General features: G+C 43.2%; 5 protein-coding genes across 6 annotated transcripts; 3 read left to right on the top strand and 2 right to left on the bottom strand.

The window, feature by feature from the left end:
• Positions 1 to 4,719: 4,719 nt before the first annotated feature.
• cnksr3 (cnksr family member 3) lies at positions 4,720 to 32,923 on the bottom strand. Its single transcript, XM_026151633.1, has 13 exons — positions 32,477 to 32,923; positions 18,229 to 18,392; positions 14,634 to 14,836; positions 13,655 to 13,742; positions 10,257 to 10,298; positions 9,318 to 9,437; positions 9,103 to 9,162; positions 8,473 to 8,541; positions 8,232 to 8,378; positions 6,849 to 6,973; positions 6,314 to 6,495; positions 6,125 to 6,211; positions 4,720 to 5,906 (listed from the first exon to the last, which is right to left on the bottom strand). Exons 1-13 carry the CDS (start codon positions 32,526 to 32,528, stop codon positions 5,617 to 5,619), a joined length of 1,629 nt encoding a protein of 542 aa, XP_026007418.1. The 5' UTR covers positions 32,529 to 32,923; the 3' UTR covers positions 4,720 to 5,616.
• A 1,781-nt stretch (positions 32,924 to 34,704) lies between these two features.
• On the bottom strand, positions 34,705 to 43,688 carry qpct (glutaminyl-peptide cyclotransferase). Its single transcript, XM_026152695.1, has 7 exons — positions 43,511 to 43,688; positions 41,339 to 41,485; positions 40,735 to 41,016; positions 38,588 to 38,755; positions 37,895 to 37,994; positions 35,999 to 36,115; positions 34,705 to 35,906 (listed from the first exon to the last, which is right to left on the bottom strand). The coding sequence occupies exons 1-7, from the start codon at positions 43,640 to 43,642 to the stop codon at positions 35,725 to 35,727; spliced, it is 1,128 nt and encodes a 375-aa protein (XP_026008480.1). The 5' UTR covers positions 43,643 to 43,688; the 3' UTR covers positions 34,705 to 35,724.
• A 2,415-nt stretch (positions 43,689 to 46,103) lies between these two features.
• mocs3 (molybdenum cofactor synthesis 3) lies at positions 46,104 to 52,260 on the top strand. The gene is made up of 13 exons (XM_026151625.1): positions 46,104 to 46,327; positions 47,418 to 47,550; positions 47,623 to 47,715; positions 48,038 to 48,158; positions 49,283 to 49,357; positions 49,534 to 49,651; positions 49,729 to 49,837; positions 49,921 to 49,983; positions 50,428 to 50,591; positions 50,770 to 50,817; positions 51,369 to 51,465; positions 51,569 to 51,676; positions 52,059 to 52,260. The coding sequence occupies exons 1-13, from the start codon at positions 46,235 to 46,237 to the stop codon at positions 52,214 to 52,216; spliced, it is 1,380 nt and encodes a 459-aa protein (XP_026007410.1). The 5' UTR covers positions 46,104 to 46,234; the 3' UTR covers positions 52,217 to 52,260.
• Positions 52,261 to 52,325: 65 nt separating this feature from the next.
• Positions 52,326 to 87,694, top strand: prkd3 (protein kinase D3). 2 transcript variants are annotated; one of them, XM_026151623.1, is made up of 19 exons: positions 52,326 to 53,095; positions 53,783 to 54,414; positions 70,245 to 70,383; positions 74,222 to 74,353; positions 74,883 to 75,040; positions 75,926 to 76,121; positions 76,206 to 76,283; positions 76,361 to 76,547; positions 77,390 to 77,513; positions 77,717 to 77,794; positions 80,341 to 80,617; positions 81,713 to 81,765; positions 82,154 to 82,226; positions 82,313 to 82,419; positions 82,530 to 82,691; positions 83,509 to 83,607; positions 83,697 to 83,964; positions 84,357 to 84,442; positions 84,887 to 87,694. In XM_026151623.1, the coding sequence occupies exons 2-19, from the start codon at positions 54,139 to 54,141 to the stop codon at positions 85,058 to 85,060; spliced, it is 2,667 nt and encodes an 888-aa protein (XP_026007408.1). In that variant the 5' UTR covers positions 52,326 to 53,095; positions 53,783 to 54,138; the 3' UTR covers positions 85,061 to 87,694. The 2 variants fall into 2 exon arrangements, with proteins under 2 accessions (XP_026007408.1, XP_026007409.1); XM_026151624.1 differs by having other exon boundaries at positions 75,929 to 76,121.
• A 9,468-nt stretch (positions 87,695 to 97,162) lies between these two features.
• Positions 97,163 to 99,804, top strand: foxa2 (forkhead box A2). The gene is made up of 2 exons (XM_026153016.1): positions 97,163 to 97,534; positions 98,208 to 99,804. The coding sequence occupies exons 1-2, from the start codon at positions 97,463 to 97,465 to the stop codon at positions 99,375 to 99,377; spliced, it is 1,242 nt and encodes a 413-aa protein (XP_026008801.1). The 5' UTR covers positions 97,163 to 97,462; the 3' UTR covers positions 99,378 to 99,804.
• Positions 99,805 to 144,179: the final 44,375 nt, after the last annotated feature.

Genomic DNA, 144,179 nt, shown 5'->3' on the forward strand with positions numbered 1-144,179 from the left:
AGGTCAATCATTGAAGCTCCAGGCCATTCCTCACAAACACACATCATTCAGGTGCATGCACTTCATTTTTTCAGTGAGAGGAGCTGATTGTTATTTACTTACTGCTTGAGAAAAGGACCACGATCGTAAATGTGGATGATTATACCTGTAAGAACAAGCGAGAGACACGAAAGCCAACACATTAATAACTGAAAACACACCACATGCACTGATGTCGAGCAGTGCTTTCCAGCAGACTTATATCATACACCAAAGAGATTCATCTCACATTACCGCAGTGTATTTTGAACATTTCCAACACATACTTATTGCTTCCCAGCTAACTGCTCATTATCTTTATCTGTGTTCCAATCTGACTCTGATTTGGCAAAGCAAAAGCAGACACTTACGGGTTGGGATTTATTTGTGAGTGCTTCTGATAATACATTTGGAGACCAGTCACAGGAGCATGCTGGAGAAGAAGGTCGCTCCCAATGTTCTGACTGTTCTCAATACTGAATTGCCCTCTGCTGGGCCTAAGCCAGTGTGTTTTGTAGGCTGTGAAATGGATTAAGGCTTGCTGTCCTTCCCCTTTAATTGCATTTTTGTTTTCCTCCCTCTCAGATTATTAAAAAAGATGATGATAAAGATTGTTTGAAAAAATGGTTTTAATAGATGACAAAGAGAAATCTGATGCACCGTTACATTCCTCGCCTCACCGTGAGAAACCCCCCCCCCTCTTGTTTTTACAGATTGACCAGCCTAAAATTAATATGACACACGATTAAATCCGCTGTCAATCAAATTCCTTTCCCTGCATCAGTGGCACATGTTCATAACCGCCACCAGCGATGAGTCAACTACGTATCTATGAGATTTACAATAGCATCTGTCTATATATCCTAATTGTGAGTAATGTTTTTGATCAAGCGTGCAATAGACCGGATGCAGTGCGCTTGTGTGCGGCTCTTAGAATAGAAGCACCGGGCTGGGGGTGGGGTGCAAGGCGTTTAGTCATCTATTGGGGTGTTAATGTGGGGAGTCACACTTCCCCAGGCCCTGCGTCCAAGACAAGAAGAGATCTATGGGCAACGCATGAGGAGAGGGAACAGCAGTCCTCATATGTCATCATATTTGGTAGTGGGATGGAGTTATTTATAGTTGGAAGCGGATTTAGCATTCGTCATAACAGTGACATTTCTAAAGATCTCTGGGGGATCTTGGGGGTGGATGGACACATTGCTGTGTGGGACATGTTGGATGCTGAGGTGCTGAGACAGAACTATGTTAAAAAAAAATAGGCCACAAATACTCTTTCAGTTTCATTATAAGCTCTAAATTAATTAAGGAACTTCAATAATGGAAAAAGTCACGTTGTATCGATAGAAATGACTAATGCTCTGCAGAGGACGTTTATCAATCTCTGTAATTAACATTCTGTTTTACCAACTACCCATCAGCCACAGCAGTAACCTTCACTTTGGAGGTAGTTCTCTACCGGGGAGCCAGTTTGCATAATCGTTCTCCAGGTTGTACTTAGACACTTTCAGTCTGGCTTTACGTTGCCTCCTGTGCAGAAGTGGCATTTCTCTGATACCTCACCCTCCCTGCAGGGTTCTCGTGACTACAGTTCCCGACTTGGTTAAGTCTGTGAGGCTTGTTCTGCACTCTGTGGCTCTTGATAATACTTTACACTCCAGTTGTCCACACTTGCAAAATCTGTGATAACTTTGTATATCCATCTCCTGCTTTGTGAGCATCTAAACTAAACGGATTTCGCTGGTTTTGCCACGATGCTTTCTCATGACACAGATCAAATCCTTACTGAAGTTTTTATACTGTGTGTAAATTAGAAAATAATTATAATCATTGCTCAGCAGTGGATGGTTTGTTTGTGATGCTCAATAAAAAAGTCAGTTTTACAGGATGCTAAGATGCTACCTATGTTTTCTAAAGTAAACTAGTATGTGTAGAAATCAGAAGTTGGTCTGCAACATATAAACCTATATAGACACAAATAGTCTAAAAGGAAGCGGTTGATGGCATCCCATGTACCACGCCTGCAAATAGTATGTGTAGAAATGCTGTGCTGAAAACCCCTTACTCTGTTAGACGAAAACTTTAGATTTCATTGGAAGACTAATAATTTGGCCTTTATTTGTAAATGACAATAATTTCCGGGGTATATTCATATATAGACATAGTATGAAGAGGTCCCTTTTTCAGTAACCATCTTTCCTCCAAATAATTCATTTAGCTAGTTGAAAATCTGGAGCATTAGCTGTTGTGTGCTTGCTTTTTGTCTTAAAATAGCCAGATGATTCATGGTTTGAGAAACTAAGGCTATTCTATGGGGTGCAACAGTTTGTGCAACACACAAAAGTGCACGCAAAACAGAAGTGAGAGTGCCCAGTGAACAACTGAGCGACAGAAATAGTGTGTCAAAGTTTCAGATTTGGGAAACTGTCTGCTCACAGGCAAACAGTGAAGAAACAACTTCCAGGAAGATTTGCAAAGAAAAGAATTTTCAGAGATGGACAAAAAAAGGAAAATATTAAGATGGGCAAAAGACCCCAAAAGTGAGGGTTTGGGGGTATTTGGAGAGTAGTTTAGTAGTGACAATGTAGGAAATTTGTTCACTGCCCTACGACATGTTATAAATATTTAGAGAGCAGTCAGCTGGTATACTGCCTGCACACAACACAGCCTCTGGATCTGAGTCTTGCTGTTGTGGTGGGAAAAATGTTGGACGTAAGAAGTGCCCATCAAACCATTCCACATTGTGGGCTGCACTTCATAAAGCACGGGCTAACATTTATCCAAGACTGCTTTAAGAAAGTGACAGTAACAATGTAAGAAGTAAGGTCTGTAAAACTGTGATGGCTGTGATTGGAAGAGTCTCTGCAGACGTTTATTTCTAAATCGCTTTTTCAATTCAGAGCTGAAGAGTAGCTGAAGCCTGCCACGGCTGACACTGGGGGAGAGAAGGGGACACGCTGGACAGGTGTGACTGCTACATGATTGTTAGGTGGCTCAGGGGAGCAGGTCATCTACTAATCAGAAGGTTGGTAAAAAAGTATCCTCAGCAGGTCACGCAGCTCCAAGTTGCTCTCAGATGTATCATCAATGTGAAAGGTGAAGATAAAAGCACTTCTGTGATAATGTGTGAATGACATATGGTGTATGAAATGCAAAGCCAGTCCTATTACAGCTGTAGCAGCACATACACTGCATCATCGTACAGGACAACATGTCCACCACAAGGGAGCCACACAAAATGATCATTTCCACTAAAACGGAAGTATTTTACTCTCACTTTGCAACTAATTTATTTAAGATGTCACAGACCTTTGACCAGCAGACTGTGTGTGTGTGTGTGTGTGTGTATGTGTGTGTATATGTGTGTGTGTGTGTGTGTGTGTGTGTGTGTGTGTATGTGTGTGTATATGTGTGTGTGTGTAGGAGAAAGAGGGAAGGGAACTCACCGGTTGAGGAAGTCACTGCTAGAGTGCCAGCTGGATCCCTGTGATAAATAAAGATTTTTAAGTTAACGCATGTGTTCTCAAAGCCTCAGTCTGAATGTTGAGACGCTCTATGTTGATTAATATTCCTTTAATGATTTTCTTTAAAGTGACTGAAGATCTGTGTGCTGCGTTCTTGCAGGGCACTAAATTATGCATGGATTAAGGAAATCTACAATATTTGCTTGGTAAGCTTTGCAGTAAAATAAATGATTCTGGCAAGAATAGGAAAAACAAACGGAGAACAAAAACAAGTAATTGTGATTTTAGAGTTAATAAAAAGAATGCAATTATATAACAAAGGCAGAATTTTTATTTTTGTTTTGTGACATGCACAAACTAGAAATTCTTCAGCACATCGTTCCCTTGTAACCATTTGTGATGTGTAGGCATAAAATGTTAGTGGTTAGCAAACGTATGCAGTGGGATAAACAGAGCGCAGGTAGTACTTAGGCAGACCACAGCGTCTCAGAAAGTGCAAATTAGTGAGGACCGCAGGCGACTACAGCTCAGCAAGCTTGGGCAGAGCAAGATTTTAGGAGGAAGAAGTGAAAGAGAGATAAGAAGACAGGCTCCTCTCAATCAGTAAATGCATGCATGGTGAAAACATGGGCAAAGAGAGAGGTCAGAGAGGCGGGAGTTCTTCGTGGCTGTCAGAGCTTCACCTTCACGACGAAAGCTGATGATCAGTCCCAGGAAAACGCTTTAAAATCAATGAAAGTGGCAAAAGCCATCAAGTAAGGTAATCCTAACCTGCCGTTTTAATGTTTAAAAGGCAACATATGTGCCAGAAAAGAGATGCCCCAGTGGAAAAACCTGCTTTGACCATATGGCTCCCCAGCTGGAATCAAAAGTTCAAAGAGGGAAGTGGTTACATAACCATCGCCATCTGACACCAACAAAAGGTAACTTCACGTTAGCTATCCTGTTGCACTGAGGCCAGGTTCACCTCAAAGGTCAAAGCAGGTTAGAAAGACAGCTGGCTCTACAGTTTGGTCCTGGCGTGGAAATTTATATATATATATATATATATATATATATATATATATATATATATATATATATTTTTTTTTTTTTTTTTTACAACCAAACATGCCATTTAAAGTGTATAAACTGAGGCTGAACGGAGCTCAGCAGGGTTGCAGGAGAAGATGCATATTACAGTGAGACGTTTAGCAGCCACTCCACACGCACCAGTAAAATAAAGACAATACAAAAATTGACTGAAATAAACTGCAGTTTTTAATAAATCGCTATTCAAATCTTACAAAAGGCAGATAAAGCAACAACAGACACTCATTCCCTGTGGCTTCTTAAATAATGCCGTCATTCTGCCACTGTTCAAAAACACTGGCATAAAAGACCAGTTTACTGTCAACCAGCTGTATATAGAGGCCCTTTAGATGGGTGCTTGAGCTGAAACACAGGTTATAAAGGTTTACTGAGTTGAGTGCATAGCCTTAAATCATGCACAAATGTTTGCTAGTGACAAGATAAACACCTTTAACAACCAATGCAGCATTTTTCCACTAAAGTGACAGTAAAAATCGTATGCATAGCTTTACAAGAGGCAACCATTGGCAGAAGTTAATGTAAGGAATCACAAAAATGAATTTGTTTAAAAAAAAGAAAAAAAGCAACATGACAAGAAAAACAGCCTCGCTAACAGACATGTGCTGCTTGTCTAACTTGTTCTTTTTTAATAACTTATTTATGCAAATGAAAAGCAAATAAACAGAGAACCGAACTGGTCGAGAGCTTCAGTGTATTAAATAAGCGACGTGAAGAACATCTTAGCCGAAACATTACATGATATGTACAGAGATGTCCATGTACAGCAAACGAGGCCCAAAAAAGCCTAAATCTGAACACAACTGTGTCCTCTTGATGCTGAGGCTTGTGTCAGAGATGAGGGTTGTGTTAAAGGAGCGATGACTTAATGTAGTGAGTACTACAAAAGCAGGTTTGGTTGAGGAGTAGCAGTTGTAGTTGGTAGTAGTAGTAACACCAGGGAGGTATGGGAGAGAGGAGTGTGAGAAAGCCCGAGGACGTTAAATGTCAAAGGCACTGAGGAAGACAAGACAGGAACAGGAAGCCCCGGACAGGAAGCGCATCATCAGTGAGTCAATAGCTTAAGCCGCGTGATCCAACTGACCAGTAGTGAGCGCTCTGCCGTCGTGCGCTTGGAGACGGGAGCTACCGGAGCCTTTTTCGTGTCTTCCTGGTAGGGGATGGTGGCACTGTTGTGGAGGTCTGAGTTGGAGTAGTAGCGGCTGCCCCGGATGTGGTCCACTCGGATGAGATGCCGTTCCCCTGCAGGCCTGTAGGGTGGAGACACCGAGGGGACCTCCTCAGCAATGGTGGGGATCCTCTCGTTACTCAGGTATCTGTACAGGAGATCCTCACCTAAAGCAAAGACACAATGACAGGTTATTCTAAAGTCTCTAAAAATGCTTTGCAAATCTTTTTTAAATATTTGACTTGTTTTCTTATTGAAATTAACTAAGCAGCAACTTAATGGGCTGAAAAAATAATGATGTGCGATAAAGTGTAGTTCCACTAGTGGCCACTTGAGGCTGCATCCAATTGTGAGTCAATAAATTTAAATGATAAGTTGCACACACCTTTCCTTCCCTGCGCCCAGGGCTTTGCGTAAGGATCAACCACTGACAGACAGGTGTCTGCAGGCATGGACAGCGGCCGGGGCTTACCTGTAGACAAAAGTTTCAGGCTTGTTAATTGTTCTGAAAACACATTTTCTGAGTTTCTGTCAGAGGAATATTTCTAAACCACTGCGATGAGAAAGTACTGACCACGCGAGGGTTTATGCTCCCTCATTCTGGGCTGGACCACCTTTGCTTCGATGGGACAGCCGGCGCTTTGCTTGTCAAAATCGGTGCAGTGTCCTCTGCTCTCCTTGTCCAGGAAGGAGTTAGGTGACTCAGAGCCCTTTGGTCTTTTACTGATGCTGGAGAAGGCGTCTGTTCTCGCCTCTCTGGACGGAGGAACAAATGTTCATTAACTTATCTCCACAGCATGAGGTGGTGGAGGATAAAACAGTCGTAGTGTACGGACGGGTGGGAGCTGAGTGGGCTGAAGACCAGCAGAAGAGAAAGTGCAGCAGGAGGGGGTGCGAGGTAAAGTGATCACGAGCCGGGACCACACTCATTATTCATCAGCTTTAAAGCTCTGAGTTAGGCTGTAGCAAAGGTTGACTGGGGGTGTCTGAATCCCTCACAGCGGGGGGAGCAGGTGGCCTCCAGCCTTCTTGTTTTAGTACTTTACTACTTTTAGAGCTGAAGTTTCCAGTAAATTAATAATCGGTGCACATGAAACAGGATGGCTTACCGCGGCGTGTACGGCATTAGAGGAGGAGGCGGGATGTACAAGTCCAGGATAGCCGGCTTCTCCTTTTTGGTTGATCCATTAGCTGAACTGGAAGGAGACTGGGTTCTAACGAGGGACGAATTATTCTGAAAGAATACAACACAAGCGTGAGTGCCTGATCTAATCTGGAGAATAAAGTCTTCTCATTCCACCTTATCTGACTGCATGTACAGATCAGTTTGTGTTTCTGCTTATTACTGTTTCGGCTAATAGTTTTTTTTCCTCAGCCTTAAATTAAGACTTAATCTGACTTGCTGGCTAACGGGAGGAGTTTCCCAGATGTGGTGAGACATTTAAGTTCCTGTATGTCGGGCCTTCTTGTTTGAGGCATGGAAAGCTTCTGAGTGTAGTCCAAAATAGCCTGAGACACTTACCACAGTTATGTTTCCCCAACATCGTCCTTGAGTGTTACTCTGCTATTCTCATCAGGGAAAAATTACACATCTGCTGATACAGCATTGTAAATGTGATATATGGCAAACTAAACATCCGACTGGGGATCTCGTGAAACACTGCTCTCTGCGCTTCTCCAAATAGCTCAAATAGTACAAATTATATACTATTACAAAACCAGTGTCATTCATTCTCGAGTCACACCGTATGATTTGTCTCTGTTTGGGTCTTCGGAGCCTTGCTATCGCAAATAAACTGAGACGCCTGGCTCTGATGGGCCTGGCTCTGATGGGCCTGGCTCCGATGGGCCTGGCTCCGTGTTAAAAGAAGATGCTGGTGGATGTGTAGACATTGGTCACCTTTGTGCACAGAGCCTCTTTCGTTGATTTGAGGAACTCACTCCTAACTGATATAATCTCATCCTGTCTTCTCCGGCTATAAAAGAGGCTGCGCACACGATGACGTGGTGCCAGAGCTTCAGTCTTGGTATCTACGTTTATGACAGGCTTGCAGCCTCCCCCTCTGTCAGTGGGGACTCACCTAATTTAGCGTAATGTGTTCATTTGATTATGAATCAGCTCACACATTCCCTCACAGGCTCGATATTTATCCCATTTCCCTTTAAGCTTTCTTTAACACAAACAAATGATTGTGTGTCTGTTGTTTGCTTTAAACCATGACGTTGGGCCGTCTAATAAACTAACCATTCTGAAACACTAAAGCTCGGAAGCTTTATCTCATAGACTGAATAACATCTTGGGACTTTGTTTGCCTCTTTTGTTGTGCAAGAAAAGCTGAATGCTATATTCACTTGAGCCAGCAGCACTCTTTCAGGGTGGCCCTGTCTGGACTTGCTGCTTTGGAACCAACTCCCTAAAAAGCTGGTAATTGTTTGACAATGATTAGACGAGACAATGATGAAAGGAAGCGTGCATGCATGTGTGCATGTACCTGAGGTACTGGGGGCTTCCAGCGCATGTTCTTCAGTGGGGCAGGGGTGAAACCTGTTGTGCCCGTGGGCCTCTTCTTCAGGAGTAGAACCACACCTTTAGGGTCCTCCCTCAGTTTAAAAACCAGGTTTTTTAGCTGCCAGCCCACCTGGTTAACAGGAAGCGAATGCACATGATGCTCATGCTTTTGATTAAAGATTTCCAGTATGTATTTAACTTCCCACACAATCTGGGATTCTTACCACAGTCTGATGGTTGACCTGGATCACCTCGTCCCCAGCGTGGATCTTCCTCGTCAGGTCTGCGGGCGACTAAACATAATACATAAACAGCCAAGGTCAAAACCAGATAGACCGCTTTTATTGAACTATTCTCAAAATGCTGTGGAAACTGGGCGGCGCTCTGGTACCACTCGTGGCTGATTTCTGCACCAGATGGACACTCAAAGATCAGAATCGTGAGGAAAAAGCCTCTCAGTGTGTGTGACTATCAGCAGAATTGTTTTTCATGTCACGAAGATGCCAAACGAGATAAACTGGTCATTATAAACGATGATTCAGGTTGTGATTCAGGAGTGGGGACTGGAGGCGTGAGGATCCAACGGTGGCTGTGATGCACGTGTGTTAGTCACTGACTGAGTGTGTAAGTGTGGTGAAAAGGTAAAACTTGTTTGTGTGGAGTGCAGAAAGAAACTATCCCCTTTGCACATGAGCAGCTCTGAACTCCCTCACATGATGTTACTCAGGGTGCCCTCAGAGAGGAGGATGAAGAGGAGGAGGATGAAACTTACAAAAGCTTGTTTAAGAGTACTGGCAGCGAATGAATGAATTTCAGCACTGAAACTGGATAAAATTGGCTCCTGTCCTACTTACATGTTCTGTGGTTCCAGTGATGACATGCAACCCATCATAAGTAGACTTGATGTACATTCCCTGGGTTTAAAAAGAAAAGAAAAATGGTGGATAACAGCGTATTACCAGTTCACACATCGAATACATTCCCAGACAGACAACCCAAGAAGCCGACCACAAGTTCGAGGTTCAAAAAAAAGAGGAAAACAAAAAAATGTTCAAGAATCATTCCTCACCAGACCCTCGCCTGGATTGATGTTGGTCAACTGGACTTCTTCCAAACAAGCCGACTGGCTCATCAGGGGGTCAGAGGTGGTTCTCACGGTCTGATCACAGATGGTGTTCAAAATCTTTGACTGCAGAAGAGAACGCCAAACAAAATGCCTCAGTGGTCAAAATAATAAGCACAAGACTTTAATAAACCTCTCACTGTGATCACAAGTGCTGCACTTAATCATCCAAAGATCAAGTTATTGTGTGTTTTACAGGTTAGAACTGGCAGTTAGGTTACATTCCTCCTATTCATACTATATGCAAAGACCTGTGTGCCTGACATTAACCTCACTACTGTGAGGTTTAATGCTCTGCGAGGGGTCATTAGTGTGCTTTTAAGTGGAGCGACCTCAACGCATAGGACTGAAATCAGTCCTTTAAACACACCTCTTCTATGTTCCTTTCTTGGTTAATGGCAAATACTATAATTTCTCATCATTAGAGGGTTTTATCGTATATACTTTATGTAGAGTTGATCTTGAGGAGTATAAAGGCAAGAAATAAAAATAAATCGGACTCGTGCCAAATAAAGAATAGAAAAAAAAGCTGGTGACAAAGAGGAGCAATGAAAGAAAAGTGAAGAAAAAAGCTTTTAAACAAAGACGTCTGTAATATGAATTTCAAAGAAAGATAGAAAATGGTAGAGGAAGCCCAGTGTTAGCCCACAGAGTCTGGAGAGTGTCAACAACAGGAAACACTGATTGATGGCAGGGCCATAATAGACCCACCTCCTCCTCTGGTCTTCTTGTACACCCGCCTGCTCTATTCACTCAAAAATCTGACCTTGCTGCTGAAAGCAAGTCTGACACAATGCCCAATTAAAAAGACTTAAAGGCCCATTCCCCACAATACTGGAACTTCCAGGTCAGTTCTTTGTTTGCAAAGAGATGCAGAGTACTCACAACTTCCAGGATCCTTTCTTCCATCTCATAAACACTGCAGTCCTGTTGCAGAGAATAGAAACAGGGAAGAGGAAGAAGTTAGTCGATGGCTCGAGAGCGAAAAAGCAAAAGCATGAAGCAGGGTTTGGGTAAATGGGATATAATCAGAATCCTACATATAGAACTGAGAAAAATGAAAAAAGCCACAAATAAACAGCTTTTAGCTTTAAATGACCGCTTTGCTTAAATTATGTGGATGCTTTAATTACATAACACCCTTTGTGGTTCAGTTTACTTATACTGGAATGAAAATACCATAAGAACAGTCATACAGTAACTATGCGCAGATGACATGGTGAGAAACAGTCGGGAAAACATGTCATCGTGCTCAGAAAACCCTCTTCCAAATAGTCTGCTGGCAGAGAGCAAATATTTGGACGCACGGCCGCTTTCTTCGTTGCGACTGGGTGGGCTAGTGGAGGAGGGGAGGTCCTCTGAAGACAAAGCTGTGATCTTTGCAGATTTTATCAGCAGCTCCTTCACCCAGTCAGCCCAGTCAGCTGGGAAACTGTCCACTGGCCCTCTCCAAGTGTCAGCTAGACAGGACACAGCTGTGGCAACAGCCCCACTGACAACTGTGTCGCTGGCGGGGAAAGAAGGGGGGGGGGGGGGGTCAGTCTAGAGTAACCCCCCGAGGGATAGCATCCAACAAATCACAGGTGACATGCTTCTGTCAAAACCACAGAGCACAAAGGTATCAGTGTGAGGCTCGTTCCCCCAGAACGCTCACAAGCTACAAACCTGTGGATGGAAAATAAAGGAAAACTGTTGTGATGTGCACAAAGCCAGCTCTGTTGCTCTTTGTAAATGCATTGTACAGACAGCAAATAGGGGGGTCAGCCATGTTTTTCCATATTTCCATAGCTTGCACATTCCACTGGGATAAAGCGGGGCGTTTGTTTTCAAAACCATTGGCTTGTTTGCACTAACGAGATTTGCGCGACCGTCTGTGGCCGTGAGCGATGGCTTCGCATCAAAGCAGAATGCATGCAGTGCTCCCTAAATATTCCCTTCGATCTGCGTTTTACCGTCTGTTTGAAGGATGAAACTCATTCGGTGAAGGTTCATACATGCGGCTGCCATGTTTCCCTTACTTTGGGGAGGAAAATGAAAAAACAGTATAAACACGAGGTAGGAATAAATGCAATTATAATACATTTCCTGTGACATATATTGGTCCCCAAAAAAATCATGTTTCCAAACAATCTAATTCCAGCCAGGAATATATGGCGGTTTCAGCAAGAATTTAGCTGCTCTTCCATAAACAAACAGCTGCATATTTCTTTTACAGACATGTTTGGATCGCTGCTCTCTTAACTGAGCCAAGAAGGATGAACTAAAAATACATATTTCAACGTTTAGAGGTCGTGAAACAAAACAGCATGTCATTATCAGCTGGCACGACTCCCATCAAGCTTTAACATTTACAGAACTTCTCCATAGTATCAGATTATGAGAAAACGATATCATAGACTTAGACTCCTGGCTTTATTTCTCATTTCTGAGAACTGTTTGTGCTTCCAAAGTAATCCCACATCTTTGTCAGGACCAAAGTAGTCACAATAGACGAGGGCGAGATGAGAAAGAAAGCACTGCGGCTGAGGACAATTCCCTGGGTGTACTGATCCCTGACATTATGGACTTGATCTCACAACCAGTGTGGATCAGATGACTCTCTGGGTGCAGCTCTCTGGGCCTTTGATCAGCCACCAGAGAAGATTTGCATGGTCGGGCAGTGAGGTGGCTGAGAGTGGAGCGCTGGCACGGTGCCGAGCCTGGACTGACTTCACACCTGCAGGAAACCAAGGCCACGGACTGCAGCATGTCACACCTGGGCTTCTCACGTGATGACAACGATGGACTTTATCGTTTGCAGAGAGTTGAACTTCCTTCGTCATCCAGCGGGAAGCGTAAACTAAAGACACGCGGGATTGATGAAAAATGCATACTTTGACAGAGAGTGACCTCCACGCTGACGGGTTAGCCAAGAAGGACGATGCATCCAGTGTTTTATGGCCTTGTCCCATTGTGTGTGCAAACACAGGCTTCATTCAGGCAGAACACATAAAGTGCGATCTCAAAAGCCCCGATTTCTGGGCAAACCTCACGCCGTCCTCCCCCATCATAAAACTAATCACCCTGGCAGACTCCTGTGCAACTCATTTTATTAACCAGTGCTTTCCATGCTAGCCCACTTGCTCTAAAGAAACAAGGAATCCAAACGATTCAGACAAATCGGAAATGAAACGAGGATTTCTCTGAGCCTGTGTGCTTTTTTATAAACTCGATCATGGGATTAGTTGGAAATCGCCCATCCTCATCAGCTGCTGCGAGCTGGCTTAAAACTAGCAAGTCGAACGGCATGTCTCTCCAGCTGCGAGAGGAAGCTAATCTCTCAAGCCTTGCAAGAACCTTTCAGCACCTATCAGAAGTTTATTCTCCACCATAACCTCTCCACTTCACATGGCAGTGTGAGAAATGGATACCCCCACTCCTCCTGGATGACCATGACCGATACACCCACAGTAAATCACCAGAGGCGCTGAAATCCCAGACTCTGGCGAGGAAATAGGCACTCTGGGAAAGGAATTTATTTTGATGCAATAACCCTCTGAAAAAAATGACACCTGCACTCTCAGGAGCCACTTTTGCTGGCAGCGTAAAATGAGTTTCTTATCGGGATAACCCTTGAGGGATAAAAGACAAGCGGATGAATTGATAGGAAAGAAAACCCAGTCAAATAAAGTCTTCCCCATATGCATGAGCAACCACTACTGGTTTCATGAAACTGGCAGAAGCAGGAATAACTATACTGATGCAATTCAAGAGCAACCCTCTGCAGAAATATAAAAGGGTGGTTGCCGGTGCTCTGCGCTATCTGTTAGCCATCTTTCCAGCAGTCTGAAGGACCACCTCCTCAATCCTTCCACTAAACCTACACACAGGAAATGCTTCCAGACGGTTTGGTCTCCCACTGGGAGCATCTTGGAGAAGCAAAAACAGGAACCACATGGCCCGAAGGAGTACAGCAGCCCGGGGAATGTTGGCAGCCACCTCTAAAAGAGCGCTAGTGGGTTTTATGAAACTGGAAGCACAAAAGCAACATTTACCATTAAACGTCCCCACACCGAGGGGGTCTCCTCATTAGCCAGCACGTGGAGGAAAAGATCCCAAGAAAAACAGCAGCATTTGCAATAATGTGCTCAGACTGCTGGCTTCAGGCTCATGTCATGGCTGCCAGACCACATTTCCCATAACACTCTTCTCCTACACATCTGTGCCCCTGAGCTGGTATGTGCTCAGTGGAAAAAAGCTATTGTGTGTGTGTGTGTTTCTGCTGAACTAACTAGCATGCAGACCTGCTGAACTGTGGTGGTGAGCTCCAGGCACAGCTGAATGATCTTGTTCTTGGTGGCTGTGAAGTCACTGATCCCTGTAAGAGGCGTCCTGCGAGCAGACAAAGGAGGAAAGAGAGAACATTGGAAACAAGCGATGGACTGCAGAGATGAGCTCAAGTTTATTGTACTCGCTCAGATTGCTGTGTTTGGCCACCGACAGGCTTGTTACTCGTTTCTCAAGTATGCAACCATTCTGGTGCCAGCTTGTACTTTTCTGTCTTTTTCTCACCTCACTCTATCTGAAACATGTGCTTCAAAAACCAGTTTGTAGTCCTTGGAATATGTCTGACTATATTACAAATCTTGAAACAAATAGCACTTACTGGCCAGTAGCACAAAAAAATAAGGATTACTTTATTTGTGTGCCAGAAATACGTCTCTATATATTTTATTGTTAATAAACAAGAAACTTGATGCAAAATCATTAAACTGCCGTCTGACCAGAAACAGATCTAATACCAAATGTGCAAAGACTTGTTTGCTGAGCTAATGTGCTGTACAAATACATTATTATTAGAGTCAGAGAAGCCTAATGACCTACAAACCTGAACCATAAATTTTCTTTGGCTCTGCTTGCACTTCAGCATCACAACAACCATTTAAACAATGACATCAATGCACCACTTTAGCCAAGCCTGTCATAAAAAGGAGAAGCTTAATTTGAGCCAGCTAACACTTAATCCTGGCAACCTGCTTAATATGCTCGGCTTTTATGGCGTAATGTGTTTTGGAGCAGGTCAACAGGAGCGCACAGGACACTCTGCCAGCTGGATATAACGATAAGCTGACATGCAAAAGGTCTTTATAATGCTGAAAACGAACTCTTATGTCTGATCATAAACAGACTCGTTTTTTGAATATCAAATTGCATCTTTATTTCAAACTAGTGTGATCGAACGTGACACTTCCGCCTCTCATTAAGGCCGTGACAAAGTGTTACCTGTCGAGCCACGCCAGGAGGCTCTTTGCAGCACCGATCAGCTCCACCACGGAGGTAAGAAAATCGTTAGGTGGCTTTCGCGAGGCGCTTCCATCGTAGGCGGGGCTTTTCCTGCGGTCGGCCGTGGCCATGTGCAGACTGTTGGTGGCAGCTCTCATCCTCACTACCAGATTCTTCAAGTTATCTGACTCCACTCCGTAGTTCTGAAACAGCAAATTAAACATAACAGAACGGTTTAAGAGCACACTCATCATCAATCCTTCTACATAGTCTACCTGCGAGGCTTATGGTCCCACCCTGTCAAAACAAGTTGTGTCCCGTCCACTGAAAGGCTGTAATCATTGATTTGACAGATATGCTTTGAGTTCACTTGTCTGTGAACATCGTGAACAAGACATCACTCCCACCCAGCTCTAGATTTGTTCTGGGGTGTGAGTACTTGTGCCATCACCTGATTCTTATCAAGCGGTGTGAAGTTTTCATTCCTAAGTCTAAGCTGTTTCCTGCATACATTCCTCTTATTTAGAAGAGGAATGTATGCCGGTCTCAAAGATCAGGGAGTACACTATAAACCAGCTGTGAAGTGAGCTGCTGCAGGAAACCTGGGCAGCAACAGAATTCACCTTTTATCAGAGTCGGCAGTGTTTAAACTTTTGCATTCTTGCAGCTGAGAAATTGGAATAATGTGTTTTTTCCATATGTACGCAGTGGAAGGGCAGCCTGGCTCTTGTCCTGGTAAATATCAGCTTACAGGATGTTGCATCGCTGCCAGCAAACGCTGCACTCTGAGTGACATGCCAGGAGCTAAATATGCTTTGCAAGGAGTAACACGGCACGTGTTTGGCAACCAACAAACGAGATCTGCAAGTGGTTAGCGTCTCCTTTTATTCCACCGCCCCTCGCCAACATGGGCTCAAAAACATATATTTGACCAGTTTTAGTCTCCGGGGACACACTGGAATAATCAGACTAGTCAAACAGTAGCTGAAGGCAGCATTATTCACGCCACACTTGGCATGAAATGGTTTGTTGAAACACCATTAAGGAAATGCAAACATGATCAAGGAATATGTGAAAAAAAGAGAGAAAAGTCACTTGGTGGTTTTATTCTCATTCGGTGTAACTTTAGCACCAAGGCAGCGTGGCTTTTTCATTAGCAGGCTAATCACACCGTCGCAGCGGCTCTGACTGGCCCACAGATGTCCGCTGAGCTAAAAACCACGTCTGAGCAAAATCTGCGTTTTCACTCAACCCATTTTTCATCCTCACAACATTTCAAGTCAAATTTACATTCTTGCAGTGTCCTTTTTCACCACACCAAGCTAAACAAAAACCAAGATGGCAGATTTTATTTTTGAAGTAAGGCCTTTCTGGGGCTCTTTGAAGACGTTATTCGCTGACTTTAGGCTCCTCAGGAGAAATCAAGAACGGTTATCACAACACGGTGCTTCCTCCCCTCAGACTTGACTATAAAGGACATATCTTTAAGCAATAGTACAAACATTTGCAGCAGGCCCATGATGAAGCCGTGTTCAATGGCTGCAGCTAATGCTTATGTGATGATAGAAGTGTTGACTTTCAGCACCGACTCTGCAGAAAGCATCAAGGCTCGTGAGAAGACCAGTAAAATGAATTGATGTGTTCTTTCTTTGTCTCTAGACAGCAGTTTGGTCTTGATCTCCTTTGCACGGATGGAGGACGAGTACGAATGCTTCCTAAAGGTTTGCAGCGCTGTATGTTAGCTCATCTTTCATCATGATTTAAGTTTGTAACTATTAACGAGACAAAGATGTGCACACATGCATAAACATTTAAAAAGCGAGAGCAAAGCCTTGCAGCAAAGGGCCTCTACGTCAACAGGAAGTGTCTGACCTCCCAGTAAATTTAAAAAAAAAAAAAAAAAAGGGGAGAAAGTGTGAGAGTGTGTGGGGGTTTCGGGTGCTGCTGGGCTGCGTTCCTGTGAGTAGCAGTGACCTTGAGTAAAAGCTAATTGAATCGGGGGCCTCACTTCCTCCCATGAGCCCAGTGGAAGGTTGAGGCCCGCTTCTTAATAGGGAAACCCCAAACGGACAAAAAACATTATACTTCAAGGCTTCAATCAGGGGTGAAAGGTTAAGGACAGTGCACCAACTACCAAAGCACAAACTGGCAGCATGTTTTACCGTAAATCTTAGAGCAAAAGCACTTGAGATTCCACTTTGTCAATGCAAAAGATTCCAGGGATGAATCCAAATCTGGGCCTGGTTACTGGGATAGTGCAACACATGGTGCAAATTTTATGATAAATAAATCCAATAAAAAAAACCCCAATGAATACGTGCTGAATGCTTCCATCTGTTCAGTGCGGTGACTACAGGTAGAGCACTGATAGGAGGCAGGAGCTTATCGTGCATTGATGGAAAAACTGTCAAAAACTGTGTCAAAGGGAAGAGATTAACATATTTTGCATATCACTCACAATTAAACTGATAAATAGACAGGTAGGACATGAGATTAGATACTTCAGCGTCCTTCCTGTAGATTGTGTATATTAATAGCTCAGTTCATGTGACTCTATTCCAATGCAAAGAAGCTAAGGAACGATAATAAGATCCAAGCTAAGCGCACGTACACTTGCTTTATTAAGAATGCACGAGAACTCAAATGTGGCTTTTGTGCGCTAAGAAAAAAAAAAAAAAAAAAGTAAAAGTAGCTCCAAATCTATTCTACCCACAATTTTCCATTCCGCCTCATGCAGTAGAAGATTTAACATTTAAATAGCTTTGAGCAAAAATAACCATGCCACAAATGATTAATGTAAAGTGTTTTAAGAGCGCACAGAAATGCTGACACTGATCAAAACGCGGGGACCACAAGCTTGGACTTTTATGGCACAGGAAGTGATAAAACTCCAAATCGATCCCATCTGCTGGAGAACCTGTTTCTCTTTCAGCTGGAGCGCGGAAGGTTTCATCACTCTTTACTCGCCTGCAGGTCTCAGGCAGACACATTTTAGCTGGAAGCTGTTCTGGGATCTGTGGTGATGGACAGCAGATCAGCGTGACTCAAAGTGAGCAAGAGGAGCCAAACATGGGATTTTGATACTGAACCGGGAGAGATTCAGCATGGAATTAGGAGTGAAGATGATTGCAGGAGTAAGCACGAAACCAACTTTTCATTTCCTTTGAGACTGATGAACAAACAGCTTAAGTACATATGTATTTGGTGCACATATAGCGAGAAAGGAGGAGGAGCTTCTTATTTTATCTGTCAAACACATCTAACTGCCACTGCTAGCTACATGTTGCCCATTAGGATCAGCTTCTGTTATCTCCCACATCTACAAACTGCCACACAGCTGTGACACCTGTGACCTGCTCTTCTCCAGTGTCCTCAGGCTGCTTCATGTGTCGCGATGCGTCCACACCCTGCTGAGATGTGTGGGAAACGATGAGCTCTTCTGCATCGCTAGTTCCTTTAGCTGCCAGACCAGAAACTACCAGTTGAGTTTTTAGTGAATGAGAGCGAGGGGGGAGGGTCAGGGACCAACAGAGCCTTCCTGAGGTACAGCCTATAAAATCCTCACATAGATTCAACCAGAAACAGATCTACTGACCAGAGCGCATAGCAGGTCGACAGCCTCCAGCACCAGCTCCTGGTGGCCAATCCTGGCAACGCCGAGCTCTTCCAGGTCCTGATGTGTGATCTTCAGCAGCTGCTCGCCACTGATCTTCTCCCGCTCAAAGTTGCTAACGTACTGCTGCAAGCTGTCATCCAAACCTACAACACACACAAGAAGGAAAAGGGAAAAAAAAAAAAACAGCAAATGAGGATAATCTTACCAAAGTATGTTGATGTCATTCACAAACCTTTTTGTCACCATGCAAAACAAAACCACAAAAATCAGGTGATGTCAGGTTTTTTAGCACGTTCCAAGTGTGCGTGTGCACTGTCCAGATAAGGAGCAGGTGGGATGGCTATCTTTGCTAGATAAACAAACCATAAACAGAGTAACGGTTGAGAGCGCTCAGTCTGTTAGACTGGTTAAACAATGGGTGGCTGTATTTGTGTGTATGCATGTTAGGTCTATGTGGGTGTGGGTGTTTGCAATAAGTGCGTCCGCATCATGGGTGTCCCCTTGCTTCTATTCCAAACTCCACTAACAAATGACTTGGACTGTGACACCAACTGCTACAGTCACTGAACTTACAAGGATGCAGCTCACACAGCCTCCTCTCACACTGCATATGATTTCAAAGCTGTGCATTATAATAAACAAATGCACAAAACATGCCCTCCCTATGCATGCAATGCACCCCTCAGGGGACCAGAAAGTAAAGTTCAAACAACAGAGGAGAAAATGAGCCTTTGTGTATTTTGTGAGTGTGTGTAGCTGTGGGTGTGGAAGTAAACGCCATCGCCTCTCGCCATCAAAGAGCGTACACAGAGGCGGCAGCTGCAGCTACATGGCCCTGCGCCCCGATTCCCTCTGAAAGACCCGTCAGCTGCAAGACTCTCCCACTCTTTCAGACCTCAGCACATGCACGAAGCACAACTGACATTACTTAGCGTGGTGCATGATTAGGTGATATATTTTAAGTGGGGCATCCAAGTTCAAAAGCGACTTGACAATTTTAGCCTGGCCACGTGCGACATCTGCAGATGGGTCCTTATCAAACGTAGAGGTATGAGTGAAGTCCTGTGGGTTTATTCTGTGGTTGCTTTTGTCTTTAAATGGCACCTCATATGTTTATGTCCCTGTGGGGCTCAGTTCGTGCACCTGTTGCCGAGAGTTTGCATAAAGCAAAGACAAAGGTGTGCATGTGACAGTCACTCCTGACCAAACAATACTGAATTGCATGCAAATACTTGTAGCATGCATTCTGCATTAAAACGCATTAAAGCATGAATACAAGCACAACAGTTTAAAAAAGACATAAAACATATTTTCAGAGTTATGGACTCAGACTGAAATTAAACCATTTTGGTGTTGTGGGCAGGGCTCAGTTTAAAAAGTTCCAGCCACCAATCAGACGACTGTCGTCAGGTGACTCAGCGAGCTCTGCAGCCACAGAGTTCCCATGAGCTAAATACTGTCAGGAGACCTCAGGACATTTTTATAATCACTTCTCATGATGTTTTTTTTTAAAGTTATGTCAAACTCTTTAACACCTGTTGCATGTTTCATGGTAGCATTCGACTTTAGAGCGAATCTTTCTGTTCACATGCCTATAAAAGAGCACCTTTCAGACACATTAAAACCTCATTATGGTATCAAAGTTCCCTCTGACAGCAATTTTAATCCTTCAGAAAATATAATCCATGTGTGAGAGCTCAAGTCGTCTCCACTGAATCACAGAGAAAATCCATCACGACTCGTTAACCATTAGCCTCCATACAAGTCAGGTCCAGTTAGGCTCATTACATTTTTCTCATTCCTCGGCATGCTAATCTTAGGCAAGACTTTCAGAGAATTTTTAGGCTTAACCCTCGACTGGCCGGTGTTCTGCGAGGGAATCCACTTCGCATTGTAGGAAAGGGGGTGAGCACTGGCCTGAGCCCACACTGACATGAACACAAGCCAAGCACAAACACAGGGCCAGTCACTTAATGCGATTAGATGAAAACAAAGTCGTGGGTCTGGACGGGGCAAAGTCTCCCTTTCCTGCTGTGTTAAAAAGGCATTTCCTGTGGAATGGTGCCACCGTCCTTCCACCAACAAGGGAAAGTTGTGGTTTAGGCTACAAAAAGAGTTGAAGGGGCTCCAATTGCAGGATCTTAACTGTTTGAAAAACACAGAGTAGATATCAGAAAACACTCTGGAATTAATTGATTGACTAACTGATGAGGGGCTATCCTCTCCTTTAGCTTGTTTTCACTTTCATTCTTTGGCAAGAATTTTCCTAGAAGTTAGAGCTGTAGGCATTAGGAAAATCACTCCGTGATGTTCTGGCTTAGGTTTAAAATGTTTTTATTTGTGCTAAATACAGAAAGGGGACATTTCCCCCCTCTGACACTTAAAAAATAAAAACAGTGAGGCTTATAAAACATTTATTGTGCCTCAATCAATGGCTGTTAGGGCGTGTGTATGTGTGTGCGAGACTATCAATTTTCATTAAAGGGCAGAGAAACCAGTAAAAGAGCTAGAGTGTCACGTTATTGTGAATTGAGTAAAGGGGGAAGCAGAGGGGAGGAGTGTGTGAATGCTTTTGAAAAGCCTGCACAGGATGAAATGCTGTGGAGGTTTATGGACTCTGAGAACCGCTTGGCAAATGTCCTCAAACCAGAGCGAGTGCATGTAAACCGGGAAGCAAAGCACCAAAACACCAGACAATCACTTACCTCCTTCTATTTACATCATCAAAAAGTCTAAATTACTGTGTGCATTTTGACAGCTGGTTCGTGCTTCATCATTCTTTAGCTCAAAGTTGTCCAGTGTGAGATGTGACAATCTGCTGTTTTCCACTTCATATCAGTGTAAATGCATTTTGCAGGCTAACTTAGCATTCTGAATACTTTAGCTTAAGCTGTGAAATAATAAATCTCACTTTTCTAAAAGTAAACTGAGTTTGCTTGTCAAAGTTCTCACATTTCAAAATCTGAACCAAAATCTCGCAGCACTAAGAACTCCTTCATCCTGAGTCTGCAAATAAGTGCTTCATTCCCAGCCCACAGAGGCTCGATCATCCAGGTAAGGAAATCCCAAAAAGTTGATTCTGTTCATCCGGGAACAATCAGAGAGAAGGTGTGAGAGTACCAGTGTCACAAAGAGTTTAAAAAGGAAGAATGGAGAAGACAGACTGTAATCACTGACAGTGCAGAAGATGACTGACAAATGCCAGGGTTAGAGGTTAGAGGTTAGGGGATCTGGCTGTGCCTAATGTGGCACCTGCTGTTCAATGTGGGGTCTCACCACCACACACTGTTTCGGTAAACAGTGATTATGTGCCAAACAGGTTAGCAGCAAAGGTTTAGCAGTACAATGGATAAACCTTCAGGACAGCAGGACAAGAGCTGGACAATCTGGACAACATAAATGGAACTAGACCCGCCTAGTGGCCTTTAAGCTCTGCAGCCTACTTAAAGCCTGTGTAAGCACACAGTTCTGGCAATATAAACAGAGCACATCCTTTTGCAAAAGGTTAGTTTATTCTTATCCTAATCTCAACAATTGGCTGTTTTTTTGTCTAAAGCACAAAAGAGCCCAGGACTCTGTATTTGTGATGAACAACATTAAACAACAGCAAACAGGATTGAACAGGATTTCTGAAACAAGTTCACATCTTTGTCCCAAGGAAAAAAAAAAACAGATCAGTTCAGATCCATAATGCTCTTCAGTGCAGCTTTTGGTTGCCAACTTTTCGTTCTCAGGGGTTTGATTACATTAGTAAAAGAGCACGCAGTCTTTCTCCCCCAACAGAAAGAAACAAACAATCTCCCTCCCCCATCTTTCAACCCCTCCCTGTGCTCCCAGTGGGAGCACTTGCCACCATGTAACACACACACACACACACACACACACACACACACACACACACACACACACACACACACACACACACACACACACACACACACACACACACACACACACACCAGTATCCCCACAGGGGTGGCCACTGGGAAAGCTACTGGGTGTAGAATAGCTAAGCCACTGTAACTCCGCTGTCTTTATTTGTCAGCCGGGCCTCTGAACCTGTGGGGAACGGTCAGGAATTTGATTCATTGTTCTCTGCAGAGCAGCTCCATTGTGGGAACTTGCAGCGCTTTGGCACAATGGTCTCTGGCAGGACCAGGCCGTGCAGTAATTAAAAAGAAAGAAAAAGCTCCTCTCGACTACACAGCTAAGCTATCCTGTAATGCATGACTTCACAGGACAACAACAAAGCCTGTACACACACTGGGAGCTGGGGATAGAAGTTACACAATGATCTCCGTCTCTATTGCGCCTGTTGTCTCTTCTTCTGCAGACAGTACAAAATGTTAATATTAATATAAATAATAATATTAATCTGAATATATATTAGATGCACGTTTTCCTTCAGTGCTACAACCTCACAGGCTAATTCATTCCTGGGATTTCCTATCTTCTGATAGCATGGATTATACAAGCCGGTATAATCCATGCTTTAATCTTATCATCACTTCCTCCAGCTAACAGAGTGTTTCACTTTATGTACCCTAATCTTAAAGACAGACAACTACAAACTGGCAGCTACATGTCCCAAGTGTGCTTCGTAAGGGAGAAAAGCAGCTGAGGCTGGCCCCTCCACAGAAGACAAAAGCAGCCCTGTCTCTTACCGGGTGATGGACGATGACTGATGAGAGCTGAAGGGTCAGAGTTCAGGGGGCTGTCGTGGCTGAAGCGCATTCAGCGAGCACGAGTGCCAGCCCCCTTAGGTTCAGTTAATCCTCACCTCTAGCACAGCAGACCGAGTCACGTGACTGCTACCTTTTTAGATTTCTAAGGTTGAATGAGCTGGAAGGGAAGGAGGATGTTGGACAGCTCAGTTAATATCGACTAAGGTCTGGAGGTGATGGAGGTCTGGGCGGAGGAGAAGAGGAGGTTTGGAGAGGTATTTTTGGTCGGGCTGTTATGTGATGACTTCTGGTCACAATGACATCAGAAGACAGAAGAGAACAAGAAACAGGGCAAAGAGATAAGCACACTGCTGCGGGCGCATGAGTACGAGAGTCTTTGTAAACCTGCAGCAACAAAAACACTTGTTGCCCAATTTAGAGGCGTGGGATAAGACTCTGAAACTGACTGGGTCACCGAGTTTAAACCTAAAAATTCCTTCCTTGTATACGGTTACTCAACGCCACACGTGGAACCTCTAACAGCTGCATACAGTAGGCCTATATGCAGGTAATATTAGGGATTCTTGGGCAGTTTGAGTGAGCTACACCTGCACCTGCGCTGAACATCATTTTTGGGTTTAGATTAGATTAGACATCTTAGATCTGAAGCTTTGAGAAGTGACGGGGACTATCCAGTTAATCCTGATTATTCCGATTAAGCTCAGGCAATTGGATGAATAGACTGGCTATCTGTGAATGGCCAGGTTCATTATCTGTTGGTGATTTACTCTGCAATATTTAAGTGATTAAGAAAGGACAGTAAGCAGTCACTGATTGGTGGATTTTTCCCATCAGTCATTATTATGAACATGTAGGACAGGCAGCAACATGGAAGTCTCCATTCTTGTGTTCAACAACTTTCTGAGTCAATAAGCTATCCTGTATTATTGCAGTGTGTTTCAGCTGTATTACACTGTTTTAATTTTCAGTGCATGCAAGACATCTTTAATCGTGCTCGTGTCAGAAAAGTTAGCTAATCAAATGTTTGCTAGATGCACTTTTGCAGTTGTTTGTAAGTCACGAGACTTTCTAGGAAGATCAAATTTGTGTTCAGGAATCATTTTATGTGACCTTTTTATTGATTAATGAACAAAACGCTGGTTCTAGAGCTCATTTCTTATCCTGCAGAAGTAACGGGCTGCACACCAAACTGCTCACGTCACAGGTTTAGAATGAGGACACCGGACTGCGTCAGCCCAGATACCTTAAATTCATCATGCAACACATGAGACAGAATGTAGTAGATGATAAATCAGGAAAGAGTTTTCTATCATTCTAATAAGGCTCAGGTCTGTGTGCGTGGAAAAGACGTCGTGTGGCTGTGCCACAGACTCATGCGTTTCATTTTTTTGTCGTTGCAATAATCTCATAAATATTTTCTTGCTTTGTAAGAAACGATCTGACTGTAACTCCACCGTACATGGAAAACGTGTTCATATCCGTCTGCCTGTCCTCATGCTGGGATCCGTTTTGGCCCAGTCTGCTGTTTGTTTGCTGGGTTTGCAACAAAAACCATTTGGAGCAACAAAATCTGCGTCTTGTTCCTGTGAGTAATCAGCTACATGCGTTTCTGTCCTGGGTGATTTCTTTTGGAGCTATGCTAATGAACAAGGGTGCAAAATCAATCAATAAATAAATATGGGTGCATGGCAGAAGGTTCATCAGGCTTATAAAAGCAGATAAACTGCTTGTCTCTTGAGAAAAAGATACGAGGTAATAGTTTACGCAGGTAAGCGAAGGAGTTGGAGCAATAACCTCTCAGGCCAACATAAATACCCATCGCTCTCCAGTCGGCCGCCTGGCCACGCTGCAGCTCGTTACCGCAGGATAAACACGTTCTAAAGAAAGCAACAAAGACCTCAGAAATATCTCAAGCCGCCCCCACCTCTCTCCTGTTCCTGCCTCTCCGCCCACCACAATATTTCGTCTTCCTGGCCCCACCAAGGCTCATATTGTTGTGCTTAACCTGTTGACAAACATCAAAACATAGTCACAAAGCTTTAAAGTCACAACACAATTGCCGATTTTATCATTTAAGAGCGGAGTGTTGTAGTTTTGATCGCAGCAGGTGATCAATCAGACAGAAACGAGGACGCTCACTCCGTGAAGCGCTGTTTTCGTGTCAACGCGACTTCAAAAACACTCACTTTGTTACAACCTAAGCATCACTGTCCCAAGAAAAAATCTATAATTAAAGACTGTTGTGTTCTGCAAAGAGACAGTGATGGAGAGAAAGAGGCAAACGTGAGGGAACAAATGTCAGAGACAGAAGCTGTAAATGAACACTTTTAAAACACTGCATCCAGAGCAGGCCTGAAACACGGCTTCAAAGCCAAATGCACTAAGACACAGGCAAAAAACAGGGAACTCGGTTTAGTGTTTTCCCATTACATGTACGGTGTATGACCAGGGTGGCCCTCCATGCTGATTACAGACCAATTTACCAGCGCCATAATAGCTGCCTATGGAAACCACAATAAAGATGAGCCATGTTTGGGGGAGGAAATGAGTCCCACTGATTTAGTTTGCCATGGGAATACTGTGCTAGACGTCCTCCTGACGCTGCATGTGGGCATATTTTCTAGCAGAGACAAATTTAACTTTGCATCCATTGTGCTGTTCTGTTGCATGACAATGCTTTCTGAAACAGACAGACAGACAGAAAGAGGCCTTTAATTAAACTAAAGATATCTTCATATTGCTCCAGTGGCTCATGTGGTTGAATGGAGTCCAATCCTAATTTTGGATCGACGAAAGCATCTTTGGATAAGAACCTGCTAATTGACATAACTCTATCACAGGGCAAAGCAGTAAAAAGATCGACTTTGCTGCAAAGCCAAGCTGAGCGTTTACTCGATCTAAGCCGACAGGAGGTTCATCTCTGGCCCCGACAAGCTGGAGGTCCACAACCCTCCACAGCACAGCGTTTTACTGCGGCAGTGCAAAGTGCTGCTGGTGGTCAGCCCCCTCAGCCACAACCAGACTGGCCGAGGCTGTAAATAAAGTTAAGGTTACTATAGTGACAGGGGAAGTGGGAAGAGGTCGGCGACAGTGGAGGGTGGGAGATTTGGGAGGGTTTTGAGGGAGGGAGAAACCTGGCTCATGGCCAGGTCAGTGGAAGAGGACACGAAAAGACCGAGAGCATCATTTGTCTGTCTGACGTTACAGGCAGGCACACGTTTTAAATAGAAACAGAAACATAAGCATGACTAGAAGCGATCGGCTTTCCCATAAATCAATTAAGAATAAAGGATTAATCGTGACTAATATTCTCTTTATGACAGAAAGGAGAACTTCAACAAATTATGCAACGCAAGACATCACTAGGCAGCCTACAGGCAGTGGGCAGCTGATCCTGTTCTTCCTGCTGCAAGGGGTGAGGGAGAGGGAGGGTGAGTCATCTTCAATGAAAAGATAGCACTGAATGACAGTGTGTCACCCACAGGCCAGGACAGGGCACCCGTGACGCACGAACACACAGCATGTGATCTGTGCTGTCCTGGCTTTGCTGTCCCTACATTCTGTTTTCTTGCTGTATGAAATAAATGATAGCTTACACACACTCACACACACACTCACACGCTACTTAACCGGTGAGCTTTGTTTCGAGTCTTGCCAGCACCTGCCGTGCATCTTCCTCACAGAAAGAGTTGTTCCTACAAATAATAAATGTGCTGTTGACTGGAAACAGCTGGAATAGGTTGTCATATACAAACAGAGAGGAAGGTCACGTGACAGAGTTTTCCCAGGTAGGCTGCACCACTGGAAACAAAAGGGAGGATCAACAGAATCTCCCCTGATTGTTTCTTCGGGTCCACAAATCTCTCAAAGAGGAGCCGCCACTCCCTGTCCAAACAGTCGAACCAACATTTGCTCTAAAATCTTTTGTACAACGCTCCGAGTTTGTGTCTCAGACAAAAAACAATGGTTAGTTCAGTATGTGGACTGGACACAAGAGGATGAGTTAGAAGTATGATGACTGTTGGGTGACAAAAATAGTTGTTTTTCCCCCCATTCTGGGATAGGGAAGCCTGGGGAAAATGTGCAGCGTCAAGTGACTTCACTAGCATGTGTTTGTGGAATGTTTTGAAGACTCCTGAGGAGACTTTCAGCCACAATAAAACAAAAACAGAGGTTTGTCACCTGATTATGAGCTTTTCTTAATAGAACAATAGAAATCTGACCTGAAAATTACGAATAAACAAACACAAAGACTTTGTGTTTTTCGAGGAACCTTTTGTTCATCAACCCATTCAGAGCCCATGAAGCCACGCAGATAGTGGGGCTCATTAATGCTTTAAAAACACAGACTGGCCCATTAATGCTGCCTCATCTATCGCCGCTCTCTTGCGTAACCAGTGAATGAGAGCTGACAAATTAAAAAAAAACCATCACAGGCGAGTGAAAACACAAACACGAGCACGGAGACCTAAAAAAATGTGCGTGGTGATACTAGCACCTCTGTTGTGCATATATAAACAACAGTGGATCAGAAAAAAGATAGTAAGCAAATTAAAGCTTAGTCACAAGAATGTATTTCCCACAGGAATGACAATTTTATCCTGTGGGAACAGCTAGACAGGAATTCAGCCTCCACGGAGGACTAGTCTGAACATGCACAGATCTGGCGCTCGCCCAAGTGCCCGGCTAAACCCCAAAGTAGGCGACAGTTCATAAAACTACAGATCACTTTATAATCATAATGACATTACACTCCATTAGAGTGTAAGCAGGTGGCAGGATGAAAGAGCTTTGTGTGTATTTGGTCAGCGAGGGGGACCGACCTGACAGGCTGTGGCATTTTTAAATCCGTTAAAAGCAACTGGTGGCCCCAAATGCAACAAAGGACATGTGTGACCTGTTTGGACTGCTCATTCACAGAGCCACTGGTTTGGTTTAGCAGGAGGGAGAGGGAAAAAAAAAAAAAAAAAAAAAATCACAGCACTTACATTCCTCTCATGTTCGGAGTTTATTTGAGCATAAATGCATTAGCGGTGCTTTGATAACAATATCAACCCAGGCACACACTTCCTTTTCCCTCCTGCACCAGCGCACACAGGTCCGGTAGCATTTACAGACATCACCGGGAACAATCGTGACACATACCAGCGAGTGCACGGGAGCATTTCACATCCCTGCACGAGAGGTCGGTCAACATGTGACGCCTAAATACACACTGGCCTGCTGTGTCACCTCAGGTTGTTGCTTTCAGTCCCGTGACTTAAGCATGGCACTTCACAGGCCAATGCTCTTAGGGCAGACTGAGGCCAAACGGCTTGCAGGTCCGACTAAGCTGAGCTCATCAGGGAGATTTGCAATGCACATTTTAGATTTGAATGAAAAGCAAACTGGTGTAGCTTTGGGTTAGCTTGGACGTGGGATCAAACTCGGGCTCCTCTCTGCTGACATTGTGAGAATTAGTTATAATGTGCTCTACATGCAAATGCAAACTGATATCAGTGTGCTGATAACAATCATTTGACCTATAAAGCGCCATACGCAAGAAAGTATACCGTGTAAACACAATGTGCCGGCTGTTGGTGAAGCTGCGGAGGAAAGTCATTTTTAAGGTTTTATTTATGCAGCTGCCTTTTATTCAGACCAAATCAGAGTGTGAAAAACCCCGACGCTGACTGTGTCCCCCCATGTTGGAGCTCCTGATGCTGTCAGGCTGGGATTCATGTGACAAAAAGGCCACAGAGGCCATGACAGCAACAAAACCACAGCAGTGCCTTTGAGTAACCTCTCCCCAGGGGGAATCCTCTTACAGCACTTCCCCTAAACTCTTTTCTAAAGAAACATTGTTATGCGCGCATCACTAGAACTCAACAGGTTAAACTTAAAGATGCAGAAAGTGTTAAAAAACAAAGGCTGGACTTTACGGGAATTAAACAGTTTCACTTGAATACATCATCCCATCCTGTTACTTCCTTTTCTGAGTGAGGTCGTTAGACGGAGCAGACAGATTTCTGCAGCTTACAGAATATGTTTGGATTAATCTGACACTTGTTCTCCTGATGCATATACACACAGTTGCTCCAGTGTAAGGCTTGCTAAAAATGGATTAATGATGCTTGTGGTGGCTATCCAAACATAGACTCTACTTTCCTGATAGAGCCGGCACTAAAACAGGGGTAAAGGATGCCTTAATAAGGGTGAGGTGTCTGGACAATGTCTGTTCTTGCTCCCATATAGGAACTCTGTTTCAGTCAGATAAGGATCATGAGCCATCATTGCCCTCACCTTCCTATCCTCTCCAGAGATAAGGTTGCTGAAGGCACCCGTCAGTGAAGCTACTCAACAATCCTTTTATTTTTCCCAGGTTCGAATTTGGTGAAAGACAAAAGCACATTGAGCACGTTTGTCACCTTTCTGACAAGATAACCGACATCTCAGCCCTTTGGTGGGAGACAGAACAGTGCTTGCACATGCTTGTCATTAAGGACGTGTTGATCTGATATTTGGATAAGATATCCAAGTATTAAGTTGGTGGTGTTTCACTGCAGCTACACCCACTGTGGTCGAAGTGAACGGACGCACCTGAAAAGCTCCCACAGCGACGATGCTTTCACTGTCTTGGTCTCGCTTGGTTTGTGTTCGCTTCGCCACTTCTTTGGAAGCTCTTGCTGGACTTGATTTCACTTCAGCGGTCTCCTGTCTGCTCCAATCCACACTCGATAAGTGTGTGTGAGGAGCAGGTAAAGGATGCGCACTCAGACTGAGAGGATGTAAAGGACAAACCAGCGTGAACGCAATTAACAGCAACCTAATGACGCTCACGCTGAGCTGAAATGAGACTACCGGTAATGAAATTTAGGTGAATGAAGCTAAGGAAGCTGAGCTGAGGCATAAAAGAATTGGTCTCGGTCTGTTCCACACAGTGAGGATTTACATCTTACTAATGTAACCTGGTTATCAGATTTTTGGGTTCTGGATCGGATTGGAAGTGGAAAAAAATTGGATCAACACACACTTGCTGCTACTCTTCTACCTACTATTGAGTAGATGAGCAAAGCTTGGTAAAATAAGTCCATCACTGAAGTTTACATGTCCAACCTGCTTTACAGACACAGAGCTTTGAAATTTGATAAGCCAGGATACATCTATGGAAAACACTGCAGGACATTTCGGCTGTATTGCAAAAGCAAAAAAGCAAAAAGCCACACAGTAAGACTGTATTTACAGATACACTGATTCCTCCCAGCAGCTGCAAGGTGGAAAAGAAAAATCTGAATTACATCCTATTCAGGTGTTTGTATATATTGAATGCCACCCTCACCATTAAAACACTGCTGTTGTGTATTCAAGACTATATTTGGAAAATGACTAGCAGCATGTCTAAGCCTTAATTTCAAAATCATCACAATGAGCTAAAAATGCATTTACTGAAAACATGGTGTGTTCTCAGGAAAGTGCGGTCAGTTCCCCGGAGGACGTAATCCCACACATGACATATGGCATACCAGTCACAGAGCACTGCAGGTCCAGCTGGGAGATCTTGTGGTGAAGCAAATGTGCTTCAGGACATTTCCAGTCCCCACACATAGAAAACAACAACAACAATGTTTGAATTGAAAGGGATCAAGAGTGACAATAAACATCCACCAGCGACCACTTGATCCGCTGCAACAATGGAGGTGTTTAACAACAGCTTCAATACACAAGAGCAGCCCCTGTCCAGCTCGGGGAAACAGCCCGAGGCAAACGGGAGTAAAGGTCTGCACAGAGTGCTTCCTGAGACTTTCATTTGGCTTCTGTCACACGCACAGCAACTCTGCAAACAGCCGTGTTCGGTGTTGGTGCGAATGGTCAACAAGCGGCCGTGACCCCGCTCCGGCTGTGCGCTTTCCTTCAGTTTGACGCCGTTTGGCTTTGGTATGAAAAGATTACACAAGGTTTCCTTCAGTCAAACAACACGAGTGGTTACGTGCTGTGTTATGGCTGTGGACGGTGCAGCGGTCACTGAGGACCGAAAGAGGCCTTTTCTTCTCTGTGAAAACTGGTGGTGGCTTTTGGCCCTCCTTTAAAAAGGCTCTTTGCTTTTCTTTAACAAAGAAAATGTTGGCGCATGAGCACAGCCAACCCAGGGAGAGGTTTAAATGACCAAAGGAAGAAGTGCAATATCACAACGCTTCATTTTTTTTGCAGCTCTGACTGCTTAAATGCAGATCCACCTGCTTGCAAAGTTATTGTTGTCTACACCGACGACAGCACCTCTGTGCAAATGTGATTCAGCAAAGCCAGAGCAGTGACCCTGGAAGCCTCTCAAGTATAAAAACAAAACTTCATCAACCGTTTTTCATGCACCAGCTTCAGCAGGGAGCACTTCCCTGAGCGCGTCAGTGCATTTCACTCAGTTCTTCCCTTCTGATGTGTTTGCAGGAGTCTGCAAATCCAGTAGCTGGGACCTACAGAGACAACTGCTGAGTCAGATTTTCAGGTCACTGACAGTAGTGGGGCCCATATACACAACTAATCCTCCATCCACAAATGCCCGGTCAGGCTCTTTTCACAGCACACATGGAAACTAACCCCTGACAATCCCCTTTAACCCCCAACTATCGATGCGCACTAGCAGGCACGCCTCATTCAGCAGTTAATACACCACCGCCTACTAACTGTTACACTTCCATAAAAATACAGAAGTTAGCTTAAACTTACAAATCAGTATATGAAAAAAGTTTCCAAATGTCCTTCAGAACAAAGACAGACGCTTTGATCCCATCACGAAGAGCCTGCGCTTCTTTTTCCTGACTGATGACCACAAACTTCAGTTTCTGAGTTTGGCATCTCTGCAACTACTCCATCCACTACGTAGCTTCTTGCGCCGCACGCCATGCATACCTATGCTGTGACTAAAGTCTGGTTCAGAGAATATTTATGCCACTAGCATACCTCTCATTCCTCTCAGAAAATTAGAAATAGAATTTATTTTTTAATGGAGAAAAAAAGATCAGTGCAAACTTACAGACAAATTATTCGGACTTTCTTTAGAGATTTTAAAGCTCCAAAAGTCCAGAGTACAGTGACTGTTACACATCAATATCACTTTCTTTAAACAAATAAAAAAGCAGCAGCAAATATAATGAGAGACACTTGGATACTGTTTGTTTCTGACTTCGGGATTTGTGACACCAAACTTAGGACAGTCAGTGTATTTAAGAGCCAATCAAATACATTTCCTTTGTTAGCACAGTGACAAAATAAATCTCATTATCAAGTGTTATCAGTAGTACGACTGGCATGTCAGGGGACTGCTTACACAGCCAAGTGTCATTTCTTTGTCCTTCTTGTGTAAGTGAGAGTCAAAGAAATGTAGTCCCATTGTTATGCGCCTCAGTGAAGGTATGCTGTCACGCAGTTTCTACGAAACTAAGAGCAGATAACCGAGGAGCGACTCTGCGCTGGGGCACAGAAGCCTTTGAACAGCTTCTCTTTTAATGAAGTCAATGAGATTTTTTTTTCCAGACTAAAATCTAATCTTTTCAAAGTGCCTCACTTACCTCTCATCCAGTCGACAACTTGCTTTGGCGTCCACTTGGTTATTGGCTCCATGGTGTGCTCAGAATAAAATCAGAGAAAGAGAAATGAGCCGAAATGTGGCGGCGCTGATGAAGAACTCGGAGAACTGTTTTCTGTCACATTCTTCGCTCCAGCTTCGCTCTCAGCGTCTGTTTGTGTTCACCAAATGAACAACTGTGCGCACACTCGACCGGGAGGCTGGACTGAAATCCCCCTCAGGTCCTCACCGCTCGGGTTGGGATTGATGCTGCATTCACGTACTGCCGGGAATACTCGGAAAAATCACAATTATTCCTTAAATGCCCAGTGAGCCCCGGTGATTAATAAAACACTGATACACTTAACAAATATCACAGTTTATATTTTCACATAGTGCAGATGCCTTCATAATAGTGCTTACGTATCAAAAACTAATACCGAGATATGAATTTCGTTACCATTGCATCATGTTTTTCTTTCTTTCTTTCTTTCTTTCTTTCTTTCTTTCTTTCTTTCTTTCTTTCTTTCTTTCTTGTAATAAACCAATTTTACAATTTTCTAACCAAAAACCACCAGAACGCCCGAGTGGTGATATGAATTTACGGAGAGTACCTGAACGCACCGTATGATGTAGGTAGTTTCCGTGTGTTCGCCGCCCTCATTTGAAAGTGGAGGCGTGAAACAGTGCTGACCGGGAGAAAAAGGAAAATACAGAACAATGTGAACAATCATAATTAAAATAGAACATTTTCCTCCGTTTGTGTTGAGCACTTGAAAGGCCTCATAGATATGATTAAGCTATTGACCTAATGTGACACTAGCTGAATTTGTTCTCTTATATTTGAATGAGCAGTCGTCAAAATACAACATCGTGAGACAAACAGGAGCAGCAGAGCTTTGCTTGTGCTTTCCTGGAACCTGAACATGACTCGGCACTGCTCTCTGCTGGTGTCTTGCTTCTTTGCAGCGTACACTCTGCACGCATCTCTTTATGCACACGCAATAATATAAATTAATATCCCCCATTAGCTCATTTAGAATGGACACACTTGTGCAGTGCAGAGAAAATGAAGTGCAGGCTACGTTGGGTCTGATGAGGGAATCAGTTACTTGCGATATTGTTCTTTTTCTCTCAAAAATTATTTTAAGAGCAGAAAATGACTTTTTAAAAGGGGAATTTAAATGCAGAAAAATATTATCAGGACTATGCTGAAGGTCTTCCTTTAAAAATCTTTATTTGTGATTTTTTTTCTTGCATGACAGAACTGGGACATATAATAGGTAACATGATGCAGACTGGGATTGGACAAAGCAGCTGGTTCAGTGGGTTTACAGTGCTGCAACAGGTGGACACTGCACAACAGCACAGAAAGCGTAAAGGTCACGTTATGGGGAATGTGTATGTTTAAAAGTATGAGCCAGGGGATATATAAAATTTGACCTTTCGTGGGAAAAAAGGTGCAGCATCGTGGTGGCTGCAGTACAGTGTTGCTTCTTTGTTGTGAAGTTGTGTAACCCTTTTGTGATTTTTTTTTTTAGAAATTTATAAAACCTCTCAGTCAAACTCCAGCGAGCGACCTTACAAAGAAAACAGCACTGCTCGCTTCTTTGTTTTCTAACCGTTTCAAACACACCTAGAAAGAGTTCGGGCCCTACCCATCAATCCACTATTGTGCAGCTGCACACTCTGCTCTCTAATCAGCTCAGATTAAAGCTCTGCTGTTATTAAACTGGGGCATTCATCAATTTGCTGTCACACATAAACTGGATGCCACAATACACTGTTATACAACTCTCGATTTGCCTGGTCTTCTGTTCTTTGTTCAGACGTGCTGCTTTCCAAAATATAGTTTGAATCCAACCCCTCTCTTTGGTTCACATATAACTAAACCTCTTCATCACCTCTGCATCATAAATATTTCTGCCTCCAGCAAACAAAAACCTCCTCGAGTGGTTACATGCGAGTGGTCCGGACTGAAGAGGATTTAGATGGTGTGGAATTTGGGGAATGGCCTCTTGATAGGATTAGGGGAAAGACTGGTGAAGCCGAGGAATCAAAAAAGTGATTTGAAAAGATGTTGGACTGGAAGGAGAGTCAAATTTTCTTTGTTGCAGGTCAGAAATACAGAAATGCTTTAGAGGAGGAGCTGCAGTACGTACAGTAGTCTGGATCTGCTTAAACACAAAGTTGTCAAATGATTAAAAATCCTGCAAAAAACCAACTCTCTCCTTTGTTTTCTGAATCAACATTTATTTCAGTCTCCAAATACAGGAAGTCCAGTTTTGGCAGAGTATATTATTCTGGCATTTACATTAAAACCAAGCTAATAACGTCATATAAACAAAGACAGGCACATGAAACACCAGCACAGGAAGTCATCCACTTCACCTAAGATGAGAGGATATAAAAGGCTAAAGATGTTGTTTTAGTACAAATTAACCACACTTCCTGCTACTGACAGGTTTGTTCTCTAAACACCGAACAGGTTTAATATAGGAGGGGAAATTTCGCACAGTGTGGCATGTGTGTCGCCATATACTCAATATGTTTGGTAGCAGCTGTGTGGGTGGTCTGACTATATTTCTCACACAGCATGCCCGACTGGGGATTCTGAATGTCATCAAATGACTATAAGCAAGTGTTTGAGGGCATTCCAAAAGCAATCCATAATGAAATTATCTCCAATTTAGATCTTAGCGGCTTCATTTACTTCATTGTTACTGAGAAAGTGTGTAAAATGAAAACTGTTTTTAACACAGCGCTGCTCTTATTTCGACTTTTTGAGGCGTGGTAAAGATCCTCGATGTTAGTGTTGGCGCTGAGATGAATCCTCGCGGTATAAGGAAGGCCTTTGACTGATACAAAGAGAGCAGTGTTGCAGAAACACACTGATGGTCCTTTGTGCTCGGATTGTTGCTGGGGGCTTGAAATGAAGAAGCTATGAAGCCTTAGTCTCTCTGATGAGCCTCATCTTTCATTTTACACGCATACAACTTTCAGACTTTCAAAATAAAAATGCAGGTTAGATCAATATTTCTAAAGATCATCTATGGAAAATGTTCTCTACAACAAGCACTCGTCTGATGCACACAATTTAACCCTTTTATCTCAGTCATTAAGTTAAGCAGTACATATGCGTCTCAGTATATAAATAGAGGTTAATGCAGTGAATGCTCTGTGTCTTTAAAGTGGCAGCTGAGGATCTTTACTACAGTGAGACATCAAAGGATGAAGGGTTTACAGGGAGCTTTAGGGGGCATTCTGTGGATTTGAAGGAACGGTGGGTCTGGCGCTGAGGTACTCCAAAACAAAAACCTGCAGGATCTTATTGAGGTTCTCAATAGTGGAACGGTCCAGGTTTTGCTCGTTGTCATCAAACGTGTGCCACACAGACGGAAAGGGGGAGGGGATAAGGTGAAGGACCCGAACACCTGGCAGAGAGGCACATTATGAGGATCACCAAAGAGAACAACACAGTAAGGGCAACTGCTGATTTAGTTGTTGTGTTGCTTGAGGGTCATACCTCTGTTTAGGAAAGGTATATGGTCATCCAGCACATGGCCCACGTGGTGATTTGGCCAGAAATACTGCACGCTGTTAGGATGGTCCACCAGCTGGCTCATGGAGTGAAGACGCTTTTCTAAGTTTAGAAAAGGCAGAGCAGAAAATAAAAAGTTCAAAGGTTAGTGAAAACACCTCACATGTTAATTATTAATAGTAAAAATAAATAAATAAATAAATAAACAAACAATTTGCTGTATTTTCTTCTTTCAGCTACTCATCTGCCTCTGTTTCCTCCTCAATTCAATTCAATTCAATTCAATTTTATTTATATAGCGCCAAATCACAACATAAGTCGCCTCAAGGCGCTTCATAGATACAGAGAAAAACCCAACAATCATATGACCCCCTATGAGCAAGCACTTTGGCAACAGTGGGAAGGAAAAACTCCCTTTTAACAGGAAGAAACCTCCGGCAGAACCAGGCTCAGGGAGGGGCGGCCATCTGCTGCGACCGGTTGGGGTGAGAGAAGGAAGACAGGATAAAAGACATGCTGTGGAAGAGAGACAGAGGTTAATAACAGATATGATTCAATGCAGAGAGGTCTGTTAATACATAGTGAGTGAGAAAGGTGACTGGAAAGGAAAAACTCAATGCATCATAGGAATCCCCCGGCAGCCTATGTCTATTGCAGCATAACTAAGGGAGGATTCAGGGTCACCTGGTCCAGCCCTAACTATATGCTTATCACACCAACCTATCACACCAACCCTCTGCATCTCCTCCTTCGATACCTCCTCTCAGGTCTTCCTCTTTTCCTCCTGCTCCATATTTAGCAACCTTTGTCTTTTATCTCTCCTCTGCACATGCCCAAACCATCTCAGCCTTGTCTCTCTAACTTTGTCTCTAACTCCTCTCTCCCTGCACCAATCAACATGGCTGTATCTGTCAAGGTACGGCTGCGTGGTGGCAGGATGTAGGACCCAAACACAGGATTTACAACACGGGAAGTTAACTGAAAACGGCAGCTTTATTGCTGGAAATAATTCTACACATTTACAGAAACCATCCCAAAAACAAGGAACTGGAAACCAGAGAACTAGGAATTTACTAGGAGCACAGCGGCAACACGCAGAAAAAAGGATTTATGACATGACAAAGACAGAAGAAAACACAGGGCTTAAATACACACGGGAGTAATGAGGGAAACAGGAGGGAAACACGGCTGGGACTAGTCAGACACAACGAACGGGGAGGAAGCAAAACTGAATACACTGAACACAGAACAAGAAACTATCAAAATAAAACAGGAAACATGAGATCTTCACTGTGACAAGGAGACATGACTGACAAGGGGAATCAGACATGAAACATGGAGACAAGAGTAACTAAACGTGGAACACAGGGCAGGCATAGCGACGGAAAACTAGAGACTAGAAACTGAGCATATAACACACACAGACACGACTTAAGGAGACACAGCTGACAGGGAAGACAGATGAGTAAACATGGAGACAGAACAAAACCTAAACTATAGACGTGGAAGGCAAAGAAACAAAACCTACGAACTTGTAATCACAAAGAACTTTGGAAGCTAGAAACACAAAAGACTAAACCCCGGAAAGCTCTAAATCTAAACACTGGGTCACCAGGCCCAGGACCGTAACAGGATCCATGCAGGTTAACTAGTTTCCATTAACAACCCTTTAAGCCACAAACCCATGACTGTTATCACATTAATTTATTCATAATCTCATTGAAATGTTGCAATTAAAGGATAATGTGTTACAAAGGTGAATAGCTTCTATATGGTGATGACTAACAAGACTCATGTAGCTGCTAATGTTTGGTGATCACTCAACCTCGCTGCACCAAAGACAGCATATTATACATAAAGCATTAGTGAATGATTATTCACCGATGTGCTGAAGTCTGGAGAGCCAGGCTGTTGTGCTTGGAAACTGGTTGCCAAAGCGAGGACTGGGAGCGCCGATCAAATCCAACAACACAAACAGATCCTGGAGGAGCAGAGACAGGACGGGATGAATGATGCCCATCTCTCATGAGAAACTCTGTCTACACACCCCGGCGGTAATTCCCCGTTAAGCAGCTCATTCCCATAATAATCACACCTCAGCGGTGCTGCTTTGAGGTGATTACATCACGTGCTCCACGGTGCTGCACATAAAACACACCAATCTGTCTTTCTGTCTGTCTACACGCATGCACACACACGCTCACACACCAGCAATGTTGGGAAACTTTATCTCCCCAGTTTTTGGATAACAGTTATCTCTTTATAGCGTGGATACGGACATATATACCGGGTACAGTGACATCATACTTTTATAGAGCGTGTAATAACTTCTGCTCCATATAAAGCCCTCCGAGCCTCCCTGGTGATGAAATAAGTGGCTGTGTAATTCTTTCAAATACAAAACTATTTAAGAAATGCACTTCAGTTGTTCGAGTGTGTAAGAGGAGATCAGGGCTAAGCAGATTGTACTGAAATTGATGTTGGCTAACAAAAGGATGATCTTGAGTGTGCTTAAGTGATTATCCTAATCCTCCGTGATTTGGACAGAGAAGAATTAGGAGAAGTGATGTTTACAATGCCGTGCAGTTGGTTGGTGTCTGCGGCTCCTGGAGGATGCGCGGTGGCCTCCATCTTCTGGGCAAGGTGGCGAGAGCCATACAGGGAGTCTGTGGCGGTCCACTGAAAAAGAGCCTCCTCCCCATCAAAGAAGAGTAACTGCAGGGTCAGGTTGGAATTTAAGCTCTAAACAGAGTAAAAACAAAAACCAGTAGAATTACTTTTTATCCAAGAGTTTTGCTGCCATCTAGTGTTGTTTCATAGTACTTGACAGAAAACTAAGAAAAATGTTTTTCAAGGGAAATATTCATTTTATTCTTTTGCTTCATTGCTCTTTTCTAGAACAGATTTTTTAAACACACGATTTATCAGCTCTCATATTGATTATGTGTCCTCTCGTCCACAGAATGCATTTGAATTCAGTGTGCTTCCTATTTCCACCGTGACCTCTGTGACAGACAGTTGAGTGTGGAAAACACGTCCCCTGGCTGATCTCTCTGTCACAGACGATGTCACTGTCCGCCCAGCAGACAGGAGGCTGAGCTCAGCTGTGGAACAGGAAAAGGGCAGAGGAGCTAGCTGCATGAATGCTAATGTTTTTTTTCTTTTCTAATGCATTAATACTGAGCAGAACAATTAAAACGTGTATGTACTAATTAATTTAAAACATCCAGAATGTAACTTGAAATGTTGCTCTTATCCCGATCTTGAGTTGTAGTGTGGACGCCTGCAGGTTCACAAATGAATATAAAAAATATTTAGTGTTTGAAATGTGTAGGCTACATTTGAGCAACATTTAAATGCCTTTTTGACATCAGGCATAGAAAGCCAGCAGTGCTGGAGCAGTACCAATAGCTCTGGTCTCACCTAAATGGATTACAGCCTTCATCAATGCTGGTTAACTCAACGTGTCATATCTCTGCTGTGAAAAACGTCTGCATCCTCTTATTCCCTGACTCTGTGAAAGCTCTTAGCAGACGGCACTGGGCAAATTCTTATATTTCCATCATGTAAGGATCAATACGAGCAGTGAATTGATCTTAATAAGTGTAAAACATAGTGTAAAACATAGAGCCAAACTCTCGTATTTTCCTTTTTGCAAGAGATCCTAACTGGTGTTTAAAATGCACTGGTGTACTGGTGGGAGCTGTATTACCACACAATGATGGGCAGCTACGTCAAGTCCTGTGAAACAGGTTATAGCACCACCTGTGGCGGCAATAACATGAAGTCTGTGGACATTTATGCACAACTCACCGATGGTCCCACCGGAGCATTTCAGTCAGGCTGAGTTCTGGACTTTGACTCTGCCGTTGCACAACCTTGATTGTTTTCAGCCGTTCTGTTATAGATCTGCTGCTGTTCTTGGGATCATTGTCCTGATGTATGCCCTAGTTTTGGTTGAACCTTAACATTTTACATGATAACTGAGGCCTGTAGAGTCTGAGATAAAGCTCTGGGGTCTCTCTGGCCATTACACGGTCTGACCTCGGTTTGAATTCGGTGGGATGCTCCCTGCTGGGAGGACCGGCAGCTGTTTTGAATGTTTTCCGCTTGTCACTGATGTTTCTCTCTGGAGAATGATGGACTTCCAACTGTTTGGAAATGACCTTGTAACCCTTCCCAGATTGATGAGCAGCAACAGTTGCTTCTCAAAGCTCATCGCTGATGTCATTCATTCCTGGCATTGTGTTAATGCACACCTGAGTCGCTCACGCTGATGATGATCAGCCAATCAAGTGTGACTGATTAGCAGCGCCTGAGCACTTGTCTCTTAATTCCTATATGAGGACGTAGTTTAAATTGTTTTTCACAGTGGTGTGAAATCTTTTCCTAATAACTACAGAGCCTGGGTGTTTAAGATAAAAATATATTATATCAAAGTGCTGCAGGTAGGAAAATTGAATGCTCTTGGTGTTTTGTTACCTCTGGCCAGGTTTCCTTTCAGCTTTCATTTGTGTTGTTGTTGTGTGATGTTGTGTTGTTCATCGTGATTCATGACCACAGTCAAGTCAGTGCTGATCACAACCTCTAAAACACCAAACACATTACAGACTAGCACCAAAAGGCTTGGGTTTCAATGAAACGCCTGTTACTAATAATGTATAATGTACCATTTTAGCTTACTGTGCCCTGCAGCTGTAAATCATGACTTAGAATTATACCTTGTGAGCTTTCAGATCCAGATCCAGGGCTCTTGCCAGCTCCAACATCATGGCACAGGGAACGGCAGAATCCGTGGCTCCTTGGAACTCTCTTCCGTGCCATTGTGGTGGGTAGTACTTGGAGTCGTAGTGACAGGCTAGGACCAGGCGGCGTTTGGCTGATGGGTTCAGGGTGGCAATTAGGCTGGTGAAGGGCAGAGGTCCATATGGTGTTTGTGACACAAACTTGTCCTCTGTAACGTCCCACTGTGCTCCGAGCGAACCGAGGGTTGTTTTGATGTGCTGCGGACACACACGCAAAGGTTTTTATGTAATTTAGCCTCTCCTTCATCTTATCATCTCCTTACTACTTAGCTAAACCACTGAATATACTGACCTGATTCCTGTTTTGCAGAATTAAACAGCATTTTATTATTACCAGTGGAATTGCATTTACTACAAATGTGGAAAGTGTCCTCCCAGGTGTAAAACATTGTGTTTTTTTGGAGGAAATATAACATTATTTTTACATTTTTCCTGCCATCCAGACGTGTGCACACATGATGATAGTAAAGATGACTGTTCCTCTAGTTAAAGACACAGATCTGGTATCAGATCAACTTACGTCCTGCACAGCCTGGCTGCCAGCAGACCCTGGATACCTGGTAACGAGCAGTGGTCTCAGGTCCCTCTGCCACATTTGCTCTACATCAGTGTGCGACAGGGCAGCACGCATCTCATCCTGTGTTAGCGTGACAGCTGTGTGGTACAACTGGACAGGACCAAAGAAGCAAGAGATAAAATGAATGGATTCAACTGATACTTAAAATAAGTGGTTGTCAGAAAAACAACAAAAAAGTATTGCTCAGCAGTCCTACGGCTTGTTTTTGTTCATCACTGCAGAGCATAGAACACAACAAGCAATTCATAAACATCTGTTTTCACACAGCGTGTGCAATGGTCCACTTTTTTCCTCAGCAGCTGTTTAATAGTAGCAGAGAAGCCTGTGATGGATTCAAGTTAAGTAACTGTGCGGGTGACGCATAGACTGCTGTTGTGTCATAATGATACGTTCATCCTGTCATGTTACAGGAAACAGCGCTAAGATTACAAACATGGGGAATTTGGATGTTTCATATATGCAGGAACTTTGGGGGAGGAAAGAATAAATGTAGCTTTTTTAACAGAAAAAATAAATATGAGCTATGAGTAACTTGATCATATGGTAAAGCTGTTAAATAAAAGACAGTGTCCTTAATAAGCTGTGAAAAAAGCCTGTCGGGACACAAGAGCTAATTAGAGCTTTGAGAAGAGACACAAGTTTACAGAGTGGCTCCTTTAAAAAAGCAAGCATCTAATGAATAGACAGGAGGCAAAGACAAGCATAGTTGTTAACATGGAATTACTCTTCTTTAGTAAAATGCCAGTTTGCTGTTTTGTGCAAACTATAAGAGTCAGTTCAATGACTGCTGATTCACAGTCGTGGCCTAAAAAACCGCATTGATCTTCCAATCAGTCCTGTTTCATTTGGTCACAAAGTTCACCTGCTGAGAAACACTGTTGTCCTGGTAACAAACAGGGAATCGGGGGGAAACAGCTGAGAGTAAATATCAGAGACCAATCAAAGCCCGCGTCTGTGTGCGGCTCCATTTTTTCTATTAGGCCCTCAGCTAGTACTTAATTGGGAATGTGGTGGAAACGAGCAGCACTCCAAGGTTATAAAATATTTATATAGATTCAGAGCTTAAAGGAATAATATTAAGGTTATTATCAGTTGATGTGGTCATTATTCACTTAATGAATTAGTCATTTATATTTATGTTATGTTTGTTGGAGTTGGAATAAATGGCCGAAGCAACAAACTGACAGATTAACTGACTCTTTGCTTCGGCACTGCTACATCTGCAGAACCAACAACAACATTTGCTCTTCTTTGCAGACAACAACAGAAGATACGTTCCCCAGGTCTGTTTATTTCAGCGGAGGCACAAATATTCACTTACAAAACCTGCTCCCAGTACGTCTTAAGCCCATAGTGGCTGACTCATACAGCAGGCCTGTGTTTGCAGAGGGAAAACTATAATTATGTGGTCACACAGACTGAATACAGCCCTTCAAAGAGCTGGGGCTCACTGAGCTCATAGAGGGTTAAAAGGGGGTCCACTTAAGGTCTATAAATACCAAGACCCACAATTGGAGGATCAATGATGATGGCTGTGCTGCCATAGCAACCAAGCACAGGGGAGAGGAGAAGAAGAATATAGATGAAGAAGATTTATGTCCAGGGATACCCTGGTGTACCTCAGGAGAATTACACAACAGTGTTAAAAGCGCAGGGGATTGTTCTAACGTCATGAACACATATTTCACTTAATTATAAAGATGTATCCGATTACTTGAGAGCCTCTCTTTTTCTCTTATGGAGTAATGTAACAGCAGTAACGGTGCAGGTAACCACAAACAATATAATCACAATATAAAGACATTAACATGCTAAAATTACTATTATTTTTTTCTACATGGTTAATTATTAGTCCCAAAACGATCAAATCATTCAGCACAGATGCTTTTAAATGATAAAAGCATCACAAAGACAGGAAATAATGACAGTAAGCAGTCATGCTCGTGTTGAAAGCAGGTTACTGATGGTCAGAGTAAACACAGCACGTGTTAAGTTCTTATTTTAATGGATTCATATTTGGAGCAGATTTCTCTCAGCGTTTAAACACATGACTGTGAAGCAGTACCACGGTGCATTCAGGCCCAGAACGCGAGCAGATCCTTTGAATATATTTACCTTTTCTTCTGTCCATGGGATTCCGTTGGTGTAGTGGATGAGGGTCACGCAGACAGCCACAGTGTGAAATAAAGACATTGTGGAGGCAGCGTGGCTTCGATCAGCCACTGATGTAGTCGCTCCTTTGCACATTCCTGTCTGTGTGAAAGCTTTCAGATCATGTGAAGAGCAGGAGGGAGGACTCTAAACCGCAGCGCGTCACCGTGTGTGTGTGTGTGTGTGTGTGTGTGTGTGTGTGTGTGTGTGTTTTTTTCCACTCCCAGGAACCGCATGGGTGCCTGACACAGTGACCCCAGAGTCATTTGATAGGTGCTCATTTTGAGCAGCAAACCGCACATTCTGTATGTTCATAAGCTGCAGGTCACAACGTAAAGCCCAGCCACGTGAACGGGAGCTTTACTCTGGTGCACCCTCCTTATTGTTTTATGCACACAATTTATTGTAAACACATAACAATGAAGTATATTTATGATGCTTAAATGATGTTTTAGTTTTCATCTTTTTTAATGCATTATTTTGTTGCTCTCTGTTTTTTGATGGGATTATGAAAGCATTGCCATTTAGAGATGCAGCTGCATTGTTCCAGTGCAACTCCTGATCTGTGTTTATGGAGTCACGAGCTCTGTGCGCATTAAAATCGTTAAACTCACGTGCTTGTGTTTGGGTTTTCTCTCTTGTAGATAGGATTTCCTGGGTTCCTATGAGCCCCTCTATAACCCCCCCCCCCCCCCCCCCCCAATAGCACCCCAGTGAAAACCCGGTATGTTCAGGGACATATAGGAAATGAGTTATCAGCCACTTGTCACCGCACACTGGTACAGGGGTGTGTAGGATTAGCATAGTGAGCTCTCATAGCAACTTTACATTTTATTTTTCCTTCGCTTTCGAGAGGACACGTGAACCCAAACCATGACGGTAAATTGGCACTCACTGCATTAAAACCCTCAGAGGTCCTTAGGGACATTTATTGTCTTTTGCATTTTTAATTTTAAACCATTTTCACTGTGTTGAGTGGAATATAGCCAAATTTGTCAAAGAATTTTCTTTTTAATTATATTTTATAATTGTGGTGTAAATTCATTGAATTAGCCTAAAATGGCTAAGCTACAGAAATGCATCCACCTTAGTCCCTTTGGACAAAAATGTCCCCATTGACTTCCATTATAAACGCTATTTTTCACTGCAGAATTATTACCGTTAACATCTGGGTGACGGCTTAGGTTTCGTTTTTGTTTTGTAGAAGAGGCCTTAGAGTTGTAATTTTTTTATTTGTCCACCGGGTGGCGCCCTTGCTCCACATTTGATCCCTGCTGGAAAACAGCGGGCTGCTTAGAGAGACCTGCGGGAAATGAAGCCTCATTTCCGGCGTGCAGCAGCGGCTTCGCCCGCTGATCGGACGAAACCATTTTCGGCCCCTAGGACTGTGAGAGGGTGCTTTTTTTTTTTTAGTCAACAGGAAATGACGTATTTGTTGTCACGTGGTATCGGGCGTGTGTGCTGGAAAAAGGGGTCCCCGGTGATCGTGCCCCGGTAATCGTCGCGACTTACCCCGGCAAGATGCACTTATTTCGGCCTAGAGGAGGAGCATTTGCCGCCTGGAGACCATTTTCTGGTCCTGAAAAAAAAAAAAAAAGGCGATCGAAATGAATGTTGGTGCCAATCTTTAGTCCATCTAAAGGCCTAATTATAATAACAATTGAATATTACCTCAAATGGTTTTTTTGGAAAATATTCAAGTTTTATGTTTTTTGGGGCAAAAAAAGCAGTGCGCTCATGTGACGAAACCGGGATATAAAGGGTTAAAATCCGCGAAATGTAATTAAAACTTGACATGAATATTTCAAGGAGAAGTAGTTTTAAAAGACTGACCAATTTAAAGTGAAAAAAAAATTAATATTTAATATTTTTATTGCACATTTTGGGGAATGGACATAGGCTTAAAGGTGGATGCATTTTTTTTTTTTAATGTGCTCCTGCAAAAAAAATAATGGCAGGTCAAAATGAATTTTGGTGCCAATCTTTGGACCATCTAAAGGCCTAATTATAATAACAATCAAATATTACTTCAAATGTTTTTTTTGGAAAATATTTAGTTTTTTTGTTTTTTGGGCTAAAAAAAACAGGGCGTTCGTGTAATACAACTGGGATTTAAAGGGTTAAAACAACGAAAATATAATTAAAACTTTATATGAATATTTCAGGGAGAAGTAGTTTTAAAAGACTGACCAATTTAAAGTGGAAAAAAATATTAATACATAAGATTTTTATTGCACTTTTTGGGGAATGGACATTTATGTCCATTAGGGACCAAGGTGGATGTCTTTTTTAAGGATCTCCAAGGGTTTAACAGATCCTTAGGCTCCCCCCCCCCCTCCCCAATAGGTTTCTATTTATTTTAATTAAATAAATGCATAATTTTTCACCTATAATGTTTTTAAGAATACGCCCTGGCAAAAACAAATAAACACAAAAATATTTGACGAATTTCCTGTTTATATTATATTAGTATTATTATTTCTTAATCTAATTAAAATGTTCTATTATTTAGCTACTTTTTGATATTTTTTCTGACCGGCGCTCCAGACGTCATCTACCACGTGGTGTCTTTACCACGTGACCAACCCGGAAGCCTGCACCGTGTGTTTGGCATGTCAACATGTCTGAGAGGAGTCTCCTGCTTTAGAGCTTCATTTTTCTAACCGTAGGGTTTTTTTTCTTTGCACCATGGCGCAGGAGGTGTGCGGCCTGAAGGCGCAGCTGCGGGAGAAAGAGGAGGAGATCGCAGCTCTGAAGAACAAACTGGCGCAACTGGAAAAGGTGCGAAAGTGAATTCACGTCTGTGTATCGGTGTGTTTCGGTGTGTGTATGTGCCTGATTTCTTGTGTGGCATTAACGGTGCAGTTATAACGTGAGCATAATGGGAGCTTAGTTTAGTGACGATATCGGGGAAGGACGTTATGTTACTCCAACACCTCAGAGTTTATCCGGCTATCACAAGGTGTCGCCACAGCAACCAGCTGCATAATTAATATTAAATGCATCATTGAGACAAGAGTTCATATTCACCTGATCCTTACAATCTCAGAGTTTAAGATGAAAAGTTTGCATTAATTCTTATAAAATAAGATTCCCCATTGTAGGCGTCTAATTATTATATTATTACCTGACGTTTTTAAACCTTATTTTAAATAAAAAAAATCCCTAATATATTCATTTATGTGAGCCTACAATTTGTTTTCTCCATCTAACCATGTTTATTGATCGTTTATCTTATCTTCTAAATATGTCACCTATTTGTGCTTTACTTTAGCCTGCCTGTTATTAATTATTATCTCTTTCTAACATTTAATCTTTGACCTTTGCTGGTCAAACCTTTATATTTCCTCCTGTTTTCACATGTTTTGAGTTAATATCATTCAATCCAAAATCATCCATTTTTTAAGAACATTTTCTGTTCGCCCAGATGATCCAAAGTTTGGACATGATTTCTTTGACATTCCAGCTTCATGGATCAAATACTTTCCTGGATTTTTTTAAAGACTCATCCAACTCACTTTCTGACCTTTTTTCATAGACTGAAATCTTTTGAACATGAATAGCTGGAAAGCTGTCATGAAAAAGAGTGAAATGTTCAAGTGAACCAGGATCTGTAATTTAATATAAATGCATAAAACATGTCTGAGTACTGGCTCTTTAACATAAGGAAAAATCAAAGTAAAAATTCAATGAGAGTGGTCACATGGTGCAGCTGTAATCTGAGTGCAGCGATACATTTGTACATCAGAGTTTATCGAAAAACACAAAATACTTCAAAACCTTAAAAAACACATCTGGATTGATTTTAGAGGGAAACTGTGGAAGACTTTGGTGAATAAAAACTATGCAAATGTATTTGGTGTGACATCAGAGCCGAGCTGCATCGGTGGAGCTACATCAGAGAGTGACGCCCCTTACTCCGCTCACAGGCAAAGCGGCTCTCACCAACGAGGACATCATGCGGTACAGTCGACAGCTCCTCCTGCCCGAGCTCGGTGTGCAAGGTACGGATGGCTGCAGATTACACTCGTCTGATGTTCAGAGCATTGTACCAAGTGAGGACTGATTATCTGCAGGTCAGCTGAATCTGTCCAAGACATCCGTGCTGATTGTGGGCTGTGGAGGACTGGGCTGCCCCCTGGCGCAGTATCTTGCAGCAGCAGGTGTTGGTAGGTACGCTTGTTGATTAGAGGACATCACCACCAAAGTAATCAGCTCATTAAAAGTGGCGTTTACTTAAAATAATGTTGAGCCATAAAAAGTTAATTTTTGGTGAGTAAAACGATTAAAGCTGAAGAGACAAGAAAACGTACGGTATAACATTTAAGATTTAACATTTAGTGAATTGAAATAAGAGAGAGTTATACTACCTGTTTTCTCAGGTGGGGTGTCAGGCAAACTTTGGATGCATAATTTAAAAGTTTGTACCTTATGAGTATACTCATTGGTATCAGTGTTTGATGAGTTTTAAAGCCTTTCTTGCCTCCCCAGGTCGCCTCGGCCTGCTAGACTACGATGAAGTGGAGCTGAGTAACCTGCACAGACAGGTGCTTCATGGGGAGGAGAACCAGGGCCAGGCCAAGGCGCTCTCTGCTGCCAGTGCAGTTCAGAGGTACAGACTTGGTACTGTTTTATTGCTGCAATCAAGTGTCTGCATGTGAACAACTGCTAATATCTATGCAAGAAACCAGAGACTGGGTATTTCTCTTTTTAGTCCTGGTCACTTTAAGGAAGCCTTGGTTGCATGCAGGTAAGCGTGAAGGACTAAAACATAGTGCAGTGGCCACAAAACCACCGTCCTTCATCCCAGCACAGTTTAAACTCTTATTCTTCATTTAGTTCCTACATTCAACAACAGTAACGACATCTTACTTTGACATTTGCTGTCAGCCCTGCAGGCTCAGTCTGACACGATAGGCGACGGCTTCCCAGATTGCTCTCTGTGTACACTGCGTATAATTCGTGGTATGCAGATGTGTAGAGAATACCAAAATCATCTAGGACTTCAAGTATGAAAGATTTTTTGAGTATACTGTTACTAATCTGTCTAAAAATGCCCTCCCGCCCCGAACTGGAAACAGAGACCTTACTGTTTGGATATTATTAGTAGATGTTCAGTAACTGTGATAATTAGTGTATTTTATGCTTTGTGCAAACATTGGGCTGCGTTATAATGCACACCGGCGCTTTCCAGTCTCACCACAGGTTATATTTGGTTTTGTATTTCACCCCAGTCTACAAATATTTTGTAAACATGTTATTTTAGAGACAGCTGTTTTTGTGCCTTTTTGCCACACAGTAGGCCTTCTGTGGTTTCGCGCACACGTCTTTAACCTACGGCCACACGAGGGCGTCAGTTCGCTGACTAGCAAAGAACTGAAACATCAATTTAATGCTGGGCTGCACTTGTTCCCCAGTTTTATTGAGCCTTGTTGTTAATAATTGCTCTTTAATGATCGTTTCTTGCATGCACGATGCAAATGACGTGCGACTGTAATGTTTGTCAGTGTTTTTCCTCTGCGTTGGAAGTCGAGATGGCAAAGATGGAGAAGGAAGGAAGCACGAGCAGGTTTCCGACAGGTCTGCTGCCACAGTCGGGACTCACATGTTGCGTTTTTTTTGCTTTCTTGGCTCTCGTGCTGCTGCAGGACAGTTAAGGTGTTTGTATTAAATGTGCTGTTTATGCAGGACACAGACTTTATAGGGAATTACTTGAATCTGCATTTATCTCTGCAGGTTAAATTCCACTGTGGAGTGCATTCCCTACCACCTGCAGCTCTCGCCGGAAAACGCTTTACAGCTTATTCAACAGTATCCTCTATTGCACAGACCTCTACTTGTAAAATCATGAATATGTCACATAGCGGCTATCTGCCAAGTCTCGTTCTGTGATTACTTATCAGCGCACATGAAGAGAAATTCAGAAGAAGCTGTAAGTAATGCGTGTCTGATAAACCGCGAGGACGCCTTGACTTCACTGACCTCATATATGACATTGTGGCTGATTGCTCAGACAACGTCCCCACTCGTTATCTGGTGAACGACGCCTGCGTGCTCAGCGGCAAACCTCTCGTGTCGGCGAGTGCCTTACGGATGGAAGGGCAGGTAAGGTAGAAGGCAGACCCCCGTTTTCCTCATCGGTGCAGTGGGTACAGTATGCGGTATCTCTTGTGTGTCTGCAGTTGACGGTGTATAACTACCGTGGAGGCCCCTGCTACAGATGTCTGTATCCAGTGCCTCCACCTCCAGAGACGGTGACCAACTGCTCTGATGGAGGAGTGTTAGGAGTGGGTGAGTCTTGTTCCCTCACCTTCCCAGAGGCCACAGTCAGTGTAAATGATCGTTCTTTATAATATTTCCCGCTTGTATTGAAGTTCCAGGGATAATGGGCTGCTTCCAAGCTTTGGAAGTCCTCAAGATTGCCTCTGGACAGGGCTGTATCCTTTTTTTCTTCACCTTCTTGTTATATATAGTTTAGTTATTGTGCTTCTTTGCATCTGAGCTTTTTTGCTTAGTCACCAGAATTGATTAACAATGAGCTGCTGAATGATAAGGAGGGGAAGGGAGATTTTTGTTTGCATTCTCTGAGTTGACTATTTATTTGCCATTGTCATGTTCTCGTGCTGGTACTGAGAGTCACGGGAGAGAATAGACGCACCCCGTCCTGCCTTCTGTATTGCATTGTTGTACTGATGCTAACACCTCCCGTGATGCGTCAGCCGGGAAAGTGTTGCACCATATTCCCAGCAAAATCCCCGAATGTTGCTATGGCTTTTAATGTACCAGTGGGAGACGTGCCAGACTCTGAACCTCTGAATCGAGCGACACGGTGCTTCTCAGAAGTAAGTAGCCTTGTTAGTAACCTTGACCGGGCGTGCCAGCTTCCTGCGGCCAGCAGCTGGTGATGTTTGACGCCCAAGATGCCAGGTTCAGGTCGATCAGGCTGCGGCCAAAGCAGGCCGGCTGTGCTGTATGTGGAGAAAACCCCAGCGTGACCCGGCTGGTGGACTATGAGGCTTTCTGTGGATCTGCTGCCACAGACAAGGTTGGTCATAAGAGAAACTCACGGAGTTCCTCATTTTCTGCAGTCACGCCCATTTACGGAGGAATGCTGGTTTTTGAAGGTTTCAAACGTGTTTCCTAAATCAACTTGATTTATATTAAAGTGACATTTTTAAAAGTGCAAATAATTATCCCTAATTCTCTGAAAATTCTCTTTTCAGTGCCGCAAACTAAACCTGCTGTCCAAAGAGCAGAGGATCACAGTGCAGGTGGGGATTATATAGTGCAGAGCGCTCGGTCATTGCGTGACTCCCTGTATTTAGTGCTGTTTATTATATGATTACTCACAATTTTCTCAGTTTTCATGCGCATTCATAAACTGATTGCATCTCGGTGCTGACCCAGCCCCAAATGGGAAATGACTTAAAATGCGCCTGTAAATTTTCTATGGGAAAGAATAACACGTTCTCTTTGGCACCGAGCGCAGGAGCGTGGATTGCATCTGTTTATGTTTCTGCAGAACTGCTGCTTTGAAACCCACTGAGTCATTTAGCACAGAGATGGGGATCATGATTGATTGGGGTGCAGCTGAGATTGTGCAAGAGGCTGCAGTTAGAAACAGTTTTGCTTCCTGTGAATTAAGGAAAAACTGTTAAAACGTTCATATTACTCTACAATTACGAGTCCAGGCACATGAGTAATTTTGGTTTCCCTGCTTACGTAGAAATCCACGCCTTTCCCCAAAAAGCGAAGCCGCACCTCTGTAATTGTAGCAGCTGGTAGTTTAAGTGTATTAAGGGCTGTTTTAATGTGATTCCAGGACTATAAATCGATAATGGACAGTGAAGAGCCCCATCTCCTGTTGGATGTACGCCCTCTGGTGGAGGTGGATATATGCCACTTAGCCTCCTCTCTCAGTATCCTTTAAGACACAAATCGTTCTGGCTGCACCATAATCGTGTATTTTCTCTTCGTGCGAGCCTCGTGTCTGTGTGGCTGTTCGCCTTACATTGCTGCCAGATATTCCACTCTCAAGTCTGGAGGAGAGGAAGAGGGAACATCTCCAGTTACTCCGGGAGAGAATCAGCCAGCTGAAGCACCAGATGGCAGGTGACTGCCAGCCGCCAGGTAACACAGCAAAAACACCATTTAGGGTGTGTTGTTTGAAATGAACGGGCACGTACAGTCACTTGTGCATATTCAGAGGCCACTGTGTAGTCTCACACTGCTGGGCCAGAGGCTTATTTTGGACAGCTAGAAACAGGCTGTAATGGGGTTGCTATGTGAGGCCTTTTCCAAAACAAGTACAGTCAGCCTGTGCAGCTGGCCCGCTTTACAGAAATTAACATTCAAAACATTATTTTGGTGACGTTCTTTAATCAGTGAGATAAATTTAGCCTGGACTTTACTCTGTCTCGATTTTTAAATATTCACCTGCTTGTACCTGATGTTGTGTTTCAACCAATCAAACGTAATGAGTCCACCAGTCTCTCTTGACTTCTCTCTCCAGTTTACGTGATCTGCAAGCAGGGTAACGATTCTCAGAAGGCCGTGCAGATTCTGGAGAAGATGAGTGGATCAGAAGTGGACCGTGTCACCGTAAAAGACATCTGTGGGGGCCTCACGGCTTGGGCGAGGGGAATAGACTGCACTTTTCCGCAGTATTAATGCATTTATTATGTTTTTACTGTTAATAAAGGCTGCTTTCTGTTTGTTTCTCTGTTGTTCTTGGCTTTCTTTTAACTGAGCATCCTGATTAGAGAGAGGCTGTTTGTAATGTTCTCAAATGAAAAATCTCACAATGCAGTGGAACTGTTGGACAATTTCCTGAAATTTGTTCTGTAATATTCCGAGTATTAGTTAAATAACATATTAGCCCTTCAAAGTTAATCTATTCATAGACAACGTCCCTTTATCTTAAGCCGAGCGCACTTTAGGTAATAAACCTCGACTTGTATGAACTCCTTCAGTGTCCCCTTGCGACTCTTGCTTCCTACTTGGGAGAGCCATTTATTACAATTCGATCCGGGTCATGTGGAGTAAAGTTTTTTTTTCTTTTTTTTTCTTTTGGCATGACCAAGTTGAAATAACGGAAAAGAAAAGGCACATGCGCACTGGTTCGAGCTCGAGCGGAGGCGCCATTGCTTCACATGGTGTGTAGTTCAAGTTTTCCTCCCCACTCATGGAAAGTCAGTTATGCGGACATAATAAAAAGACTCCAAGCCCCAGCGACGGTCGCTGCTCTTTTTCTCGTCGAGCAGGGGGAGTAGTCACAGCTGGAAGGATAATAAGATGCGCATGAATTTACAATCTGGAATAAAAGATAAGAGAAAATTAATGCACGGAGCGGCTCGTCTCAGCGAGACTCGCTGCAAAACTAAAGTTAGTATGTGTGAGCTGTGGGCTGTGCCGGAGTGCTTTCTGTGTGACTTGTAACAAAGTGCAGAAGAATAAAGTTCCGACTGTGCTTCCCTCACTTGATGGAGTCGAAAAGTTTCTTCAGCCCTCTCACAATGGATCGAAAAGCGCCCTGCGCCGAGAGCGAAGGTAAAGTATCCTGTAAGAAACGTTTAACTCGACGTTTGGCTTTAACCCGACTGTACCGGGAGAGAGAGTGTTCAGCGGCCAGGCTCAGAAAGCGCAGATTCGGGGCTTGTATAACTTGTTTTGCTGGCATTCTCGGCTCGGGTTGTGTTCTGCCAGCGAGCCAATCGAAAGTGGGAGGGGAGCAGATGTTCAGAAGCCTCGGTTCCAGATGTTTGTGGGGTTTGAATCCGTACAAACACACAAGTGATGCCCTTTATCGACGTTTGCGCGTCTTGTGGCCTGCTGTTTTGGCGTTTTACGCGCTCGCGTACAGTCGCCTACTTACAACTTTCTCACAGTTAGCACAAGTCGAGAAATGTAGCGAGAAAATTTAAAATAATTGAAATTATAGACAAGCCCCAAACTTTGGGGGCGTGCTTTGCTCCGAACCTTGCAGATAATAATAAATGACTTTATATTTGATTTGAAAAAGCTCTGAATAAAGATTTGTGACAAACGTAAAATGAAACGTCCTCTTAGTGAATCCAGCTCAGCGTCTTTACACTGTAAGAACAGCAGCTGATTCATTCATACACCCTGAATGCTTTTCACAACTGTTTTCAGATATGAGAATGCTTCTCGTTAAAAAGTAGTGTGTGTGTGTGTGTGTGTGTGTGTGTGTGTGTGTGTGCGTGTGTGTGGTGACAGGCTTCCTGTGGTCAGAGTGGATTACTGACTTCACTAAGGAGAAGGAACAAAACTCCAGGATATGAAGTGTGTTGCTGTGATTTCACTGCAGAGGCCTGCGTATTGTTCAGACACTTCTCCTCCATCACCTGTCAGTCTGGTGACAGAGCTCGGGCGGTGTGAGCTCCAGCGGGTGGATAGGCTGTTAGTTTGAAAAGGACAGTATCATTTTGACAATAAACTGACTGTTACTGATGAAGACCAAAGATTCCCCCTACCAGGAGTTCATCCACAGAAACCCAGCTGTGCTTTTTTCTGCCAGCCCTCACTGATTCCTCCACTGTTCAGACGTTTACGTTGCAACTGGAAGAAACCCAATGTCTGCCTCCTCTCCCCCATCCTTACCTCGAGCCTTCCTCCACTCTGTCCATCTGCACCACCCGTCCTTGCCATCCACCCCGTCTGGACCCATCTACACACGGCTGTCCAACGGCAGTCACAACGCCCCCAGCCCCACCAGCTCCCGCAGCTCTTTCCATGGGGTGTCCTTCCTGCTGCAGATCGGACTGACCAGAGAGACGGTGAACCTGGAGGCCAGTGACCTGTCGCTGTCTGCTGTGAAGGACCTGGTGTGCTCCATAGTGGATCAGAAGGTAGGGACGTCTTCATTCATTCTTTATTATACTTAACAGTCTATTTTCTGTCATAAAGGACGTGCTTCACCTTCATTGTTTTCTTTAATCTCTTCTGAAATGAAGTGTAATGCACAAAAACAAGCTCGCTATCTGCAGGGAGCTTGTTTTTCACAGTGCAGCCGTGATATCAGAGGCTCAAGAGGACCAACGTGACGAAGCACCAGCATGTGTTTTGCCATCTCCTACCATATTCATCTGTTTTGGTTTTGTTTTCCAAAGCAGACATCTGCGCCATGTGGCTCCCAATGAGTCAAACGCCGCAGAAGCATGCACACAACAGCATCGACGCTCCTCCAGTTACGGTCTACTAGCGCCTGTTATTTATGCTGCTGTGTAAGGTCACTGGACACGATGCAAGTGCAAGTACAAACTCATATGCACGCGCATATATGAAGTGGTTTTGTGCCCGCTGTGCATCTCGAAGCATTTTTTTTCACATGGTATTGGTGAAGGAGTTCAGCCTCAGCAGAAGAACCGGCTTTAAGCACAAGTATAGGTTGCATCTTTCAACAAACGAGTGCTGTGGCGCGTTTACCTCGCCTTACTTTCTATGTTCTTGTTGTTTTGTGGTGAAACTGGTCAGAAATTTATAGTCATACTGCATGTGCGTGTGTGGGCTCTTTTTATAATGTGTGAAGTAAGAATGAGGGTTAAACATTTTAATTTCCTTCATCTGAAACAACCTCATATAAGCACAGCAAAGCCGCAGTACCCCAGATGTTATGGCCGTCATGTGAAGTGGTTTTCTTGTCCATAATCATATAATAATTACAAAAAGGACAAAAATAGTATTTGGTATAAATTGGAAAGTTAAACACTGTATTTGCACAGTGAAAAAAATCGTAGTTCATATTTATCTGCTAAATGTGTGGCGTTTCTAACCATTTATAGGTGCTCTTATAGGTGCTGTACTTAACAGTTGTGAGGGATTAATAGTATGCAAAGCCTATTGGAATAATGAAATGGCTTCTGTGTGCATGCACATGTTTAACCTCTTGCAAATAATGATGATTACTCCATTTGTGTGTGTAATTATCATTGAGTGCATAAAAAGAGAGGGTGATTAAAAAAGCACTTTCATCAGCCACTAGAATCTGAACATTTATGTAGGTCAGAGCCGCGCTGGTCTTTGAAGTCATGATAATTACAATTAAAAAGGAAAAAAAAAGGAATTAGGAGCAAATTTGTGTGGAACAAATGGGAGACTGTGCGGGAGCTGTGTGCGCCGAGCCCGCGTCCTTTGCTTCGTGTTGTCCAAGTTGACATTCCAGAGGAGCAGGGTAATGTTGTTGTTCTTTACGAGGTCTGCTGATTCTCACTAGCTAGCTGGTTATGAACAGTTCTGGTTCACAGAGCAGAAAATCTCATCGCTGCACAAATTTGCATGGATCTCGTAACATATTGGTGCAGAATGTGCAACAGGAAAAGGTGAGGAAACACGATGCTTTAGAAACACACCTTAAAGAAAATCAGTGCAGCGCCTGCATTTTGAGTTGAGATCCAACCGAGATAAGGTCCGGCTTTATCTCTGTATCACATGCGTTCATTCAAAGATGGCGGGCAGTCTGATAAGATGTGCCAGGTGATTATAAAATTTATGGCCAGCAGTCATGCGAGCCTATAAACATCTGACCACGCTGTATATCTTTTCATCATAATATACTGTACATCATCACCACAGAACACATCCAGTCTGTTCATCCACATTAGTGTGCAGTGCTTCTATTAAACACTGCCAGAAGCAGTGCACTGCTTCAACTATTTCATGAAATCCAGCCATATGGCTTTGATATCAGTGGAAAATATGACTGTAGGCCTTGTGTGCTTTCAGTCCATCCCTGCCTTCTTTTCTAGAATATGCATGACAGCGGTGAGCGATACAGAGTCCGCTCATCCCGGCCAACTTTCCCAGCTGAGGATCTCTGACCTTAGCCGGTCTAGCCGTTGACAGCAGTCCCAGGATGTCTCCAGTCAGCACAACTTCAGGTGTCTGTCAGCGCGGCCGAGGCAGGAAAAAGCGTTCGACTTTATGTTGTAATATCTGCGCGGAGATGGAGTTTGGATGGAAGCGTATTCCCCCTCTGTGGTGCCGTTTCCTCCGCTGAGAGCTGGCCTGCTTCACCAAGTGACTCACCGCTCAGCCATGCAACAAACAGGGATGCTTATCCCAACTCAGATCTGTGCAGTTCAGTGTCAGCCTTTCTGCTGTGTCAGCTGTTGTGAGCTTTCAGTGTAGAATCTGGTTGCTTACAAACCACAGCGGATATAACATTGACGTCTTGTTAGTCGATACATTTGTATTCAAACGGCTGCACAGTCTGTCCACCTTTGTGCTGATCATCCAGGTCATGCCGCTGTGCCAGCAGGGCGGGATGGCAACTTGGATCCACTTTTCTTTCTCAGCGGTGTCCTTGAGCTCTTTTGTTTAGATAGCATAAAGAAGTCGATGCCCTACTGTCTGCTGTCTGAGCCAGGGTTTTTTCCCTTTAGACAGCCAGCTCCTATCTCCCACTGACCGGCTTGATTAGTAAACCAGGACTTAATGAGTCCCACTAACAGAATATCTTTTGAATTATTGCTGTTATTACAGGTTGTTGTGAAGGTTTTATGTGATCTGCCTCTTTAGACACACATATTGTCTCTAATCGGTACGTTATGTGCTTTAATATTTAAGATAGAAAAATGCTTGCAGCGCATCGCTCTGCACAAACACTCTTCTGCTGCAGTTGCTCTAGGAGGGTATCGTGAAATCTGCAGTCACATTCCTTTGGTATCTCCTTAAAGCTTGTGATCATAGCTTAAGGATGAAAAACTTGTTTTCTGATCAGCAGAGTGCTTTACTTTGCTATAGTTTTCCTTTTGAGCTCACTTTTATCTGGAATATACTGTATTTCTAGTCCAGCTGTGGCTCTGAATCATGCCTCAAAGGTTAATATTTAGTAAACTATCCTTATAGTATTGAATGAGTCTCTCTGTTTCACATGGGGTCGTGCAACCTTTTATAATAGCTGCGCATTGTATAGTTTTTCTTCGGCTCATTCTTCTTCCTGCTAAACACCCGACCAACCACATGACTTGGCTGCTTCTACAGAATAGATTTTCTTTCTGTTCTCTGTGTTGATGTGAAGTTGGTTTTGATAGTAGCGGTTTGGCTCGTAATTACCAACTTATAGTGGTTAGGTCAACCTTATTCTTGCGCACCCTGACGCTGATAAGTTCAGTCTTTTAGAGCAGCTTTTGTGGTCACTGCTCTTGCGATCTGCTGAATGCTTAAAAGTGTAACTTTTTTATTGTCACCACTTGGCACAAGAGCATCAACCCTAAGCCAGGCTCCTTGAAGACTGTGAGAAAGGAGGAGGGGAGCCAGCCGTAGGGTGGAGGAGACCAACCCCTGTCAGGGTACGAAGAAGCCCAGATCTAACCCCGCGATGGCTCCCTGATCACAGCCTTGTTTCACCAGCCGGGTCCCGACTCCTCTGGTTTTGGGGGTTTGATGAATGGCGTGAGATAAACATCCAAAGCGTCCAGTTGTTGAATGCTTCCTGTTTGGTGTCGCCCAAGTCCTCTCTAGCAGCCAGCAAAGGGAGCAGCGTCGGGACAAAAGTTCACGACTCCCAGTTAGCCAGCTGGTCAGCCTGGTGAGCCAGTCAGCTACAGAGCATTCTTCTTTGCCCAGGCATTTTTGGAGGATGATGTGATGTTCCTGGGTATGGGTGGGATTCGAGTGTTATGAAACTCAGACGCGTGAGGCTAAATTCTTGCTGTGGTCGGAGTGAATATTTGACAAGTTGTAAGGAGCGCTGTAATGCCGATTTCACGGTTAACACAGATTAGTTTTCATTCCTGTTCAACTGTATTTAGTGCAACAATAGAATTTTCTGATGAATGTCGGCAGCAGCACGTTTGATATGTTTGAATTTACAGGGGAACTTGGCATCAGTTAAAAGTTTCTCTATCAAAGGCGACGATAAAGTTTAGCAGGAGGAAGGAAATTAGATTTTATTTGGCACTGGAGATGGAAAGAGAGCATGTTAGCTTTATGAATACTTTAATTTAGCCCTTAGGATGTTGATGCTTTTTCACTACAGCTGAAAATGCAATGAAAGGCCTCAGCCGCAGGTTCCCCCATTGGTTTTGTCAGCACTGTAACTCCCAGTCTCTGGTTCAGAGCTCTGCAGCTGCCTCTGTAATTAGCCAGACAAAGACCTTTTTGAGTCAGAAATGGGCCGTGTTGGACAACACACAGGAAAAAAGCAAAGTATTATAAAAACAGAAGGGTTTGGATCGCTCTAAACCTTTGAGTAATATCACTTACATGATGCAAGGTAACAGCTGGCGAAGAAAACAAGATCAGCTCAGAATTCTCCTCCAAGATTAATTAGACTGAGTTGCAACAGTGCAGAAGATTTGTGTTGGTCTGCATTCGTACGTGTACGGGACAGCGAGGCCTGGGAATGGAGCCATTTTAATACCCGCGGGCTCCGCGAGATATAGAATCTGTCCTGTGCTGAGCGCACAGGAGGCCCTGTAGGAAGCATGGGCACATTATAAAAATGCTGTGCAGTGAAAGATTTGAATAATGACTAAAACTGCTGTCAGCAAACTGAGCTGGAGCTTTACAAACAATAAACCGAGCTATTGAACGTAACATGACGCACTCATGACAGTGACAAAACACTGAACAGGTTCCTGCCTTGCACTTCCTGTCACCACTGCACAGATCTACAAACAGCTGTCTATGTAGCTCCCCCTGTTAATACTGAACTTTTTCTTTGACTGCCATTAATAATTAAGAATTTTTTAATAAATCATGCTTTGATAATTGTTTTTTTGGTGGTTTTTGTTTTAAAAACACCTTTTCCAAAGGAGCTGTTTTTTTTCTTGACCAAAAAATATATATTTGTGCTACAGAAGCTACAAAACGATCGTATTAATCTGCAGTTTTTACTTCCTTGTTTGTTACATATTTAAAAACTTTCAAATGAAAAGAAAAAAAACACTTTCTTTCTGTATCTTTCTGTCTTTGATACATTTAGGATTACAGCTACAGTAATAAAGTACAAATGTGAGACCTGTTTATTTTATTTGCTTGTATCACTAACTCATAAATACCCCTTCTGGAAGAAAAGCATTGACAGAAAGGCAGAGGAGACATAAACAGGTTATAAGGGGAAGGAAATAAGAGGTGAAAACAGCATCAAAGAAGTGCACAGATGGAAAATGGAGGCTGCAGTTCACATCGACCAGCGCTAACCGAAACACATGGGAAATAAATCACCACCGTCTCCCTCGCTGCTTTTCTTTGACGCTATAAGGCCACATGTAAATGTTCCTATGAAGCTAGCTGACATGTTTCGCCCCAGAGGACGTCTCGACATCACACGTGTGATCTGCATAGGGCCAGACGTTTCCTGGAAAGCACATTGAGCTTCTTCTCAAGGAAAAACGAGTCTCTCCAGTGTAAAGCAAACTTTTGGCTTTTAGCCTTTTCCCCAACATTTTGGTGTTCGTTTGAAGGCACGCTATCGTATTCCAAAGCCATAGAGCCAGCTAAATGGATATCAGGATGGGATTGCCGAAGAACAAAAGTCCTCCATGTACAAATCAAAAGCCAACGTGCACGAGGAATCTATCAATTTCCCCAGTCTTGGAGTAATTTGTGGAAAAGGGAGAGAGAGAAGAAAAAGGAAAAAAAATATCTCTGAAGTTAAGTGAGCTAAGTAATTTCTACCATCTGCAGTGCACATTTCTACCGCCTTGCTCTCCTTTAAATGTAAAGTGGCAAGGCAGAGCACGGGGCCTGGCCGCAAAAGTCAGTGAATGACAGAGTGGAGAAGCGTGGTCCTCTCTGGGGAGAGGGGGCAGGGGAGGCTGGGACAGCCCTTGGCAGTCCCTGCTTGGGGTGCAGAGGGGGTTGTGGGCACTGCGTGGCTGATGTTCTGTGCCAAAACCATCAGTAGAAGCCACTTCTGCCACCAATCACGGCTTCGCCTTGGGCTGTCTGTGCTTCTTGGTTGCTCAAATGTCCTTCATCATATTTTAGCCAATGGTGGGAGATAACGTGGCATCGCTCCAATCCCCGCTAATACGGACTCAAAGAGCTCCATCGCAATTATATTAACGTGGCACGCAGGAGCACCGCAGAGCTATTTAATGCTCGTACATGCTGGTGACTTTGTCTTTGCAAAGCCAACCACATGAAGTGATTTAGGAGCACTTCCCGAGAGATTCCTCGAGTTTCCATTCATAAATTTGTTACCGTGGCATAACGGATGTCTTACTTCACCTATTCATGTATTCATTAACAGGCCTTCCTCTGTTGACCAGCTTCTAACTTGACTGCACTTGCTGACAATGTCAGCATACTTAGAGGACTTCAAGCATGACAAATGCTGAAGAGAAACAGTTAAAGCCGGTGTAGTGACGAGGACTCTGCGCTACACCACATTTGTCCGCTCGACGCAGTTAACCACTAATGTCACTTCTCTGACTCGAGGAGCTCGTAAACTGAAAATGCAGAAAGTTGCTTGTTTGTGACCTTAGCAGTTAACATCAGAACCGTGTGCACGTCACTGACTGACATGCAGTGGCCGTACAGTCGTATCACTTTGGCGTTATTATCGATCCCTGCAGCACGAGCACGTCACAGAGTGTCTTGTTCGCTGCTGTTTTCTCAGCGCTCTTTGCCTTTCCTGTCTCAGTGCAGAGAGTGATCTGTCAGACTGATAGGAAGGTGGCAGAGGAAGTGAAATTACATGTTGATACAACAAGAATACAACAACAAGCTCTCCGACTTACAATTGGGAAACGTCTCAAGAAATGCACATCTATGAAAAAGCAGCACCCCAGGCAAAAGGGAAAGAAAAGTTTGGTTTGTTTGAACATTTCTGAATGCAAGGGGAGCAGTCAGCCACTTAATTTGGGCTCCTTTTGTCACTCTGTCTCGTTCTTCAGCCGTGCTTGCTGGTTAGTTCCCCTCAGAGCCGCTCCCTGTTTCCATATTCTCTCTGCTCCTGCTCTCCAATCTGCTGTGGTCGGCAGAGCAGCACAGCCCGTTCACTTTGTGTGCCTGCGTTCAAATGGCTTTTCTCTACCCTGCACTTGCTATTATTCTTGTCTGCGTGTTTAAACATTTAGAGAAATTGCCTCTCGGTGGCTGTTTTGAAGGAGGTGACAGCTAGAGTGTTGGAATTCGGCCGGACTGCTTATTTAGCTTTAGTTTTCCCTTTTCAGAGGTACATTTACGCGAAACTGTGTGAAACAAAGGCATGTCTGTAAAAGCAATTCTTCACTGTTACTCGAGAATAAAGTAAAGCTTATGCAGCTAGTCCTGAGCTACTTTCTGCTGCAGAGCCCACAGCAATTATTAATGCTTTTGTTGAGCAACAGCAGCCTGTTTCTACATCCTGCCATTATTGCACACCTTCTGACCTTTTGCTCTAGCAGAACAAGAGAAAGTGCAGTTGCCATCAATCTCACAAAAATCCCCCCCAGGTTCACCTGTTTATTTGCCCCCTGTGGAGGTGAATCTGGCGGCCCTCTCTCGCTTCTCCAGGTCACAGAGAGGAGATGGAGTATGTGCTGCAGTATATCTTTGGGGTGGAGGTGCTGGCTGAGGATCGCAACGGAGCAATAACTCATCAGTGGCGTGCGGGGGCCTGGCCAAGCATGTCTTAGATCACACTGCTGTCTTCCTGCGAGGCCTTAGATCCTGTGACTCAGCCTTCCTCTCCTATGCCTGGCCTCTGGGCGCTGTTGCATATAAAACCCGCACACAGAGATGCTTGCTGGCGCACACCCACACGTGTTGGAGATGCGTCACTGAAGAGGGATGAGGCAGGTTCTGTCATGCATGTATAAAAAAAACTTGGTGTTGTTCGGTTGGAAGCCGCCTGGCTCTCGTTGAGGATACAGTGGCTAGTAACCAAGCAGTGACCTCACCACCATTATCTCGACTTCATTGCAGCGCTTTTGTTCTTAAGGCCAAATAACGATAGAAGGGCATTGTTCCTCCACATCCAGAAGAGCCTGCTGAAATTACTATAGGATTTTCTTTGGAGTGCTTCACAGCTACGTTTGATAAAAGCAGGAGGACGTTCTGCTTTTGTGGTTGATGTAAATCGGGTAAGGGGTATAGCTTTCCCAGAGTCTCTTGGTGATTGAAAGAGGTCTAGAATGACAGGTGTAGAGTTTTCCACTGTGCTGTGGTCTGGAACAGGCAGCTGACCTAAACTCAGTGGTTAGACTTGCAATTCCTCCTAGTCCGGACCAGAAATGTAGATGCACACATGTTCACATAGATACACAGATATACGCACACAGCCTTCCACCTACAAAAACAAGAAAAGCAGCAGTGAATTAATTGCATCTGTACGTTTGGCACCAATTCAGACCCGTGCATTCATCATCTTGCAGAGCGTGTCAGCTACGGCTAAACCAGGCGCAGATTTATGTGAAAGTACACAGGGTGAAAAGCTGTTTAGTGTCCAGAGACGCTGGTCAAACTGCGGCCGCACAAAGAAGCAGAGTGAGTCTGTCTTCTGTGCAAAGTGGGGGCTGCGAGGGCTTTGAAGGAGCTGTGTTTCTGTGTCATGCATGCTGAAATTTGTCAGATATATTTAAACAAAATCAGGCATGTTTCTATTAATATGAAAAACTTGCTGCTGTGTTCCATGATGACACAGCCTCATGCAGTAAAAGCTATGAATGAACCATGAGTCGTATGCGACCACATGGAAGAAAACACGTTAGTCAGCCTCTAGAGTGAGAAAGTCACAGCTTCTCTTGCTGCTAATTCACCACGTGAGTTTCCTTTCCGTTGCATGCGGCTGCTTCTGTCGATTACCCCCAGTGAAGTCTTCCTTTTGCAGTAGAAAAGGAGCGGACGTCGCCAACACATCGTGAACATGTTATGGAGAGTGGTGGGATCCATTTGCTTAATCTGAAAAAAATGTGCAAAGATTCCTTCTTGAGTGTAAACCATTTGAGGGGAGTGCTTCTTCAGTCAGCTGCACGTACCTTTCAAATCCCTTCCAACCCACTTTTACTTCTGCCTCCAGCTGCAGCGTGTTGTTCTTGGCCTGTGCATGCAAACGGAGGAGCAAACAGTTTTGCTATAGAAATCAGGCATGCACTCGGACGGTTTCGTGCACTCGGACGGTTTCATGCACTCGGACGGTTTCGTGCACCGGCTGCAGAGCAGAAGCGAAGCACTTTCTGTGCATTCGCCTGATTCATCGTGGACCGTTTATTCGAGCTCAGTCGAGTCATGCTGGTTCTGTATAGATGACAGAGTCTCTGAAACATGTAGAAATAATCCTATATGAAAATGTTTTGCCTTATTAAATCGGTCGACTTTATACTCGGTCGTCTCCAGCTTTATTTTGAAGTTGCCTGAAAATCAGTGACGTTACAGCTTTAAGAGATGAAGCTCAGCCTGGACAGATCCAGGCTAGATTTTTCCACCTGATTCCGGTATTGAAAGTATCAGGATGGGATGTCGATCTGTTCCTTTAATACCGTGATATCAAAAGCGTCACGCCTCCTTTCGTGTAGCCATGTGGTTTTCATTCCACTGCACTTGCTCCTTGTGTGTGACATCACTCAGAGGTGCAATGCAACATGTGTCGTTCAGCATGTGAATTTCATTCATGTGTTTGTTTGTTTATGTATTGGTGGTTATGGGAACGCTCGAATTGACTCGCAAGATCTTTTCTTACTTCCTGCATTTAGTGGGATAGACTTTCTCTGCTGCATAAACCTGGTAAGAAGCACGTTACTTAATTAGCTTGATACTGTGAGGACATCTTCACCATCAAAGTGAATCCATTCAGCTAAAGTGAATGGAAACTGTTACTGGAGGAGCCAAAACACATAATGTTACAGAAGACAGTGGAAAGCCAGAGTGTTTCCAACATGCCCTCTTCTGACGCATCCGTCCAAGTGACAAATTCATTATTTGGCTGCCGTCGTTGCCCACATCTAGTGCTCTTGTAATTTGCAGTGCATGAGTGACTTGCGCCATGCTGTGTGGAAAAAAATTGCCTGGTATTACATTAATAATGTGCAATGAAAACAAATACAATTCCACTGTTGACTTTAATAAATGAACAAAGTTTCCACATCGCGTTTGATGTGACTCGAAGAAAGTAATTACACAGCTTTCCTCCAAGATTCGTGTGAGCACATAATTGGATTTTCCAATGCAGCCGTTGGACTAGTTGAAGTATTGAAGTGTATTTTCCTCTGTTGTGGGAGTTAAAAAGCACGTCAAAGTCAAACAATGGTTTCCCCATTGTTTTGACATGAAAACACTGTTGTCCTATTTGTGAAATCCTCACTACAGTCTGTCGGTTTCACAACAGACTGCGGAGCTCGTCGGCACAGCGCGCGCTGCCTTTTAAATGTGCAACGCATCAGAATGAATCAAGTCAGGATTGTAGCTGTTAACCCAGTTTGAACAGATGCCGTCTTTTCTTATTGGCCTCTCATTATGATGCTCGCTCAGATACAGAGCAACAGAAAACATCGTCTTGTGTCTTCTGGTTCGGTGTCTCTGGGCCACAGCGATCTGTGCCTTAGCACTGTTAAATAATTACAAGGTTATCAGTCAATAGATTTATTTATCTGCTGAATAAAAGCACCTTGTATCATGCCGATCTTGTGACAGTGTTTATCTTGCCACCTCGAGCAAAATAAACAAGAGTCTTTTACCTCCTGACTCTGGTTAAATGTTTCACAAGGATCCCGATGAAACGTTTTAGGTTGTGTTGGAGGTTAGATAATCTTTTACCCTTTGCTTCTGTAATGTTTTTACATATCTGTGGTTCAGTATAAGAAAATCCATTAGTTTTCACATTTACACCGGAGAACGCTGCCCTGGCCTTTAAGTACATATCTGCTCAAGGACATTGCAGAGGAAACATCTACAGTTTCCAAGCTGGATGTAAAGTTTTCCGTGCGCTCTAGCATTTTGTTTCTCTTAAGGTGACCATTTGATTGAAATGCTAAATAATAGTAACCGACTTCAGTCTCATATCTCATGTAGGGAGGTGAAGTTTGACTTTTAGAAAAGCAGTAAGAATCTGGACACCTGGAAGACCTGGGCTCTGTTTGCTTTTTCTAAACTATCCTGCTTCTGGCCATATCTGATTTAGTTATTTGCAGTGTTATAAGGAAAAATGGCACAATCGTTTGAGTCAGAGTATCCAGAAATATTCACATGACCATGGGATGCCAGATGTAACAGGACCTTTTTTTAAATTTTGGCATTTTATAATCCTTTTGCCAGGAAGACTATTTAGAAAGCTTCTCGTGTCGGTGCCCTGAAATGAGAATGAATGAAATTGGCTATAATAATTATAATGTCAGCTATTCTGTATTTTACAGTTCTACAGTTTTCCTGAGTATCCGTACATTTTGCAGCGTCGATGAGACAAATATGCGGTTTCACGTCAGCGTTGTCAAACTTTAGCCATACTTTTCTTACTTTCCATAAACCACAGCATCAAAGGATTAATCAAGAAAATGACAACTAGATGAAAATAACCGTGGTTTGCAGTTCTGCATTCTTGTGCAGTGCTGCGTGTTGCACACGAGCAGCATTGTTTCCATCGTCCAACTTTTATCTCCGGCGCTGCCATGATGAGCTGGACGTTTAACTGTCGCTGTCCTCCACGTCTGTCTGGCCCGCTGCCACACCAATAAAGGTGTTAGGCAGCCCGAGGTCAAGCTGCATGCTTTTCCTTACTGCGAACACGCGGCCATCTGTCAGAGCCTGCGCGATGCTCTTAGCGCCGCTTCACCCTCACATGCAGCGAAACACAAATGTTTAACCACATAATCAGGTGCACGCCATCCTGTTTCACAACAAACTCATTGTCCTCTGTGACTGAGGCCCTCGTGCAGGAATTGTACAGCAGCCGCACAGAATACATGAGCTACGACTTGTGATTCATTTCACTCATTTATCATTTTGTGTCTGATAGGAATAAGCATCAATATTCCTCAAAGCTACACCTTTTTTCTTTTTCCAGTCAGATCATTTTTTCTTGGCCGTCTTGAGATAATTTGTTTTTGGCTTCTAATAAAATGGGACCATATTTCAAATCTGTCCCGCTCTTTCCTTCATCTCCTGCCTCTTACCCTCTTTCCTTACAGCAGGATTTAGCATATCAATGGCGGATTAGTTCGTTTAACAAAAGCTTACTACTGCAAAGCCCCTTTCCACTTGTCTTTCCAGCCTGACTTGTGGACCTCACACAGCTTCTCCTCGCCGGGGTCTTTGGTGTACGTGTGTGGTCGCGGCTGCTCGGCTGAATGGACTCTCGTTCGAAGATGACAAAAGACGTGCTTAGTCACTACGGGCTTCGGAAATGTATGCAGCAGCATGTGTGGGTGATGGTGTGTAAGGACGTATATGTGCACAGGCACACGCTGGAGGTGAATGGTTTATTTTTACATGCGGGAAGGAGAGAATGTATAAATGCAGTGCTTTATACGTCCATCCACCCGCAGGTCGGCCTTCGGCTTTCCCTCTACGCCTGCGATCAGAACAACAAACTGTTAAAACGTTGTCCTAAACCTGCCAGTCTATTGTTCTTGTACCATAGGCTTCCTCTTACTTTAGTAGGGCATGGAAAAAAGTAATGTCCTCTGCCCTTGGAGCTGCTATGTTCTTGCCTGCAGATGCAGATGCTCTGGAATGGGACTCATTCTGTACAGTGGAAAGTGCTGCACGAGGAGCCAAGAGGAGGTGACTCAAGCTGGCTAGATATGGGCATCAACCTCAGCTTTTGTGTGTGCGTGTGTTTGTGTGTCCAAGTGCAGGCGTGTCAGGCGGGTGGAGGAAAACCTTACCGTGACACTGCAGCCGGCTCAGGAAGGATGCCCCCCTCCTCCCGCCTTTGGTGCTGATGGTTTGAGCCATACAGCATTAATCACCTGAAAGCGTGACAGGATTAGGATGTAGATATGTCAGCCGAGGCATCGAGCTGGAAAGGTTTCGTTCTACAGTCGCGTGCCTTGTTTTTACACTCTGAGCAAAATCAGCTTCTCATGCAGTTTGAATATAACTGAAATAGTCTTCATATATGGATTATGTTGCCACGTAGTTGTTGTTGTGAGGTCAGTGCACAGGTTTACGTCATGACTGAGCAGGAGTAAGGATACAAATAGAAATACATTTTTCATTCATGGAGTCATGGGGAAAATTAGCCCAGCGTGCAATAAGGAGGGAGGCGTCTGTCCTGACAGGTAGTCAGCCAACGAGAGTGTTAACGTCTGAGCAGCAAGCATTTTGTGCAAAAGTGGAACATCTGGAGAACAGGAAGAGAACATCCAGGCTGTCGCTGCACATGCTACAACTTCTTTTGTTCTGATGATTCCCAGTTTGATCAGACAGGTTCCAGATGGTGCTGCATGCTGGATCAAAATCTAATGGTGCTTTTCTACGCTGATAAGCCCACCTCCAACACCACGGGATGAAATGCAGCCAGAAACCATGACAGCGCCTCCACCGTGCTTTACAGAAACTGACTGTTGTAGCTCTCTCCTGACCTCCCCTTCTACTGAGTCGTTTCCGATGAAAGTCTCATCTCTCAGGTCCCGTGTCTGGTCTTTACTGGGCTTTATTTTTATTTATTCATAAGCACATGACCTTCAGATACTGCTGAGCTGCTGTAGGTAGGTTTTTAAGCCTGCCTGCTGTTTCATCTTTTGTCCTCCACTTGTTGTTTCCTTTCATGTTTTTAAGGACACATTTCACACCATCCTGAGATACTCCAGGTTTTCAGCAAATAGCTCCAAAAACTATTTGTTTGACTTAAGTTGTGTTATCTTTATCATTTTCCATAGATTCAGATGAAGACATGAGAACAAATGATGCGTACTAAGTCCATTTCTTGATTTAGGCGCTCTTTTTATGCTCGAATGATTGTGTGGTGCTTTAACAAGGAAACCATAACGTTCCTGTGAAAATGGACTGAAAATGGGAGAAAAAGCAGCCAATGTCATAATAAAATGAAAGGGAATCAGGGGGGGCTCAAGACTTTTGCACACTACCATATTTGAAAATTTTTGTTATTAGAAGACATTTAATTTTTTTCTTGGAATGAGCCTGTTGAAAGTGCATGAATGCTTTTGTAAGCACCCCACTGTTGGGCCTTTCAGTGGAAAAAACCATTGCCGTATAATTTCCCCTGGGGGACACTGTTCCCCTCCACAGCGGGAGTTCCGAGTGCATGTTGGGGGCAGGGGTCCAGCTCCTTTATTACAATGCATCTGTATTCCACTGCTGACTGAAGCACCATCGGTTATCGGTTGCTTTGCAGAATTTACATTTTTACCTTTAGGCATTTCATCCTTCTGGCTTAGTTGACACAAGTCATGTGATACACTCGTGATTTCCCCAGGCCATCAATCTGTCTCGCTTTCTCTCTCTCTCTGTGTTTCTTGGCAGTTATAAGCCACCAGGTGTCTTATGTGTCCTGTGCCTAGACACTGTACCAACCCCTGGTACTCCCAGGACACAGTGGCATTGTTCTGTGTGGCCCATTGAATGTGACCCTGGTTCAGGGGGAAACAGCTGGTGGATTCTTCAGTACCAACCTACTTGGCATCAAGGCTGGGCTCTTGCCTTGGCGTTAAACTACAGCGTCACAGTTCCCAATCCGTGTAGGGACAGCTTTGAAAATTCATTGAGGGTCGCTGGACTTTTTCCGCTGTGTCAGGTGTGCAGATGTGTTGTTATGCTGCGCAGGTTCCTGGTATTCAAAGCGCATTTCTCCTTTGAGCTTTGAAAAGTCTGAGCAAAGAGGAGAGATCCTTGCCAAGTAGATGTTCAGTAAGTTTCACTTTGATTTGACCTTTGATGGCGTTTCCTCCTTTTAAACACGACAGACGTGCTGCGGAGCCACAGCACGACAACACTGGGCAAACTCTGCCGTTTCGCCGCATGGACAGTGGATATTTTCATTATAGGCCTATCCCTGTGACAAGAACATGGCTTTCTAAGAGGTTATGGGCTGCCCTCACCACAGGAAGTGACTCAGTATTGACTGGCGCTGCACTTCCTGTATGCTGATTCTTCTGAACTCCTCTCAGGATGTTTACCTTCTCCTTCTCCCCGTCTACCTCTCCCACCCTCTACCCCGCCCCTTTCCCTGGTCATGTGACTTTATGTCGCACACTCAGCTGCAGTTCACGACCAGCTTGTCAAGGTTTGTTTTGGTCAACACGCTGTGAGCGGTGATAGCTGCTGTTGGGCGTTTTAGACACGCTTGAATAATGGTGATTCATCTTATAGTAGAAAGCTGCTCAAATCCAGCGGAAACACTTCAACAGCTAAAGCAGACACATCATCGATTCGTCTTAATAGATGACTCAGAAAACTCAAAGTGCACAATGCAGAACACACGGGTTTAAATGCAAGCCACTCGTTTTGAATTAGTCTGTACTGAATTATTCCAAGTATATAGTGTCGATTACTCTGAGGGAGGAAAGGGGCTCTCTTCCTGAGCCACTGGGTTCACAATACTGCACACAAGCGGTGATGTAAGCTGCTGGAACTGACATAATGTGAGTGTGTGCGTGCTTGAAAAAGAATCAAGACAGCTGGCTGATCCATACCTTTTTAAATGCTCTGTATTAGATTTGAGCCACTGCAGAGCATAACCATAAATGTCCACGTACTGGGCATCGCGTCTCGGGACATTTAACTTTACCGGTATTCGTTATGCCTACAATTAAACTTGCTTATTTCTTTTTGTTGTATCTCCCTTTCTCTCCAGTTCCCGGAGTGCGGCTTCTTTGGCATGTACGACAAGATCCTGCTATTCCGCCACGACTTAAACGATGAGAACATCCTGCAGAGGCTGACTGCAGCTGAAGACATCCATGAAGGAGACCTCATTGAGGTGGTGCTTTCTGGTATGCAAAGCAGTCTGATGTCATTTCGCACCTCACCGTAAATGTGTTTGTACAGTGTATGCACATTTTCCATCCTCTAATTTAAGAGGTCAAAATAGCATTAAGTGAAATGTTAGTTGGCATATTTGTAAAGGAAAAAAAGACATTCTAGAGCTGCGCTGTTGAAGAGTAGAAAATAAAACTTCCCAGTTCAGATTAGTTATCCAGATAGTTTAGCTTACGGCCACATTCAGGTGAGAGCTACATGTGGACTGATTTTAATTAAATGCAGCTGCAGACAAAGAGTGTTACAGTTTGAGCCACTGATGATGACTTTATGCAAACACAGTTTTTTCATGCAAAAGCACAGATATTCGATGATTGGACTTCTGCTCTCAAACATAATTATTTTACTGCACTTCTTCTGTTCGTTGTCTATGCAGAATTAATGTATAATTATTGAGCTTGTGCCTGATTTGCATATTTAGTGATCGTATTTAGCCTTAATACGATGATGCTATCTGTTACTTACATTTTTTTTTTACCTTAAATACTGCTTTTAAGAAAAAATGTGTGTAATTTTACAGCTCATAACTCTAAATACAGAGGCTCATTATCCAAGGCAGATATCTCCCATCCATCCAAGCTCCGCAGCGTTATTTCTGTTTATATTCTCGGGATTTTGAAGGGTTTGTAGAGCTTTTATTCAGAGACGGATTCACTGAACATTCTGTTCCTAAAAACATGGTGGAAACTATTTTTCCTGCCTTTTGATATCATTTTTTATTTATGAGCGATAAAATGAGATTTTTTAAATCTTAAATTCAACAAAGGAAACAAAAAATTTTGAGCTTGGCTTCATCCAGTGTTCATATTTCTGTTTTAGGAAAATATCTAAACGTGTCTTGTTTGCAGCTTAGACATCAGCGTATTGAGTGGTTTTAATAGGACGGATGATTGTCTTAGCATACGTGATAAACTGCTTTACTTGTGGTATATGTTGGAAGTTGTGACCCATTTACCTGCAGTGACTCCCCTAATATAAACCCAGCAGCAGACTTGTTCATGTATTTAGAGGATTATACTATAAACCAAATTCTTCTAAATCTGGCAGCGCACTTCCTCCAATTTGCCCAGTTTTTTCAGTCTTTTCTTATATACAAACTGTGATACAGTGCAGTGTGTTTGCTGGCACAGTGTTGCTGCTGTTTTAGACTTCTAGACTTCCAAAACAGGAGAAAAATGAATATAAAACTCCTCCGAGCAGTATAAACCACGTGTTTGCAAAGTCTAAACAATTGTCTGAAAGTAATACGCTTCAAGTATTCGAGTCAGCTTATTTTTTTTTAATTTTGGGCCACACCTTCATAAACACGGTCTTTTGTGTCTTGTTCGGGGGTCCCGTTGGGGCTGAGATGCTTGTTGTGAGCGTCCGCTGTGCTCTCCCAAAATAAATATTAGTCTTGAGCAATTTTCTGTCATTAGTGAACGAATACAAGCAGACAGTCCTCTCAAACACTTGCTTTCTGTGTGACGTTTGAGTTTTTTCTTTCCATAATTTTCCACCTTTGCAAAACTACACAGGTGCTCGGTTTTTCTTTGTTATTTCCTGCGATGAATGAGCCGGCTTCCTCTGCGGTGTTGAGACCAACAAATGGCTTAGGATATCTGTTCTGCTCCAATCTGTGCTGCTGCTCCATCTGCCTCCACTGGGAAGCACCTGACACCACCTGTGCCGAGTTCCCCCCTCTCTCCTGGGCTGACAGTATTGTTTGCAGGGATTTAGTCAGGGGATGATTGTATAGTTTCAGGATCTGAGGATACTTCAGGCTGAGGAATGTAGACTAAAGACTGGAGAACTTCCTTCTTTTTGTTTCTGTCTGTGTTTGTCTTGTGCTCTCTTTTGTGTCAGTCTCTGTGGCTCGCAATTCCCTCCCCGCTTTCTCTCGTTCTAATCCCCCCCCTACCTGAACAAATCCGTCTGCAGGTGTTAGCGCCAACAGTGGAGCCAGGCGATTTATAACCTGAGACATACCTGCTGAAAACGGCTGTAGAAGATCTCAGATTTGCTACACATGGACACATGCTTCATCTCACAATCTGTGAACGCGACCTTCTTTTTGAGAGGCGCTTTGCATGTCGGACGCTTGATCTTTGCGTGTGAAACACAACCTTTTCCCACCGCGCAGTTTCTCTCTCGTCCTCGTCTCCATTCAGTTTTTCCTCGGCGAGCTTGTTTTTGGATTGCGCGGCTGTGGGAGAAGGACGGTCTGAATATCTCCTTCTCTGCAAGAAGCAGGCAGAAGTGGCTTTTTCTTGGCTGCAAGCTCAAAGAAAAAGGCTTGTTTTTCCTGCAGTAAGTGATTGTAGTAGACCCGCGGAGTGTAAACACGCTCTGATGTGCGGGGCGGCCCTATGCAGCGGACGCTGCGCAGGCCATCTCGGCCCATGAGGTTTGAGGTTTGGCCTGACCGAGTGTCCCTTTGTTCTGTTTCTCACTCCTCCTAAATTCCCACCCACTTTCACAAGCCCCTTATTCACCGCCACGGGCCGCGTGAAATTGATATTTTACAACACCTTCTGCTTGTCATAAATATAACTAACTTGTTTTTGTGAGATGGAAACTTTTGACTCCGAATGGAAACTCGGTGCCTCCGAGCGAACAGATAGCACATTCATGCGAGCCCCGCCGCTCGTGAGAAGCGCTCTGAAAAACAACGTGTCGAGTTTATGTTTGGAGTTGTTTGATACTTATTAGCACGATAACCATTACGTAACACTGTGACTGCTAAGAAGTGGCCAGTTGTTTTGCAGACGCGTGTGCAGAAAGCTCATGAAGGCTGCCTTTCATGTGTCTGTGCGAGAAAGCTGTGCGCGCCTCTCGACATGTGACCTCGCTGAGCTCTTTCTCCTCTTCTTCCCAAACTGCCAACATCACCCCACCAGCCGCTGTAGTTCTCAACAGCCGCCCCGAATTGTCTCAGATCTTTAATATTCCTGCAAATGTCTGTAAATATTTTCCATTCCAGGGATTATGACATCAAAATGTTTGCTTTCCCATTTGACCTGTCCTGCATTCTTTGCTCAAATTAAGAGATCGGATTCGTTTAACCAACTGCCTTTTTGTTTCCTCCCGTCTTTACTCATATCAGATGCTGCTTTTAAGCAAAGGACGTTTCACATTTGTTTTTTTAAGCTGAAAATGCCTTTATCGGCAAACACAACGAAATGGCGTTAGCACATTTGCTGCTTAACCCAAGAGTAAATATTAACCGTCCCCTCGCTGGTCACTGCTGCCACATAAGTGACTGCATAGGAACAGAGGAGGCACAGTCACACACTCAGGGATATTTGGCAGCATGAGCTTTATCTTACTCATCTTCACATCTTTGATGATTCACAGCCGTGATTAGCCAAGTCTTGTTGCGACAAACTCACTGTGTCTCATTTGACACAGAAATGTGGAAAAGATGAAGACAAATAAGAGAGAAACAGAAAGAGAGACATATTCACGGCTCTGCTGATTCGATATTCGGTTCTTAATAACAAACAGGAATAAAATGCATGTCTCTGGTGTCTTATGGGCGTGCTCTATCACTCGATCACGCTCGTGTGGTGCAGATGTGATGCCCTCTACTGCAGCAGTGAGACATAGCATCCGTGTTTATGTGCAGCAAGTGGAGCGTGTAGAGTAGATCTTCCCTGTGCAAGCTCACATGCACCTACTTACTTACATTAAAAAAATGTATTCAAAAATATTTATTCTTCATCTTTAATGATTTTCTTTAGATTAGAAGTTTCTTTGTGAACTTTTCTATTTTCTATCTTTACTCAAACAACCTCTGCTTTTTGTTTCTAGCTCAAGCCACAGTTGAAGATTTCCAGATCCGACCCCATGCCCTTTACGTCCACTCCTACAAGGCCCCCACCTTCTGCGACTACTGTGGCGAGATGCTATGGGGTCTCGTTCGGCAGGGGCTTAAATGTGAAGGTTAGACGCTCGCACACACAGTGGCACTCACACTTGGATCAATTCTACCAAATTCCCAAGAACTTGGCCTTTATCTGCACCTTCCTTTTTATTGCATCCGCACTCAAACACAGATCCAAAAACACACCACATATCTGACCTTGTAACTGTATCAGGGAGATATAGAGGCAAACAAGAACAATGTGGCGCAGGCACAGTAGCCGTTGAAATGCTTGACATTCAGATCCCAGTGGACTCATGTCGCGCTCGCTTTCCTTACATTTTTTCACATTGTTGAATCATACTTGAAATATGTTCTTGTGTTTTCGTGTCAAGTTTTCCGCTGACAGCGAATTAAGTTTAAAGAGAGAAGATTTATTCACCAGTGAAACATTCCTGGCCATAAATTCTCGTACTAAGCCTGTTTATCAGCAGGACCATCTTGTGGCTGATTTGCAAAATGAGACGTTTCTTCACTGCATTTCTTACGATGATGTCATCTTTCCATGAGTTCGGTAACTAATGTGATCTGTTTTTTTGCTTTATTAAGGATGTGGGCTAAACTACCACAAGCGCTGTGCCTTCAAGATCCCAAATAACTGTAGTGGTGTGAGGAAGAGGCGACTGTCCAATGTTTCACTGCCTGGACCATCTCTCTCTGTCCCCCGACCTTTACCTGCTGAAAATGCAGTGGTTGTCCTGGATGAGGTAAGCTCGGATTGCTGTGAGTGTGACTGGATGAAGGTGCTCGGATAGAGAAAGAGCAGCGTAGAGGAATTTTAGTAGCTGCGAATTCTCTGAACAGAAGGGAAAATGTGAGGATTACTGTTTTATCCATATGTAAAATGAACTCACTGAAGCGTTGTCTTAAATGGAAAAAATGAAGACAAATGAGGGAGAAGCAGGAAGAGAGACATATTCGGAGCAAGTATGTGTGGCAGGCAATCCACATGCAGCTCACAGGCTCTGCCTCCACTGTTAAATGTTTCTAAACTTATCAAATGTGGCTCTTTTCCACGAGTGAACCTCCTGGGCCCTGTTGTAGAATACCACTGATGCAGAAAATTGAATTGTGCTGCACAGAGCTCTGTGGAGAGATCCTCAGCGAGGTCTTACGAAACCGTTTTTGCATAAGCCCACACTGAGATATTCCCCTCTTGTCTTTGTCTCTCCAAAAGGTCACCAGGAAATGTAATTATGTTAATGACATTAAAAGTCCATAGAAGTCCAAGTTTATGTATCTGCTCACTTATTGGCAAAAAGTGAAGAAAACTCCATTCCTGACAGATTCCAGACTGCTCCATTTATCCACCAAAAAATCACAACTAAACTCTAATGTGTGGCAAGAGTGACAAATCTGATCGTCTGTTTGGACCAATAGAAGCGCAGACACTACTCACTTTTTTCTTTGATGTCTTTTACTCACATGTCATTACTCACTCTCTTTGTCTGTCACTCACATACTCCCTCTGAGGCTCTTCTACCTCTGTTTTTATCTTATTTATTTATCTTTCCTCTTTCGCTTCCTTCCTGCATATGGTTTTTAATTCTTCCGAATACCCCCCGTCTTCCCCTTTTCCCATCCAACCCCAGCAGCAGAGGTCCCATCAGGAGGCAGGGAAGCGCATCCCGTCCTGGAGCGGCCGGCCTATTTGGATGGATAAGATGGAAAAGACACGGGTTAAGGTGCCACACACGTTCGCCATTCACACCTACACTCGTCCTACTATCTGCCAGTACTGCAAGCGTCTGCTCAAAGGTCTCTTCCGCCAGGGCATGCAGTGTAAAGGTAGGCTGACCAATGAAGATTCCGCTACAGAGGACGTGGAACAGCAGCGCTTTACCATAACTATCATAACATTTTGTTTCCTAGACTGCAGATTCAACTGCCATAAGCGCTGTGCTTCAAAGGTACCAAGAGACTGTTTAGGTGAGGTGGACTTCAATGGAGGTAAGTTCTACATCATCTTTCAAACTGACAGTTGTTTATTTCTCATATTTGTAATTCTAATAAAAGTTCTTGTGCAGAGCCAGCGAGCCCTGGGCCGGACTCAGACACTACCATGGATACAATGGAGGTAGACAGTAATTACATGGATTGTGGCAGAGGGATGGATGATCCAGATGAACCATCCACTCCGGATGATAGGATGTTTGAAATGGACTCGCCGTTGCTGGACAGGGAGAAGGATGAAGAGCCCATCAAGACTATTAGGTATGAACATACTGGTTAATCCAGGCCAGCTGTAGCCCAAAACTGCAGTCGTTTACATTTGATGTTCCATGGAGACTAAGAGGCACCAGTGACACCAGGGACAAGGACGACTGCTTAACTCTTTCCTTCATAAACACGACATCTGGCGACCTCACCTGTACGCTGACCAGTTTTGCCACCTGAGTTCATGTCAGTAAAGTTGTTGTTTGGGGACCATTAGGATAGTTTGTGGGTTTTTTCAAGGGATAGAAATCAGCCTCACTAACTTCTTTGTTCTCTAGGCAGTCCTTACATAGAACAGACACCGCTCAGTTCAGAAAAGAGCTTCAAGGATTATTCCTAGAAGACAAGTCAGACACGGGATTAAAAAGAAGAGCTAGGGTGGATTGGCCAATCAGGTGGCTAATCTATCAGCTGATGTGGGATGAATGTCAGAGTTCATGCAAACTACCCAGTCCTGGTTTCTGATGTCATTTTTGTATTTTTGTTCTACTCTACTGTAATCGAACAATTGAGTAAAAAGGGATCAGAAACAAGAAGAGGAGGGGAAGACATTCAAGGTTGCTACTCTGATCTAAACTGGGGAATTTGGGGTTATTTTTTAACTACTAGGTCTAACGCTCCAACTCCTCTGTTTATTCTCCAGCTGCAGCAGCAGAGTCTGATGTTTCCTAGAGTGTTACGTAAAACATAAAAAAAGCGCTTCACTTCGTATGAGGGATGTCTCAGGAAGTACCTGCTGTGCTCTGAATAGTGTTTCGTTAATGAAATCATAACTCTGAGTTACGGTAATTGTGATAATCATCACTAAATAAAAAAAAAACCTCCTTTTATGTTTGCAGCCCCTCCACTAGCACCAACATCCCTCTGATGCGGGTGGTCCAGTCCATCAAACACACCAAGAGGCGGAGCTCCACGGTGGTGAAGGAGGGCTGGATGGTTCATTACACGAGCAGGGACAACCTGGTAAGACTGATAACCCCAAAGCCCAACAGAGGAGCTTAGCCTGAAACGGCTCTGCCCTAAATGTATGCTGGGGAAACTGTTCACATGTGCTGAAATCAGCACACGAGGTATTTTCCTTGTGAAATAAAATTTTGAACTTCCGTAATATTGGTAGGTGGTCCATATTTTGCCACTAGGACTAACTCGGGGTTTCCATTTAACAGCGGAAGAGGCATTACTGGAGGCTGGACAGCAAAAGCCTGAGTCTCTTCCAGAACGACACCGGAGCCAAGTTCTACAAAGTAAGATTAAAACTATTATTTCTGCCGTGTTCTTGGAAAACCACGGCTTCAGCTCGATCTGGTGCGACGAACTATTATTCATAAGAATATCAGAAAAGCTGCAGCGTCCAGTCTGTGCAGAGTTATATCATGAAAATCCCCACAGTGCTTAGACAGAATTCACCCGCTCTACTGTCTTATGATTCAAACGTGTCATTTAGGAAAGATCTGTTTTCATATTCAGGTATAAAGGCTGTCTGTCATGCTTATGAGTGATATGTAAATAAAATCTACCCGGTGGCAGCCGCGTGACTCAGCTGAAGGCTGCCGCTTCACAACTGTAAACTACCCTGTGGTCACTTCGTCCCACTGAAATTCCCCCTGTGGTTTTTCACAATGCCGCCTGGTCTCTTCGCTGCTTGAAGTGAAAGGGTCGCAGTCTCGGAGTTTCTGCGTTTCATCATCCTCAGTATCACTAACAGCAGAGATGGGACATTTAAATGGGGTTTTGAAGAAAATGTCAGACTGCGTCTGTCACACAAAAGAGTTTTGATTAGCTCTTATTTTAGGGAAGGGAAAACATTTCTAAAAAGTCACGCTGCGAGCTGTTGAATGCTGGCTTTGATTCTTTTTCTAATCCTCAGTGTTCGCTTTGAGTGAAATGTGAATATTTAAACGTGTAAATGGAGTTGAGGCGAATATGTGTGACACTTCCCTCTCGGTGGCAGCGCCGTAGTCAGTCATTACGCCGCCACAGGGGCTTAATAGCACAGTAATTACACAGTGAGGCCTGGGGGAGGGAAGTACAGGCTGCAAGGTAAAGACTTCCACATGTGTGTCGTGTGTGCTGTGTAGGATGGAGTGTGTAATTATCTTATTGTTCTTCTCGCTTTGTGCGTTTTGAGACTTTAACACCTCTTCGAATTGTGGTCAGAGGTATGTTGCAACAGGGCGCTGAGTAGGACGCGGCAGAGTTTCCACTTCGGTTGAGCGAGTCTCAAACAGGTGGTCTCGCTCACAGCTCTGCTTATTGTCCTGCCTGCCTTCTTTTTGTTTTTTCTCCGTCCGCATTTGTTGTGAAGCAAGTTTTGGAAAAACTGTATTCCTTCCCCCTTCTCTCCCAATTATTCTGTCACACCCTGCGTCCCCGGCCACTAAATCCTCGGAGAGGAAACCTCAGCGGGGACCGACTCCTCGGGTGTGTTTACAGGGCAGCTTTATGTGGTTCTTTATTATCAACTTGGCACTCAGCTATGTTTAAAAGCTTCAGGAGGCTAATTGAAGGCTTGCTGTAAATCTCCTTTTTATGCTCCAAAGTTTGGTCTTTGCCTCTTGCTTCAGAGCAGAGGATTTTTATCTGGGACAGATAACATGAAATTATTTCCTGTAGTATTTTGGGGGGAGGGGGTCTTCTACCGAAACCACTGCTTCTCCATGAGCTCCGCTGGTATCCGGAAAGCCGTCTGCCTCGAGCTCTTTCCTTTCATTCCTCCCCAGTTTCTAGCCTGCTGCTCATCAGTGTGTGGCCGCCGTCCTCCCCACTCCCCTTTTCTTTATACCTCCAATCTGATTAGTGGTGGTCGCGTGGTGGCTCGCTCGCCAGGCATGGCAGCCATTTTCACCATTTGGAAGCCATAACAGCTCCTCGTTTGAAGATGAGACCCCTGTACTTGTGGCTTTCTCTGAAGAAGCTTTCATGGGGTGAGGGGGCTTCTCCCTGTCACAGTATCACACACGCCCACTCACAAACGACCCCGTGGAGGAACGGTAGTTGCTTGGTCTTTTGTCTTGGTGGCTAGTGGTAGCGCCAGCGCCTCGTGCTCAGATGGGGCCTCTTGCTGGCCCTGCCTTGTAATCAGGGAACCGCTTGAGCCGCCGCAGAGCGCGCTCACGTGACCAGGCCCTGCTAACCACAAGCACTTCATCTGATACTGTGTGGTGAGCCACGCAGAGCAGACGGCGTGCGCCTCTTTGAGCCCCCATTGGTTGGAAATTGTCTGTATTTGTAATTTCGGCCCTCCCTCCCACCTTTGATTTGACAGTGAGTTAGACGGGCGAGGGGGGGACTTTTAAAGTGTAGTGCGGCTCCACTTTCTGTTTGTGCTCACAAGTCAAGCGAAGAGGAAGGCAGAAAGTTAGAGCGGGGACGACTGAGTGCGGCGTGTGTGTGAGTGTTACTTCCTCTGTCTTTACCTTTTGTGTATCATTGCTTAATTGTGGATTTGCTCATTTAGTAGCATGATATGTTTTTGATTGAAGAAAGTATTTTTTCATATTCTTCTAGTTTACAGCCAGCATCGGCTATAAGAGATTTTTATTTCTCCACCACTCCATCCCAGCACTTTATATGTGCAGCACTGTGTGGAGGGGGAGTGTATCTGTTTGTTTTGGTTCCTTCAGAAGTTCATGTGCTCTTGGACTTGCATAAATTGTTTACTGGCTGAAACATTAAGAAAGACAGAAAAGAAGACTCTGATTCTTGCTTGAGCTTTCATTGAGAAATGCAGATTGTGCTCTTTTATGTTTCGTCTGCTTTTCTTATCAGTTCTCCTTCACTGCTTCCACAGGAAATCCCTCTGTCTGAGATCCTCCAGGTAGAGCAGTGCAGAGACTACAGCAATCTGGCTCAGGGCAGCAACCCTCACTGCTTTGAGATCATCACAGCCACCATGGTCTACTATGTAGGGGAGAACAACGGCAGTCACTACCACAGCCCTGCTCTGGCCGCCTCTGGAGTCGGCATGGAGGTGGCTCAAGGCTGGGAGAAGGCCATCAGACAGGCCCTGATGCCCGTCACGCCTCAGCCCAGTGTAGCCAGCGCTGCCGGCCAAGGCAAAGATCACAGTAAGTAGAATTTATCAGAACTTTCTTGTGCTAAAAATGCTGCTGATATGTCTCCGGATGAAAAACTTGTTTGTTTTTTTTTCTTGTGTTTGTAGGAATGAAATCAGCTTGCATGTGTCTTTGGTTAGCGCATGAAGCAGGCTTGTTACCTGTCGCGGCCGTGACAAACGAGAACTGTTTGCTCATATAGAAAGAAAAAGGCTCTCTGTGCCCCGTCGTAGGCGATTTTTAAACTACTTTGATGACCTTAAAGTTGATGTCCTCGGTTAACTTTTGCTAGCCTGGGAAAGCCCTGACTCAGGGTCTGTAGGCCAAAGGAAGTGGGGCTGTGAAGTCACTGTTTGGGGATGACAGTAGTGTAAGTAGTGAAGTGACATAACTGTATGGAAACTGAGCTTTTGATGGTCAGGGCAGCGATAATATCTCCCAGTCGCCGAAAAAAGAGAGAGAAATGAGAAATGTGCACAGTTTGAGGTTAACTGATAATGAGCGTGACATGAGAAAACCTGAGAAAAGACGCTAGAAGCCAACCTGATAAGATAACTCAAACTCACTACATAGATGTGAATTCATTTACTAATGAACTAAGCCGCACTTTACTATCAGTAGATGAAACGTTTAATCTGCAGATGACAGCGTGATGTACTGTATGTGTTTGTCTCTGTTAATTGAAAAATCAAAGCATTGTCTAAGAGTGAAATTCCATCTTTGTGTCGAGCATTACCTCACAGAAAGTTTTCTGCTGGCTTTTATCTCCGGCTTTCTGTCCAATGCCTAGTATGCAGAATTAGTTTCTGCGGCTGTCTGAATCCCCAGTTTTGAAATGCATTGCATACTTTCAGCATTCAGTCACAGATAGCTTTCCAGATCAATTTTATAGCCAATTCATTGTGTAATAAAATGCTTCATTATGTGGGGCTGTGAGTTATTGCGTGCAGCTGTGATAAGATTGCAGGTTTTAGAAAAGTAGAAATACTGGTATCTGAGCAAGCTCTGATTACAGTTGCTTAAGAATTTAGTGTCTGCTTTGTGCATTGGCAGAGTGATGTTGTGTTACTTGTTGAATGTGGAAATATCATGTGTTTCCCTCTGCAGAAGAGCTGTCTATTAGCATATCTGTGTCCAACTGCCAGGTCCAGGAGAATGTGGTAAGTGGAGCTTCTTTTTTCTCTTAGATGCTGTTGCACAATTTCCCAGCACAGCTCGCAAATTTATGCATTCATATGCTATTAAAATAGTTGCTGTGGTTAGATCAGAAACGGTATCCTAGTGCGCCTGTCGCCGAAACATCCAGTGGAAGCTTTTACGCTGCAGAAATGGGGAAGCTGCAGACTCATTTTTTGGTCATGGAGTTTTCGTCTCAGTTCCACTTCTGCATTTAGTGAAAGTTGCCTATTTGGCAATACCTGAAAAACATTTTGGAAGGGCAGCAGTTCTGCCAAAACCAAAGATGATGTAACTGTTGCAGCATGGAAAGTTCACTTGAATGTTTCCACAAGCAGAGGAAAATTAACGGTGTAAATTACGCCCGTGTAGGATATTGCCTCGGTGTACCAAATATTCTCCGATGAAGTGCTGGGATCGGGCCAGTTTGGCATTGTGTATGGAGGTATGTTTGTGCTTTAGTTAAAAGGAACATTTTATATTCAGTGTCTGTGCTGTGAATTGATGTTTGTTTCTGTTTGGCAAACACAGGCAAACACAGAAAGAGCGGCAGAGATGTGGCCATCAAGGTTATTGACAAGATGAGATTTCCTACCAAGCAGGAGAGTCAGCTGCGGAATGAGGTCGCCATATTACAGGTAATCACTGATAACAGTTAAGAGAAAATCCCGCTCATTACATTTGTCACTGGTTTACATTTACTCTTAGCGTATTCCTCGTTTGAAGCCTTTGATCTGTTTCTCTGTAGAATCTGCATCACCCGGGTATCGTTAACTTGGAGTGCATGTTTGAGACGCCTGAGCGGGTGTTTGTCGTCATGGAGAAGCTGCACGGCGACATGCTGGAGATGATCCTGTCGAGCGAGAAGAGCAAACTGCCTGAACGAATCACCAAGTTCCTCGTGACGCAGGTCTGCACCGCTGAAACACGGCTCTCTGCCCTTTCACGCAGCCTTCTTCACCCCTCAGTTCTCAAATCAAGATTCTGTCCTAACACTGAAATAGTCAGATAATGACAGTCACTGAGAATCGAGCAGCTTTGCTGCATGTTTCATCCTCTTAGTCCTCTTAGTGCTGTGTCTTCCTTCCCTTCTCTCTCTGTGCCCTATTTTGGGGGTGTAATGGGTCTGTGCTCCAGCTCTGGGGCCTGTTTATTCTTGTGGTGAGCTGATTGGAGGGAATTGTTTACGGGATTTGGTCTGTATGGCATCACGGCCTCCTCCCTGGCTGTGGATTACAGCCTTCAGTATACTGGTGGCTCTGTGGCCTGATTAGAGGAGCAGCAGGCTCCGTGGATCTCGGGTACCAAACGGGAGCGGGGCCATTAACAACAACCCCATTAGCTGCGGCAGGCTCGGCTCAGATGTGGCCAGGAGGGCCTCTGCTAAAGCCAGGGTCAGGATCGGCGAGCCAGGCCCTCTGTGGTCTTGGGGCAGGGCCATGGGCAGACATGCATGCAGCGCTCACTTACAATAGGCCTTGTGAATATAGATGAGATGATGAGATGAGATCATGTGTCCCTTATATGGCAGTGCTGGTAAAGATGCAAGTATTTAAGGGCATTAGTATGTTTATATTGCTACTATTTTTCCACATGGCAGCACCATAGAGTCTCCTCCATACATTACACAAACAGCACTCTGTTCATAGCGTACGGTTTACAGACTTTACAGTGTTTTGATCTTTTTAGCTGAATCTGTGCTTATGGGACTTGTGTGTTTGCAACAGATCCTTGTGGCCTTGAGACATCTGCACTTCAAAAACATTGTTCACTGTGACTTGAAGCCTGAGAATGTACTGCTGGCCTCTGCAGAGCCTTTCCCTCAGGTGAGAGCATATATATTTATGTGTTTTGCATGTGTGGAGCTGTGTGTCCGCAAGCGTGTGTACGTTAACACGCCGCTTTTCTTCTCCAGGTGAAGCTGTGTGATTTTGGCTTTGCCCGTATCATTGGGGAGAAGTCCTTCCGGCGGTCGGTGGTAGGAACTCCGGCTTACCTTGCTCCAGAAGTGCTGCGCAGCAAAGGCTACAACCGCTCCTTAGACATGTGGTCAGTGGGAGTGATCGTGTACGTCAGCTTGAGCGGCACGTTCCCGTTTAACGAGGACGAGGACATTAATGATCAGATCCAGAATGCGGCCTTCATGTACCCTCCTACGCCCTGGAAGGACATCTCTGCAGAGGGTATGAAGACAAAGAGCTACTTGTTTGTTTGCTTTCAGAAATGTTTGATCTAATCTGACCTTCTCGTCTGTGAGCCGTTGGCGGCCTGCTGCACCTGTAACTTAAATGATATTCACACATGTAGCTCCTCCCCACCCACACGTCTGGGTCATCTGAACTTTATGTCAGCTTTTTTATGTCTGTGGTTGAAATGAATCACTTTCAAATCTCCCCAACTGCCCAAGTTGCACCTCCTCCCACTCACTGTATATAGTATATTATGCGGTAAAAACACTGAATATATATATATATTGATAGATATATCTTTTTGCAGGTCTTGTTCCCTTTAACTCAAAACCACCTCTGACTTATCTTGTTCACTTACACTTCTTGTACTCTTAATTCCTCCGCAGCCACAGATCTGATCAACAATCTCCTCCAAGTCAAAATGAGAAAGAGGTACAGCGTGGACAAGTGTCTCAGCCATCCCTGGTTACAGGTATGACTCATTTGCTTTTTCCTCTCTTTAAATTGCAATTCGAGCTAATTCTCGGAGTCATAATTCTGTCAAGTCATCAATTCCCTTCATTGAAAATAATCTACAGATGAGTTGTGTGAACATTAATAGTCAGAGCATGGAAAACATGAATAGAGTTAAAGGTTCCGCCCACTTGTGGTTATGTCACCATTAAACTTCCTGGTGGTGAACTAGAAGTCAAACAACCACAACAGCGCTGTCCCTGCACATCAGTACACTGTGTCAATAACAGCGTTTGGCTTACGTGGCCAAGACCTGGACCGGGAAGCCCGAAAAGTAAAGGGAGTGAAAACTGTGTATAAATGCTGTGAGCTGAATGCAGATTTACCTCTGAATCAGTTTATGTGAAGCCGCTTCTCCACAATGAGCCAGATTTACTGACAGTTTCATGTCTGTTTTGGTCAGGACTACCAGACGTGGTTGGACCTGAGGGAGTTTGAGACGCGGCGAGGCGAGCGCTATATCACTCACGAGAGCGACGACGCACGCTGGGAGGAGTACGCGGACGAGCACAGTCTTGTTTACCCTAAACATTTTATCATGGCTCCCAACCTGGACGACATGGAAGAGGACCCCTAGTGGAGTGGGAGACTTGCTACACCACATGTATCTCACAGAGTTTTCATGAAGCTTTGAAAGTGGCAGGTTTTCCCTCCAGAACTCTCGAAACAGAGATAAGCCAGTCGGGTGGAGAGGCTGGAAAAGTGGGAAAACCCAGCAGAGGTTGTAGTGTGAAGCACCGCTACAAGCAGGTGGAGATGCGTGTCACAGAAACGCATTAAGACACTGTCACAGGAGGCGAGTGCTCCCTCTTCCTTGGTGTATAATAATACGAAAACATTCCATGAATTTGTTCAATCTTGGTTCATTTTTTAAGGACTAGCAGAACAATGTTTATGAACACGCACAGTTCTGGATGAAGGCCGTGCTCGTGATGTAAGAGAGGAGTCGCGTGAAGCGCTTACGCCGGGATTAAAGGGCACTTTTCGCAAGGGATTTACAGCCTGAGAATTAAACACACGAGTTTGTTCTCATTTCTAAACTGTTTGTGAGACTGTCCTGTGGCATGAAACTGGAACTATCACGCAGATTTGTCTGGGTTTTTTAATGTATTTTAGTAATTGTGGTAGGTTTTTGCACTATATTACCAATTTCCATAGCAACTGAATAGAAAACACTATTCACTGCTACAGAACGCAAACTGTTTTTACATTTCCCGTCAATATTCAAAGTTAGAAACGGTGTCACGCAGTATTAGCTCCTTTGTCTCAGATCCCAGCAGGTGTTTTTAACCTACGTGTGTTCAGAGTGTGATCTGTTCATGGCAGCTAGTAGTGTGCAAGTTTTATCGGCTTGCTCTCGGAGAGAGAAACCAACAAACCCTGACCAAATATGTTACATTTCATTTCGCTGTTTCCTTTCAACTGTTTTCCTTTTTTGACTTTGTGAATCTTTTGTGAAGGCCGTAACCCTGAAGTGTAGTTGAATGCAATACAACAAGGAACGGACTCTTTGGTTCGGCATCACATTTTTGTACTTTCACTGTTTTCTTGAATGTGACCGTTGAAGCGCTCCAGTGCTGGGACGTGTTCTTTGATGTTCTCTGGGGTTGCGGTCGAATAGTCAAAAAGTCATGTCCTATGTTCTTGTTTCTCTAAGAAAACATCACAAGGTGAAGGAAAGGTGTGCACGAGAATTCACAGAGAACCTGGTGTGTCCACACTAGGCTGTTTAGCACTCGATGATGAATAATGTTGATTAAGATCAAGTTCACCCTTTGCTTTCATGCTGGCTGTATAAACATAGAAAATCTTTCCATCCATCCGCCCACTGGCTGCTCCTGTTCTGAGTTTGGGTTGTGGGGGGCAGTCTAAGGAGAGCCCAGACCTCTCTGTCACCAGCAAGCTCCTGTAAGGGCTGAGACATGCCAAAGCCAGCGGAGAGATACATTTCCCCCAGTGTGCCCAAAACACCTCTTCTAGTAGGCACTAAGAAAACATCTTAGTTAGAAGCACAAACCACCCCAACTAGCTCCTGAATGACCAAACTCCTCACCCATCTCAGGGAGAGTACAGCCTCCCTTTGGAGGAAGCTCATTTCTGCCATCTGCGATCTCATTCTTACCCAGCTCGTGGCCATGGGTGAGCGTAGGAAACGTAATCACAGCTTCACTTTTACACTCAGATTTCTGTTCGTTACAGCAGATTGGTACAGCGTCCTCATCATTGCTGCTACCACGTCAGTCTGCCGTTTCAGCAACCAGAGATCGACCCTGTGGCGCCTCCTTCGGGCGGTAGGCTCACAGGGCGGCGAGTACACGGCCAGACCCCATGGGCTCAGGCCTGAGCTCTTGTCCCATGATGTTTGTTTCATAGGGGTAAATGTAAATCTGTGCTCTTACCAAGAACCTATTTGCCTTGGGAGACCCTACCAGTGCCAAATGCCCCTGACAACACAGCTCCTGAAATCACATTTGATGAATAATATTTTTAAAAAATCGCAGTTAAACATCGCAGTGAAAAACACGTTTGTCACGTTGAGAACGGTTACTCGTCCTGTTCTCCTTTTTATTTGTTCTTCAAACTAAACAGATGTTCCAGTTTACCTGAGCTGTCTTCAGCTGTGAAAGCATTAACGCTCAGTCTGATGATACACAGTTAATAATTTTAGTCTATTCTTTATTTTCAACAAACGCTTCAAACTCACGTTAAAAAGTGCTTTACCTCTCAGCTTTAGCTTTAATATATTCTTAAAGATTCAAAACATATAAACATATTAGGATGTTATGGCATAAGATGATTTTTGATCTAATGATGCAACGCTTTGAATTATGGGAAGCCGCCGTGTCCCCACATTTCTTAAATGAAGGTCAGCGTGTGTCCTAAACGTCACCTTTCCTCAGCAGAGAATTCAACCAACACTTATCACACCCTCCTTGAAAAAACGACTATTCGACCTCAACCCAGCTATCTGAAATGTTTCATCACCAACGTGGGCGAAACTGGCTTTTAAACAGAACAAAATATCAGGAGTTCCACGTTCATTATGTTGTCCGATCATTTCACACGGGAGCGAGTTTATATTTGCTCCGTCGGTGTGTTTGGGAGTATGTTCCAGTTTCCTTTCTCTGTCTTTGTTGCCGCTGGATTGGCAGGTGTCAGTGTTTTGTATATTTCAGTACATACCAATGAAATAAAAAAAACCTAAATGAAACATTTGGTAAATTTCTGAAATCCTCTCTGTTCACACTGCTTTCTTTAGCGGTGTATTATGTTATATACCTGCTGTCTGGAGATCACGGCTCCAGGTGCAATAAAAGATAAAGACGGGCTTTGGATGTGTGCGCAGAGGCAGCAGTGGCTCGTAGTTTTCTGTGTGATTCATCAAGATGTGCGCGTGCGTCGTGCTTTCACATGTCGGATCCCGTTCACAGCAGCTGGATGTGATTGTTGCACCACACCGAGCAGTTTACTGAGCCAGCCACTCGCCACAAGAGAGTAATGACATAGTTAAAGAGGGCGGTAGTGAGGAAGGGGGTTGTGGAAAACTCTGAAAACACTCGGGATGAAAGCTATCACAGATCCCTTCGAGTATCAGCTCCAGTGTAATGGATGGGCCTATTGTAAGGTAGGCCCACAATAAACTGCTACAGGGAACAGACAGCTGTCAATAATTTAGAAAAGTGTTTGAAGTTTCCTTCACTGGATATAGACTGTGAAGTAATCACAACTATCCCTGCTGCACTGCTGCAGCTCTTTTTTCCTCTCTCTCTAAGGATACATGATACTGCTCACCTCTATCTATTAGCATGAATGCTTTCAAGATGTGCACTTCCTTTGCAGTCCTTATGACCCCGTTAACCTCTGAGGGGGGGACACGGAGGCTCTGATACGCTGAACAGGCCCGAATACAACAGGACCGTTTAAATCTATTCTCTTTCAAAACGCATACCGTACCTCATAATAAAGTGTAGCTCGTCTTCGTTAAATTAGAGGATACAGCGTAAGAAGAATCAGGCAAAAAACAGGCAATGTCTCCCTCGTCTGGTTGCCCAGAGGTGTAAAGGTTTCAGTCATTCATGCGTTCCTTTAACCTGTCGTGGCCCCATGCAGCACCAGCAAACCTTTGCTCTTATCTAAACACATTTTACTTTTTCAACCCTAACATTTAACCGTGTTACTCCTTTTTCTGAGCTCAACTTCATTATTTTGTAGAAGCCATTCATGGCCCTGTGTGTAGCTTACAGAGGTGTAATAAGGAAAGTACATTAAACTTTTTACAGAAGCTGGATTTTTTTGAAAGTTTTACACTGTGCTTTTGAATTTTTGTTGGAAAAATCAAACCAGAAACAAATCATTTACTCAAGAGCGACGTGCCTATAAAGTGTCTTTAAACACTTGCTGTCATATTTATTGTGAAACTGTAAGATGATTTTAGCATCAGTTGCACAGTTCTGATGGGTTTTCTCCAGGACACAGAAGTTACGTGGATGACGTTACTGAGTATAGAGTGCTAATCATACAGGGCGGTGTTATGAGACGTTATCAGAATGGAAGAACAAGACTGTTAGATAGTCTTAAGCAGTGTCAGTATTTTTACTTTGTCTGTATCCAAAGAGAAAACTGTTCTCTTTGCTGCCAGGAGGTGTCACTCTCTGTTGGTTTATCCACTCAAATTTGAAAGGAAGGCTGGTTGTGGCTATTACTGAAAACAGATGATCCTGGAACCAGCAGATTATTATTTCTTTACAAATGAGAGAAATATATAATCAATGTATTACAGTCTATAACATTAAGAATTTGCCTTTGCATATACTGAAAACTACAGTGTTATCAGTCACATATCACAGCTGAATAGAAGCTTCTTTTGGAGACTATGACACACATCTGAAAGGCTGATATAAAATTTACACATGAAGACCGAGCTACAAGATCCCTCACAGAAATAACATCTGCTGAAGGATCAGAGACAGCGATCTGTCTTTGTTGCCTTGATCCTAGCGTCTGTGTGTATTTGTTGAGCAGCTTTGCCTGGTAGCTTCTCGGCAGGTCTCTCGTCACCTCGAGGGGAGGTCCGCGTGTCACGCACCCTCGCAACCCCCATCCACGGCCGCTTCTTCTCGCTTCTGCTCCGTGTCATCCGTTCCTCCGCTTCTCCTCTCCGCTCCATGCTGGGTATCCATGAGCTTCAGACCAAACAAGCAAACAAACAGAACAACAGAAAAACCCATCACCCGGATGAGGTCGGGCTGGGCTTGGGGGGAGAGATGAGGATGGCTCTTGTTTGCTCTCTGGGCCAGTTCTATTTCACTGTGATGGCAGAAAAGGCCTCCCAGGACACTACTACCCACACTTGTGTTTGACTTCCAACGGGGATCAAGGTGGTCTTCACTCTGCACTGACACATCATCTTCTGATCCAATACACAGCTGGCTGCAGCCACAGGCCTGTAGCCTTTACCTAGGCTGGTCCTGTACTCGTTAGCTGTGGTCTTGGCCTTTATCTGAGGGACTTGTTGGTGTGGCATTTCGTCCTCACACAGCTGTTTTTCAGCCATGGCCAGCAAATAATGAACTTTAAGTAAATGTTGACTGTGATAAATAATCTAAAACACAAATGCCAAAGAAATGATCAAGATAGGTGTTTAATATTAAACTGATTAAAGTGAAATCTTTTCCTGTTTCTGCATTATGTTCTTTGTCGTATTATCAGTCAAGTGCACTCTGCCTGGAAGAGGCTGTAACCCACCGTTAGCCACGCTGCTCCGGTTTTCTTCCCGTGTCCTCTGTAAAGGGCATCACTCCCAAAAAGCACTCTTCCCTCTTCTTTTCACATTAAGACCCAGGTGGTAAATGAATGCCTCCGCAGAGAGCTTTTTACCTTGAGGCCGGTGTGTATTGGAGACACGGGTGGGGAGTGCTTCACAAGATCAACTGCATGTTTACCGTTTGACTAATAATTGAAATTTACCGAAAGGTTGTATAATACGTTAATTAAATGCTTTGGCATCACTTTAGACTGTATATTGGAGAAAAAAAAGGAGGTGAAAGCCGTGTGTGTGGTGGCTTGTAAGGACATCCAGTCATCCTTTTGTTGTAAAAGCTGTGGAGAGGAAATGAAAGCCGGGAATGGTTTCCTCGTCTGGGAAAATGCAGATGAGCTATGTAGGTATGTTTGATTTGCTGACTCCAGCTGTGCCTGGAGAATTCCCCTGACCCATCCTAAGATCTGGTTGTTGTGTGAGGCAAAATGTAGGCTGCCCCTGTTGCAAAGCAGGCAGGCGCAATACGCAACCCCCCTGAAAGGAACGGTCATTGAACTCTCAGGCAATATTTGCTCACCTGAAATACTCACATCATAGCAATTGGGGTAGGGGTGGGCTCAGGGGCTGGGCAGGGCCTCCTCGAAGCAGCTGTGGCCAGACCGGGAAGTTTTGTGGCTGGAGAGGGGAAGGGGCTTTCTTGTTGGGGGGTTGTTCAGATGTGGCCGCCTTATTATGTCCTTAAGGAGGCAGGCACCATATTTGTTCGAAGCTGCAGGAGGCTGATGAGGTGCTAATCTGTTGAGTGGCTGTGTCATTGGGGCCCTGTTCCCAATGGCCTGTTAGCTGTCAGAGCCTGTAAAAAAGGCAAAATTTATTGGCCCCAGGCCAGGGCTCAGCCATCGGTGTCCACGGGTAAGCAAACACAGATTGGACACTTATGCTGTTGCTCTGGTAGAGCTGGCTTTAACACCAGGCTCCTGGGGTGACACGAAGGCAGCTCTTTCAGACCTCTTCATGAGTTGTCAGCCCCCTCTATGCTCCTCTGTAAACACTACAAATTAGCCATCTGCATATGGATGGGCCCTTAGTCCATACAGGAAGCAGACAACTGCCTGCAAGAAGGCTGAAGATATCGACTCTCTAACAAATAACCCCCCGGCCCCCCAACGCCAGCTTTTAATTTCTCATGTATGCAAAACAAAGCGTGCACAGTCAGTGTTTTAGATATGCTGGTAACGATTTCTTGCTCGAGAGAAAGATTTTGTTGTACGGAGCCTTGGAGCGTGAAGATAATGAAAGCGCTCGGCTGGCCGGTTGCTTGTGATGGGTTCGGGTCAGCAGTCAGAGGTAATCCCAAACTTGAATTTCCCCATCAGCCTGGAATACAGATAAGACTGCAGCAGATCTGAACCTCACTCTGACTGACTGAGTGATTGATGGAAAAAGGAAATGGACCACTCAGATTCAGAGATGTGTTTTCTCGAGAGGTCTCCCAGCAACAACTGCAGTGCTGCAGGTTTGAACATCATTCACAAATCAACGCGAGATTAAAATAGTTGATGAATTCATTTAACTGTCACGGAAAGGACGATACCAGAGGTCTGTCCCCTGTGAGACGCTGAGGGCACTTAGGATTAAAAAGACCATTACTGATACGCAACTTTTTAATCACGAGGCCAGGTTTGCCCTCTTGTCCACACTGACAGGGATCTGACAGCATGGCGGCCGCGTGTGAACAGCAAGCTCTTGCACGGGCTTGATTGTAGTGATATTTAGACACAGTGCTTCCCATGGGAGCCTGGCACTTTAATTAACATAGCACCAGTGGCTCTCCTCCTGTTCTAATTGCCTTCAGTCTGTGATTAAATGTGTATTGACTCTGCAGTTGGTCCACTAATGAATAACAATGTGCTGATTTGGTGATATTAAATCTTCTGGCTCTAATACACAACCCATCCACGTTTTGTAGAAAGTTCAGAAAGCACAAGGAGTCGTGGCATCTGATCAGAGTGTGGGTATATATCCCCCCCCCCCCCCCTCAAAATAAGTATTTTAGCCTTTAACCTGCAGCTTTATATCCAGCAACCCTGTAAAGCCTGAGCAATTAAATAATTGCCAAAAAATGCAAATTTATTTTGAAAATTAAGTTTTTATTGAACCTTCTGACAAATTCAATATCTATTTGCATATATGAGTTTTAATTTATATTATATTTTTGTTCATCTGGCACTTTTTGTTTGTCAGTTTATTACTTAAAATAATTTGATCAATTTATTTTGGTTGGGGAAAAATAAAATATCACACTGATGATGTAGAAGTCTGAAAAGCTCTGAAAAGACATACTTGGTGTTACAGGGTTCAGCCTGTACTTCTTTCAGTTGAGATTAAATTGGGTTCATTTAAATAACATAATTTAAGCCCACGTGTGTCTCAGTCTTATATGACCCACTAAGTGTGCGGCTATAAGAACTAAAAACACTTAATACAGCAGTAAGTTTGTATTATTTTGCTGCTCTCACAACCTGAAAACCAAATATAATCTAGAAGGTTTTTGCAAATCATGTATTAATTACAAATAAAGCAGCTTTTTTTCTCGGTCAAATTAATTTCCAGACCTGTCAAAAGAATAAACTGCAGCAACATTAACACTCAAAATTCTATTTCAGTGCATTGGATCCTTCCATCTCTCAGGATTTCATTTTCCTCATTCTACTCCTGTGGTCCAATAGATAAACTGTCACCTTGTTTGACAGATGAAGGCCGGAGGTAAACATAGGTTCTTTTTTTAACATGACAAGAGGAAAGTATTGCATCTACAATGCCTTGGATACAGTCAACATAAAACATATCGAATGGCATTCCTCACTGCATTCCTCTCAATATCAAAAGGTGCGTGTTTGAGGACAGCCTTGCTGCGTTTACGCCTGTGTTTGCGCCCTGACCCACTGGGGCCAGTGCAATAACTTTGGACTGCCTCCCACTGCATCTCGTTGCAATGACCACTCTCAGTTTTTATTTAGCTAGGTTGTGTGCCTTCCCAGTCCGGCCGCTTTTCAGATTCATTTCCAGGTAAACACAGTGTGGCCAGCCACAAACCTGCAGCCAACAGGCGTTGTCACAGCTGTGGCAGATAATGGCAGGTCCAAACTCCAGCCCGGCTCTGGAATGTTTACTGTCACCACAGGCAAGTTGGCTGCAAACATTTTTTTTCCAGCACTTTCCAAGAGGAAGACTCTCTTGTTATTAATTTTATTTTGATGAATCACATGCTTAACCCTTTGCCCTGTGCCGTTTTGTGTGGCTCGGTGTACTCAGGAGGGTAGAAAGGCACAAAAAGGTGCATTCTTCAGCAGAGCTTTTAATTTCAGTTGAGAAAGAAATCCTTACTTTGAAAGCCGAAACCTAAAGCTAGCACATAACTGCCAACAGCTCCTGGGTGTTTGAAGGAATGTTCCACCTTCCTCTCACCGAGCAGAGATCTATCCGTTTCCATCCCCCTGCCCTGCACCCAAGAAAACTTCCTGGTGTCATTTTGGGGCCACGTGTGTGCTTTGCTTTCACCTCTTTAACTCAGTCATTACTATTTTCACCACTTAGTGGATTCCCTTATCATAACGAGTAAATGAATAACACCCAAATGTGTGAAATGTAACACCCATCATTCTAAAGGCTAATTAATCAAGAGTGTGGCAAATCTAACTGGAGGAGAAAGAGGGCTACACTGCTGCTTCAGGTGCCTCAAGTAAATTTTCACTGGAAATATATAAATTTTATAACAACACACTGAGCTGTGTTCTGACTCAATCTCATGAGTACAAGTCAATGCAGTCCTGGCCTCATTTTCAGTGCACGCCGGATTGTGAAAGCTTCAGCTGGGAACAGAAAAACTGCCAAGAAACGCGGCAGCGGTTTGTACATATTGCAGCAATGACCGTCAGGTCATTAGATTCCCTGCTCAGTGTGTTGAAGTGAACTATTAAAGTGCATATTTAAAGCTGGTGTCAATGGAATAAACCAGAGGTTAAACTGAAGGGAACACACTGCCTGTATTTGACCCAAAGGTTTACATGGTCTGAACCTCAATCATAAGCAAAATGCATTACAGTATTACTTTAATTTGAGTGTGAAACAACACAAAGACTCTGAAATCTTTGGATAAAGATTTTCATTTTATATTGCGGCTTTTTTTTAGTCCCGTTTTACATAATTACGCTAGAAGAATGGATACTTGGCATATTTTTTATTCACTAACAGACCAGCTTACAAGTATATACATGCACGTGTAATTAACCTTCTGAATTTAAGCCGAGTGTAACGCAACGCAAGATTTTCAGTCTTTGGTGATTCAATCATCTTTTCTGTACCAACCATAAAGAGGCAGTGATTAACTACTCTGGCTTTTAAAATTCAAATTAAAGCTACCACGGGAGGAACTTGTTCTGATTCTCTGGAACATTTAAACTTTGTTTCGGAGCTCACATTTCTGAAATTCTCCACATTTTGTCACTACTTTGCTGACACTTTTTCTTTACTTGTTTTTTTTGTGTGTTCTGTTTCTAAAAACTGAAGTCAGCCACCATATATTAAATTTACCGTGTGATTTCTTTGGCTACCTCATTCCACTGACACAGTCAGAGTGGGTCATAAATAAAAATGTTGCAGTTGTACAGCGTGTGAGATAGAGTCAGAGTGATATGTAGTGTCTGCTATGGAGAGGAGGTAACATTTTTTTTGTGAAAAGGCCAGTTATTGTTCTGGGGTGAGGATGCAAACACTACACCAAAGAATAATGAAGAAAAACAAAATACACTGAATAGAAAATACATCTGCATAAAGCCCTGCACGAGTTTTTTGTTTTTCCAAAATGTGACCTTCACTCATGTCAGAGGACTCTGGAAAGTTGATGATTAACCATGGATTTAGCTTCACGTCTCGTTCAGGAACATAATGTTACACAGGTCAAGGACCCTTTTAAAACCCTCACGGTTTTTTGTTTCTGTAATTTTATAATAAGCACTTCATGAAATAATATTTTTGACTCATATATAATGGATTTAGCGGTACCAGAACCAATCCAGGTCCTTTTTAAATCCGTTTTCATAATTTTTTAAAGAAAATATGCAACATTTTTCACATTCAGCGTCACCACATCGTTGCGTAACACACACAAACATACCTGCTGGCCATGCAAGCATTCACGATCAGATTTTTTAGCACATTTATGCAACAGAAATGCGTCAGAATATTTGTAAAACTCTTTAAAAATTATATTTTAACATCTACGAAAAATGTCTTCTCTGAAATCCAGTTACTCCATAATGAGCTCACACCGAAAATATTCAACGCGCCTAATCTTCCGCCCTCAACACTTTATAAAGGCCCTATTATATACAAATATTACATGGCTGTTTGTTTGAAGCGTTTTGTGATTTTGCAGCGACTGTCCCTTTCAAAAATAACATTTCACAAAACTTATTGTTGTTAACTCAGTCGAGCCGGGAGAGCGCAGATTTGACCATCTCCAGCTTTCTCCATTTCCACCTCTCCGCCGGTGCAATCCCAAATCCTCAAACACACAGAGCTTTTTCTCATGATCTCATTTCCAAGTTAAGCAGACTGTGTTAGTCCCTCGTCAACACGACAGGTTTACTCGCCTTTACTAATGGGGCTCTATACTGATAGTTATGCTCTTGCGTAAATATGCAGTCAAATAGATGTACAACTACTGACACGTGGCTGGCATCGCTCTGCAGCCTCACCTTGATGTTTGTGTCATACAAATACTGTACGGGTTGCGAAAATGAGAGGCCCTCAACACACAGGCCTGCACGTCTGATGAAAAACAGGAGTTTCGTGCTTTAAAGGTCCCCCAACAAGCAAAATCAAAAAAGCTGTCTGCCTATACACCCACGCGCACTCTCAAACGACCTATTTAAATAAAAGAATGTGGGCTGTAACGTCATCACTTCCGTGTTTTTCTTGATTTCGGTTATTTTTCATCTCTTCTTTTGAGTCAACCTAAAGAAAAAACACGCAGCTTTCTTTTTTAACGGGCGTTTGAGTTCAAAGGATGACTTTACGTGCCACAGACAGTAGAGCCAGTCGGAGGTGGCATCCGAGAGAGGGCGCTCTGAAGCTGTGCCTGGCGTATTCGACACTAATTAAAACATTTAGAAACAGTAATTCGGTCTCCCAGGTTAAGAAATCAGGTTAAACTGTGCCTTTGTGCAAATATCACCTACATTAGTTGGGAAAGAGGTAAGGACTTTAGTACTGACAAAATGTAAACTTTAGCTTGTAGGAAGTTTTGATATTGTTTAAAATGACCAATTATATCAAACATGCTGCGGTCATTTACACGGATCTCGCTGCTTTTTCTGTGGACTAAGCAAAGCTGAAAGAGAAATCCTCTTCAGGTGAACATCAGAAAGGTTTAAAACTGTGTCTTATCATTTATGTAAGCCATAAACACGTGTTCTTGGATTTATATAGCAACAGAGCTATGGCAGAATAATATTTAATCCTGTATCAGTTAATGGTTTAATCTGCCTTAAATCTCTGTAGAGATTTTTGCTGAAACGAGATTTTACTTCATTTCTAAACGTTTTCGTGTTCTTTGGTGTTCTCGGTGTAAAATAGTCAAAATTTATATGTAGGCTTAGGCAATAAATTCCTTGAATGCAACGCAATAAAATGGATTATGATTTGAGCTCAGCTGAAGTGGAATAAGCACTTTGGAGTATGTGCGTAATGAAAAGCGCACCAAGGAAGAGCGCCAAACATTCCTTTTATAGTTCTCCCCCCCCTTTTTCTGCCCCAACCAAAATACAATAAGATTAGTTTATAATGAAGCTTTTCATATGAAACTGTTCTTTTCAGTTAGCGCAGGTGTACAATTGGGGTGGGGGGATGCTCGAGGAGTCTCACGCCTAGGTGCGAGGAGATTATTCAAATAGGGCCCAAGGCGTAGAAGTAGGGATTGGAGGCTTGCCTAGAGCACAGAGCTATATCACAGCGTTAACAAGCAGCACGGAGCGTCATTTGAACTCCAGTCACTGACAGACGCATTTCACGGCTGGCTCCATAAGACACACATGCTCCAGTCTTCGACGAAGGGACAGACCGACGACCTAAATACACTCAGTGGTCCCCAGTTACCTGCTATTAGAGAGACTTTCGGCTTTCCCTCTGCTGGGAGACGCTTTGTAAAAGTCCTCCATGATGCTTGGAGCAGTTAAAATGGAAGGACACGAACACACCGACTGGAGCACCTACTACGGAGAGCCCGAGGTGGGTACCTTAAATATATATTTTTTTCTGTCTAAAGCCGATCCCATTTTATACAACTCAATATTAGCCCTGAGATAATATTAACTTTGTGATCAAATATTGACTTGAGGCGCCTCCAAATCCTCCCCCATCTCCACGCAGCGCACTATCCTAACAAAGTTGCTTGACATGTAGGGGAAGAAACTTTTCGCTCGGATTATAATTTCATAAGTCTCTACGTGTTTCTACTAAATCGGGTTATTGTTGGTCAGGTTTCCACCCAATAAACACGGGTGCTGTTTGATTTCGGGGAGATTTTTCAGTGGACACACGCACACCGAGTAGTATTTTCATCTAGGCTGCACATTTTAAGAGGAATAGTCACCTCAATTTTATTTATTTATTTATTTATGTTTTGTTGTAATACTGGCGTTAAATATATTGTTAAATATACACACCCCTGTTTTTCATTTTTAGGAAATACTTCGCGCGAGAGCAAACGCCTACAATGCCACTTCACACTTACGAAACCGGGAAGCTTTAAAATATAAAGTATTATTTATGGAGATGAATAAGGCGATTTTTATCAGGCTCAAATAATAACGATTCGCCGTGTTTAGAAATCACTGTGCCGCTTTATTCCTCGCTGCAATGCCAGATGAAACTCACGAATGCCTCTTTCCCTCACTGACAGTGTTACACCTCGGTTGGCAACATGAACGCGGGCCTGGGAATGAACTCTATGAATACCTACATGAGCATGTCCGGCATGAGCACCACTGCCAACATGACGGCCAACTCCATGAATATGTCATACGTCAACACGGGCATGAGCCCCTCCATGACCGGCATGTCACCTGGAACCGGCGCCATGAACGGCATGGGCGCAGGGATGACGGCAATGAGCGCAGCCCTGAGCCCCAGCATGAGTCCCATGACCGCACAGCCCGCGTCTATGAACGCCCTCACGTCGTACTCAAACATGAACGCCATGAGCCCGATATACGGACAGTCTAACATCAACAGGTCCAGAGACCCTAAGACCTACCGCAGGAGCTACACGCACGCCAAACCCCCGTACTCCTACATTTCTCTTATCACCATGGCCATCCAGCAGTCCCCGAGCAAGATGCTGACACTAGCCGAGATCTACCAGTGGATAATGGACCTCTTCCCGTTTTACCGACAGAACCAGCAGCGCTGGCAGAACTCCATTCGCCACTCTTTGTCTTTCAATGACTGTTTCGTCAAAGTGCCCAGGTCGCCGGATAAACCGGGGAAAGGCTCGTTTTGGACTCTGCACCCGGACTCCGGGAACATGTTCGAGAACGGCTGCTACCTGAGGAGGCAGAAACGCTTTAAGTGCGACAAGAAGATGAAGGAACCGGGCCGCAAGTCAGGGGACGGCGGCTCCTCCAACAGCAGCTCGGAGAGCTGCAACGGCAACGAGTCCCCGCTCTCCAACTCCTCCTCCAGCGACCACAAAAGGTCCCTGTCGGACATGAAGACGAGCCAGGCCCTGAGCCCGGAGCACACCGCTGCTAGCCCGGTGACGCAGGGGCAGCACCTCATGTCTCAGCATCACTCGGTTCTTGCGCACGAAGCCCACCTGAAGCCGGAGCACCACTACTCCTTCAACCACCCTTTCTCCATAAATAACCTCATGTCCTCGGAGCAGCAGCATCACAAAATGGACTTAAAGACTTACGAGCAGGTGATGCATTACTCCGGCTATGGCTCCCCCATGGCGGGACCTCTTTCCATGGGCTCCATGGCGGGGAAAGCCGGTCTGGATTCTTCATCCATACCTGACACAACTTACTACCAAGGTGTCTATTCCAGACCAATTATGAACTCCTCATAAACTCTTTTATTCCCTCATGTAATGTGGACTTTCTTCCCATTCACTTTGTACATTTGTAAAAGAAAAAGTATAGACTTTGTGTACAATATGTATTTCAGATATTTTTGACGTTTCCCACAGTTTTAGTTGTCGAGTTTGTTAGTAGCCTAATTATTTTGAGAGGATGCTGATATTAATGATTAAAAACACTGATAATGTGACGGAAATCTGCTCAGAAGTTGGTTTCAGGACTGGACCCAAAGACAACCAACAACAACTTGCTGTAAAATAGCCTGCGTCCGCATAACTGGACTCGTAAATGACTCGAAATGCCTCGCTGGATTTGTTCAATCATTTGTGTAATTCCTATTTATGGCTTGTATATGTGTATTCTTGTAGTGACAAGAACAGAATCTATATTAAAGTGTTATTGGTTTTGTTTTCTGAATGTCACGGTGTTGGGCCATTTATTATTACTATCATTCTTACTATTATTATTATTATTATTACTAATATTATTATAGGAAAAATTAGATTTTATCCAAAAAACGAACTTCAAACGGAGAATTTGCAGGAGAAAGATACAATTTGAGGCGGCATTAATTTAGTCCAATTTTGGTTTATATTATCATAACAAAAACGAATCCATTCATCCATCTTTGGGATCATAAAATACGTTTCTCACGATGTATTTATTTATTTAATTCAAATTCTGGAATTTATTCTTACCCACGTAAGGCTCACAGTCAGCTTGGATTAATAGCTTTGCTGGATAAAACCGGGAACAATGCTCCCAATTTGTCATTCAGGAAATGTAAACAACACACATATATGCTCATTAATCCCAACCACAAATTCAAATATTTATATGAAAAAAGGAGATGTAGCCAGTGCGCCACATTCTATAATATTTTTAAACTAAAGTGAGGTAAAAGGAGGTTTGAAAGAAAAAAAGCGGCAGGATAATTTAAAAATATATATATTAAAATGTTTTTTTAATTAATTATTTATTTTTTTTTAGCAAAATTGACCCCACACAGTCGATCCAAAGGCAGAAATGCACACGTTCCCATTTAATCTCGCAATCTTCAGCTGCAGTTGGTGAGATTATATGCAGCCTACATGCATGCATTATGCCAGCTATTAAATTCCCACACATACACATACTCTCTCTCTCACACACATACACTGGCGCGCGCGCACGCACGCGCACAGTGCAAAGTTTGGATCACTGAATAAGATTAGTGTCATTGTCACATAAAACAGCCTCCCGTGGCGCAGCAGAATAGTTGCAAAAGGGGCCTGATTTGGGAACAGAGCCGGCTCAATGCGATGCTCTAACTTTTCTCCCCACAATCTGGGGGACCATTGTCTTCTGCCTATTTTTAAAGTAGTGGGACCCTCCCCACTTGTTAGATAAGATAGGCTAGTTGTCATCCAAATGACTCCAAGTCCCCTCCTGAGCTCAAATCCAAGGCCAGGGAGTTTGGGAGCATTTCTGCTCCTCTTATAACCAAATGACACCCCTTCGACTTCTGAACACGTAGGGCCTAAAGTGTGCGTTTATTCTCCAGGCCCTCTTTACAGATCGTACTTTAAACAGCGTGATCTGCGAATAAACAAAGCCAGTAAACAATAGAGTGTAGGCTATGCTCACATATAGGAAGAGTACACACACAAACCAAATTGCACAAGTGTAAACTTTGAATAGGACGCCGCAGCTCTGTAAATTTACACAGACATTAAATTTCGTTCTATTCATTTTAGACATATAATGCTAAGCTGATTTTTTTATAGCACACTGATCGATATCTCTGTAAAATAATCATTTTTTTAACTAGCGGGGCAGTGAAATCTTTGCTTTGTGCTAAAGTCAACAGTGACAGAGTTTGAGCTCAAATAAATGCCGTGATGTCTGGAGCCCTTTGCAGAAGGCAGAAGGCGAGCTTCTACAATGGGCTCCTGTGTGGCCTGCCAACAACAAGCAGCGGCTATTTTGCGCAGGTATGAAGCTTTTATTTTTATAAATCTGTCTTCTTACATCGTTTTTTTCCTTTTACTTGGAGGGATAGACGGTTTGACAGCCGTTCCCGGGGGTGCATGGGGTGGAGGGGGCAGAGGCTGATTTCCTAAATTCAGTCGAAACGAGACATATTTGATTTCACGACAGGGTGGTGCAAAGCTGAGAGGATATGCAGGTTGTGTGATTGCTGCAAGTTTCCCTGTCTCTGAGTTGCATGTTGGAGAGACCTTAGCGCACTGCAAAAAACTGCCACGGACACACTAGGTTGGCTTTACTCTTTCAACTGCGTAATTTTTGTTTTTAATTAAAAGTTTTCAGTTGATTAGATAATTTCTCTCGCCTCAATTGGTGGTTATTTCGCAAAAGTAAATCATCCAAATAGATGAACTCTGTCCACAATTGTAACTTGTAGCACATTAGAGAAAAGCGACTGTTTAAACTGGAGGAAACACACGAAACCAGCGGAACTCTTTCCTTGTTCAGAGACATGTGAGACTGAGTGCAGATATTTTTTGCAGTGTGCGGCTGATTGGTATCAGTGTGGCTGCTCTTACGTCCTGAAAGCGAGCTTTCCTGCAACACTGACTCTAGGCTTTTATTATTTGGTACCGGTATGTAAATACACTGAATCGATTTTTATTTTCCAGCACCAGTTTTAATCAAAAGTAAAGTAATATATGAAAATAAAACGCGTTTAATAAAATATTTTAAGAAAATTAGGATAATACGTACTTTATCTTATTCCCCCCCCCTTTTTTTTCCTGGATTCAAAAACCGGAAGTCTTAATTTTAAAGCTAGAATCTTTACCGTTTTATTAAACACAAACATGTAATAATAATAATAATAATAATAATAATAATAATAATAATAATAATAATAATAATAATAATAATAATAATAATAATAATGACGATGATGTTCAAGACACTGCATCCAAAATACTGATTCTTTAAAATCTGAAGTAGATGGAGAGCCCTTCAAATTGTTCCTCGGCCAATATATAACAGTTATATTCCAACGCTGCTCTCCTCCGACCCTCAGAAGGCGCGGTAACCCCAGTCAAGCCCCTCTCGCGCGCACTGAGCCGGGAATGGCCTTGTGGAGCTTTGCCGGTTCAAAGGTAACCAACCTCAATCTGTACCGGCACACAAAAGTGCGCCGGGGCTCATGCATCTCCTAACTTTATTCAGGTTTTTCCATCGGGGAGGATACCTCTGGAGCTCCTGGCCGCGCCATCATAGACGAGCACATCTGTTGTTATAGCAACTGAATAAAGGATGGCCCGGCCTGTTGATCCTTTTTTTTTCTTAGCCCGCTAACCTGATTTCTCTGCTTTTTTTGTGAGCGTATTTGCATATTTCTTGATTAGGGCCTGAAAACAGGACCCCCTTTTTCTCAGAGGCACTCATCTCTGGCAGGCATTCTGACTCTCACTGCAGGTCGTCGATGGGAAATCATATATCTTTAAAAAAAATCAGCGTAGCTGGAAACAATAGACCAAATATCATTGTACTATAAAGTCTTCTGCTGTTTAATTCAGTCTTTTTTTTTTTGGGGGGGGGGGGGGGGGGAGGATATATTTACTGCAACAATAGACGATTTACCTCCTTTTCTTTTTATCACTTTAAATAGCGTCTAATACCAGACCTCCAAAGTGAGACATTTTCCCTACAGCGACGTATTTTAATGCCTAGGCGAGTTTGGGCCTCTGTCTTCAATGAATGACTCAGTACCCTATAAGCCATATGCGCATCCACCCATGGGCGTCAACTGAATAGGCTATATCAGCCTGATGGGGCTCCATTTACACCATCGGTTTACGCATAAAAGAATTGAAATAATATCAACAAATTATTGGAGTTATCGTATGAACACTGGCCTCGGAAGGGAAGAACAATAAGAAGTGTGTGCGCGTGTGTGTGAGAGTGGGTAGTTTTGTGATCAATCCTCCAATCGGCCTTCTAATACAGCCTCTTCGATTCTTGCCCAGTTCATCAGCCTGTGTCTGTAGGCTATATTAAATCTGGAGCAGTGTTCTTTCAAGAGTCAGATGTGTTATATACACAGAAAGGTGTCTGGCGCACCTATAGGCTCTCCATGCGCTGCAGCCCGCGGACTGGAACACCCAAGTAGATCCGTCTCCATGACGACGGCGGGACACCGGTCCAACAAGCTGTAATTCTGTCTCAGCCTTTTTCAGGGGAGGGACCGTCCACACTAGCCCGACTTAACTCCTCTTTCACCAGAAATACTCCTAATCCCATATCTTAGCAAGGCAAACTGCCGTCCCTCAGTATATTAAAGAGGCCACAAAGTCAAAACTTAAAGCCACCCATGGTTTCCCAGCAGGCGGCCCATCCCGGTGTGAGCGTCGCTGCCCCGTCCCGTCCCGTCCGGCCAGCCACTGTACGTGTCTTCAGTTTTCTCAGCGCCTATTTACAGAAAATTAATACTTGTAATCATAACTTTTTATTATGTGATTTCGACAAATTTGCGCAAATAAACCCAGAAGATTTAAATATTAATTCAACTTTAAATAAAAGAATAAATAAATAAATTGTAGAAAATAAATTCTGTTATGTTGATAAATTAATAAACATTTTACGGCTTATTTTTTCCAGAGGCGGCACTGCGGTTCGGTTTGCGTTATTGTCATTTCTGAACGTCTGCTATTTTCTATCGTTGTTAAACATTTGATTTAACAGGAATTTAAAATGAGCTCATAACCAAAATATACATTTAGAGTGTCCGAAATTTGAAATATTAAAATGTATCGAAATCACATCTATAAGTTAATCAGCTAATTTGCAATTGAAAATGCATTCCTTCTGTTGCCGTTTCATAGGCTGCCCACACGTTTGTATTTAAAAGGATATTTGCACATAAATACGCACTTCTGCAAACATATTACGGATTTCTAGCACAAAAAGGTAGAAATGAAAACAGGATTACTGCAGGGAAGAATGATTTATTAATAAATTACATTTTAATTCCACATAAGTTTGCGTTGCAGCTGTTGAAAACATTGTTCTATTGTGTGTTTGGCTTTCTAAAATGACTTTTGAGCTTCGTTCTTTCCTGTGGAATATTTGTTTTTAATAAGACAAACTTGAAATATTAAAAAGTAAAATCATAAAATGAATCTCAGGCAGACCTTCAAGCAAGGAATTAACTATTTGGCTTTTATAAATAATTTTCCTATTAAAACAGTGCAGTTAAAGTAAATGGAGTTTCAATAATTGCAAATGTTCCTTATTTTTAAAAATATATATATCAGCAAAAAAAAAAATTGGCTTTTTAAAAATGTTTCTTTATGTAATTTGGGGGGTTGTGGATAATTCGTACAAACTGCATGAGACAGCAGGCAGAAACTATTTTATAGAAAAGCCTGTTTTTCTCCTCCTGACCTGGAATATAATAATATCATGAGGAATTTACAAGATGTACATGTAAGTGAAACCTCAACTTTTATCATTTCTGACTAAAATTTGGCTTTAATTTTGCTCTGTCCCTTTTTAAAAAAATCTTTACGTATACAGATTATTTGATAAGGCAAAGCAGATTTATTCTATATTTACAAATCACTTTATTGTCATTTGTAATGCTGACATGTTTCATCTTAATTTTTTGCAAAGTCTCAGAGTTACAGACGCAGATATTATTTGGTGACTGTAGATGAACGCAGATTTGTTACAAAGATGATGAAGAGCTGGGTGTGTGAGAGCGAGCGAGAGGCAGAAAGAGAGAGGAAGGGATGGAGGCTGAGAATGCGGACGCTAACTGTGATGTGTCCGCACTTTCCTGACAAGACTGTGTGACATTCCAGCGCAGGACTCCATCATGTTCTCAGAGAGAAGGAGAGAGAGAGAGAGGGGTCCGTCAACAATGCCCATTGAGCACTGTGAGGCAGCAGCTGGTGGGACATGCAGTGACCTAAAGGCAATCTATTCAGTCCAGAACGGGGTGCCTCTCACTACCCTCCTGCTTTTATAAGGCTGGAAGTGGATGGATGGTCAGTGTTTATCCTTAAATAGTATCGCAGCACAGGTCTGTCATCATGAAAATGGAAGAGAAGCAGTCCGCACCTCACCAAACCAATCAAGTTCTCGTATGGGAACCGCTAAATATCAAGAGTGTGGAAGGTGATGTAAATTTCTGAAGAGGAGCTTTCCGTCTTATGTCGGTGGAATCGAGATAAAATTGAGATGACCATCAAAGCTTTTGTTTCTCTTGAGCGCTGACGTGAGGCTCAGCCCAGCAGCGGAGGGGAAGATTAGGTTTTCAAAGAGAAACAGAAAAAAGAAACAGCAACCCTCCACATAAGATAATAGAAGTGTGATCATCCAGGCAGAAAAAAATCATATTGGTTGGAGATTAGAGATGCTTACAATGTGAAGTTAGATATCAGTCAGGCTGACTGCTGATGTATTTGTGTACATGCACACAGTCGTGCTTTTAGCCCTTGTTGGTAATTCCTCAGACATTTCCCAGCAGATCTTTTAGCTCAAACCTTGTTGGCAAAGCCGCCATGGGCGATGTGTCGGTCAGCAGTGGTAAAGGGATGCTTGCTTGGCTGTGATTGATCTGGTGTGGAGTCTTTATTCCCCTTGAGACCATGCACCTCAATATTTTAGACCCAGCTCTTGCAGTGTTGATGGGAGGTATCGCATATAGTGCCATGTTACATCCCCTTTTCTGAACCACTTCCACACACTGTGGCATATTTAGCCATCGCACGGCCATAACATGGAAGCCAGGATGCTGCAATATCTCCTCACTTCCCCCTGAGCTCCAGTTCCAGGAAGTGAAGGCAGAGCTTTGCCAGCCAATCGCAACGAAGGACACCTAACTCATTAAAAGTTAATGAAACCTATAAACGTGGTGCGCCAGCGATTCATTTAAACCCCCAATCCAATCTCCTCTCCCAGCAAAGGCAAACAAGCCTGTGTGCCCCCAGCGCTGTCCTCGGAATAACAAACTATGGAATATTTTGTCCTGCATATGTTCTCCTATGCAGACATGTGCACATTGATAGGCTATCTTACAATGGGACTTGTCCAATTTAGAGAATGCCAGGATGGTGTTCTGCAGGGGCGAATTCTGTAATGGGCATCCGAGTTGAATTTAATGCCTTTACTTTACACTGCATAGCTTGTCGGGAATGGCTGTTATAGATATGCCATTTCAACATTCATGAGAATCACTGACATTCAAATAATGTGCTCATTTTAATACCATGTGAGTGAGAGCCAAGTCTGTGTGAGAAAACCTCTATATTCTTCTTCACGGTCAAGCGAGTGTCAAAAACTACTCTTGATCCACGCAGACAGACAAGGTGAAATCTGAGCCCTTTCCTCCAGATAAACCCGTCTCTTGCTGTCCAGTATGCTCTATCTGTTTCAGTGCCATCTCAGCTAACAGCAGTGCTGCTCTCAATTTGATAACAAACCATCAACAGCAATAAAGTGCCACCTTACAAGTGTCCAAATCTAAAGAACAATATCCCTCCTTGTCTTTCAGACCTCCATTTCAACACAGCTCCAGCGCCTCACAGTGCTTCCCTTGGGGGATTCAAATTAAATTCTCCCCGTGTATAGTGCCACTGTCAGCCCGTTAATGAATTCCCATACCCTGACTTGAATCAAATTAATCCCCAATTTAATCCCATATAAATGGCTGTGTTATTTATAATGGAAAGACGGATGCTCCGTTGAAGGATTGAGGAAAGCTGGGAAGTGTCTATAGGGCTGTTGAGCAGATTATTGTGAAGGATGAGGCCTGTATGTTCCCCCACTGCAGAGTAGTCCCCTGATACACACTATTTAACCCTCGCCTGCTTGATGCTGACAGCAACATCATGGTGTTTGTCACTTAATATCCTTTTAGATTAAGGAGTCAACTGGCAGATTTATTGGTCAGAGTCGGGTTATTATGGTGGAGTCTCAGCAGAAAGAGGTGTCGTAAAGCATTTGTGAAGGGCCATGGTTACAGTTAAATTTGCTGTGGGTTCAGACTTGTTACAAGCAACCACTGTTTGAGGTCACTGAGTCAGAGACAGCTGTATTTATGCGCTGATGCAAATTTCCCACTGAGATCCCGTCATATGCAAATGTTTCTTTGGGAACAGCTCCCTATCAGCATGTAGATCAGACGACGCAATCCTTGATGTAGACAGTGAGGGATAGATGACAGGTAATTTGTCAAAGGGCTTATTTATACAAATAGTTTAATATCATGCAGCAAAGTGAAAAAGGACTAATGCCTTTTTGGACGCAAATACAGTGGGTGACGACTGGTAAAAAGAAAAACAACACGCACACAGTGGATCCAGGTTCAGTTATTGGTGTGTAACTCCAAGGACTGGAAGTGTCGGATTTCCCGTTGCTGTGTTGTTTTTGGCCCCAAAAAGTGAAAACGCAACATCCAGATACGCCAACATTGTGTGTTCATAAATACCACAGCATTTTTTTTAATTCCAAAAATTATGCATAGAATAATTGGGATAATTGAGATAGATACACCAGATTTAAAACAGTGAACGGAGCCAAATGTATCAACTGTATCAAGTGTTAGCTACGAATGCATTCATTGCAGGCAAAATTCATTTAAAAAAGTGGTTCTTTGAAATGAGCAGTTTCTACATGCTGCTCGGTTGGATATACGGCTTGTGGTCACTCATAGGAGTTTTTCACCTCCAAATCTATGATATACAGTGTACAGTTATTTAGCTAGCAGTATCATGGGATGGATATGAGGATGACAGACGGTTCCGAAGTCAGTTTGGCAGTTCATGGGACAGTTTGGAGCCTTTAAAGCTCGGTCCACCAAATGTCTGAGCAGCTATGTTTTATTGAGGCATCTGTAAGCTTACTAATTTTATTGCCAAGCTTGGCTCGTGCACCTACCGTCATGGAGAGGGAGAAAACACACACACACACACACACACACACACACACACACACACACACACACACACACACACACACACACACACACACACACACACAAAAGTTTTCTGTTTGCCTTCATTCCACCAAATCCTTGACAGCCGTGCTATAGCCCATCACTATTCACACCATTGTGCTGTCACAACAACTAAACACATCATTTGTGTTGCAGAAACTCATCCTGTATGTATCCAATACCAAATGTTTGGCGACTGAGCGAGGAAACGGTGGGGAGGGGGCCGCATAATTTGCTAGGAAACATTTTACCGAACATTTGGTGATAAAAACGCCGGCGTCGGCCCCAAGGCTTAAAGCAATTAATTCAGGATCCTGACATAAACTCTCCAATCCTTTGACAGCTTGGAGCTGAAATAAAAATGCTAGTTCTCCTGGGAACGGCAGGAGATAGCTGGCTCTTTTCTGGACTGTTTGCTCACTGGCCCTGAGAGCAATCTTCCCCAGTCAGAATGAAATGCAAGGACACAAACAATGTACCAGCGAGAGAATGGGAGATGGGGAATGAACAGTTTGGACTATTTGCTCAGCAGAAGGGCAGCCACAATGGCTGGCCCATGGCTTTCCCATGCATCAAGCCTCTTAGTCTTAGGCCTCCCTTTGTTGCCTGGTTTCTTCTACCACAGCCAGATAAGAGCACAGCTGCCCTATACTTTTAATTCCCATTGTACGCCATACTGTATGGTCATTTATCTGTCCGCATTCTGCCTGCCTTAATGGTGTTGTCTAATTGAATGAGGTATCACTCGTGTATCTCTGTTCACCTTAGCATGTGTACTCATTTTGGCCTCGATTTGCTCTCTCTTTACCATAAAAGGCAGCTGAGGCCTGTGGGAGGGGGATAACGGGTGACCCCTCTTCTCGTATTAGAGAAGGAAGCACAAGTCAAGCACCGACTGTGATAACGGCGCTTAGATGGTTTTAGCAGGAGGCCTAGTTTAAATAATTTTTGGGGATCTAGATTTATGGCGCAAGGAAAGCTCTAAGACAGGAGTCGTGCTTGTAGCGCCCAACAAAAAGTCCTTTTCCAGTCAAAGGCAGGAAGCTGCTGAGGGCACTTGATGCTGCCATTATATGACCTAATGGCGACTCCAACCAGAAAAGAGGGCAAATAGAGCAAGTGTAGGGGCTCTGGCAGAGAGAAGCATATTGTGCTCCTTTGTTTTGGTGTGTCGGTTGGTGTTTGCATTTACATTGACCAGTTCTCTGCTGAATGTGTATTCACACACACTCGGCCCGTGTAATGCTGCCGGGGTGGCAGGAAATGGAAGTAGCGTGCTTCCCCGCGGAATCTGCAGGGAATAAAGTAACAATGGTAAATGAATCTGAAACGCACACAAACAAACAAACAAACAGAAAAGAGCAGGAGTGGGATGTCACCGGAGGATCAATACACATAAGATGAAGCAGCATATTCATGCATGTGAGCAGACACTTGCCTAAACACAAACACACACACACACACTGAGCCCCTCCCCCTCTGTAAAGGTTGTGATGTCAGGGACCCCCTGGGTGGTCAGACGGAGGATAATTTCAACACAATTTGACATTGTGAAGGAAACGTTTAAGAAAGCTTTTCACTGGCTGTGTTTGTAAGGCCACTTTTATACAAGTGTGTGCATCTTTCTATACAGTCTGCACCCAAAGATATGGCATGAAAACTGTTCTTTTCTTCAGCCGAGTGAAAACCCAGCCCACGACGATTCCACAATGGTTTATTCTAATGGATAAGCTCTTAATCTATCAGATCAGATTTCAAAGTGCCAGTAGCTGTGCCAAGACAGGCCCCAGGAAGGAAAACCCTTTTGTTTAGGCCAGAAATTTTAAATTCAAGACCTGACTTTATTCACAACAATAAAAAGGGTATCACCTGTTACGGAAGCAATACCTCAAAGAGCAACACCATTAAGAAACAGTAAGTGCTTGTTTTCACATCCACCTTTGGTGCACCACCAGCGTTCTGCCAGCATGTCAGACCTCAGGTATGGCAAGATAAATAGCTGTCTTATTTGTGGTTGTGAGAGCCAGGCTCCTTGTGGGGTGGTGCTCTCAGCTTCACGCTCCAGCAACGCTGAAATAAAGCTCTGTTCGAGGCATTTCAACACTGCTTAAGGTTGTCCGTTACCGTGTAATTTATGAGTTGAGAGGACTTCGTTTTTAAGTTAACTACGACCTACAATCTTCCAGCATTCATGGGTGGAGAAAAGAGCCTTGTGAGTCATAGGAAACTTACAACACTCCTCCAATTACCTTAAACAATGCCAGTCTGAGTGAAGTCTGCAGCTTTCTCGCGTGTGGTTCAGTCACTAGACGTGGACGCGATGTGACCTAAAGTAATTGGGTGTACAGGCACTATAACAGGTTAGCCATTTTGTCACCTGTGGGTCAGTGTGGCGAGCTGGTAGGACACGGTTAAAGTCATTCGCTTCATGCCCCAAAGCACTCGGTGGGTGGTCACACGGACAGACAGAGAGGACTTACTGAGTGTTTGCTCATGGGCACGTCTTTGACATTTGTATTTGAGACACAGAGTAAAAGACCTTTTCCAAATTTAGTATTTTCAAAAAGACGTCAGACAAAAATACAAAACATTATACAAAGAATAAAAAAAAGTTAATTTTCTATTATTTTCAAAATAAACTCTGTTCTTCATTCAGTCTCCATTTATCTGTTATAAATAAAAGTGTTAACAACCCATATCTCACCAACACGTTAATTAAAAGAGCTGGTGTTAAAATATAAATAGCATTTTTTTAAACTGTGGAAATATGATTCATAATCACACAGTTTTAAATCACTAAACATTTAGATTCACATATCTTGTGTTTGCCTTGTGTTACAGCGGCTGGATATATGACTGCATAATTGGGTTTTATTGCCGGGGAATCAAATAAGGGGAAATTAAACCACATATTATCAAGTTCGTTTTATTAGCAGATCAACATGTTACTTAATCATAAAATTTACTACTAGAGTAATTATACCTTGTTCATATTTTAACCACACACATATTAAAAAAAAAAAGCAAACAAAAACATAATTTAAATGGAAAATGGAAAACACCCCCCCCCCCCCCCCCCCCCGCCCCCTGCCCCCCACTTTTGAAAAGACAAATGTAAAACAATAAGAACATAAATTAAACAAAATTAAAATGAATATGCCATGACTTTGGAATAAAAAGATGATGCTTAATTATGATTATGTAGAATAGAACAACTAATATTAATATAAATTAAAAAAAAGAGAATTGTTTCATCATCTTTGGCTGCACTAAAAATCTTTAATTTTAAACAAATATATTTAATTATTTAATTTATCCTATAAATTAAAAAATGACACGAGAAATATTCAAATATGTTTTTGTGTCACTGCATCACTGAGTTAAAAATGTATCCAGCGTGGGGTCAGTGCGATCCAATACTGGGTGAACCAGTACCGAGCAGCTGCGGTGACACCGCGCTGATGATATTTACATGCTGGATTAATGTTGGACTGCTGGATCAAAACAATCTTTTGCGCTGACCATTTTTTACCTTTGAGAACGGGGTCGCATTTTTGTGCTTCTGCCTTATCGAGTCAGTGCTGTGTCAGTTTTTATTTACTGAATTTTAGCGTTAATTCAAATATATCTGAAAGAATAAATGAATTAAATATCAGGATAGAATTTCGAGCAAAAATAAATATAAAAATATGACATTATATAAATGTAATTTATTATTTAATCTCATGATTTTTTTAATGAAATTAATAACTTGTATTTAAGGCTTTTTGGTGAAAAGGCTGCTGTGCTAACGATTGCAGTTCCTTTGCATTTGTATTTCATTTTATTAAAAATAATTGTTTTTCTCTCTTAATTCATATGCAGCTGTTTGTTTTGGGAACATTTTTCCTCCAGATCTCTTTTATTACTTCTGTTAAAGATTCAGTTCAGCCACACACGGCTGTTTCACTGACAACACTTCTCTTCCAGTGTGTGAATGTCAGCACCCTGTAAACACCTTTGACACACATGCTTGAATGCGACGGGTGAGTTAACTAAACATTCCTGGGTGTTCCCCGTAAAGGTTCACCACTCATCCACCAGACTGCACTGACCCATTTCCAATGCTCCAAATTGCACTCATGGAAAAAGGATTTGGAATATTTGCCCCCCTTTTCCTTTTATTTATTTACTTATTTTTTTGGTCTTTTTCACATTTTCCCATCACACACACTAACACACTAAATTACAGAAAACAGCAGTTGCAGTCATTCACGATCCTATACCATATGGCAGTTTTTCTTTCTATGTAAGTGCTTTAAAATGCGATGAAACAATGCTCTATATGGATTTGGGAATTTGGGAGTATAATTCCAGCCCCGTGCTTATCTGTGCACCCAGACTATTTGAGTGTTTTGAGATGCGGGCTCCCTGAGGACGGATCGAAGGCGTCCTAGTAGAACTGCACATCAAATAAATAGGAGGATGGGATTTATATGGAGGCTGAGTCTCTGTCAAACAGGGCTCTGCTGACTGAAGTGATCCCCACGGCCTGAGAGGAGAAGAGGAGGGAGAGGAAGCCTCAGAGGGAAGGCTGTAGAAGAGCTACACTGATGCGCTCACACACTCAAACACTCGCACAATGTCCCTCTCAGTCCTGGGTTTTGACCGGCCCATGGCATTGGCCAGGTATGTCAACTATGTTTGCCAAGCCATCTATCAGCCGTGCACCTTCCCTCCTAAAACAGGAACTTTTGTTTGAAACATGCACTTGTTAAGCCCATCCTTTGACTGTAGTCAACCTGATTTATTTCCTTATAGCTGAGACAGAGGATTTATTAGCGCCTCTGTGTTTTTCCTTATTGTGTGTTGTGCCGTGCAAATGAGTTAAAAACATGGGTGTGTTGTTACTGTGTTTGTAGCAGAGATTGCGAGCTACAGTTTGGGGACATCAGTACCTCTTATCGCCGGTGACCAGGGTTTGCAAATAAACACGCTGTAGTGAGGTCAAGCTGCACCCAAGGAAGGGAACAATTTATGGCTGCGTGACGCTCACACATGCCAAAGGAATTGTTTTTACTTTCTGCTGGCGTCTCTGCATCATGCTGCAGTCATACTAGTTCCATACACCTGAGTTCAAATAGTTTTTGTGTAGACGGAGAACGGTTTCAGGCAGGTCATTAATAACAGAACAGGGAAGTTTAAACTGCATGATAATGGAAAGGCTGAGAGGTTTCCATTAGAGATTTCAGGAAGTGTTTTAGTGATATTAACACAAACATAAACCTGAGTCATTTCGCTTTTGGTGGCCAGCTATGGAACATATTATCTAAGAGAGGCATGAAAACCATCCACAAATATCTCAAAAGAAACCTGCTATGTTTGCCAAACAACCCAAGTTGGTACGCTGGAGCCTTACATCATTCCCTGAAACACCACCTCCATTTATCTTTTGACTTCTACTTTGTGAGAGAGAGCAGATATCGCTAAAAGTGCCACGTTAATGATTGACTCTCAGCACACCAAGCATCCTGCATTGAGTGGCCACTTTGCCTGCTCTTGTGCTGCATTTTCAGCCGTAAATGTTTGTGGCCCCACTATGCTCTCCAAGTCCCATACAGTATTATTAGCACCGGGGGGGTTAAGGTGGGGTAGGCTCTAACTTTCAATAAAGGACTGTTGGCATGCTGAGGTAAATGGAAGATAAGAGTTTGTTTCTGACCCTTTTAGGGATTTATAAGAACGTGGGTGTGCAGACCTAATCTCTCCTCAAGATAAATTTGGCCTTGCTTTGTGAAAGCAAGTTCACGCATTGCGTTTTTCTTCTATTCTAAAGCCCACTTTGACAGGCATGAAATGAGCCCAGGACTTTTCATTGACAGTTTGAGATGGTGAGCAAACTGAGATTAGGGCATGTTAATTAATTGTGGGGTTGGTAAAACAGCCTTCAGTTCTATAAAAGACCCGTTCTATTAATTGCATTCCTGACGATCACCGACAGAGCCGTAATCATGAAGCTTGTGGCCCTTACTTGATTTTTTGTTGGCAGTACTCACTAATTGAGCTCAATAGCATTTGCTAAGCTGCTTTACAATTACTGTGCAGTTAATTAAATAGTAAAAAAAAAATCCTACAGTGTTATATAAAACTGACTTATATGTTCTCCTTGTCCTTTACAGATCCTTTTTCTTTGTAAGGAAACTCTTACCGTCATCAAGCGGCCTGAAAGCGCTTTCCTGTCCATGTACTTGGCGATATCTACGACTGACCTGTCTGCTATATGTAATATCAAAGCCTCTGTCAGCGTGGAACTGAATGGGGACAAAAGAGAGGCCTCCATTAATGATTAACTGTTCTAAAAGCCCTGGCTTTTGTATTCCCATGGTGCCCAGGCTATCTGGCCACCATGTGACATGCTCACAGCATTTTTCGAGCAGATTGGGGGAAAGCTAGTGAGCAAACACAGGTGCTTTGGAGCAGCGTTGCCGACGCTGTCAGGGACAACCACAAACAAGAGCAGCTATGCCTGGCTAAATGAATCCCCACTCCTCCCTGCACCATCACCACCCCCCTCTGTTCTGTCGCTAGCTTGTTTGCTAGCTCCCTATAGCTTTCTCCCTGCAAAGGCTTCCTTTTGGACGGTCACCACACCCCCTTGCACAAGTCCAATGTCTGCTACAGCTGGGCTCCACAACTTCTGACACCCTCCAAAGAAACAAACAAATAAAAGTGAGGACGGCCGACCACTTCTTTGAGGTGATGGCATTTGCTGCGGTCATGACTAGTGGGAGAGCAAACAAATTAACGGTGTCCGAGTTTTCACTTTCCAAACCAAACTAAAAGTCTTTTAGTTCAAGTGGGGCAATTCCACTGACCCTGGTGTCAAACGCTGCATAAGGGTTGCACACTCTTGCACTTGAAATCTTGAGAGGAGGCTGTAAGAAATTAAACAGGCTTTGAGTATTGGCCTACACGAGCCTGATGTGGTGAGGTACCTGAAAGCGGGAGAGAAAAGCAACAGAAAACATCTTGAATAAGTTGTGTTTTTAAATGCTTTTCTATCCAAGTATTGTGGCCTTTTTAACAAGATGTGTCTACAGAACTTAACCTTTTCATCCAGCTCGACTGATTGTTCAGAGTGTCTGGAGGTGCTGTGTCGCTCAACTTTGATAAGACAATCAGATGATAGGATGGCGTTATCTTAACACAGCTTTCCGGGCCGGGAGACAAATGAACAGCGTGTGATAACAGGAACAAAAGCTTGGCTCTTATTGGCCGGCTCCTCCAAAGAAAGGAAAAATTATCAGAGTGGAAAATTTGCAACAGGCGCAGTTTATTTCATTTTCAATTTTCTGCAGAGGCCGGGTCACAGGAAACGCTCTTTTTTTAATCACTCAAATATTTATATTGTCTCTTATGGGCATTTTGGTTTGACAGTCTGCAATTACCTGAGCCCGTAAAGCAGTTATCACTGGAAAGATGATAAAAATATTTTAAAACAAACACTTAAATCAGCAGGAGAGGAAATTAAGTTGTAAAAGTGAGAAGCTCAGACAGGAAAAAAAAAAGGTCAGACAGGAGGTGCGAAAGAAATCGAGAGAAATTGGAGAAAGGAAAGCGTGGTGCTAATGTCTGTGTGAGGAGGGAAATAATGGGTAAAGCAAAAAAAATAAATAAAAAAAGGTCAAAAGTAGTTTTCTACTGATCCATAAAACGCCACTTCTGTCAGTATTTTCTGACTTTTGCAGCCCAATTCTCAGAGCCAGAGAGGGGCGTGTATACTCAAGGATTCACTCAAGGCTTTGTTTGCTCTATTCCTCAAAAAAATGATTGGAAAAAATATTGGTGCCCTGCTATGACATTTTTGTTAGAAGTAAAAAAAAATGTTGGAGCTGTTTAGAAACTGCATGAATAAAATATTTTTAAGGAAAGGTGTCGTGCTTCATTACAAATATAATTGTCTATTAAAGGATTTTCATTCCGACAGTGCTTTGGATATTTAAGCCTGCTAAAACTTGCATATTTAAAAAGTTACATTTAACCTCTTCAAGCCATTTTTCCAGACATTATCACAAAGGGGTTTAAAATGAAATGGGCAGGGGATGCATTTGGAGAAGCTCGTCTCATCTTCTTCTCCGACACTGGTACCCTGCGGGGATTTAGCCTCTACTGGTCGTGAGCTGAGTTTGATCAGAGGAGTTACAAATCCTTATTTTTAGGGATCTTACTGTAATTCACCGGCTTTTTGGCCACAGTAAAGCGTGGAGGCCCAGCATCTCAAGAGGGATTTGAGACAACATCTTTGTTGCCTCCTCATTGTATTATGGTGAAAGTCGTCCAGGCCTATTGTCTGGCCAAACTCAGCTCAGACCTCGGCTCAATCAAAGAAAAGTTTTCCAGTAATGAGGTAAGACATGAAAGCTCACTGACAACAGCAACATGTTGAAAGGGCCGCTTTGATCTCACCGGGCACAATGACTAAATTTGAAAAGAGCAAAGTGTGCTTTAAGCAGCAGTGCACTGCATTAACCTCCTGCCTTTTGACAAGCCCACACCTAGAAAGACGTAATATCCAACTCTATGGAGGATGTACTTGATGAGTAATGACCTCCTAATTCTACCTGCTGCCTTAGTGATAGGCAGAAAAAGAAGAAAAATTAGACTTTTTGGCAATATAGCAACATTTCTGTCTGTTCTTTAAGTTTTATGTATTTAACTCTTTTCTGTAAATATTTCTTAGGTCTGATAATAAATGTGATGGCCACAAAGCATCATAGAAATGAAGGCAGCCTTTAATAATGACATCACAGTACTTAAAAATTAACAGCAGTGAGGGCAATGCAGGGCCACGACGGCACAAACGCTGCCCATTAGCCAGCCTGACTCCTTAAAGTAAAAAAAGAAAGAAAAACAATATATACATATATAAGTGTGATGGCTCTGTTCTACTGAGTGGGAATCTATTGACATCTGTCTGTTAAAACACTGTAATACACCATAGTTTAGAAATCTTTGGTGGGTTGATGATTTTCAGGTAACATCTCAGATAGGATCAGAAACCACAGAGCAGGTGTTTGTTGGATTTAAAAGGATAAAATTAAAAACATTCTCAGCTTTTAGCCCCCCCCAAACGCACACATACAAACAATGCTCGCGATGCCTGGTGACCTGAACCGTTTCAGCTTGTATTCATTTTCCACATGGAGCTATAAGACAAAGGAGGCTCGCTCAGGTAATGGAGCGACTCAGAACAAAATGCTGCTCAGGTGGAAGACCTCTGTCCTGCCGTAGTCATGCCTGAACTGCAGTCAATGACAGACATACAACCTGACGCTTCTCTCAAAGCAAAAAAGCGTGTCGATCGCGCTGCCAGGAGCTTCTCACGACCGTTCGGATAACCCGGATTCACCGAGTCTCCCTGCTTCTTTTATGAATACAGATCGTGTCCCTCGTGTTCAATTACCTGAGTCAATACGAAAGTATTGAACCCCAACATATGAGTCAAATCATAAAGTGTATATACAAGCACAGGGATGTTATGGCCATCTCAGTGGGGAAGTGGAAATTACACTGGTGATTTGCAGCCCAGGAAGTAAACAAAGCACTCATATACGAGGGTAATAATGCACAAATATGGATCCAGAATGAAGAGCATCTGGCCAGTCGTTGCTTTTCACCGGCTATGTCGAGTTTCTTTGCACCATCCTCCAAACGGCTGTTGTGAATCAAAAGTGCAATAAAATAAAAATCTATATGCCACAATAATGCCCGAGTGAAAGGGTTCACATGAGAGTGCATTGCGTGTATGAGACAGCTGCTGCTTTTTGGCACACTCACACACACACACACACACACACACACACACACACACACACACACACACACACACACACACACACACACACACACACACACACACAGAGACACACAAATACGCACACACGCACACAAACAGATGCACTCAGGTAGCAGCTGGGCAGGCTCACCTGTCATATTAATAAAACTAGACAATCCCTTCCATCAGCAGTGCAGCGGCGGCAGAGGCCGAAGCAGAAAGAGAGACAGAACAAAAGAGCAGAGAGGCGGAGAGCCGTGAGGGAGAAAATGAGCAGGGTGAGAGGAGGAGTTTACATTTTCTGCGAAGCCTATCTTTAAAACGCCGTCTATGTAACCATTAAAAGAGCTGCTTTAATATCAACAAAAACAACACAATGTTATGTCTAATAGTTAATTATGGGGAGGTGGGTGAATATTTAAGGGTTTTTTTTCCAACAGTGGCCTCTCATGTTATCACAGCAGTATGTTTGTATACGGGTGATACACCTGGAATTTGCTTGGATTTTAAATCCATGGCATCTGCTTTAACTATGAATGCAAAAATATGAGGATATCAATAAGAGAAATTTGTGCAAAATGAACATGCGTCTTATTATTACCAATGAGTATATTGCTCACACATGTGATGATTTAGTAGTGGAGGGAACCCACAGGCCTCACAGCATATCACAAAAGAATAAACTCATGTTTTTACATATTGTATCATTTGTAAGGACTTGGGGAGTTCTTCTTCTTCAATTAAACATTTAAAAATAAGAACGGCCAAAATTCAGTAATTTATCAATAAAGAAACACAGTAATAACCTTTTTATGGTTTATTTAGGTGTCTGTGTCTATAAGCTTAAGGTACAACTACACATATATCAAACAGGGCATCTGGTGTAAAGATGTGCCAAATCAAATATGCAGAGCTACCCGCTGCGGTGACCCCTCAGCTAAACGTAGAGCAAAAATAAAACTCGCGCATTAGAATAAGTTTAAACACTCCTGTAGATTTGTTCTTTCATAAACAACTTAAAGGCCTTCTTGTGCGCCTGCTTTGATTACAAATGGTGACTTCTGCATTTTTGAAAAAAAAAAAAAACCCAAACAAACAAAAAAATGTTTTCTTCGTTTCTGCAAACTAATCTTTGATTTAGTGAAATTTCAAAGGTTTGGCTTATTTCAAATCTTCTAAGTATAAATTGCATCCATTGTTTGGGAATCACTAGGCAATGAGACAAAAGGACCGGCTGTGGATGATAGAGCGATGACAGTACTGATAAGATAAGAAGGCCATTTATTGACTTTCTGTTTGTGTGAGTCTTCTGTGTCTTGGACTGCTTCTGTCTCTGTCTTTATGAGAGTGTGTCAGTGTGAGGGTGCATGTTGCTGCTTGCTTGTGTGTGTTTTCTTGGCATCAGAAAAGGCCTTGGACAGAGTGAAGAGAGGGCCCAGGGGAGAAAGAAAAAGAGAGAGAGAGTCGGAGACGGAGACGGGGGTGGAACAATAAGGGCTGGTGGAAAATGACAAGCCTGGTAAAGGAGGTCTTCCTGAAAGCACCACATCTAACACAGGCGGCTATGCCATACAGACAAGATTGTCCGCCTCCACTTCCATTAACCCATAGAGTGCCTGGTTGCACAGGTAGAGCTGATTCATTGAAGCCACTGACAGCTGCTCCATGGGTGGGATCCTGTGTGTTTACTTTTACCTGTAGGCTCAGAGGACTGATCCTAAAGCCAATGATAGCTCCAATGTGTCATAACTGACAGCAAAATGAAAACACTCTCACGGGTCTGCACGATCATCTGGCAGCCAGGTGAGGTTAATTAAGTTTGATTAATCAAAATATATTCCCGCCATCGAAAATAAAAAGGCATTTTTATTCTTTCCCCTGTTATTGCAATAAAAGAAACGCACGGAGCATCCGCCGTGCACCGTCCTAGAAACTTGAGCTTCACAATCACCTACAAAACGCATCCAGGGAAAGAAGTAGGAAATGCCCCATAAAGAATCTTTTGAGACAGACTGACACGGCCCAGTGAGTTAGCAGCGATTTATGGATGAAGGCACAATAAAGAAAGTTCCCACTGTTCATCGGAGGCCAGTGAATCCAAAATGAACTCTTTTTATGAGGCTGACTTTGCCTCCGTGATGGTGCTTGCACAAAGCAGCCAACAAAGGGTGGCAGTAAAGGGGGAGTTGTGACAAGATCGGCGCACAATGAGAGAATCAACTTTCACGTGGCTGAATGCAGGCAGAAGCCCAGCCCAGCTGTTTTTAATGGCAATACATTGACAGGAGGGCAGGCTATTTTTAATTGTATGCACTTCTTTCAGACATGCTCACAAAACGCCCCTTTCACCAAGCTTTGTCAGTAACCTGCAGTGACCTGCATTCAAGGCTACGTCGGGGTCCCCAGAACAAAAGGCACTGGGAGACAGGGGAGTCTGCAGCTGGATGTCCAGTCCTGAGTCTGGAATTCCTCAGTAGACCCTCACAGACCTCTGGGATGGACAATACTTTGAAATCAAGGAAATATTGCAGTAAAAATAAATAGGTGACATACGATTACGTACAGAGGCATGCAAAGCAGCACTAACTTTGTTACATTTAACGCTAAATGATTGTCTGTTACCTCTCTGCAAACATGCACTTACACTACCGTTCACGTGCGCGCACAAGCGTGCGCAAAGAATGTACAAACAAGTCAGAAAACAAAGGGCTCTTGTAACAGGGCTTGGGATCTTGATGAAAAATTCAAACAATATTAAATGGGGAGAGTCAACAGCAGACACACTTCTGCTGAGGGCCCTTCAAACAGACAGAGTAACTCGGCACACACATTATGCCACCACAGTTCAGCCTCTTAGTGTAATGATGATGGCAGCTTTAGCTGGGGCACAGCTTTTAAAACGCCTCTCTTGCAAACACTCGCCTGGAATGGGGAGGGAGTAAAAGGAGTCAAGGCATGCCATTTCCTTCAGATTTACCTGCCGGTGAACGTCACGGGCCACCTGGATTCCCTGCACCTCCTCCCTCCCACTTTAGTGACCACTTCATCAGGAGTCGCACTTCTGAAAGACATAGATTAAGATATCAGTGTTGAAGGATTCCAACTGTCCTCCTGCACAACACGGAGCAGTAATGCCTCCTGACAGGAGAGCTTTAGCGCCGGGCTTCAGATTCTCACATCCATCGGTGATCCTTCACCAAACAGCTCACCTAAATATGTGAGGAAAATTTCATGACGCATTGGGAAACTAAAACTCTCACAGATTCCACCTATCCAGTTGAGTTTAGCTTTCCTTCTTACATCCATTTTATTTTTCTGCAATTACTTTATTGCATTTCAGGATTTACAGTTTATATTTATTTTTTTGTGCAAAATGAGCAAAAAAGGCAACTAATTTAGAGCACCACTTAAGAAAACAAGACGAGTTCATCGTACTCTTCAGGGTCATTTGCCAGAGCATGAAGTCTGGCATTACTTAACTGTTCTCACAGGCTGAGTTCCCCTTTAAGGCAGTAAATGGAATCGGTTCCTTATTCTTGGATTGGAAGGGGAATAGAAACAGTTAATCCTGAGTAAAGAACATGGCCATTATGAGAGCTGTTGGTAATTGTGTGTATCCGGCACCACTGCAGGGTCAGCAGCTCCACCACCACCTGTAGGCAGACAACTGTGCTGACTAGGAGTGGCTTGCCTTGCTGTGGTCAGACACAGGAAGCAGAGACAGCAGGTGCACTGTTATCACCTCCATAGAAAGGTAATGAAACCACACCACAATCAGCAGGAAATGAAGGGCACAGCTGAGCTTGATTGCCTACTCTGCTGCGCCGAACAATATTTTAGTCATGTACACGGGTCTACATACGATGGGGCGATCGATAGCGCACAAGACGACTCCCACGTCGAACTGTTTGAAGCCAACGCTAGGCACTTAACTTTCTCAATAAAGGAAATTTTCCTTAACCCTGTTCCCTGGCTGTAGTATCCCTTTTGTTTATGAGCTCTCCCTAGACTCAAAGTGGTGTGACATTTACGGGTGCCTGCTTTGAAGAGAGGCCAACTGCTCTCCGTGCTGTAAAAGAGCCACCTGCCTCCGCTCACCTGCCCTTCTGTGAGAGCTTAGAGAATAAAAAAACGCCAGAGTTGCAGTGACAGCTAGACCCTGCCTAGTAGCTACTGTACAGCGCAGCAAACCCCCACCCCCAATTTTGGCTCTTGCAGGAGACAGAAAAGAAGATATAAAGAAGGAGAGCTGTTTTCTTTTCAGTATCTCCCCTCGGCTAAGTCTGGGGTAAGCCCGCTAATCCTTCTTGGTGTGATGACTCACAACGGGTGTGTCCAATGTGTTCCCAAAGATATCTTTTCCACAGTGTGAATATCAATAGGAATGTTTATGTTGGCTTTGTGAATCATGTTGTGTGGCATTTAATAGTTTCTAATGGTGGATGAACACCTTCTCTCGTGTGTATATTTATATACCTGACCCACAGAAAACAACATTTGAATTAGTGATATGATTTTTATTATATTTCTTTTCTTTTTTTGTGCTGTATGAGTGTGTGTTTGTGTGTGTGAGTGAGAGAATTGGCCCAGTGTCCCACCTAATTGTTATTGCGTCTGTGTTTGGCCTGGAGACAGTCGATAGGAATCAGCAGTGAGCCTGGTGGTGGGGTTATGGAGAGCTGTGTCTCCCACTTCCCAGTGTCTTAGTTGTAATGCATCCCTCCACTAACAGGGATCAAGGTATTAGGGATTCAGGTTATTTGTATTGATTTTATGTGCTGTCATGCCGGGCTCGAGGACGCCCTCATATTTGTGGAAATTGCAAATTCCACCTCGGAAATGTCACCAGCGTTTAATCTTTTCTTGAGTGGTCAATATCGGACCCTCGCTCCTCGTCCGACCACGTTTATTAAACAGAGCCCAAGCGTTCCCACGGTTGCCATGACACCGAGCAGCACAGAGTGGGATTTGTCCAGACTAGATGGTAACTTGGGAGTGAGGAAGCACAACTTCAACATGAATACTTTTTGATAAGATTTGTGTCGATGGAGAGCCGACTCTGGATTAGCGCAGAGAGGACTGTTCATAGACGGGTGTAATCAGAGGTAAAGCTGGAAACTGAAAGTCAGGGTTATTCACAGTATTCTGCATTACCAGGCCTTGGATGTCTAGAAAATTTGAAAAAATAAAATTGCACAACTGCAGATTACCAGGAGCGCTAAGGTCAGTGTCAATATTCTATGAGGGCTCTTCAAGGTCCGTAAAAGCAAACTGCTTTGTTACATCTGCCAACATTTGCATGCTATTATCATCTTTGCTTTATCCGTGTCATAGCAAATGTTTCTCTTTCTCCTGTGTTTACAGGAATGGCCGAAATCACCCCTCCTCTCTCCAGTCGCCACAATCAAATTTACTCTGGCTTGAGTACACGTTTAGTGGGGACCATTTGTTTGAGGCAAACACTTAGGGCCCTCGTATGTCATTGACCGGTGTCCGCAAATATAATCCTATCAAGTTCAATCTTAGGATGTCCTGTGCCATTGTTTTCCTAATGCAATAAATGAAAATAATCCCATCTGTCTTGTTTTAATGTTCAATTAACTCCTTTTTGTGAGTGCGTTATGAACTTCGGGAAGTCTTTTTGCCTACTTGTTTGAGCCGGTATAGCAAAACACGTCAATGACATTGTGATTGTTTCACAGAAATACTGCTGTTGACATCCACGGCACTCCAAGTATTTGTAGTAGAAGTAAGGGAACGGCACAGCTAACAAACACGAACCTGTCGGGGTGGACGGCATGCGTGAAAGCACCCTTTCTTGCTTGTTGATAAACCCCTGCTTCTTCCAGAAGCCCTCGGTTGACATGTACCTACAGAGAAAGCCTTAACAAAACAAGCTGGACCCTTGTAAATATGCAGTGCCCAACAGTGGCACACGCAGTGTTGGCTTACATACTGCTAGTGGTGTTTTTCTTTTTACCTCCAAATTTGCTCGGAAAACTAATCATGGTCTGATAAAGCCCACGGTAAATACGGGAGAGATTGACACCCACATGTCAAAGTTTACATAGCCAGACCAAGTGTACATATAGGGCAGGGGAACTGTGGGGCCAACTGGGACTGAACTAGGCTGACCTCCGTGAGTCTGGACTGGGGAAAAAGACACTTTGTGACCGAAGCCACAGAAGAGGAAGATTGCTTAAAAACGTGGGTCAAAAAGGAAGGGTGGCTGACTATAAATATAATACTTGCATGATGTGGAAAGTGTATGCACAGCATCTGTGGCACATATAGTGTAGGGTGAATTTTTAAAAAAAAGTATTTTGACATCTCTTTTAATATGCTGATAGTGCTTGTGCCATTTCCCTTCACCCCTCGCTTGAAATGCGTTAAAACAAAGAAGAGGGATCGCTTCCTTCCTGCAAGCCGCTGTCAGCTTTCCAAATGCTTTATAATCCACAGCAAAGACAGTGCAGGAAACAGAAAAGGTTAACCCCTGACTGATGTGTCTGATGTTAATCTATAGATCAATTAGGTAGAGGCACACTGGGTCAAGCTACAGATATTGCAGTGGCTATTAGTTCCTCTATCTAGCCATTATTACACAGTCACATGCTCAAACATTGCGCTGGGTTGGTATGCTAGGCACAGATGCCTAGGGTAAACAGACAGGCCTACAAGGCTTGCACAAAATATTGATCTGACAGCAGATGGGAACCTTGATATCAGCCATTCACTTTTCCTGTGTCTGTACTCTTAGAGCTGGAACTCTTGTGTTTAGGAAAATATTTAAAACCATATTTTGTGTGTTTGTTTTGCCTGAAGTTAATCCAGAATATCTCACATCCAATTTCAGTCTTTCCATACAGTCTTTGTCCTTCCATCAGCAGTGCAGATGAATGCAGATGGGCTGACAGTTTACAACATTTCATTTGAAATAAAATGATTTGCAAGCTTTGGTGGAAACTTCCTTTTTGTCAGTGCTGAGATTAAATCACTAATAATATTATAGGTCATATATCAATATTTTCTGCTCGCTGCTTCAACTTGCAGAGTACAAGTTTGATTTATTATTAATTTATTTTTGCAGCCTTGTAACCCTAAAAAGCTCCTATAGTTAGATAAAATGACATTCTTGGACTGAGACTGAATTTGAACTTTGGCTCTCACAGTAATCCAAACCTGGAGGCATTTTGTCTTCTGAAAAATACCAAACAAAGCATGAAACACATGCATGAGCTTCTTTTGTTGCATTAAGCTGCATTTAAAGGAGGGAAGGGTTGTCAGCGAGAAAAGATGGATTGAAATTTTCCATTACTTCATTCAAAGCTTCTCTTTCAGTTTCAGTGAATTACCTGACGGCAAAATGACGGGAGATGAACTGATCAGCAGAATGAAAGAAAATTTTCCTAAATCCCCTTTCTTGGGAACTGAAATATTTTGGGTGATCAAAATGGCTCACGCTGGGAAAAATGTCAACAGGGCTGACCCGTTTATTGGCAAGGGATGGTTCTTTCTTTTCTAAAGCTGGCAGTAAGATTGAAGCATCACGTCATAATGAAGAAATGCAAGTGCTCTCAGTGGTTATGAATAGCCAATCCCCGTATATGAAATATTGATTTCTCGATAGGGTTAGGCTGGGTCACATATTTTTTCGGACTATCCCTGTGCACCACAATGCAGCCAACTTGTCCAAATAGTGCCGATGGGTAATCCAACATTCCTCAATCCTAAAATCTCAGGATCATCACAGCAGGGGTATGGAGGCATATTCATGACTAATTATGTTTCTATATCTTTCTTCTCCGCCTCTCTGTGTTCGGAGCTCTGTGGGGATCAATCACTCTGAGCTGCCTAGCCAAACACCGTTGACAAGGCAGACGCAACGTAAAGCTGGTCCAGCGCCTCCATGGCATGCCACCATTCAATTAGTCTTGGTCAGTAGGAGGCATGATTATTCCAAAATTAGTGATTATTTCCCTGAGTAAACAGGCCAGATTGGGGTGTGTCATCCCTTGTGATCCTTGCTGGTCACTGGGCTTCCACAAAGGGGGCTGAGGCCTAGAAGAGAGGCCAGGGTACAGAAGACCGCTTCCCCTGAAAGAGCAACCCGCTCCCCCTTTCTCATTGCTAGAGCCTGCAGCTCGACACAGCCCTCCCTGATAAAGTGGTATTTCCCGCATACAAAGGAGGCATCGGGCTTAATCCTCAAGCAACCCACACCCCCTTCTTTCTTCCCAGCAAGAGAGCACAATGAGCACGGACCTTTTCTTAATCCAAAGGTGGGTTATCACAGTAATCTGATAATACATGCAGATCAAAGTCCATTCAATGCTAATCAGGACAACAGATCAGCTTTATGATCTAATTAGGGGACGCCTATGTGCCACTGAAGTGACACGGGAGACCATTGTAAACACTAAAGGTTGGCACTGAAATCAAACCGAAAAAGGCTGAACGTGATGAAGGGGCATCTTGGTTTGACCCTACAAAAAATACCAGGAAATACCAGTGTGTTTGAAGCCTGTTAAACATTGTAGATCAAGCAATATTTTACAAGCAGTTTTACAAATGAAAAAACGTTTATTGATACTGGTTGTATTTTATTTGCATGTAGTTTGGTGCAAAGGCGGTGAAAAGGCAAGAACTGAACTAACGGCCCTCTTGACAGTGTTCAGCATTCTGTACTTGATTTTGCCACTCATGGTATGCTTAATTAGTCATGAGCTATTAACAAAGCACCAAATCAATTACCCACTTGCCCTTCGGAAGTTGTTGTTCTCCTCTGGGAGGCGCATCAGTCACGCCTTGCCTGCAAAGTCATCCCCTGAAACTCCAGAAATCTGGGTGGCCACGGTGCTTTCAAAACAGCACAATACAGCTCCTACATTTGGATAAACTAAGTCTACTACAACAAGGCTCCTAGCAATGGTTAATCCTATCAAAATGGACTCCTTTTAGAAAAACAATAAAAGCAAGTGCCCACTAACAACAGTGATATGTTACGCACGGAATGCAGGAAAGACAGAAATCAGCGTGCAATGAAAATTCCTCTTTGCGGCAACCAACATCCCTTCCACCTGGGACTAAAACAACAAAGCCGTTTTCGGATTCAGACCTGTTTAGATACTCCTTAGCTACGAAAATAAAAGCCAGATGTGCAGGCAGGAGCCTCGTGTGGCTACATGCAGGATACTTGTGTGTGACGACGCAAAGGCAGCCTTGTCGACAGCCACTGCTTTGCAAGCCGACTTTCCCTTTCACTGTACAAAGAAAGGTTTAAACCAACAGTCCTAACAAAATGTACAAACATCGCTGACAGTGTGGGAGCTGAACCTGGCAGAACTTCAGATAGACGCTGTGTTTATGTGTTTGATAATAAACAATATCTATTACATTTTTCAAAACATCAAATTTGCAGCTTGGTATTTTGGGATGGCATGTCTAGACAACAAAGCAGATTAACTGGATTAGCCATTGTAAAATCTAAATGAGTAAAAAAGAAAAAGTGTCATGACGACTAAGAGACGGCCCAGCATTTCAGTTTAACCCCTAAGCAGCTTCTTGAAGTTTAAATTTTGTCCTGTGCGGGTCAGCTCAAAGCACTGCCCCCACCCCCAGCTGTAGCTCAACTCCCACACACAGGCAGGAACAAAAAGACCCACCTCAGTGTGGCCCTATCAATGTCACAGCTTTGTGTAGCAGTCTTTCAGGGTACATGAAGTGTCTTTAGCCACAATGAGATCAATAGCGCGGCCAACTGTGCAGCAGCTAGTGGCAGCAGCAGCCGCTCAGGAGCTGCAAGACAGAGAAGATCGGGCACATTGTCTGATCTGGATCTTTGATCTGCTTGCACGCACTTTGCCTTCACACGGAACTTTTTTCATCGCATTTGTTTCGCTGAATATGAAACACTGCAGTCGAGGTGCAGTATCGACGCACCATATCGCCATTTAGACGAAAGCGTCCCAGAGGACCTTCTGAAGTTTTCTGTGTACTTTGCTGAGCCAGATCTTTCCTAACAGTGACCTCTGTCAGCTTATAGGTACACTGGCTTGGACAGGTCAGTGCCATTGATTTCCCATTGCCTCTTGGCACAATAAAGACTGTCAACGAACCACCGAGACGTGTCCTTGACTAAAGTGTAACCCACGCCGTTATATAATGTCTGCTTTGATGCTTTTAACTCAATAAAGGCCCGTTCGCGGTGCAATAACGTACAGAGTGAAACGCAGCCTTAACTGTCCGTGGCTTTTGCTTTGATCGTTCCCTTCTGTAATCACGTAAACTGTAGGTGAATATATCATTATGAATAAATGGAGACCACCAAGTTAGACTTTAGAGGTTTCTCCTCTTTTTCCCCAACAGAAAGCCTGAGCCTAATTTGCCATCATCAGCTTCTTTTGTTCAAACAGGGGCTGGTATTTGAGAATAATCCTCCTTCCATAGATGAAATAGTGTCTCGACAGGCAGCGGCAAGACTCTGTCAAAACCTTTTTGAGGGGTGAATCTTTGGAGGATCTGCAATGTTGGAGGCTGAAAAAATGTCTCTTTAATGACAAAACAAGTGATGTAAATGTGCCACCTGGCTTTGAACACAGGAAATGTGAAATTAAGCAGAATTGTAGGCAATCTTTGCTCTACTGCGAAAACCTAGTTTGCATTTGTCTAAATGACTAATGTATATAATTGCTTTCGTTTTTTTGGTTGCCTTTATTTTATATTCAGTGTATAGTTATCCTTGCAAAATGCCATGTGTAATGTCATGCAATATCTGACAAAATGACCTTAATTTAAAGGGCTGCCATTGATGTCAACAGCAGGTAAATACCAAGTTGCAAATGTGCATTGATTGTTTAGATGCTCTAGGTGACACCGTGCCAGCAGAGAGAACTTTTGTTTACATCTCAAATTTCACAGAATGTTGAAATGGCACTAAAAAATTATTGACATATTGCTAAAGTGTCTGCGCTGATAAATAAAAATTAGAGTCAAGCGCACTTGATGTATAAATTTTAACGTTTAAATAAATGATGTACTTGAAATAAAAATATCTATCTGTGCATCTCTTGCTTTACGTATCACCGATGTCTAAACGGGCCCGAGTGTACAGAGTTTACGGTGCGATTCAATGAGGAAATTAGATGCAAATTACTCCATACATCTACAGCATATTTTAGGACTGTTAGTGGTTTGATCTAGACTATCCCTTTGTTAGTTAAAATGTGCAAACTATTCAAAAGATTTCTTTTGTTCTTAACCTTTGTAAGAAAGTGGAGGAAATATTTGGAATGCATTAAGTTCTGAAAACCGCCTGTCATGGCTGACAATAAAGGGTGGCCTAATAGATGTTAGCATTGGTGGTAAAGAGGACAAAAAGAAGCGTCTCTCTGTTGTGCACAAACTGCCTGGTGCAACTAAAAATGAATCCATTTACTTCACTCTGTTTACTTTGTACTTTTGGCAAAGAAAAAAAAACACAATTCATGAGGTGCAGGAGCCAAGGCTTCAACTTCTCTTTCACGGGCCACGTTTTTTCAGCTTTTTAAAACCTCACACGCCAAGCGCCCTGGCAGCCAGCTCTGACAAGATGCGGGGGAGAGGGAAAAGACGGAGCGAGGAGACAAAACCAAACACAAAAACAGTAACATCTGCAGCCGCTTCCAACCAGACAGTTTGATGTGAATAACTCAGCACTTTGTGCCCTGACCTTGGCGAACAAAGGGGGGGGGGGGGGGGGGATGCCTCAGGAGTGAAGTGCGACGCCCTGGGAGGCGAGCGTCCAGTGAGCACCCCTGCTCGTTTCGCTGAGTTGGACTTATTGTCCTTCGGCGGGGCAGAGAGGTGCCACTGGGGCACCCAGGCACTGCATGCCACTTGGACTGTCATAGTTTCAGCACAGAGGTGGCTTCTTGACAAATGAAGCTGAGCAGTGCCTGAATAAAATGTAATTTTCCGAGTGGTTCACCGCTGAGGTCCCCATGCCATATGAATGCAGATCAGGGTCAGGCAAATAACTACAGAAGTGCCTTTAAAGCGACTGGTAAATGTAGAGATAAATCAGTCCAAAGGGGACTAGATGAATATTTATCAATCCTAGCAGAGGATGCTAATATCCACACAGATTTATTTCACCTCAGTCCAAAGTTAGAAAAGGCAAATTCCTCCCCATCGAATCAAAGAGAAACACAACAAAGCAACTGTGTACTTCAAGACTTAAATCTTACAAGTTCCTAATCCTACTGAAGTCCACACGGGACCTGTGGTCTCCATGGCAATGGCAGGGCATTCAACCAAGTGATTGCCTCCAATGAATTTCAGATAAGACAAAATGGAAGTGAATTGATGTGATTTTAATGCAGAAGTGAGCGCTGAAGGGGAGGTCCACTCGGTTCATATTTGAATAAAGCAAACAGAGCAGACAAAAGGCTGACAGCCGTAAATGACATTGTCAGAACAAAAATTATCAGCCAGTTTACAATCTGTTTGCTCATGTAGAACAAACAGAATGTGTGTGGCATCCCTGGCTTTGTGAACGGCAGGGCCGGCAGCCGGCGGCAAGAGAAAAGCAGATATCAGCTCCCCCTGCAGCCCTGCAACAATTAGATAGCAATTTGACAGGCACACTCAAAATGTGAGGTTTGTTGTTCACTTCCAAGGGCACCTCATCTTTTCTTTTTAAATCGAAAAGGAAATACATAATTGAGGCATTGAAAACAAAGATAAATTGTGTGACCTATGGCCAGTGGACTCGCAGGGTGGCGTATCACACGCACAGGGGGACACATTCCAAACACGAGACCCTCAGTTACCTAGCAAGGACTCGAATCAAGGTCTGCTTTTCTACCCTGCCTTCCTTTGGTGGTAGGGGACCAACAGGGAGCTCCTCCTTACAGACAGCCCTGTTCACTCCTTGGTGTTCTTTGTTGCATCTTGTCACTTGTTTTTGGTGGGAGATTGTTAGCTTCTCTATAGCCACACGGACAAGCGGCAGCTGGTGATCTTGCAGTGGCTGCGAGACATCAATTTTACCCGTGGGACAAAGCCAGAAAACAAGCCAGGCAGGACCTTGAACCTCCTCCCTGCAATACTATCTGTCCAGATTTCTATGCAGCGATAAGTCCAGCTTACATTTGTGACCAGAGAGATGTGCAAAGGTGCCACACGACCACAACAAGTGTCACCGGCCTGGGCAACTTAATATACTGACATTTATTTGCACTAAACCTTACATGCTGATAACGGTTCACTGGAAGGTTCTGACCAATCCGACTCAGTGTGGAAACACGACAGCAGCGTGGTCCTCGAAGCACCAGGCTGAATTCAACTGCAGCCAATAAAGCAGTTCTGGAAGACGTCATTTGAGCCGAAAAGTCAAATCCGGCTAAGCTGAATGTTTTCTTGCTGATGAGCAGTAAGCAGCCCAATTTGAAGAGGCTGTGGCCCTGTGAGTCACAGCTTGCTTGACAGATCTGAAAGCAGCAAACAAAGTCAGCTGACTGCTCTTGATACTGTGTCAAACTTTTCAGTGCAGAAAAACAGCATGTCAGAGTGTTAATTGATATTCATCCCGAGATTCTCCTCGCTGTTCTGTGAAGCCCCGCTCTGTTCTCCGGCTGCGGAGATGCCGTTTGGTCTTATTAAAAAGTTGTTTGATTAGCCGGCCCTGGAATGGAGGCAGTGGAAAGGTCTGGCAGCAGCAGATAAAAGGGGAATGATAAATAGGCGAAAAGCCAGCCGATTGCCAGTCAGCCACTAGAGCATCAAAACACATCCATTTCTCTGCAAAGTTGATCCAATTATTGTCAGCCACTCACAGATAGCTACTATGCTTTACTCCTTTCATTCCGGGCTAAATTGCTCTTCCCCTTTTTTGCCGATACGGCAATCGGTCATAAAGGGCCAGCCATCATTAGTGCTGTTTGAATTGGAGTCCTGTAGTGTTTGGTTAAGAGGGTAAATGCAAATTTGATGAAAGAATAAGGCTGCATTTACATATCAGCCTCAGCTCACATGGGGAGGGTAAACATTCTGTTTATCTCAAGTGTCATTTTATGATTTCGCTCGAATATAAAACCGACCTTGGCCCAGTCGGAGCAAAAGACCAAGGAAATTTACTGTTGTTTAAACACAATTTATTCAAGTAGAACTTGTCAACAAATCTTCTTCAACTCAGCAAATACGAGAAGAATATCAGGACGTTTCAGTCAAAAAGCAGCAGAGATTACCTCATCAAGTACAATAGGTGATTTTATTATTTAAGTAGTAATTTAACAGTAAAAAAAAATAAAAATATTTAGGCAATAATCCCGTAAATGGGAAAATTAAAAATGCGGCACCTCTAGACAGACAGCTGAGTTTTATAATGTGTTTCCCTCTTTTCTGTTTATGTACAGTAAATAAGAAAACTGTTGCAGTCATTTTAAAAAGTACATTAGAAAATGGAAACAAAAAAAGAAACAAAAATATGGGAAAAGCTTTAGGCAAAGTGCAAATTTTAAAGGTGATTGTAACAATATGCCACCTGGAACTTTATATCATAAAGGATTTGCTTAAATCTAGAGATTCATCTCCAGTTCAGGAACAGATCAGCCAAAAGTATTCTGTGTATACATAAATGTATTATATATATATATATACTGCCACCAGGAAGCATATTACACAGAAACAAAATTTAATTTCTGCACAGCCACAGAACTCAGTGGGCTGTTAAAAATAAGGCAAAACACTGCCATCTATGGCTATGTTCCTAGGACTGCTGAGGTCCTGTGCACCCAGCACAAAGGCAGTCATGTATTGCTAGGAGAAAAAAAAAGTATGGCTTGTTATTTGTAAATAAGATTAATAAAATATAATTGTAATCATCAAATTGCAAACAAATGTCTGACAATTCTCAATCTAGTAAAGTAAAGAAGTGCTCTGGAACAGTGTTAACAGCAAAGTTTCTCGCATTGCTCATGAAGCTGACACGTTTTTGGCTTCTGAAATTGACAGATTAGACTGAAACCTAGATTTTCATCCAAATGGGCATCTGGTGGCCATATCCTTTAAGCAACACAATTCTGCACAAATCAGGGGTTCTGTCAGAGCTTTTCGTACCACCTGCTGTGTATCTTCCCTTCAAAATGATTGAGCCTGCCTTTATTGTCTCATCATAATTTTATCTTTACAGTTTGTTGGCCAAAATGCAACACACATTGCACATTTGTACATAAATGGGCAGCATAAAGATACTGCCAATGTCATATACTGCATGCTGTTGTAACTCACCATATATCTTATGGTAGATACTTCATATAAAGTAGATTTTTATTGGCAATAAAGACACATATCAGGACTAAATTTTGACTGTGATTCAAGAGTGCATTAAGGCACAATAATGAAGTGCATATAGCTGCCAGACTGGGGTAGCAGGTTGGCGGTGAAACATAGAAGAAAGCCAGATGTCAGGGCTTCTATAGCTTAGGCCTTGACCAGGCCTTCGTCTGCGGCGGCCCTTTATGTAGCTCTCTGTGTGATGCACCGGTCCCCTATGGGAGCCCCGAGGCTTTACTGGTGATGAGACGCGATCTGTCCCGTCTGTCACCTCTCTCCAACTTATTCATACACCATCCATACAGTCAGTCCTCCAAGGCCTCTAATCCCCGTCTCCCGAGGTGGCGTACAGACAGGGAAGCAGACAGGCGGGCAGGTTGCAAGTCTGTTCATAAGATGTTTAACACGCTGAGCATGACAACGCGTTTCACATTTACAAAATTTCAGAAATGTTATCAGCATGAGGATGCAAAACAGTGGGTTATTTCTGCAAGCAGAATTTGTGATTCATACAAAAATGTGGAAATGCATCAGTTAGAGAATGGCACAGAGAGCGCCACCTGCCCGATTTTACAGATGCTGTGAAACAAGTTAGGACTAGGTCGTTACTTCACATTTGGACTCAACGACCAAATTTTCTTTGGGCTGTTTTTCCCCCTTTTTGAAAAAAGTGCAATTCTATATTTACAATTTTAATCCCTCCAGAAAAGTTGGATTTTATTTTGTTGAAAATGTGCTGATCCATATAGTTTTTTCATGTCTTCAGTTTATGAAAACTGAGATTTAGGGAAAGCTGGAAATGGTAATATTCGGGCTGTTGGGTGGCATTATGAATTGGAGCTACTTCAGCACCCCTGTGACCACACACGAGAGTAAATTTGCTCAGCACGTCATCTCCTGATGTTTACAAACAAATACAGAAAGAGTTTATGTAATGCATTTATTTAAACAAGACCTAAGAAATGAGCAAATAGATCATTCTTAGGGATTCTTTGCTTTGCAAACACACCTATTATAGATTAAAGTTTGACAGTATGCCAAAGTTATCAAGGTAAACTAGAGCTGTGACTGACAACTGAAAGTGGTTTCTCTTTGTTCTCGTATGTGAGCGAGCGAGCGAGAGAGACACACACACACACACACACACACACATACACACACACACACACACAGTATAAAGAGGTTCAGCAAGTCTTTCTATGTGGCACTTGTTTCACCTTCCTCCTTTTGGGAAGCACCATCAATTTGCCACAACTTGACCACTCCCTTCAAGGATCAGCACAAAAAGACTGATCTGGGACAGCCTTGTAGAGTTCAGCTCGGAGCCCATTAATCAAGTGTCGTGCTTGTGTGTGGATGAGGTCAGATCCTGGCATGTCGTGTCGCAACTGCTAGGTCATGTACGGGGCACTGGATAAGACGCACAATATCTTAAAGATGCGAACCCCCCCCAGAAAGTATGATTTGTGTTCCTGTTTTCCAGTTGAATATTGATTCACTATGTGTGATCAGGAATGTTTGTCAAACTCAAATAGTATTGTTTTTCCTGCAGAGATTAACCTGTTTAATGCAGAGAGCAATCATCCATTGAGGTTGCACTGCAGTGCGTTTGTGCATTTAGAGTGGCTGAGTGTGTTGTGGCGTGCGTGCGTGTGCACGCGTGAGACAAAGACCACCTGTGCAGTGGAGGGAGCCAGTGAATCTGGAGCCAGAGTGCGCTCTGTCAATTGGCATTTGATTTGTCACTCAGCAGACCGGCTGACTCACTTAGCAGGCCACACCCGCTGTTCTCCATCTTTCTCTCTGCCTTTCCCTTTTCTTCCCCCTTCACACAAGGTGTATCTAAGAGTTCACCTCCAGGCCAGCGCTGTTGACACACATACCTTATTGCGCGTGGCTCACACCCATGTCTTTCAGTGGCTGGTGTTAAGCAGCAGTGAGAAAAAAAAATCATCATGTAAACTGTTGACTGTCGCGATTAGATGTTGATGATTTCTTTGGATAATTTGAGTGCAGGAATATATCTGAGAAACTTTGAACTGCCTTCAACCAGATCACAAAGGTGTATCGTATGTTGCTGCGTGCCGCCATCTCATCACCTGTACTCTGAAATGTGCTGAGACTAAAATATTTATATTGTGTACAAATCACGAGAGATTGCATGGTCCAAAGCGGGCTTTTAGTTTTAATGCACACCTACCGACGTAATGCACGTCTGAGTCTGAAATGAGAGGACCATAGCACAGGTATTAGGAAAAGCCACATCTGAGTGGCACCACAGGGAAGCAGGTGGCAGACAGTAGCACGCTCAAAAAGAGAGCTGCATGGATAGCACCGCCAAAAAAAGATCAGATGCACATGGAAGCCTTCTTATTGTCCACACTGTGCCTCTGAGATCACTCTCTAAATAATCTGAAGGCAGAGGTAGATAACCTAGTGTATGTTACTTGAACTAATAAAACACATTTGTCCCTTTATGAACACTGAAACACTTTTTCTTGTTGTAACAATGAACCCTGTCCATATTAGCCTTTAAAAAGGTCCTAAAAGATTCCTAGTCTGCCTTAATCGGAAACAAAATGCACAGAGCTTGCATAAGAGTATTGGCATTTTAAATATGAAATATTCTTGTTGTTCTGGATCACTAAAGGTGACAAGTTTTGTGTGAAAAAGCTGGGAATTTTCATCTAGTTTAAGGAAAGAACTGTGAATTTTGTTCACTTTCATTTTAATGCACTAGAAAGGATCATATGATAGTCAGTTTGAACTATGAGTGCTTTTTAAAAAAAAAAAAAGCAACAAACACTTGTGCTTTTCCATATTTTATGACATCACAGCTAGAACAGCAGTGCAAATATATTAATCTTTGCAAAGACAACAGAACGGATTTCAGAAAATTCTTGACTGAAGCTACATTTTCAATTTGCTTCAACAGGTTCATTCATGAAGCCTCTGAGAGGGTGTGGAGCAGAGCATGAGGCCAACCACATCAAACACCTGATTAACTGACAGTGCAATGCCAGAGGGTGTGCAACAATTGTTACTGCGAAACTTCTCGCTCGGTGACTCCTCTTCTCCTGAATTCTGTCTGAAAACCTTCATCCCACACAGGGATGCATCAAAACCGAATTCCAGCTCATAGTACAACACTAACAAATAGCCCACCACTCCCTGTGGTAACAAAGCATATCTGTCTACAGAGCTGTGTGACAAAAGGGACAAAGCTGCTCGGCACTGTAGCGATGGAAGTCAGAGGCGATTGCTGAAAGAACTGAAACCTCCCAAGTCAGGTGAGTTTGGTTTCCCATGACAGAGAAGTCTTTGAAGACAAGTTTGGAAGCTTTAGACAAAAGTGTGAGGATTTTTTGCTTGTTGCTTGAGCTCGAAAAGCACAAGATGCAAGACAGAAAATCTTTTGCATGCAAAGCTCTGGAGGAAAAAGCAGGTCATTTTCCATTTGTGGAGCGATACGTGCGGAAAGGTGTCCACTGCGATAAGCAGCTAATTGATACGCTGGCTCAGACAATAGGAGGGTGCCACCCGGTCACATTCCTCACATGCCAGTCAGTCTGTCAGTGACCCTGAAACTGAGCCCACTTTCCCAATTAGGGTCATTAGTGTGAGCCACTAAGTGCCCCAGTCACACATGGCTGCAAACCAGGCCCACTTTGGCACCAGTGAAACACCACAAGCAAAACAGCATGGAAAAAAAGGCCGTCTCAGGACATCTTAGACAAGCAAGTGGTGCCTAAGATGTCCATCAAGGCCATTAGATGTTTTTAATGTAAATGCTAAATTTGATCTGCAATTCAAGGGGATCCACACAGTCCTGAGCTGCTCAAAAAAGTAAGTGGCTGTGGCTATTCCTTCAGAAAGGAAGGAATAATTCAGTCGAATCTAATCGAGCTTGTAAAGAATGAAAATGAAATAGATGCTGGCAGTTGTAAAGCTGCTTAACAGCTGACTTAAAGGCAATAGACTGGCAGTTGTGGCAGTTGCTTAATTTCTCAGTGATGTAGAAAATAGCAGACCACATGATTCACTTATGTGTTTCTATGGATGTGAATAAGTGAAACACCTCCTAACCACCTTTCTTTTTTGGACTATCTGTATGAGCTTGTTGGCCTATTATCATTCTCATGTCATATGGAAATAGATATTGATTCCGTGAATGATATTTTCCTATTCCTTACAATAGTCTTTCTAATGTCGGACCAATTTTAAATCCCAGAACTGAAAAGAAAAGGGAGGCATTTGAATCTGCGGTCACGTCTTTTTTTGTGTTGTCTCTGGAAAATGTTTCGACGTTAACGTATAGCAGATGTTGTTGCTCATTTGACTTCTAATTTGGCTAAACAGTTTAGATGCTGCTTCGAAATATCCGTTTATGGATATGAGAACAACGACGTTAATGGGCCAGCATCATCACATGTGACTGACTGTGAGACAGCTGCGGTGCCTCTTGTTTGGCCTTCTGACAGCTACAATTGGTGCTCGTTTTGAAATAAATAAATACAGAACAGTGCACCCTGGAAGAAAGTGTTTTAATGATAATGCTGGAGCATCATATTATTTGTCTGGCAGTCAGGACTGCTTTTCCCTTTGCTTTGATTTCTGTAGTGGCAGTTTTCATAGAGCATTTCACATATTGGCTGCTCGGGCTAATTTAGTTGTAATTAGCAGATTGTCCCATGTTAAAAAATAAAAAAAACATTTTATTTTGTTAGGCTGCATTTCTTTAAAGTGCACAGCTCGATATCTCCTTGGTTTTAAGGATTTAGCATACACGCTTCGCTTCTCTCCGCTATAATTTGAGCACTAAGTGCACCTGCATTCAATTCAACCATTTACAGGCACTGGGGTTTTATCTCGAGATAAGGTACGCTGAGAGATTTGAAAGGTGGCAGAACAGTAAAAAAATCAGTCATCAGCTTTCACATTCAAGAAACAATAAAGCAAAATGAAAGAGAAAACAGAGAGCGAGAGAGATTAGTGCTAAAGCTGTTGCTAGGCTGGAGAAAAGAAGCCTCTCAGCTGTGCAGCAGGGAGTTGTGCAGATTCATCAGGTGAGCCTGCTAGCAAGGTGCTGAAAGGTGCTAAAGCTCACGCAGAAAAGATGGTACCTTTCAGTGTGCTGTAAAAACACAATGCTTCTTAATGCCACGAGTGTGAAGAAAGGAATAAAGGCGGCAACTTAGATCTTCTGTCATAACTGAGGAGATGATGCTGAATGTATATTAGCACCAAACAGCAGGGTGGTGAAATGCAGGCAGGTTTCAGAAAACACAAAAATATTGCTGTAAGGTGAAGATTATGTGCAGCACAACACACAAAGCAACTACATCAGCACTGTATTTATTTGTGCCAAGCTGTAATATTATACTAATGTCAATAAATTCTCTAATAACACAAACGAGATGGTACACAGTGAGTGTACTCAGTGCCTCTAGTGTGTTTGTTTGATGAGTTGTCTGGCTTGTAGTGTCTGAAGCCGCTCACCTTGCTCTCTGTCATAAAGAGGCTGTTTGCACAGCGATCCTCAGACTTACTGCACATCACACTGAAAAGTAGAGCACTCAAAAAGCTGGCTGTTGATCTGCTGATCTCAATGGCATGTTGGTAAAGCAAAGCAAAAATAATCAGAAAACCCTGTTTGTACAATTGCTAAGCCAACCACCCTGTGCAAGTGGCTGAGTGTTGTCCACAGCTCCAGCTGTGGTACCATTCAGATAATCTTGCAAAACAAAAAGAAAAAAAAAGTGAGCCATATTTGTTTATTGCAACCATGTGCTGCAAGAGAGAAGCTGTTCTTTGCAGTTCAGAGCTCCTTTGTTTAAATAGTACCTTTAAAAAGTGTCTGTTCCTTTGAAAAAAACTAAAATAAATGTGGAAAATATTAAAAGTAGAAATCAAACCAGTTTTTAAGTATGGAAAAAGGGTTTGCTGTTATAGTGACCACCATTGCCCTCTAGTGGACAGCATTGGCTTCAGCACAGACAGAAGGTCTTGCAAGGTTCAAGAAATTCACAATGTATCTCTCTCTCTCTCTCTCTCTCTCTCTCTCTCACCCACACACACAAAAACACACACTGCACTAAACCAACATGGCCATAGTCATCAAAATATTGCACTTTACTATTATCACAGCCAAAGCCAGAGCCTGGCAGGCTATCGCTGCATACAATCCCTCTTATTGTCTTATCGTTGTTCCGACAGGTGGTCCTACCTGGCTGCGGCTGGGAAGTACACAGATATGAAGGGGATGTGTAGGGCAATAAAACCATAACTGCTTGGTTGTACTGAGGGGACGTTACGTACAGAGCACCACCTGCTAGATGTGAGTGCTCTTTATCACCAGCTGGCCAGTGTTTTATTGCACTTGTTTTTACAGTGGCTGTGATTAGCAGAAAAGGTCAGGAGGAAAATGGAGAAGCTGTCTTTTCATCTGGATGTGTGAAACAGAGTTCATATCTGTTAAACCATGTTTTAATCTACGTGAGATAAGAAAGTCGATAAATTCTCCTTTTGTTTTCCAGCACGTCTTCCATTGACTAAATGAAACAGGGCAGCATCAAATCTTATTCTGCAGCTCCACCTTGTGTGTGATGTAGTGCACTGCAGGAGTCCCCCTTAGGATCTGAGTCCTATTACAAGCTCAATCAGAGAGAAATATATGCACGTATATGTTTTTATGTACCAGACTGCAGTTAAATAACAGCAGATAACCTGTGGAGATAACGGATCCAGTTTAAAGTAATAGAGTAGCAAACCTACTTAGATCAGAGCAACTGCCAGAATTAAAGTGCACAAGAAGCACTAAATGTAAAAAGGCTAATTTACACCATTAAGCTCTACTCTCAAAGACTGACATACAGTAACCAGGGGAGGATCTGCTGTGGTGGCATAAAAACTCCAGTGCCACCCTAGTTTTGCATATGACAATGTTGTTTATTAAAATAAGCTAGCATTAACTTTGAGCCTAGCTACAATTCACACTGAATATAAATTCTAAAACTAAATATACTGCGTAGTGTTAAACCCCAACCCCCAAATCAAAACACAGTTCAGCTCATAGCACTGACGGCTTTATTTCTTGCTGTCATCAGCAGCTGATGCCTATGAATGTGCCAGAGCACATTTTGAATCAACCCAATGGGCATTTCAACACATGTGAGTGTTATTAACCCAAAAAAATCAGGTTTGAAATTTTAGTGAAACATTTGTTCATGACTTTCTAACATTTTCTTTAAATTTAAGTAACAATTTGATTATTTTTAATAAAAAGGGCTTGAAACGTAAGTTAGACTTGTGTTTCAAACTGATACCCTCATGTTGTGTAGTTTTCTGGATTTTATACATGCTACATGCTTATCCATTATAACTACATATACACTACAAAAAAAAAAATCAAAATTCACATTTTTCTTATATAACTGAACTGTTTAGTTATTTGGGTTAAAACCGATAAGAAAGTTACAGACTATGTTTATATAAAACATGTGTACACTTACTGCATTTGATCTATTTGAACCATATATAACACATATTACAGAATGCAACACCTGCATATGTGTGAAATAAAGTGGCTTTAATTTTGCCACCATACTTGATTACTTTAAAGCCACCCTAAGAACATTTCTCTGGATCCGCCCTTGGATGTAACTGGGTTTATGAAATGAACGCTTAAAGCTTTAAAAACATGTTTAGCGCCATCTTCTGGCAGCACAGAACATTACGTCACTGGGTTAATTAAATAGACTTATACTAGTTTACCTTAACCAGCTAGTACCAGAACCAATAACGCGGGAAAATAAGAAGGCTAAAAGTAAAAATCAGTTGGGGGTCACTTCTGTGCTGTCCTTGGCTGTAACAACGAGTTTTATGTTAAAACAGAGGGTATACTGCCCACTTTCACTGTCTGTAGCAGTCAGTGGTTCTTTGTTGTTTGGCTAGCTGCACTGACTGGGGTTTGTAAAGCACTTTATGAATGAAAACTGTGCGAGTCTGAAACTCCAGCCTTCCCGCGACAGGCCAACCAGCTGACAAAGCACATGTTTGTAAAATGGCATCAGCTATTTAATGCAATAAATAAAATATTCTGGCGTTTCCTAAGTGCAAACAAACAGTCTACAACATCACAGGTACTACATGCCAATCACACCACAAATATAACAAAAAGAAAAAAGAAAATCACTTACATTTGGGCTTCGCTTTTCCTCACTTCTAATCCATCACTGAGATGACGTGAGAGGGAAAAGTGTGCCATCTCTTCCTCGGTGTCTTTCTTTTCCCTTAGTTTCACCTAGTCCACCTAGATTCCCTGCAGGCGTGCTCCGGTAAGAAACACGGTTCCCGCCTATGGTGTGATGTGAAAGTGGACAGAACAGCCTAAGTTTTCACATAAAAGTCGTTGTTATAGCGAGGAGCAAAAAAGTGAAGCCCTTAAACTGATTCTTACTTTTAGTGACCTTATGTCCCTGAGTTATTGGTAATTTCTTTATCAAGTTAAGCTAATTGTTTACAAATGGTAACATAATGACATGCCAGTATTATTACACACTGTAATTCTTATATAAACTGGAAGAGAAACAAAAATGACCTAAAATGAGAACAGACTTGACAACTTATTAAAATATAACCATTTAATCATGATTTTAATCCAGGGTCAATGTGAGCCTCTCCCAGATTGCCAAATGTTAGATTTGGTGTATACCAAAGACAGGTGACCTGGACCTGTCCATCACAGAGAGACAAAATTGAATCAACAGTTAACCAAGCACGGGACCTTCTCTGCCTGAGGTGACAGTGCAACATGCTGCAAAGTGTTTCGGTATAAAGAAACCATCCAAAGAAGCCTCTGTTTTCCATTAGAACATGGATCAGTCTGCAATCATTATTAATGGAATTGTTTTGCAGGCCCTCTTGTAGCACTACAGTACGACTGGTCACAGTTAGGTTGTGGAAATCACTGCAGGGAGTTATGAACTTTCTGAGACCCCATGTTAGGGAGCATAGTTGGTGGATCCATGAATGCAAGTTAAATTATTCACCTTATTTCATCTACCAAATCATGCAGGAGAGGGATGATCTGGAGTGTTATTGGCACACATTTCAAAGTCAGCATCTGTACTGAGGTGCTTTAGTGAACGTGACATACAGTGCTCACTTAAAACAATGCAGTAATTCTTGCAGTGCAGTAAATGGCTCCAAAGCCACATTTTTGGCCCCACTACTTCCCATGCAGCTCAGCTACACCCTTGCAAAGTTTTGTGACTATTTTTTTCACAGGTACAACACCATCACACTGTCAAAATCTGTACACATATGAAAGATAAACACCACTGTGGTGCCTCTGCAGATGTCTCTAGGACAACATTTTCAGATGACACATGGACTCACAAGGGGACACAAGAGAATATTAAATATTTTTTGCTTCTTCGACAGGCGTTTTCAGTGTGATGAATTAGATCTTCTCCAGAGTTGACTAGCTCCAACTCTACAGAGGATTTGTTAATGCAAACAAAAAGAACCACTTAAATCAAACACGGTTGTGTACTGAAAAATACGTCTGAACAAATGTGAGCAAGAAACAGTAACATAATCCCAGTTAGCTGTTATAGTCTGTGTTATAGGCTGTACTTATATTAGCCGGGCCTTTGCTCAGCTGTCTGCCTCCCCCTGCTACAGCTTTATTGAAGTGGTTTCAGTCATACCTCTCCAACAGATCTTTTAGTGTTTTTGCGAATCGGTTTATGTCACATTCTAAGGATCTGACATGTGGGGTACCGCAGGGTTCAGTTCTGGGTCCTATTCTTTTTCTTTTGTACATGTTACCTCTAGGACTTATAATTAAGCAGTTCCCTGAGGTGTGTTATCACTTCTATGCTGATGATATTCAGCTCTATTGCTCTTTTAAGCCGATGGAAGTCCATAAACTGTCCTCTTTAATTAAATGTTTAGCTTCCATTGAACAGTGGCTTGGTGACAACTACTTACAGTTGAACTCTGAGAAGTCAGAAACATTAACTATTGCCCCCGATAACCAGATATCTCTAATCAAACAGCATCTTGGCTCTCTTGGCTCATCTGTTCACCCGAGCCTCAGGTACCTTGGTGTGATCTTTGATTCTGCCATGTCCCTAGAACAACACTCTCGCCAGTTGATTAGGAATTGCCTTTTTCAGCTAAGAAACATCTCCAAACTGCGAACTTTGCTGTCTGAATCTGAGTTAGAAATGGTTATTCATGCTTTTATTTCTTCTCGCTTAGATTATTGTAACAGCCTTTTTCTTTGTTTGAGCAAAAGGAATCTTGACCGTCTCCAGTTAGTCCAGAATGCTGCTGCAAGGCTTTTAACTAAGACACGAAAAAGAGAGCACATTACACCAGTGTTAAGCTCATTACACTGGCTTCCAGTACATTTCAGAATTCATTTTAAAACCTTGGTACTGACTTTTAAAGCTTTGAATTGTGATGCCCCTGCCTACATTTCTGATCTTTTAGAACCCCACGCTCCCTCTCGCAGCCTGAGATCATCTAATCAAAGGCTGTTGGTAGTCCCACGAACACGTTTAAAGACTAGAGGTGATAGATCTTTTAGAGCGGTGGCCCCCAGGTTGTGGAATGCTCTAACTCCATCATTACGATGCCTTGATTGTATTTATTCTTTTAAAAAGCAGCTTAAGACTCATTTATTTAGATTGGCTT

This window comes from Astatotilapia calliptera, chromosome 19, assembly GCF_900246225.1.
Source record: "Astatotilapia calliptera chromosome 19, fAstCal1.2, whole genome shotgun sequence".
In the NCBI taxonomy this organism is placed as follows: Eukaryota; Metazoa; Chordata; class Actinopteri; order Cichliformes; family Cichlidae; genus Astatotilapia; species Astatotilapia calliptera.

Bases quoted from the DNA above. Each gene is read 5' to 3' on its own strand.
- cnksr3 (XM_026151633.1), bottom strand. From the start codon at position 32,528: ATGGAGCCAATAACCAAGTGGACGCCAAAGCAAGTTGTCGACTGGATG. The intron at 14,837-18,228 runs GTCAGTAGATCT...TTGCTGTTTCAG, and splicing joins TCGACCTGCTATGCGCTCTG to AACTACGGAGTGGAGTCAGA. The intron at 9,163-9,317 runs GTGAGGAATGAT...TTTTAAACCCAG, and splicing joins TCAATCCAGGCGAGGGTCTG to GGAATGTACATCAAGTCTAC.
- qpct (XM_026152695.1), bottom strand. From the start codon at position 43,642: ATGTGCAAAGGAGCGACTACATCAGTGGCTGATCGAAGCCACGCTGCC. The intron at 38,756-40,734 runs GTATAATTCTAA...TACTCTGTTTAG, and splicing joins TGGATCTGAAAGCTCACAAG to AGCTTAAATTCCAACCTGAC. The intron at 36,116-37,894 runs GTGAATAATCAT...TTCTAAACTTAG, and splicing joins CTCCAGACTTCAGCACATCG to AAAAGCGTCTTCACTCCATG.
- mocs3 (XM_026151625.1), top strand. From the start codon at position 46,235: ATGGCGCAGGAGGTGTGCGGCCTGAAGGCGCAGCTGCGGGAGAAAGAG. The intron at 47,716-48,037 runs GTAGGTACGCTT...TTGCCTCCCCAG, and splicing joins TCTTGCAGCAGCAGGTGTTG to GTCGCCTCGGCCTGCTAGAC. The intron at 51,466-51,568 runs GTATCCTTTAAG...CATTGCTGCCAG, and splicing joins CCACTTAGCCTCCTCTCTCA to ATATTCCACTCTCAAGTCTG.
- prkd3 (XM_026151623.1), top strand. From the start codon at position 54,139: ATGTCTGCCTCCTCTCCCCCATCCTTACCTCGAGCCTTCCTCCACTCT. The intron at 74,354-74,882 runs GTTAGACGCTCG...TGCTTTATTAAG, and splicing joins GCAGGGGCTTAAATGTGAAG to GATGTGGGCTAAACTACCAC. The intron at 83,965-84,356 runs GTATGAAGACAA...ATTCCTCCGCAG, and splicing joins GAAGGACATCTCTGCAGAGG to CCACAGATCTGATCAACAAT.
- foxa2 (XM_026153016.1), top strand. From the start codon at position 97,463: ATGATGCTTGGAGCAGTTAAAATGGAAGGACACGAACACACCGACTGG. The intron at 97,535-98,207 runs GTGGGTACCTTA...CCTCACTGACAG, and splicing joins CCTACTACGGAGAGCCCGAG to TGTTACACCTCGGTTGGCAA.